This window comes from Tiliqua scincoides, chromosome 2, assembly GCF_035046505.1.
Source record: "Tiliqua scincoides isolate rTilSci1 chromosome 2, rTilSci1.hap2, whole genome shotgun sequence".
Lineage (NCBI taxonomy): Eukaryota > Metazoa > Chordata > Lepidosauria > Squamata > Scincidae > Tiliqua > Tiliqua scincoides.
In genome coordinates this window covers 111,389,627-111,533,805 of record NC_089822.1, presented here as the reverse complement: position 1 = coordinate 111,533,805, position 144,179 = coordinate 111,389,627, and the positions used below count along the sequence as shown (strand labels likewise).

The 144,179-nt window shown below is 44.9% G+C and overlaps 2 protein-coding genes across 2 annotated transcripts; both read right to left on the bottom strand.

Moving 5' to 3' along the window:
* Window positions 1-38,860: 38,860 nt before the first annotated feature.
* Window positions 38,861-71,671, bottom strand: DENND1C (DENN domain containing 1C). Its single transcript, XM_066615917.1, has 23 exons — window positions 71,586-71,671; window positions 69,800-69,864; window positions 67,423-67,466; window positions 65,629-65,678; window positions 63,757-63,876; window positions 63,319-63,388; window positions 63,130-63,210; window positions 59,508-59,597; window positions 58,714-58,767; window positions 57,337-57,447; window positions 56,979-57,079; window positions 56,613-56,658; window positions 56,244-56,345; window positions 54,677-54,796; window positions 51,473-51,574; window positions 51,155-51,242; window positions 50,233-50,273; window positions 48,540-48,611; window positions 45,234-45,290; window positions 42,950-43,087; window positions 42,499-42,554; window positions 40,467-40,680; window positions 38,861-40,355 (listed from the first exon to the last, which is right to left on the bottom strand). Exons 1-23 carry the CDS (start codon window positions 71,600-71,602, stop codon window positions 39,747-39,749), a joined length of 2,448 nt encoding a protein of 815 aa, XP_066472014.1. The 5' UTR covers window positions 71,603-71,671; the 3' UTR covers window positions 38,861-39,746.
* A 13,559-nt stretch (window positions 71,672-85,230) lies between these two features.
* TUBB4A (tubulin beta 4A class IVa) lies at window positions 85,231-104,260 on the bottom strand. The gene is made up of 4 exons (XM_066614375.1): window positions 104,103-104,260; window positions 90,493-90,601; window positions 88,907-89,017; window positions 85,231-86,873 (listed from the first exon to the last, which is right to left on the bottom strand). Exons 1-4 carry the CDS (start codon window positions 104,157-104,159, stop codon window positions 85,816-85,818), a joined length of 1,335 nt encoding a protein of 444 aa, XP_066470472.1. The 5' UTR covers window positions 104,160-104,260; the 3' UTR covers window positions 85,231-85,815.
* Between the last annotated feature and the right edge of the window lie 39,919 nt (window positions 104,261-144,179).

Below are 144,179 nucleotides of genomic sequence, written 5' to 3'. Positions count from 1 at the left end.
CAACAACAACTTTATTTTTACCTCGCCTTTCTCCCTGAAGGGATTTTCAAAAAAATTTGCACCCCGCCTTTCCAAAAGCTCAAGATGGCTTACAAAACTTAGTACATAAAAACATAGCATAAAATGATAAAAAATAATTAAAACCTGGATAGTTTAAAACCAGCACAGCAGTAATATAATAATTCTAAAATCCCATAGGTGGTGACAGGTAAAAAAAATACACAACCAACTAAAGTACACATGAATACACAATAAAAGACAGGTTAGACAACCAGGAATATTCCCCCCTACCCACCCCCAAAAGTAAATTAAAATGTTTTTATGCCTTGCTGGAAACTTTCAATTAAAGGGGCAGATTTTAGATGTTCTGGTTGTGAGTTCCATAAAAGTGGTGCCACACATGAAAAGGCCCTGTTTCTTGCTGCCGCACCCCTCACTTCTCCCAGCAGCGGCACGCTCTCAACAGGACCCTTTCAGTTGGCCTAAGAGAGTGGGCAGGATTATATAGGAGTAGGTGGTCCCTCAGATACCATGGTCCCAGGCTGTATAGGGCTTTAAATTTAAGTACCAGCACCTTGAATTGGGCCCGGAAACAAATGGGTAGCCAGTATAGCCACCACAGCAGATACCAACAGATACTAAAATGTCTAGTCAGTCAGAACTGATGATCAGGAATCCAAAGTGGCTCTGACCAGATGTGCAGTTGAGCCCTGAAAACTAGAAACAAGGGAGCAGTCAAACAGCTATGATGGCATTGATACCCTTGTTCTCAGTGGGAGCCTTTGAGAACCAAGTCAGCCCCCTCTGTATAGCCCTATCTTGGGTTTTGACTTTTGGTCATGCTAAAGTGTGCAGAAAGGCAAGAACTGGTTTTATTTTACATATACAGGGTAGGCCCTCAGTATCTGCAGGGGATCCATTCCTGAACCACCCATGGATACCAAACCCAGTATGGATACCAATACTGAGATCTGAGATACTGAGATATGGTGTACAAGCCATGATGTGTATGCGCAACCTCCTGATTTTAGGAATGGGTTAAGTCAGAATGCCAGATGTAGGGGAGAGCACCAGGATGAGGTCTCTTGTTATCTGGTGTGCTCCCTGGGGCATTTGGTGGGCCGCTGTGAGATACAGGAAGCTGGACTAGATGGGCCTATGGCCTGATCCAGTGGGGCTGTTCTTATGTTCTTATGAGATCCATGCTCAGCATGATGCCTCAAGCTCTGAGAGGTCTTGAGTTGGCCTTGTCTTTGTGTACATAATTCCCCAGCTAATTAGTAAATGCCCATGAAAGATTGCTTCCATGCATTTAAATCACCTGGCTAGATTGGCTCACATGTGGGGAAATACCAGGAAGGGAGATAGAAGAGCAAGGCAGATCAAAATCTGCTCAGAAAAGCAGATCAGCAACTGCTGCAATTGTTTAAAAATCAATTGCATCCACATCAGGAAATCACACCAGGAAAATCACATGAGGAAAATGATACCCTGGGTTGTATGTCTTTTCCCTCCAATCTGAGAGCCCAATCCTGAATTCAGTGCACCAGTTCACCACCAGCGCGCACTGTTGAAAACGTGCTGTAAGGCATGTTCGCGGGCTCAAGCACTGGGCGAGTGCTGGGCTACCGCTGGGCAGACACCTAACCTCCACCGCTTGTACAGACCACCGAACAGTGGAGAGGTAAGCTGGGGTGGGGGGAGGCAGGCCAGGGGGAGGGAGCGGGGAGGGAGGGAGGCGGGACTGGTTGAGCGATGCTCCACCAATCCAAAGCCTCTGTGTTGGCAGCAGCCATTTTCGGAGCTGCTGCAGCCCCACACCCTGGGCAGCTCAGGATTGGGCTGTCAGTCTTCTCCCAGGAGCCGTTTATTTAGTGAAGATGGGGAACAGTGTCTTGCTGGTATGATACAGGTTTGAATTGGCTACTTTTTATGTTAAAAATGCCATCTTTGGGTGTTTGACTCTATTAAAGGTCAGTTTCTGGTACTGCTATGTTATGATCCCAAGAACAGAATCTCTGCACTTAGGAAATGAGGCATGTAGATCTGAGGAGCCGATGAATTTAGAAAAGGAACTCCCCTGACATATTCAGAAGCCTCTATTTCAGAACCTCCAAGTAAGGGAAGCACATTTCATGGGGATGAAAGCACCTTTCAGAGGCCAGAGGTCAGTGGGTGCAGGGGGTAGCTAAGGGGGTGCAGGGGTAGCAGGTGAGACTGAAGTTTGCCAGCTAACTAACTATTACTGCCCTCACAAGCATTTCTGTAACTTTGGCTTTTGGAAGTGCAGCTGCTCCATTGCCCTGGTAAACCCCCATTCTGCCCCCCCACCTGAATGTGGTGGTAGGAGAAAATCAACCCCCCCCCCACTGCCTGAAAATTGATGAGGGGGGATGTGACTCCCTCCCATTGTCACACCCTATTGAAAACAGGTGTAAGTTTTGGGGCTGAAAAGTCAACCCCATGATACATTTCCCCAATGCTATGTGCCCAACTGACCCATATGGGCCAAGTCCCTCTCTCAGCCCCCCACCCCCAGTTCTTTTGATGTTTGTTTCTGACATCTCAACATTCCATGGCTCCTGGGGGACACTGAGCATGTACAGTCTGCAACATATAGCTACTTCTCCCAGATTACCTTGTCGATGGATGATCTTGTTTGGTGCACACAACAACAGCACTCACCCACCTGCAACAAAATGTTTCATTTCCCCAACACTAATACCCAGCTGGCTCAAGCAAGTCAGTTCCCTCTTTCTGTCATCCTCCAGAATGTTCTGCTGTTTTTTTCTAATTGATATTTCTACACTCCATGGTTCCTGAGCATGCTCAATCTGTATGAGGATGTTTTTCCCCTTTAATTTTATTACAAAAATACACCCACTTGTTGTGTACCTAGAGCAGGAATTCTTAATAAGGGGTATCCATACCCCTTGTGGATATAGGAAACAAATGATAACGATATGGGACGATCTCCGAACAATAAAAAAAAATGTTGTTAGATTACTATCAACATTGCCAATACAGATTGAACCATTCTGTTCCTAACTATCCATATGTAAAGTAAAACCAAGCCATTGACATCTTTTGAAGTCACCTACCAGCTAGAGGTGTGTGTGTGTTTTGGTAAATGCAAAATAAAGCAAAATAACGTGAAATTTGCATCAAAAAACAAAACTATTTTTACCAATAAAGCAAAATAAGCCCAAAGCAAGAGCCAGTGAAGGAGGGAAAGATCCAGCAAGGCCTCCTGGGTTCCTTCATCTTATTGGTGCAGCACCAGTTTCTACCACTAGATGGCCACAGCTTTCATTCAGCAATATCCACCTCAGACAAAGAGACCATGGCTTTCAGAAGGCACCATTCCTCTCCCACAGCTTATTCTCATAGCCCGTTATGCATCTACAACAGGGGTCTCTAAACTTTTAATAAATACATTAGAGATGGAACTTGAACAAATGGATGGGCTCAAATTTCCAGGATTTCTCCAAAGCACCAACACAGCCCAAGAAATAAAGCATGCACTTAAAAGGACCCCCATTCTCCCACCCCACAAGCACAACTCTGGTTGTGTTTGGTCAACTGGGTCAAAGACTCTCAAGGGGTCAAAGGCTGGCCACAGGCCAGATAGAGGCTCTCCACGGGCCATATCTCCATTGGCTGGGGTTTGGAGACCCCTGATCTACAAGAAGGTGAGTCATTGGCAGTGGCGTCGCTACGAGGGTGCGGGCAGCACCAGGTGACGCGTGGGAGGGGTTACGGGCACTGGGGATGATGCGCTAAAATTGCGGTTTTAGGAGCAACTGTATATGCCATATACTGTCATTGCCATAATGTCCAGTGGAATGCAATGCAAAAAACAAGAGTGAAATAGCTCTTTTCCTTCAAAAGTTATGGCCAAAAAAAAGAAAGTAAAAATGCATGGAGTCCTATGGAAAGTGAAACCGAGTCGTATTGTGCGTTTACTCGCAAGTAGGCGTACTTGCCATAGTCTGTCGGAAAGGGCAGGCTGAGAGGAATCCAACAACACCAGATTGTTGGTGTTATCCAATGACTATCCAATGCTTATCCAATGAATGAAGCCCCCAAAAAACACCCAAGAAGGAGGTCCCTCCCTCCCAGCTTCGAATATATTGAGCTCTATGGACAGCGAAACAACCTCACAGTTGTGTTTACTTGTGTTATATGTTATATATCATGTTATATATCAATCAATGTGTAATTTCATGCAAGAGGTGGGGCTGGAACCTGGCAGATATGCCAGATTCTAGCCCCTGATCCCAAGTGGCTTGGAGTGGCTGCAAGCCACTCCTTTCTCTCTGACTTATGCCACCTCCTGAGGGGGTGCAAGTCTGAGGAGACCCACTGCAGCCATGGTGGCTTATCCAGGGGTAAGGGGAAGAGTTTCCCTTTACCTCTGGCTAAGCCACTTTGGGCCCCTATCTTGCACTGGATACAGCATAGGCCTCCTGGCCTGCCTGTTCCAGCGCTAGATAGGATTGTGCTGCACAGCATTTGACAAAGGTTTCCCACAACATCTTAATCAGAAAGTTGGTAAAATATTGGCTAGATTAGTGTTTCTCAACCTTTGTCCCCCAATGTACCACTTCTCAAGTTCCATCTTAAGTACCACCAATACTGGTGATGTTGACACACAACCCCGCCCCTTCTGATTTCATCAAGTAGAAGCTAATGAGGAAGGCAGAAAAATTTTGTGTTCTGACTCCTATGCATGTCTATTCAGAAGTGAGTCCCATTAGATTCAATGGGGCTTATTCCCAGGAAAGTGTGGATAGGATTGGGCTCAGAGAGAGGTTATGATAGCACTTTTTGAGTACCTGAAGGGGGTCATATGGAAAAGAACAAATTTGTTCTCAGCTGCCTCTGAGAGCAGAACTAATTACAACAGGTACAGATTGCAAGAAAGGAGATTCCTCTGAGAACATCAGAAAAATATTCTTGATGGTAAGGGCAGTTTGGCAATGGAACAGATTGCTGAGGGAGGTAGTGGATACTCCCTCACCGGAGATCTTCAAGCAGAGATTTGACAGGCACCTGCTGGAGGATTTCCAGCAGGGAATTGGACTAGATGACCTTCTAGTCCAACTCTATGATTTCATGACCAATTTGTAATCAGTGAACTTAAACTAGGTTAAACTCAGTAAACCGAACTTTAGCTATGGAATAATAATAATAATAATAATAATAATAATACTACAACAACAACAATAATAACAACTAGGTATTTATATACCGCCTTTCTGGTCATCGGATTACTCTAACTTTATTCAAGGCGGTTTACATAGGCAGGTGTTTCTCCTGGTTTGGTCTCACTTCTGGCCTCCAGTTCTCCCACGCAGGCTGACAAGCAGCTCCATCCGTCACATGGAGGGCAGCCAAGACACTTCTTGGCATGTGGAATCACTCAGCTCAGCTTGTCAGCTGCTTCAAGGTCTCACCATTCAGGGAGCTTCCAGTGTCCTCAAACTGGCGACCTTCTGATGTTATCTTCAGGCTAAGGAGGCTCTACCCTCTAGACCAGACCAAAACTAGCTGATTTTTTACATCCACATTTTTAGTGAAGTATTTTATGAAGGCTAATTCATTTTAATTTCAGTTAAGCACTGAAAAAAGTGTGCCACAAGGAAAATAATTCCATGTCAAACGGGAATGATAGAAAAATGTGATTAGTTGAAGGAAACTGAAAGGCTTGGCTGATGAACAGGAAGCTCAATTGGAAATTGAGGGTCTAATCCTATCCAACTTTGCAGCACTGGTGCAATGTTCTGGTCAAAGAACGCAACAAGTGGGAAGGGTAGCCACCCTAAATCCCAGATTGCTTTACAGAGCTATTTATTCTGGTGCAAATGTTCTGTCCATATTTACTCTGTCAACACCATTAGGGGACCAAACATCAGCATCCCATTCCCCTTTAAATGTGTGACACTGCCTAAGCCTTTCTGCTATTTGCACAGGCGTTAAACAGATAAGCTCCTATGCAAGAGAATAAAAGAAACCCAAACTAAAAATTGACACTGCTGAACAGAGCCCTCCCATGGCTGTGCAACAGCACCCTTCTGGTTCAACTGAGCTCCAAGGCCCTTGACTGAGAGCCATGTGATTGTGTAGCTTAGCAAGAATGCGGGACGCAAATGAAACGTTAAAAATGGTAACATGCAGAACCCACTGGGGAGACATTTCAATCTCCTGGGACATTCTGTAGGAAAAGTTAACCTTCAAGTCCCCCACCTGTCAATATTTCAATGGGGTGCTCCAACTTCAAGCTGCATTTCATTTGAAAAAATCTGACACCATGTTCCATGGTGTCATCAAATTCTGGGCAAGGCTAATTCCCTCAGAAAGTAATTACAGTATCTCTCTTCAAATGTTTGTTTACCATTCATCACCCCAGGTGTCACACCTACACCAGATGCATTTTGTGTTCATTTCAACAAATTCTCCATTTATTTGAATTCGGCATAATACTGTACCACTACATCCAGTTATGGAAAAGGCTTCAGGACTCAACCTCGAGGCAAGATCAGGAGCCAGAGTCCCTGAGGCAGTTCGCAGCTGTACACAGTCACGCTCTGGCAACTCCTGCAACACTGCTGGAACCAACCGTATTGGCTTCTGCCTTTCCATTGGACCATTCCAACGACGTGGAGAGGTGAGATTTGCTGGAGGAATTTGCTGAGACTGGTTTCCTCCTTTAGGGGGGAAACAGAGTAGCTTCAGCAGCAGACCCCCCCACTTGCTGGGAATCAACCAAGGGAGCCTCCCACAACCGGCTGACTGCTAATCAATAAACACAGACAACAATGGCTGGTTGAAGTTTCAAAGGAGATTCATTTACTCACGGTTCCATAGAAGCATGTGGTTACAGCATCTGAATACGTTCAGAGGAACACTAAACTCAACAGACAACAAGGCCGTAAAGCTGCCTCGTTCTGCATGTGCCATGTGGTCAAGATGGCGACATCCCAAAGGGTCAGTGGTCAGCGAGGAAGAAGAAGAAGAAGGTGCCCCGGAGGAAAGGAAGGTTATATAGGGTCTGGGGCACACCCCCACATAGGTCATCCAAAAAGGGACAGGTAAAGTCCCTGGGTCATCTGGGTCATCACTTAACCCTTTCAATGCATAGTATCCTCCCACCTCTTGGAAGCAGACGGAGTTGTACCAACTCCAACAAGATTTGCTGCATGGGTAACAGCTTATCCTCCATACCTTCTTTACCCAGGCTTCGCACACTGGAGAGGACACTCCAACTTCACCATACGGCATCGGCACAACACAGGAAGCTGCAATTTACCGGTTATAAGTCTTTGCTAGATTGGTGTAGAGCAGGGGTGCCCAAACCTCTCAATGCGGCCCTCAAGGAGCCCCCAGTCTCCAATGAGCCTCTGGCCCTCCAGATGCAACTGCTCTCAGCATGAGGGAGACCTCACTGTTTGACGTCTTGCGTGAGCTGTGGGATGAGGGCTTCCTACACTGCTTGCTGTTTCGTGTCTGTGATGCAGTAGCAGCAGCAAAGGAAAGGCCAGCAAGGAAATTGCAAGACCTTCATTCATTCATTCATTCACTTTAATATATTCATTTATGTATACTTATGTAAATGTATTCACATTTTAAATGTAAATTAATTCTTTTTTTCTCCTGGCCCCCAGTGTCAGAGAGATGATGTGGCCCTCCTGCCAAAAGCATGATGCCAGGGGCTGCTTCCAACAGTGGGAGAGATAATTGCATCTCATTGGGCAGCTACTGCCTACACTTGCTCCCAGTGTGGAAGGGATTGTCGCTCCCAAATTGGCCTTTTCAGCGACACTAGAAGCTGTTCCAGAACCACTTTTCAGAGCGTGATACCATAGTCTTCCCAGACTGAAGGATGCCAATGATGTGGCTCTTTTATTACCTGATGTTTCTTGGTGTTTTGATCTCACTTGTTAAAATTAAATAAAAATAAACAAAAACAAAAAAGCCACTTCTCTCCTTACCCATTTAACAACTTATATAGTGCCTTTCAGATGCAGAAAAGTCTCAGGATGACTAACACAATAGTGAAGAAACGTACCTGATTCTGCCATTTTGTATTTAAGAAGAACTCCATCTAGTCCAGCTTCCTGCATCTCACAGTGGCCCATCAGATGCCGCAGGGAGCACACAAGACAACAAGATACCTGCATCCTGTTGCTACTCCTTGCACCTGGCCTTCTGAGGCAGCCTACTTCTAAAACCAGGAGGCTGTAACTTGTGATGGACTTTTCTTCTAGAAATCTGTCCAATCCCTTTTAAAGGCCATCATCGTATCCTGTGGCAATCAGTTCCACAAACTAATTACACACAGGGTAAAGAAATATTATCTTTTGCCTGTTCCAACTCTGCTGACAGTCAATTTTAGTGGATGTCCCCTGGTTCTGGCATTGCGTGACAGGGAAAGAACATTCCTCTATCCATCCCCTGCATAATTCTGTACATCTCAATCATGTTCCCCCCTCAGGTACCTTTTTTTCTAAACTGAAGAGCCCCAAATGCTACAGCCTTTCCTCATAAGGGAAGTGCCCCAGCCCAGAAATCATTTTGGTTATTTTCTTCTGCACCTTTTCTATGTCCTTTTTGAGATGTGATGACCAGAACTGAACACAATGCTCCAGATGTGGCCTTCATTGATTTGTTAATGGCATTATAATATTGGCTGTTTTATTCTCAATCCTTTTTTAATTTTTCCAAGCATGGAATTGGCCTTCTTCGCTGCCACCACACACTGGGTTGATGCTTACATCATCCATCACCACCCTCTCTCCAGATCCATCACAGATAGTTCAGAACTCATTAACCTAGTGTTTCTCAAACTGTGGGTCAGGACCCACTCACAAGCAAAATTCAGGGGGGTCCCCATTCATTTCAATATTTTATTTTTACTATATCAGATTTGATGCTACCATGGTATGTGACTGCATTTGGGAAAATGTGACAGATCTGTACTTTTAACAGGCTACTCTGTATATGCTTTTGACAATGATAGTAAATGGGACTTACTCCCAAGTAAGTTTGGGTTGGATTGCAGTCTGGGATTGTTAAACATTTTCTTGCTGGATGATGTCACTTCCAGTTATAACATCACTTCTGGTGTGTCCTGACATATTCTCATTCTAAAAAGTGGGTCCCAGTGCTAAATGTTTGAGAACATCAGCCAATATATAAAGTTTTGATTTTTGTCCCAATGTGCATTACTTACTTACATTGAAACACACCTACCATTTTGTTGCTCATTCTCCCAGTTTGGAGAAATCCTTCTGGAGCTCTTCACAGTCCCTTCTGGTCTTCACCACTTGGAAAAGTTTAATGTCATCCACACACTTAGCAACCATTTGAGGGCCCAATCCTATCCAATTTTCCAGTGCTGGTGCAACTGTGCTAATGGGGCATGCACTACATCTTGTAGTGGGGCAGCAGTCACATTTGTTCCCTTACCTTGGGGCTGCATTGTGGTTGCACCTGGGCTGGAAAATTGGATAGGAATGGGCCCTGATTTATTTCACTATATAAACCACTTTTGTGAACTACTCTTGTTGAAAACCAGTATATAAATATTCTTAGCAATCACCACCACTGTGGATCAGGAATTCCCTACCACAAAGCTTGTATCTGCTCCCAAGCACAACAGGTGGCCTGCAGCCACTTCTCAGCCTCATTTCCTCCATCTGTTGGTAATTATACTAAATTACTTTAAATGTAAATTACCTTTAAATTAGCTTAAAGGGTTGTGAGAGGAGTTTCTGAGATCTGAGCCCCTGGAGCTTTTTGGGCTCTCCAGAAGGCTAAGCACCCAATCCTAGGCATTGTAATTATCAATGGTACTCAGAAGTCCCATTATTGCCAACTCCAACTCATTAATGCCTGGCTCACTCCCAAGTAAGTGTGGCTAGGATTCCAGTCCTGGGCTGCAAGCCTATCCATACTTACCTGGGAGTAAGCCCCATTGAATATAAAGGCACTTACTTCTGAGTATTTATACATAGGATTGGGCTCCCAGGCTGCCATTCTAGCCACACTTTCCTGGGAGTAAGCTCCATTGACTATGATGGGACTTACTTCTGAGTAGACAGGATAGGTTTGGGCTCTTAGCATAAGTATCGACAGGAAAAAAGGCACTATCTGAAATGCAGGATGGAGATGATTCCTACGGCCGCCTTTTTCTCTTCCTGTCCTGGTGGCTGGACCTTCCACCCGTCAAGTCTGCTGTGCCTTCCTCCAAGACTTTTCCCAGGACGGGGGTCCATCGTCCTGTAGAGCCCAACGCACTCTGATGGGGCTTCCTAAATAATCCTGCGAAAGAAAAAGTGGGCAACTTTTAGCAAGCCTTGCAGAGGCTGAAAGGCGAAGAAGGGGCACGGTGAGGGCCCCTCCTGGCCCTCTCTCGGCTCCAGCCCGCGCCAGGTAAGCGGAAGGCGGTGCTTTACCTGCTTCAGGTGCAGGGAGGGAGGTACCTGCTGCCCTGGGCATCACGTGACTGGGAGGCGGTGCTGTCCTCGTCGCGGAGAGAGATCGCTCCGTCGGACCGAGACCCAGGACCGGGAAGGGCTAGCCAGCCGGTGAGTCGGGGTGGGCAGAGAGGGGGTCGCCTGCTAAGGGCTTCGCATGACCTGGTGATCGGGGGGGGGGGCTAGAAAAAATGAGACCCTGCGAGGGCACCTGTTGGTAGGGAGGGAGTGCAGTTTTGTTTCTTCCTCAATCCCCCCTCCTACTGGTGCTCCATGACCGGCACAGGTGAAGGAGGTGGGGAGTCTGTGTCGCCCCCACCGCTAGCAAATGTTTCCCTCCCCTCTTTCTTTCTTTCTTTCTTTCTTTGATGTCCGTCCCCTTCTTCTGTCCAAAGAGCCTCGTTGCTCGCACCGCCCCGTCTGGGGTTTCCCTAACACAAGCCAAAGGGTCAACTCGGTTGCCCATCAAAGCCTCCGAGAAGCTCCCCACTGTACACCTTTCAGTTGTTTTCGGGAAATCCCAACACCCCGATTCTATCCACACATTCCTGGGAGTAAGCCCCATTGACTCGAATGGGACTTGCTTCTGAGTAGACATGCAGAGGGTTGGGCAGTCTGAGAGCAGGTGCCTGAACTTCAGGATGTCTGATCTTGCGGGAAAGCCAAAGAGGCCCCTTTCGTCTCCCCCGTCTCCCCCATGCTAGTAAGGAAGCCAAACCAGCCTCTGTTGGCATCTTGGAAGGGGCAGAGGAGACCTGGCTGGGCCAGGGCAAAGAGTTCCTGCTGCTTGGGCGAGTTTTGCTGGGCTGTGCTTCATGGGTTAACCATTGACTCATCTGTCCGGATTTCTTGCCCCAGGAAATGAGGGAGAGAACTGGGCTTCTTGGCCAAGGTGGTGCTTCCTCTTCCTTGGCCCAAACTGACTGCTGAATCTTGCAGTTGGGGAGCCTCTTTGGAGAGGAGCCCAGATCTGTACCTGGGGTTTCAATTGCTCAGATGTGGGCTGGCTCCCTCTCCACTGACGTATTTTCAGTTGATAAACAGGAGTGCTGACTCTGGATCCCTTCACAGCTCACTTGTGACTTAACCTGCCTTAATCAGTGATCCTGAATCATTCAAGAGCTTAAGGAATCCCCTGCTGGCTCTAAGCTCCACCTTGTCCAGCATTCTTTGCAAACATCCCAGCACCCAGCAGGCACCAGGTGGTACACAGGAAGCTGGCCAGTGGATGCTCTGATTTTGCTGCCCACCCTTGGCTTAAGGGGCTCTTGCATAATTTTAAAACTGGGTGGGAGAAGAAGCACTAGCAGCTGCCTGCTTCTTTATAACCCTCGAAAGTGTAGAAAACCTACCCAGCTTTGCATCTGGTCTTTCTGTGATTGCTTCTGGGAGGCAGACAGCATGTGCTCTCCCCCCCCCCACCTCATGCTGAAAGATGGTCAGAATTTGATGCACATAGCTAAGAGTTGTCCATTGGACAGAGAAAAAGAAAAACCAAAACTCTTGCCTACTGGTGTGTCTTTAACAGCAGCTTGGTATGCAGGAATTGGCATGTGAAACTTTTCACAGCATGGAGCATAATCTGCTGCTAATGCCTGCTGTTCTGGACACAGAAGCAGAAGTCTGTAAAAAGGATATCAGCGCAGCATGCTGTAAACTGAATTTTTTTTTATTTTCCCTAGGTTCACTCTTGTCTCAAACCTGAAAAGGTTTGATCTCTTGCCCAATTCTTGCTTGTGCTGCTGCTGTTAAAGGCACAGGAGCTCTGCCAAGAAAAAAAAATGGCACCTCTTGGGTTTATAATGTTTATTGCCTCATCAAGACAATGTGTGTGGCCTTTATTTTTTTTAAAGGGCTTTCATGTCCCGGCATGTTGTGCAAATTTGGCTCTGAAATACGTGTTTTAGGTTCCCAGTGGTTGGTATGTGTTAAAGGAAGCAGACAGTGGACTTAGTGCTTCAGTACTGAGTATACAGTAATATGTTTGATTTGGTAACTTTGTTCATACTAACTCATGAATTGTTAAGACAGACACAGAAAGCTTCTTTAGCTATTGAAAAGATACACTTGGTGAATGCTTGCTGTTGCAGTCACATAGACTTTGGTTTTTCTAGATTGTTTGTTTTGGAGAGGTTCAAAGGTGATGAGTCTTCAGGTCCAAGGCATTTTGGTGCCTACTGCAGAATATCTCACAGTCCTTAACATAGAAGCAGTACACCTTGTATGAGCCACTACTTTGCATTCATATCATGGGAACTTGTGTAGGAGAACTTCCCAGTGCATTGTGCTAGTGCATGTTGATGATGTAGGCTACCCTTAATTGGAGGTGACCACCTACCTTGTTTGATGGTATGGTCACTTCTGCTGGGCTTCCTAGTTTCTCACTTGAGTAGTATACACAGGAAGAAACTCTGAAGCCACTTTACAAAGCTATACACATTGATTATCATCAGGATCATAAATGCTGGGCACTTCCTTGAGGTGGTCTTGGCCTTCTAGAAAGTGTGGACCAGAGAGCTTGCTAAATAATAAAAAATCCTTGGGTGCCACATCATAGTCTCAGTGGTACTCCCTCTATCATTTAGGTGGGAGAAAAAGTACTGTATGTGCTTCTCTCTCATAAATTAAAAATAGCTTGATAGGTCGCCTTTTCTTTTTTCTGCTAGTATATAAACCCATTTTTGGCAGTGATTTTTATATATATACTAAGGTGTATGTTTTGTTTTGGTTGCTTTGCCACATTTTGCAATCGTCTTGTTTGGTTGCTTTGCAACATTGATTGTGGGGTGAGCATCTGTTCCAAATAAGGATCAGGTCCATAGACTGATTTCCAACAACATAATGTGAACTCATGCTGACACTCGCAGTTGAGTTGGTTTCGCCTCCCATTTGACAGCTGACTCACAGAAACTTGCTGAAGGTCATGGAAATGACTTGGTACTGAAGTCTTCCTGACCAAGATTTCTAGCTGCTGGGTCATGATCCCAGAAGAAAGGATGGAAAGAAAGAAACAGGCTCTACGTCAAGAACTGCATACAGTACTCTGTGTACAAGCCTCAAGGAAACCAGTTCTTTCTTGTTCCACATCAGCTTCAAGGAACAAATACAATGCAAATGAATTGGGTTAGGAAGAGTCACCAGGAGTTCTGCACAAAGGGCAGGTATTCCTCATCAACAATGGGAGGGTGATATATGCATTTGGTTGTTTTTAGTTTGTCAGCACCATACATGTCATCAGTAAATGATATTCCAAATCCCCCAAAGCTTTTGACACATTATCTTCACCTCTTAGGTTCTTGAGGCAACTTGATGATAGAGTAGCCTGAATTTCTACAGCTGAAATACAAAACATATGAACTTGGGAGTGAATTGCACTAAATTCATTCAGATTGACTTTTAGAAGATGCAGCTCTGGGAAATGCTGTCTTCCTCTTTGCTCTCACACTATTCTCTCTTGGTGCTGCTTCTGTCTCCCAACATCTCCTTCAAGCTTCCCCATGTCTCCTTACTTTGTGCAGCAAAGTGATGCTTCACCCCTGGTTTAGATGACTTTTAAAAAGGGCTTGACAAATTAGTTGAGGGGCAGATCTATAACCAACTATTAGCAATATAGCAGTTAAATGTACAGGTGCAGTCTACCATATGTTGGGGCAAGCAGGAGAAGTTCATCCTTAGCATGCCCAATGTGTGACCATCCCAAAGGGATCATGGTGGTCAATGTTGAAAGCAGGATGATAAGCTAGCTAGATCTGAGGGCTGGCCCAAGACTTCCTGGCACCTTAGGTGGCATGCTAAATGATGCCTTCTTGTCTTGCCTGGTGATATGACAACCTCTCCTCCTCCTTGCATTTGAAAAGAAGAGTGAGGCAGAGTGGAGGAGAAAGTGTGGAGGAGAGGAATGTGATGTTCTAGTCTAGAGACAATTGGAAAATGTGATATTTTAATTTGGGGGTTTGAAGATAACTTGTGGTATGAGGTAATCATTCCAGCTAATGATTTTCTTCTGCAAACCTGGCAAATGTGTTTGCAAAGTATTTTTTAAAAAATGTTCCAAAAACTTTATGCAACCCACCAAAAATCAGCTCCTGGCCCACTGGGAACAGTTTGGGAAGCATTGCCCTAGAGCAGGGGTCAGCAACCTGCGGTTCTGGAGCAGCAAGCGGCTCTTTCAGCCAACTGCTGCGGCTCCCTCCGCAGTCCAAGCACTGCTGCGCTCCCCAGGAAGGGAGGCGCAGGAAGCTGCCGGTTCCCCAGCTGGGCAGGGAGAGCGCGCGACCCTGGAGACTCCCAGGAGCAAGGTGAGGTGCACGCTGCCCACTTGGGGAGTTTGGTGCCATTGAGAGCGGTGGCGGGGGGGCGCCTGGAGAGCCGGCTCGCTCCCTGCGCAGCGGTACCAGGGCGTGCAGCCTGCGCTGCGAGGGGGTTACAGTGGATGAAGCTTACTCCCAGGAAAGGGTGCCTGGGATTGCAGCCTTGGAACCTGCTCCTATGTGTGTCTACTCAGTTGTAAGCCCCATTACAGCAGATGAGGCTTACTCCCAGGAAAAGGTGAGTGGGATTGCAGCCCTGGAGCCTGCTCCTGTGCGTGTCTACTCAGTTGTAAGCCCCATTACAGCAGATGAGGCTTACTCCCAGGAAAGGGTGCCTGGGATTGCAGCCTTGGAGCCTGCTCCTGTGCGTGTCTACTCAATTGTAAGCCCCATTACAGCGGATGAGGCTTACTCCCAGGAAAGGGTGCCTGGGACTGCAGCCTTGGAGCCTGCTTAAGGCCAAGTACAAGGACAGGTGAGTGGGAGCCCGTGCCCAGCAGGTCTGCTCTCGAGTAGTCCCTGGGCTACTCCCAGGAAGGTGTGGAGGGCTGTAGCCTCAGCCCTCTCCTGTGCAGGTCTACGCACAAGTAAGCCCCGCTGTAGTCAGTGGGGCTTCCTCCCAGGAAGGTGTGGAGGGCTGCAGCCTCAGCCCCCTCCTATGCAGGTCTACTCACAAGTAGTCAGTGAGGCTTCCTCCCAGGAAAGTGTGGAGAGGACTGCAACCTGAGAGCTCCAACCAACTTGCGTGCTCAGAAGTCCCATTGTAGTCAAGATGAGGCTTACTCCCAGGATAGTGTGGAGAGGGTTGCAGCCTGAGGGTGGGAGGACAGGCAGGCAGGGCAGACGCTGGCCTGTGGCTGTCCCCCCCTTCCCCCCCCAGCTCTGGCTTCTTCTTTTCCCCACCTCTGGAGTGTGTGTCCTTTTTTCCTTCCAGCAGGGTGCCTCTGGAAGGTGAGGGGAGTTCTTTAGTATCCATGTAAGATAAGCAGATGTCATAACTGCCATAGAGGACCAGGCATCTGAAAACACAGGACAAGAATGAGTAACGCTCTTTACTCAGTGTGTGGTTGGTCTGTGGAACTCCTTGCCACAGGATGTGGTGATGGCGTCTGGCCTGGATGCCTTTAAAAGGGGATTGGACAAGTTTCTGGAGGAAAAAATCCATTACAGGTTACGGGCACCAGGATGCAGGTCTCTTGTTATCTGGTGTGCTCCCTGGGGCATTTGGTGGGTCGCTGTGAGATACAGGAAGCTAGACTAGATGGGCCTATGGCCTGATCCAGTGGGGCTGTTCTTATGTTCTTAAGAATGTATGACAAAACTAACTAAAAGCTACAAGAGGGGGCTACATTATAAAAATGGGACCTATAAGAGCATAAAGGTAAAAAAAACTATATATGCAGTTATCTTCATTTTAGATGTCAAAAGGGTTTTGTGGCTCCCGAGGTTTTCCTTTCTCCGGAAAACGGGTCCAAATGGCTTTTTGAGTGTTTAAGGTTGCCGACCCCTGCCCTAGAGGCTTCTGGGGTGCAGAAACTATTGTTCCTTTGTTGTTGTTGACTGTTTTCTTCTTCCTTGATTTATTGGTGAACAAAGAACTTGGCTTTGAGCTTATTAGATCATAAGGCATACCTGATTCCAGGAGTGGGCTGTCCAGAGGACTCAATCCTCAATCTGACAGGTAAAATCTGATGAATACCCACAGATAATATAAAAAGTAGAGTCATGCACTACTACACCACCTGTTCACTTGCCCATCCAAGCCTGCCATTGCTAGCACCTGCCTGTCCATTGTAGCATCCAATCCTGCTAACCTGCACCTGCAATGGAGGATGGAGGTTTGCCTGCCCATCTTTCTAAAGAGTGCAAGGACTGAGAACCTAGAACACCGTGAATAAGTTGGTTAGAGAACATATTCTGAGAAGTATGAGTTTTCTTTTGCCACTTGCATTTTAACATCCTTGCTAACATTTGCCATGCACCCCCTTTTCTCTTATTGGAATAATGAGTGTCTTGCTTTTTATTTTTGCCTTTCCTCTCCATTGCTTTGATATTTTATAGACTTTTAATAATCTTATATTTTCATTGTCACCTGCCTGATCTCAACTCACTTGGGAGGAACATAACTTGCAGGCCACTCACATTCTGCTGTGGCTTGATTTTATGAGAACCCCCAGATTTGAGGGGGAGGGCTCTCTGTTAACCATAGAGGAGTCCTTCTGTCTGGGCTCTCTAGCTTTGGGTGACAGCAGAGAGAATTATCTCTTTGCAATACGTATATTCCCAGTTTGGAAGAGTGACGTGAGAAGCAAGGTATTGGTTGCTGCCCCAGTAGGCGTTGTGCCTGTCTTGCACTTTATTATGTCTTATACTTGTTAAGGCTGGAAATGAAGCGAGAGCAAAAATAGACACTTTTGCACAATGAAGAAAGGGGGTAAGGTCTCTATATTATTGCTTTTAGAGACCACCGGCTTTAAACCTTGGTCATATATGATCTTAGGGCAGGAATCAGCAAATTCCTGGGTTAGCCAAATAGAGTGTAGAGCAGATTGAAGCCCAAACAAACTCAGCAGTGCTTTGTAAGTGTATCTCCAAATTGGATGGCAGCTTATATATTCTGCAGGATTAAGTGGAGAAGCTGGGCTTGCTCCAAGGGAGAAAAAGCTGCAGTGAGTCCTGGTGAGTCCTGTTGATAGATGAGGTGAGTCATGAGGTGAGATAGGTGAGTCCTGTTGATAGATTCACCTGAATGCAGACTAGACTTTCCCCTCTTGGCTGGATGTCAACACTGGAGGATGGGGAAATAGCCTAACAAGTTTTCATATGAGAGTGCCGAACTGACTGAAACCATCTGAGCAAGAAAATGGGGCTGGAATAGAAAGGATACTGAAAACGTCTGCTTGCAGAGTTAGTAGGTATGAACAAGGACAAATTTTTTGTTACAGTGGGGATAAATAATAACTGTCTGTGCTGGATCAGACCAAGAGCCATCTGGTCCAGCACACCATATCTAACAGCCCAATCCTAACCAACTTTCCAGTGTCGATGCAACTAGAGTGCAGCCCTGATTTAAGGTTCCCTTATCTTGAAGAGGCCATTGTGACTGCCCCGCATCACAGAATGCAGTGGGCACCCCATTGGTATGGCAGCATCAGTACTGGAAAGTTGGTTAGGATTGGGCTGTAATAGTGGTCAGTTGGATGCCCCTGGAAACTCAGAGGCAGCATAATAAGCAGGATCATAACCTTGTGCAGGGCCTGTAGCTTATGATAAAAAGGGACCCTATAGGAGGGGGCTCCACCTGCCCCTCTGCTAGTCTGTGTGGAAATTACCTGCTCCAGTGCATGCTGGTCTTCCGCTGCACTGGCGCGCCAGCACAGGCCTTCCTGCCAATGCCTCAAAATCTTCCACTGTTAACAACTTGCTTTCTGGCCATTCTGCAGCAGCAGAACCACACCAGCACTTCACCAGCACTGAGGCACAATAGGCACAATGGCAGAATATATGAGCTGCCATTCCAATTTACCTTTACCCACAGTGAAGGTAATTTACCAGTAAAGGTAAATTGGAATGAAATTATTTTTTTTATCATACTATTAAGGACATCTTTAATGATTTCGTACCATGCAACTCCCTTAATATGTAAACAACAGGGTTGCCAGATCATGAGATGCCATTTCATCAGAGATGGCTTGCAATCATTTAGTGTGGGGCCCTAAAAAATTCAGGGCCCATAGCTTATGCCATTTCTGCTACTAGGTTAATCCAGTATTGGTAAGAAGGTAATGTTACTTGCCTCCAATACCCCCACATCAGCTGGTATCAAAGTGTCATGATATAAATACATGTCACATCTATGTTTAGAATATTGTGTTGTGTTCTGGTAACCGCCTCAAAACAGACATAGCTAAGATGAAGACTTTGGAGAGGAAAAGGTACCTAAATTCTTGGTGTGCTTACGGAGAAGGCCGATGCTTTTTTGCTTAGAAAACGTGACAACAGAGAGAGAGGATTTGAGGGGGGAAAAGGTGTAAATTGTGATGAATGGCCTGGAGAGAGCCAATTTGTGTGGGGGGGGGGGGAGGTACGGCTATCCATTTGTAAAATATGAGAAACTGCTGAAATTGGTAGCCAGCAGGCTGAAGATAGGAGGCAATCACTACTAAGGATGCTCGTTCATTTTCTACTGAATGGAAAAATGAATGGGACCCACTTGGTTCTTTTTGCCTTTATGCCAAATGAATGCACAATGTTCTGAAGGAGTTTTGAGTGAGTAGAAATGGGGTTTCTTTTCAGAATCCAGTTTGTCCCATTCATCCCTTCAGAACCTCCATCCCTTCAGAACCTTCAGAATCCCTTCAGAACCTTGCCTTCCCCACAGCAGCAAGATCTACAGTGGGGGTTACCTTCCCTGCCCAACCACACTGCTGTGGAATGATGCTGTGGTCCAAGACAGTATGGTGTTCAGCATGGCCCCCACTAGAAGGTGGCTGATCAGAAAAGTTCTTGAGGTTGCTTCCATTGTTGATGCCAAGAATAACTTGTAAAAGAAAGTCAAGGGGAAAACTACAAACAAATAGGATTCTGAAAGGACAGGGGGGAAAAACCCTACAGATGCATGCCAAAACAGTATAAATAAATCCCAAAGTATAACTGGATGAATAAAAATTTTAAAAAGAGAAAAGAATGCAGTCCCTAATTAAAATGCTTTCCCTGCCTCCCTTTAAATCAGAGATTTCCAGCCTGTGGTCCGCAAGAGCAGAGGAGGTGGTCCGTGAGCTGGCTGGGCCCAGCAGTCGGCAGGCGAGCAGTGTGCTGTGCACTTGTAGCTTCGCCAGCCTTTCGCCAGCCCAGTCCTCCCACCCTCCCTTGTCACCAGTTGGCCTGAAATCAAGGCAATCCAGCAGCCATTGGCGATGGCGCAATGTCACCATCACCATGTCCTCCTGAAGCTGCACAACCAGTAGTCTGCAGTGAACCTGAGTGCAGGCAAAGTAGTTCATGGTTGCCTGAATATAGGGAACCATTGCTTTAAATGCAGCCTCACACTTAGCCAAGATTCAAAGGACTTTGGCGCTGATTCAGAGAGTCAGTGCTGAACCTCAGCACTGCGTGGATGGCTCCTGCAGCAGCAGCCGCCGGCAAAGAGTAGCAGCAGCAGCAATTAATATTAACCTGCAGCAGCAGCCGGCAATTAATATTGCTGGCTGAGAGGTGGAGAGTGGGCGGATTGAGGAGGGGAAGAACTGGGCCAGGAGAGGGGTGGGACTGGCAGAGAGGGGTGGGACTCTGCCGTATCCTATCCTCTGTGTCGGCTGCAAAGCCACACACAGAGGCTCTCAAGTCTGTGCCACAAATATAGCTGTCGCAGAGTTGAGAGCCCCATTGCAGGGCCTGGGGCTTTCCCTGGGAGAAGAAGATGATTTGTTCCATATGGTCAAGAGAGTTTTGGGTTTGTGGTGCAAGAGTAGAAGCCTTCCATGCCACTTTTCAAATGAATGAGAGTTTTAAAACCCACAATCTCACCAGACATGCTCAGACCTTTGGGTGTGCCCAATAATTATTTGAATCCCAGCCAATGTGCAATAATCACAAGTATTTTTTGCCACAGGATGTGGAGAGTTTTTTCAGAAAAGGATTAGATCAATTCATTGTTGGGTGCAAATAGAAACAAGGAGAAGTGCAGCATTTTGTGTTCACAGCTGGGCCTGCCAGTTGTTGTGGACCAGGTTGCCCTGCTTGTGACCTTGTCCTGCTTGTAGGGTTGTTGTAGGCAAAATACTAGTGAGCTAGACCATTGCTCTGACTCAGTCAATAAGCTCCTGCACTCTGACAAGAGTATGTGCTTTGTTTTCCATCTTCATTGTTTATCAATGAAGCAATGATTGACACCCACTCCCACTGAAGAGTGGGGGGGGGGACTCCACAACTCTGGTGGAAGATTTTTCGTTTTCCTAGCTTGACATCTTTCAGAGCTGGCATTCAGCCAAAATGAGAAAAGTGGAAGTCTCTGTATAGGTGAGCCTATCAACAGGATTCGCTGCAGCTTTTTTGCTACATAGAAAATGTACATATGTAGAAAATGTACATATAACTCATACCCTAATCTTGCTCCACCTTCCAGCTTTCAGGTTTGTGGTTATCTTCTTATTTATTTTAAAGTGCAGAATGAACATCTATGCATTGAAAGATTCATTCATATTGATTATTGATTATTTTTGATTGATTATTTTTAAGGAGAAAATCTTTTTCAAATAAGCTGCGGTAGGACTTGCAATAGTTCCTACCTGCTGGATCTGGCTCAGCCAGCACAGCTTCCACTCCAGTCATGTGCTTTACTTTGTCCTCTACCATAGTCTAACCCATTTCTCCTCAGGGTGGTATCTGGGAGTTCGCAATAGCTTGTTCAAGACTGTCACGTTCTGTTCCTTTGTAATGTTAAATAACTGTGCCGCTTAGGTCACTAGTCACTATTTTTAGACCTCTTCCCTGTCCTTCCCTAAAGGCTTGGAGGTGCAGGTGTAGTTTCCTATCTTGCTTCATCCTGTTGGCAGTCCAAATGGATTGGGGTTTAGGCTGAAAACTTCTGATGAAGTTACAATCAGCAAAGATTTGGAGCCAGATCTTCCAGAAAGCCTAATCCCACTTGGTCCAATGAGCCACTCCAGACAACATCTGCATAGTAGTAATTCTTAACATTTCTGAGGTCACTAGTCACTATTTTTAGACCTCTTCCCTGCCCTACCCTAAAGGCTTGGAGGTGCAGGTGTAATTTCCTGTCTTGCTTCATCCTGTTGGCAGTCCAAATGGATTGGGGTTTAGGCTGAAAACTTCTGATGAAGTTACAATCGGCAAAGATTTGGAGCCAGATCTTCCAGAAAGCCCAATCCCACTTGGTCCAATGAGCCACTCCAGACAACATCTGCATAGTAGTAATTAACATTTCTGAAGTATTCCAAGAACTTTGCATATCTTATCTCAGTGATCATCCATAAATGTTTATAAATAGAGGTGTAATTTTTTTGGTGTTAAATATATAACATCACTTTCTGCACATTTCATTTTTGTAAAAAAACAAAACAAAAAAACCCCTGAAATCTGCAAACAAAAAAACATTTTCTAACACCTCTGCATATTGGCCACTGTAGGCTGGTTGGGGGGGATCCATAGGTAATGGATCCACTGGGGGGGGATGCATAGGTAATGATTATAGCTGCATCTGCTGACCTATATTGCCTAACTAGTACACTTTTAAAGCAATTATAATCATAACTTATAAAAATATTCCCTTGAAATAAAAACACATAAGTGGCTTTCTGCACTTTTCCTTCTTTCCACAAAATCTGTGGAAAAATAAAAATGTTTAAGAACACCTCTGTTTATAAGATAGATCAGAATTATGCCTAAGACCTTCCTGAATTGGCTCCTGCCAGAATTGAGGTTTGAATTAGTTTGCATCTAGATCAGCGGTTCCCAAACTGTGGGTCTGTGGCCCACCAGTGGGTCACGACCATATCTTTGGTTCATCTCAAAACTGACAAGGCAGATTAAACTATGTACATCAAGTGTTAAGCAACCTGCTACTTGGGGGTAACACTGCTGCCCGCCATTATAGCCACAGCGGTTTGAGTGGCTGGTAAAGGAAAACATTTTTTAGGAGGTCCTGATGCTGAAATGTTTGGGAACCACTGATCTAGATCTTTCCTCCACCAAACCGTTCTAGTTGAGCGTAAATTCTATTGTTACTCTGAAGTTGCATGGTTAGGATTAGGGGCATAAATACCATAGACTTCAATGAGATTTACTCCCAAGTATACACAATTAAGACTGCTAAGGGCCCAATCCTAACTGGGCCTAGTGCTGTCGCTGAGCTCCAGCGCTGGTGCTGGGTGTTGCAAAAAGGCATGTCTATAGCACTGGAAAGGAGGGGCCGCTGGCGCTGAGCCTCAGTGCCACATGGCTGGCACTCCTGCAGCAGCAGCCGGCAGTGACTATTTTGGGGGCAGGGGGAGGTGGAGAGTGGGCGGAATGGGACAGGGGGGAGGAACTGGCCCAGGAAGGGGGTGGGACTGGCCGAGCTCTGTCAGACTGCAAAGCCCAACATGGAGGCTCTCAAGTCTGCACCAGTAAAATAGCTGGCGTAGAGTTGAGAAGCCTCATTGTAGGGTCTGGGGCTTTCTCTAAGGGAAGGGGATAAGAGTTCCCTTCCCCGAGGAGATCTTCAGCAACCCCAGCAGTGCCACTTGATGCAGTGGTAGCCATTTTGGCACCACTGCGCCCAGCGGAGCCACTGGGGACAGGATTGGGCTGGAAGTCCTCTGAGCAATTTCATTCTTATGTGCTTGTCACATTGAAGGAAATTTCTCACATAGCACTCTGGAGTTCCTGAGGACTCCAAATATTCTAAAAGGATCTTTGGCTAATCTCAGTTCTCCAAATAAATATGCCTACCTGTCTCATTCACACGCTACATTTTTAGGTGACGTTTAAAAGCATAATGTGTGACAAGGCCGTGATTATTGCACAAATTATGCTGCTTCATCATGCATGTTGTCATTTCAGTGACAACAGTATCGAAACTGGTGGCCCACAAATGTACTGTATATAGGGACAGTATTGGAATGAACATGGTATTGGTGGATTACTTAGCAGTGAATTACTTGGTAATAAAATCCCATGCTCCAGATGGCTGCAAACCTCTGGGATTACAAGATTGAGAATATTGCATTACGATTGTTCTGTGATGTTGCTTTTTCTGTCTTCTACTGCACTCTGTATGCTAGGTGGGAAATTGGTTATATGGACAATTGATGTGAGTGATCCTTTCTGTTAGTTGGAGAATCATAGCACAAGGGCCATTACCCACTTGGTGCTGCGTCAGAAAAATGATATTGCTTTTAGGGGAAAGTGTCACATCTGTTTTTAAGATGGGCTAAACCAGTGGTTCTCAAACCTTTCAGCCCCAGGACCCACTTTTTAGAATAATAATCTCTCAGGACTCTCTGGAAGTGATCTCATTAATCTGGAAGTTATGTGATGGCCCGCAGTGACGTCATCAAGCAGGAAAATTTTTAACAACATTGCCTTCTTTGTATTATAGCCTGGAGAAAGGCAATGAATGGTTCAAAAATGTGCAAGGGTCAGTGGCGTCATTAGGGTTCGCGTCACCTGGTGCGGGAGCACAGCGTGTCAACCCCATGCAGTGGGCAGGGCAACGCCCCAGGTGGTGGGCATGGTGATCTAACATCACCCCGCCCCCACTGGTTTTTTAGGCTGTACCTTTTGAAAGAATAAAGATATTTCAACGCAGTTTGTTTCATCGCATTCTGCATGCAAATTTACACATTTACACATTGATTGATATGTAACATGATGGTAATATTTTCCCCCCCAGGTTGTCAACTTACAAACACCTTATTGGAGCAGTTCTCAAACTTTTAGCACTGGGACCCACTTTTTAGAATGACAATCTGTCCAGGACCCATCATAAAGCAAATTAAAATTAATTATAAATAAATTAAAGTAAAATAAATAAGGGAAAGCCAGCCCTGTTCCACCAAGTGAATTTTCTCTGTACCCTGCCTGCAATAACATCCTCCCCCCCCCAAAAAAAAAGAATCAGTAAGATTTGTACCTCTACCCAGTACCCAGTTCAATTTAAGTTCTTATATTTCAAGCATATACAAGTCTTTACAAGTCTGAGAGCTCAATCCTATGCCTGTCTACTCAGAAGTAACTCCCATTATAGTCAGTGGGGCTTACTCCCAGGAAAGTGTGGATAGGATTGCAGCTTAAAACAAAAAGATTCACCTTACCCTATCAAGCCTCTGTTTCATTCTTTTTAGGGGGGGGGGCTGCCTTCTGGAGCATTTGTTGAGCTCCATTTGCATCAAATCAGGACCATTCTGGTGTCCTCACTTTTCCCTTTGCCTGAACTACCCAGGAGCCAAGGCATGTTTGCTTACTTGCAAGTAAACACGACTATATGGCTTAGTTTTGCTTTCCATAGGGCTCAATACATTCGCCAGCTTGGAGGGAGGGATCTCCTTCCCGGGTGTTTTTTGGGGGCTACATTCATTGGATCAGGACCATTCTGGTGTTGTTGGATTCCTCTCAGCCTGCCCTTTCAGACGGACAAAGGCACGTTTGCCTACTCACCAGTAAACGCACGATATGGCTCGGTTTCACTTTCCATTGGGCTCCATGCATTTTTTGTTTTCTGGTTGTTTGCCAATAACTTTTGATAGAAAGGAGATATTTCACTCCCATTTTTTTGCATTGTATTCTGCTGGAAATTCTGCATCCAACGGTATATAACATGATGGTGTTACTCCTAACCACCGTGATTTTAGCGTGTCATCCTCCCAGTGCGCGTCACCCCCCCTTTGCGTGTCACCCGGTGCAGTCCGCACCCTCTGCACCCCACTGGCAAGGGCCCAATCTTATCTGATTTTCCAGGCTGATACAGCTGGAATACAGCCCTAAGATAAGATAACAAACATTTCCTTGCCTTGAGGAGGCCCCCCTGACTCCTCCATCCATCCCGCCACAGGATGCTGCACAAGTCCCATTGACCCATGTGCTGCAGTCAATCAGTGCTGCAGGCCCAATCCTATCCAACATTCCAACACTGGTGCAGCCGCAATGTAGCCCAAAGGTAAGGGAACAAATGTTTCCATACCTTGAGGAGGCCTCTGTGACTACCCTCACACTACAGGATGCAGTACACTCCCCATTGACATGGCTGCACGGGCACTGAAAAATTGGATAGGATTGGGCCCTTAGAAGACTATTTCTGCTTGCATTTAAAGGTGGGTCTTGTGTTTACTGATGTTGCAAGTCGACACAAAGGCAGAAAGTTGATGGTACATATGTGTGGGGGAGGTGGGTTGCAAATGTCCCCTGTTCCTCCCTAGACAACCTATATTACACCCAATCCCTGTACCCTTTTCAGAGAAGCAGGGAAGTTAGCATCTTCCTTAAATGAGGTTTAGCCTCTCCTGCGAAACATTATTTTTTGCTTCCCTCAGTATACCCAGAAGAGGGTGAGCAGATGCTGCAGTATTCCCTGGTTGCTCCCAGCACAAAGCATGGTGTTCACCTGTGTTTCTCACACTGGCCTAATCTCATGGATATCATACTTCACCATTCTTCAGAGTGTTCTCAGCTGAGTCTTGACAAGGGTTGAGTTTAAATGTTCACAAGTTGTGCTGAAATTGAGGGCATACAACTTAGCTACTTCATTTTTGTGCTATTCATGAATTTTCTCAGTGAAGCAATCGCTTCAGCCTTCCCCCTGCTTTTTTTCTACCTGCAGCAGCTGCTAGGAACTTTCTACCTTTGATAGAACAAAATGGCCATGCTTCTTTTCATACTATGCAAACATATTCATACTATGATAGTGAGCAGGATATTTTGCATTCAGAGACTTGCTAAATGTGTATCATGCACAGGCTACTTCTCCCTCACAAGTTTCCAGAAGTTCAGTGCGTGCTACCATAGTTGTTTTAGAGCCAGTGTTCCAGAATCTCTAAATAGATGTGTTATAAAAAGCATACATTTAGTAGCAAATACTGTACTAATCTGTACCCTGAGTCAGAACATGGGTGCTGTACCTTTGAATAGGTACAGCTACAAGTTGTGCAGCTTCCCCTTAGAAAAGCAGCAGGCAGGGGACATCCTGACCTAGCTAATTGGTCTGACTGGTTCTCACTGCATGGATAGGCTCATTCTCTTACAAAACCAGTTGATGGGTGCTTAGTCTAGAGACTTTGACTTAGTTTTGGGGTATATTTTGTGCAGTACAGGGCAGCAAACCTGGGTTTATTGTAGAGTACATTTATTAGGGAGCAGTAGCCTGGCTCCCTGTGTCTTCAAATGTGTTCACATATTAATAAATTGAGGATGTTCATTTTCATCCTTACAAAGTTATATAAATGTTCAACTTACAATTCACCTTTGGGACCTCAAAGAGGGTCATGTCTAATAGCGCAATCTTAAGAATGGCTATGCACAAGTAAGTTCCACTGAGTTCAGTGGGACTTACTCCTAAGAAGATTGCAGTCTAGCTATATAACATGTTTAAAATACCTTGAGCAGGAACCTAAAAGTATAATGTGTAAAAGTGGTCCTTTGGGCAAGTTCAGTCATTTACAAATGATCATCCTTGAGGATTTGGCTACTTAGAGGAAGTAATGACCTTGTATGTCTCTGAATACAACCACACTTTTCCAGGAGTAATTTGTGAAAATTGGGTTGAAAATTGCAGAATTGCCACCAGTAAGTAGTAATGTTGTAATCTGGGGATTACCTGTGGTTGTATCCTTAAGGATGATCAAGCTATTCTGTGCAGAGCATCTGCAAATGTCTGAAACAGATGTGATCTCTCCAGAAAAGGGTCCATTCTTATTTTAATTACAAAAATAGACAGTTTGTATGAACACATGAAGACTTAAAAATAGCAAAAGCAGTGGCTAGGGTCACTCCAGAATTGGCCTGGAGACTCCAGGAATCAGCATCAATCTCCAGGAGACTACAGAAGGCAATCCTGGAGATTTTAACAGGGCTCCCTGGCTTAATTACATCATATTTGGGGGTGGGTGCATCTCCAGGAATAGCTTCAGTTAGTTGGCAATGCTAGCAATGACATGTGACTCCTGAAATGGTCCGCAGTTTCTGTTGTGAGCCATCTTTGTGGCTAGGACCAGCACAAGCTCTCCTGTTCCATGTAAGAAATGAAGTTTTCTACCTTATCCACATCTTCTTGTCTACCAGTGGGCAATAAGGTGCTCCTCCTTCAGAGATTTTGCAATTTGCCTGGAATTATGCCACCCCAGGCCACTTCTTCCTCTGCATCTTGGGTTGGGTCAACTCTGGTTGTTGTAGCTTAGAAACTTGTAACTAAAAGCTTGTGCTATATTTGTTCCGTCAAACATAAGACAGACAGGCAGTTGGGCTCTCCCAGCACCACCATCAATTACTCTCAGCAACTGAGCTGCGAAGTGACGCCTTGGCAGAAGAATTGCTTCTGAAAGGGCAGCCTATGTGATAATTGGGCACTCCATATCTTGAAAATATGATCAAGGTTTGCATATTTTCTCTTCTGTCATTAGCAGCAAGTAAATTCCTAGGTGAGAACAAAGTGCTTACTTCTGGCCATCATCTGCTTAATAATGTCACTTCCTACTTCATGCCATCACTTCTGGGTCTCAGGAAGTGCCATGAATACTGTATAAAATGAGTTTGATATCCCTGGTGTATATGGTTCCTCCCCTCTTTTTCCTCACAAGAACTCTGTGGGGTAGGTGTGGCTGAGAGATGGTGACTGAGCCAAGCTCACCCAGAAAGCTTCCTGGCTCAGCAGGGATTTGAACATAGATCTTCCAGGACTAAGTCCAATTACCAAACCACTATTATGCTATAATAATTTCTTAAATTCTTGACCTAATTATTGCTAAAGAACGAATTGATCATGGGACTTTCCTACAACATCTGGATAATAGTGTTTCCCTTGGAAATGGAAGTGTTTCCATTTAGCACTCTTCTGGCAGGTATCAATACGGAGACATTCATGGCCATTATTCTCTCTTGGAGTTAAATAGCATAGCTGCTGTCGTTCCATTATTACAGACTAGTTGAACTGAAGGCCACCTATTGAGTCTGTGACTGAGCTGGACGTAGTTGTCTTGGGCCTGGACGTAGTTGTCTTTGGACACTGTGCGCTAGCTTGGACAACATTATCAGCTCCTGCTTCCCTCTCATGTAGGAAAGAAAGTGGTTGTTCAGGTAGCAGTTTACAGTGGTGTTGACTATGTACTTTTTAAAACAACTCACGCCTTGGTTTTCCTCTGATAAATGTCTGGATAAGGAAGAACTTTCTTCCAACAGAAGAAAGAGCTCCTGGTGCCATATGCTGCCCCCTTTACCAAGTGGCTCAACAGCTTCTGCCTTTATTGGTCAAAAAATCCAAAATCTCTCATGCTCTAGGTTCCTTTGGATTTTGGATCCTTTGGATTTTGGATCCTTAGATCCAAAATCTCTCATGCTCTAGACCAGGGCTCTCCAAACTCCGACCAGACCTGGAATTCAGAGAACCATCTCCCCCTGTGATCAGAGTTTACAGTTCCGCCATGGTGCTGAGTGTTTTTCAAACAGAACAAGTCACAGGAATGCTCTGGACGGTTGATTTGTTGCCCAGCATGACAGGTCACAGATATCCAGGCAGACATGACTGCCTAGAGCAGGGGTGTCCAAACATTTTGGCAGGAGGGCCACATCATCTCTCCGACACTGTGTCAGGGGCCGGGAAAGAAAAAGAATTAATTTACATTTAAAATTTGAATAAATCTACATAAATGAATATATTAGAGATGGAACTTATATGAATGAATGAAGTTCTTGCAGTAGCTCAAGGCCTCTAAAAGGTCTTGCACAAAGCAAGGCTGGTCTTTCCTTCGCTGCCACTGCTGCATCACAGACATGAAACAGCAAGTAGTGGAGGTAGCCCTCATCCCACAGCTCACGTGAGAGGTTGAATAGTCACCCTCACACTGAGAGCAGTTGCATCGGGCCAGCATGGGCTCCAGCAAGTCTCCGGAGGGCCAGAGGCTCATTGGAGACTGGGGACTCCCTGAGGGCCAGATTGGGAGTGCCCGAGGGCTGCAAGTGGCCCCCGGGCCGGGGTTTGGGCACCCCTGGCCTAGAGCATCCCTGTGACCTTATCTGTTTGAAAAACACACAGTGTCATGGCGGAATGGTAAGCTCCTCTTGGGATGGGGAGGGCTTTTTTGAGACACAGTGGTGCTCTAGCCTACCACTACTCCTCCATACTTCCTCCTCTAGTCTCCTCCATACTTCCTCTTCTCCTCCTTCTTGTTGAATCCAGAAATTGGAGGGGAAGGAGCAGGTGAGGTGGGCAGGTGGACATGAGGAGCAGACACACCTGCCAGTCTGTTGCCTGAGATGACCACCTCAGTTTGGCCTCATGGCTGGGCTGGCCCTGTCCTGCAGAAAAAAGGAGCAGCCATAACTGGAAAGCTGTCATTGATTGTCTTTCTCTTATCTTGTGTACCCCAGCTGGAAACCAGATTGTTGCATATCCCAGGACTTTATCCACCGAGGATATCTGCTGAGGTGCTTTGGAGGCAGCTATAGCACAAAGAGAGTGCATCTTTGGACAGCCCCTGTTGTCCTCTCTCAGAGAGAGAGAGAGGTAGTGGAGACCTCTGCTTCTCTGCCTCTCTCCTGGCGGGGGGAGAGGGTGATGGCAGGCACTGGCCAGCTTGCACTCCTCCTGACAGTGGCTCTTCAGTTCCTCTTACAGCTGGCATTGGGTCAAGGTGAGTGCTACTCTCACTACCAGAAATGAAGAAGGGAGGGCACAAAGGATCTGGGCTATATTCTCATTTTTGCCATTGGCTTCTCTCTGGTGGTATCCTATGCTGGTTGCATGCCAAAAAGGGCAATTGGTGACCAGCAAACAGTTGAGAAACAATTGAGAAAAAATGACTGGCTCTAAGTTAAATATTGACAAGTGTTTCTTTGCCCCTTCAAAAACATCAGTTTAGTACAGGACTCTAGTAAAATTAAAATACTTCAGTCTTGTTGACTTTTTATTGTTTTAGCAAATATCAGAATTGAAATCTCAAACGGTAAACTACAAAATTCTGTTGCATGTCCCCCCGCCACTTTCAGATATCTGAAACATGATTGTAAGTCAGTAATTGAACACTCTAAGGCAGGGATCTCCAAGCTACGGCCAGTGGGCCAGATCTGGAGTTCGGAGAAAGCTCTCCCTTCCGTGAGCAGCACTTACTGTGCTGCTGCATATCTTTCCACCTGTTCTGGACAAAGCTACATTCTGGGCATTTATGTCTGCCCAGAAATCCTGCTGCAAAGACCACTGAGGTGATGGGCAACATACAAAGCTCAGAGCATTGCTTTGTCAGATCAGGTGGAAAGATATGCAGCAACACAAGCACAAAAAGCACCTACACCCATCATATTAAGGAATCTCCTTTACAATCTACCGCTATTTCCCCCAGGTAGTTGGCACGAATAGTTCTGGCAGCTTTGTATGCAGCAACACGGTGGAACTGAAGCACTGCTTGGGACAGGGAGGGCTTTTGGCACAGTGATGTCTAGTTTATTGACTGCTGCTCTAAGGTTACAATCTTATGCATACTTCCCTGGGAGTAAACCTTGTTGAGCATTAAGCACTGCAAGATGCTAAATACTACTGCAGGTCAACTATTGAATGCTATTAGATAGCAACTGTTAGATCTGAAATATCAAAATCAAAAATTATAGGGTGTTCTGAATAGTTGGCAAGTATTCAAAATACATTCAACCTCCACATTTGCTGAGGAGAATTTTTCAGAAGCAAATGTGTTTCAATTTGTTGTGTTGGAGAGCAGAGGCTCTCCAAGTGAGGGTGGGTGGATCACAATTATTCACACCTCTTCTCATAGCACTCTGTAAGGTTGGAGATCCGTGACTGCAAAAGGTCCATAAAACTCAGACATCTGATGAGCAGCATATACAGTAGTTTGATGGCAGAGTTACGGTCCTTCCTGAAAAAAAAAGTGAAACTCCCATTCCTACCAATGTAGGCACTCTGAGTGTTGGGGAACAAGAATGTTTTCAACTAGCTCCACCTGCCAACGGCAAAGCACTCTCAGGGTGTAGCTTCTACTAGTTGCTCATGCTCACTCAGCCCCAGGAGTGGGATCCGGGTGACTCACTTGTATCCTTCCCAACTGAGGGTGTGGATTCTCTGAATGCAGAGAAGTCAGAAACCTGGTTGCTCCACTTTGTATTCTCTGAAGAACTGGAGCAGTGCCCAGTCTGAGATAGAAATGGAATGCCGGAGAGCAGAGACTGTATAAATACGTGCCGCACCTGTAACAGGAGGATGGCTTTAGTTCCATAGACAAATGTTGCTTCTGGAGACATAAAAGCTCAGGCACTTCAGGAAGTGGCCTAGGGACAAAGAAGAGCCCCTGCAGATTATTATTAACAGTATTTATATACCGCTTTTCAACTAAAAGTTCACAAAGCGGTTTACAGAGAAAAATCAAATAATTAAATGGCTCCCTGTCCCAAAAGGGCTCAAAATCTAAAAAGATGCAAATGAATACCAGCAGACAGCCACTAGAACAGACAGTGCTGGGGTGAGGTGGGCCAGTTATTCTCCCCCTGCTAAAAAGAGGAGCACCCACTTGAAAAAGTGCCTCTTACCCAATTAGCAGGGGTTACCCAATTAGCAGCAGATGATGACAAACATATGGTGGAGTCCTGTGTTTGCCTCCTTGCCCCCATGCAGCTAAAGTCATGAATAATGTAGGTGCTCCATGTAGAAACCTGTATGCTTGACAGCCTGAGTTCTTCTCTTCCTTAGAGGTGTGAGTGTGAGAGAAAGCACATGGCATGAATTGAGCTATCTTGCATATGGGCCTCTCTTTAGAGAGTGCCTGAATTGCAACTTACTCCAGTGCATGGTGAAAAAATGAATCCAGTGCTGGATATAGATTTGGTGAAGCCCTAAGCTAAATAAAGCTTGGGGGGCCCTTGTTAAAAAAACTGGAGGCCCCTTGTTAAAAAAAATTACACAAATTTGCTGCACAAGACATTTTAAAAAGATATACATAAAATTTAACATTCAGCACACATAAAATTTTAAAAGCCCCCTCCCAATTCTGAAATTTTTTTAGCCCCTTGTGGATCGTGAAGCACTAATTTGTAGCTTGTTTAGTTTATGCTTAAATCCAGCACTGCAATTTAATCACTGCCCAGGAAAGATGTCTGAACTGTGTGAAAATTCATCAATTCTTTCTTTGTTCCTAATTTTTTTTTTATCTTCCAAATCAAGTCACTTTTAGCAATACCACAATGGAACCCACATCACTGCCACCATCTCCTTCACATGGTCTTACGGTATGTTTGCTTGTTGTGATCTTGGGGGAAGGGGGCAAGAACTAGGGAAGGGGAATGTGTCCTATGACTCCTGAAGGGGTCAGCAGTGCTCAGGGGAGGAAATCAGAGTCTGAAGGCCCAGTCCTATCCAATTTTCCAGCACTGGTGCAACTGCAATGCAGCCCTGAGGTAAGGGAACAAATGTTCCCATACCATGAGGAGGTTCTCTGTGACTGCCTCCCCACCACAGGATGCAGTGCATGCCTCATTGGCACGACTGCACTGGCACTGGAAAATAGGATAGGATTCGGCCCTGAGTAGGCAAGAACCTTGGGCTCCTCCTTTGGTCCTACCTCAGCCAAAGAAAAAAAACAGACTGCCCCTCCTTCGTCCAGTGATCATCAAAGGAAAATAGAGCCTGCTGCTGCCTTCCTGCCTGATGCAAAAGCAAAACTTTAACCCTTCCCTGCCTCCTAGCTGGAATTCCCTGCTGCTCACTCCGTCTGAATGATGGCCCCACAAAGTTTTTCAGGCTGCTAGAAAAGTAAGCAAGCACACCAAGACACAGACAGACTCAAGTCTGCATGCGTGTGGACCAACTGCAGAGTCAGTGTCAGAGTCATTGATGCAGGTGACTCAAGTCTGCATGAGTCAGCGAAAAACGTGTCACCTGATTCAAGTTCCCATCCCTGTATAGTACTAACCCCTTCAGAATCCTGCTGTGGCAGCCAAAATTGAGTAGGTATTTATTATTGTATATCCTAGGATTCCACTGGCACACTCAGGTTAGCTAGCACCTGAGCAGGGAAACATTTACAACCTAATTATGGCAAATGTAAGAACTACTGTGTGGAAAATGGATTTGGCCTCCTTTCTCTGCTGTGGTACCAGCAGCAACGGCTGCCATGTTGGCAAATAGAGAGCACCTCTGTAATTTTGGCACTGGAAACTCAGTTTCAGGGGCCCAGCATCAAAGGGCCCCCAATGCCTTATTGACTGCATATCTTAACTGTTGACCTGACCACACAAGTAGTCCCAATAGGGGATTTGGGCAGGAATAGTTTCAGAGATTCTCACCAAGCATCCCTTGCAAAGATTCATCCCCAGTTCAGCTGCCAAAATATCTTGGGGACTAGGGAGTATAAGCAGCAACCAGGCTTTTTTTCCATGTCAGACCTTCCCTCATTTGTCCAACAGCAAGTAACCATCTTCTCCCTGTGTTCTATTTTTGTGACAGACAGCACAGTTGACAGCAGCTATAGCAGTGCCCTGTGTGTGTCTAGGGCTCCTGCTTATTGGTCTCATGGTTTTCGTGGGATTCAAAGTCCGAGAGAAGCGACAGACTGAAGGCACCTACCGGCCCAGCTCTGAGGAACAGGTGGGTGCCCGTGTGGAGACTAACACCAACCTCAAGCTGCCCCCAGAAGAACGACTCATCTGAGATGGTGAAGGGGTTCTTCTCTTGGGTCCCCGCTTGCTCAGCAGGCTGGATTTTTATGTATTTGTTTTAAATGGACCTGCTGCTGTCAGGCTTGAAGCTCCCAGCATGTTCAAGGCAGGCTGGATATGAACTGCCATTTAAAAGGTGAGGTCCCGACTTTCATAAAGGGGCTTTTGCAAATCTACTGCTTGCATGTGGCTGCAATGGCTGGAGACTGACAGCTCAATGCTGCATTGGATCTTGCCTTTCTGTGCATGCAGAAGAGGAATGGCTGCCACCCTTTTACATGCTGCCAACTGCCTGGTGCTGGGTCCTTGCTCTTTGTGCTGCCCCAAAGGAAGAACTCTCCTTTCTGCAAGTGAGAATCCATGAGATTTCTACTGGAGCAGTGACACCATTTGTTACTTTGTGAGAATAAGTAAGGACATGGGGGTGATGTCGCCGGGTTTTAAGAGGCCTCCACATGGGGCTCAGGGCAGGATTGTCTTTTAAAACTTTTTTTTAAAGAGAGGATGTGTTGCACTATGCCTTTTTAAGTTGCCATTATTTAATAACAACAATAAAAATGAATTTCCCTTCTCTGGTGCAGTGAGTGGGAAAAGATGGTATCGGGGAGTGTTCTTGAAGACTGTCTTGCATGCTTGGTTTCTAAGTGGATATGTGACTCCTAAGTGTGCTAAATAATTACAGGAGGGCAGTCCCAGGTTTGAAAGCCATAACTGACAGTGAGGTGACTTTGGCAGGGGCTCACGATTCCAAAACATGTGGTTCAAGCAGTTCAGTAAAATGTATTTTACCTTATGCATTATGAGTGTGCCCTAGAACTCCATCTTGACATACATGTGGTGGTTCTCAAACATTTTAGTACCGGTACCCACTTTTTAGAATGACAATCTGTCGGGACCCATCAGAAGTATGATCATTAATCTGAAAGTGATGTCATGGCTGGAATTGTCCTCATCAACTTAGGCTTCAAACCTAAGCCACAATGAGCCAAAGATTCCATTTTTACAGCATGCTCGTGCTATTATTTTTCATCGTTCAAAATTCAAATATTCCAGCTTTGACTTCAAAGCGGAACACCGACTTGGATCCTTCTCAACCATACAGACCTCCTGCCTTCCAGCGTCACATCTTCTCAGAGCAAAGCACCATGCATCTCGCCCTGCCCTGCCCTGCCCAGCAGCTCTGTACTCTTTGTTTTCAAGCTCTGTATTTTCAATGGCGGCTGAGCTAAGTGCTACACAACCCACTTGAAATTGCCTCATGACCCACCTAGAGGGTTCTGACCCCCAGTTTGAGAAATGTTAACATTCAGTGTTAAGCACTTTAGGCAGCCATTCTCAACTTTTTTGTTTGTTTGTTTTTTGTTTTTTTTTTGCTACAGCCCCTGAAGAGCTCTTCTCAGGTTCCCCACCCTATCAAATAAGGATGCAATATCAACAGATGTTCAATAATAAATGATTTTATGTTTATCATGGAAACTTAAACATTTTGACATACTGGGCTCCCCAGGGAGCTCTTGTTGAGAATGGCTGCTTATTTGGAGCCCTTCCTAATCTTGTTCTGGTTAGAAAAGGACTATAAGATAAGGTCAGAACTACCAACTTTGTACTACAGATTGATTGTACCCCAGCTGGAGGTGGACTAACCTGAGAGAAGAGAGGCTTGCCTAAGGCTGAATTGGGAGTCCTTGATTTGGAGCTCAGTCACTAAGGCCATCCTCCACACCAGTATCCCTTGAAGGCAACAGTGATTTTGTATCTTCTCAGTTCCGATCCTTGTTCCATTTTGATATGTGTTGCATGTCCCACTGAATTTTTGCCCTTTGAATGAGCCCAGGGGATTCTGTGTTTTATTCCAGCAGTAGTGCTATGGGATGGCTTATTTTTTGTTACTTTTTTACCCGTCCTATAATCTAAATCCCACCCCCACCCTAGTTGCTACTGGACACAGCCCACAAGGGCCTCACTGCATAGAGATGAGAGATATGCAAAAACTGGCTTCTACCAAGCAACTGCTGTGTGAACTGGCCCAGCATCTTAAACACACATCACCCTTCAGTATATAAAAGCCTTGGTACCTAGCACTGACTTCTCCCTCTCTTTTGTGTGTCCCCAAAGACTTGAGGCAGAAACAAACATGATGAACATGAGAACTTTGACCAGATCTCTCAGACTTTTCCCCCCTTACTTTAAAACAGCCAGGGAAGTTTCTGATTTTTAATTGGAGCAGTGGTGGTTGGAGAATTGGGTGTGTGTGTGTGTGTGTGTGTTATTAGTCCTTTTCCCTGCGCTAATATCTCCAATCTAGTATCCCAGCTCCTATTAGACCTAGAATGTAAAGAAAGCCAACAGATACAATGGCGATGTTTATATTGTTTTACTCCATTAGTGGGGCTGCTGGGAGGAGCAAAGCCTCCTTGAAGCACAATTCCCTTCTGGCCATCCTGTCCAGTTTTTCTAACTACCCTTCAAAGAAAGGTGGGCATTTGGCTCCATGTCTTCTTCCAGGCTTCTCCCTATCCCAGGAAGTCCTGATACGTATTTCACTGAAATATCTTGGAAACTGAAGTCCAACAACAGATGTGGAAATTCAGAGCTCTCCAATACTGGGGGGGACGGGGACTGGCAATTGCAGTTCTTGTTGACCAGGAATAAAGTCTGAGCCCTGAGGGCAAATGGAAAGACCTGTTATTTTTTTCACTAACAGTTTTTTCTTGGCATAAACCAGTGCTTTGTTGAAATATTCTGATATTTGAAATGGGGACTCCTGAAATGGGGACATCCTCCTTCTAATCAGCAGAAGTCCTGATCCATGGGAATTTTTTGTTGTTGTTGGCTTGCATATCCTCTGTATAGCAGTGGAGTACACCATACTTAGCATACAGCAGCCTCCCCTTGAACTTTCTCTCGAAATGTCAGGCTTTCCTCATGCATTTTTTAGATAATTAGTTGTCTAGCATGGTTGTAACACATGTGTTTCATAGACATTTTCTTAATGAGGATGCAGGATTGATTGTAAATCAGAATTGCTCTGTGCAAGCGCCTTTCAACTTGCTTTTTTTGGACCAAAACACATTTATGGTAAACTCAGACCACTGTGTGAGTTAGGTTTCCATTCATGTTGGAGTGGCAAGGGAGAAGAAGGCAACCAGACAATCTATTCTTCACCATGTGTACACCCTCCCCCTGATCCAATTGTTCTTTCACATTCCTGAACAGGTGAGAAATCCAGCTGTCCCTAAAATCGTGTGACTGGTGCCAGAAGGGAGACCACAATATCGTTCTATGATCAATGTGAGGTGCTGGACTGGATTTCATAGTGGCTCAGATTCAGAGTCACAATGTCAACCTACCAGGCTCTGCTGTTTGCAGGCCTGTCTGCCACAAAGCTAATACTGAGCCCTTCTGGGCTTTCCTGTGCCCCCACTTTCTGCCCAGTAGGAATGGCTGGTACTGGCAGGCAAAGGAGGGAATGCTGCATTTCTCCTCTTCTGCACATAACCTTCTCACTGCAAACTTGCACCTCATTTTTTAAATTGAAAAGTGCCCTTTTTTGTAAAATAAAGTTTCTACAATGTCTTTCTCTTTCTGTTCCTGTCCTTTTGACATTGGAGAAGATCAGGGAAATGGAGATGAATTGGAGGGAAAGTGCTGCTGACAACAATATCAACCTGTGCCTCACCTCTTCTTAATTTTCCCTCCTCCCAGACTCTTGCCTCCCTGGCCTTTGCTCCCCTGTGGTTTCCTCCCCCTCAACAGCTGGGAAGCTGTTCTCTAAGCTGGAAAGCAAGTCCTAGCTGGGGAAATGCATGTAGTCAGTTCTCGTTATCTACTAGGGTTAGGTTCCTGGAAAACTTAGTGGATACGAAATTAGTGAATCATTAAGCCTATGGGAAAAATGGGGTTAAGTTGCAGAGGACCCTCTTCACCATAAACTCTATGAACTTTAGGAACCTGAATCTCAACTTGAAGTCTAGGGGACTAGGTGATAGCAAGGGCTCATCAACATCTCCAACATCTGACGCTTCCTCTTCTGTGCATTGCATCAATGCCTTGAAGGTTGTGGCAATGACATTTTTCCATGCTGATTATCCCTTGTGAAGGTTGCTGACCCAATAACAAGTTCAGCAGTGAGGTTGCTTCACCCATCCTTCTCATCTTCCACCTGTCACTTGGCTCCTTCCCTGGGTTTTGTCCATCCCCAGATCAGCCGTCAGTTAGCCTTCCAGAGAGCTCTCATCATCTTGGGGACACCAGCTCATCAGCTGGTGTCCCCAAGAATGTGGGGCAAGTCTGGAAGTGGATACAAATATATCCAGTTTTGCACAGGCAAATACCAATGCCCATTTGATGCAGAAAAATGACCCAATCCAGGACAACTTTAAAAAAAAACAAGGGCATAATTGGCTGGACGTAATTAGTCAGCCTCTTCCCTGTCAGCCATATAGTGTATAGGCGCCTCTTCCTCTCCCACTTGCACAGTGCTGGTGCTGCCTTCTGCTTAGCAGCAGGCCACATCTCTTCCTCTCCCCATAACCTCTCTCACCCCCACCTACCTGCTTGTAACTAATTGACAGATGCTCTGAGTGCAGCTGCACAATATTCGCAGATAAGGACATCACAGTTGAAGATAAGAGAATAGACTGGCAGTAAATTCACATATAAAGAGAACTGACTATTTCAGAAGAGCCATTTATGGTTTTGTGTTACTTAATCCTTTACATCCTTAATCAGTTTACATCCTGAATGTGTGCCACAATACTCAACACTTGAAGACAAGCAGCTGAATGTTTGAACAGACTCTGTTAAGAACATAAAAATTGCCTGATTGCATGAAATCAGTTCACAAGAAGGACATGAAGGTGACATCTTTCCCATTTGGCCTCAGCACCTGCTTTTCAGACATATTTGGCTCTGAACCAGCAGATTCCATTTGATTATCATGGCTAATATCAAGAGGGTCTTCACCATGGATTTCAGACTTCATTTTTGTTCAAATTCCAACTTAACCAGAGGCCATTAGTACATCTTGGGTTCAAGGCATCCTTACAAAGTTCTGATTGACCTATAAGGGCTCATTCACACATATGCATTATCACTTCATCCCATGGTCACATCAGGGTGCATGTGTGAAACAGCCCATAGTGATATCTAGTCTCTAAGTGACATGCTTTTCACTGAGGTGGCCCCTCATCACCACACTGGGAAAAGTTATACGAAAAGCAATCTTTCATGTACAGCAGAAGAAAGGAGCTCTTTTCCTAAAGAAGTCTCCTTCCTACTGCAGATTTATTTAAAGACACATGCTGCCTCCCAGTGCAGCGTCCTTCCGCCTGCTGAACCTGAATAGGAAATAATCAGCCAGCTTCCACACTTGCATTTTGGCATATTAATGGAACCTACTTCTAACATTCATTGTTTGTGGAGAGATGGATGGAATGAGTATTTTCATCAATGCTTTTCAAATTTCAGAGCTGCCTCACAGCTTCAGAGGAGAGAGCCCTCATGTGACCTGTACTTTCTGACCCCAGAAGCTATATCAAAGAGGAAGTCCTGTCCCAGATGCACAACTGGTCCAGTGTCAATATGCCTCAAATTATGCCTCAAATCGTTTCTTCAGTTCCTTGACCTTGGTCTGGGTCAAGGGCCTGGAAACCAAGGGCTGATGTAGGCTGGTGATCTGCCCAGGACTGGGGCTGCTTTCCTTTACTATAAAGTCAGTCTTTGCACTGATTTTTTTTTGTAATGATGCCACAAATGATTGGCTGTTAGAACATGTAGATGTGGGTGGCTCTGCCTTTGGTGTGGGGATGGCTGGTGGTGGATCAAGAGTCTGGTCAACCCTGGCCTCCTCTTCAGATTCCATAGCTGGGCATTTTTCTATTACATTTTCACTAGAGGAGGAGGTTTCATGGTCTGTATTCTGGGTCCATGACACCTGTGACAGCTCATAGCTGTCAGAAGCAATCATTTCCTCCTCTTCTGGAACTGTTGCCTTCTCAGGGCCAAGAATGACTTGGGTCTCAGACAGGTCATGGTCTCGACTCTCATTGCTTCCACCTGCAAATTCAGTGAATGGCAGCAATGTACTCTGTGTATCCTCTTGCTCCAGTTTGGGCAGGAGTGTGGTGTCCTCAACCAAGGAGTCACCTGCATCTTGTCCCTCAAAAAGAGATTCATGGAGGGTCTCTCTACTGGACCTCAGCTGAAAACAGATAAGGGGAGACTAGTTAGGGTTTCTTTCTGTCTGCTACAGCTGTGCCACTGTCTCTGTGCCTGTAATCTTTAACAGGTGGCCTAAACTAGGAAGGCTTACCTTAGTATAAGAACTCCTGTCCTCTAGGTTGCAGAAGTCCAGGCTGCGTGTCCCATAGAGAGGCCGGCCCCCTTGACTTGGTTCCAACAAGCTTAGTGTCTCAAAGATTTCACCTAAGAGATCAAGGCCACCTGCATCCAGGAAGTCAGGATGCAGATTTTCATCTCCTTCAGAAACATCATTGGGGCCCAGCGGGAAATCCAGTGAGGCTGTGCTGGAAGAGGTGGGAACGTCCATGGGAAAACATGTATATTACACATGCGATACATGGTCAGGAATTTTGTTGACATTTGAAAGAACATTCCAAACAGCACACAAAGTATGGGGGAAACATGCACACTGACACAGAAGACCCTTGTTTTAAAAAGCATTAACATATGCTAACAGGTGTGTCCATGCAGGTCTGCAGACAAGTTGTGACCTAAGGGGACCAAACCATTCCCCATGAGCACAATTTCTGTTCCCTTACAGTAATATGTTTACTATTCTTATTTTACAAAAAAAAGTCAGAAAAACCAAACTAGAAAGCCAATCCAAGATGTCTGTTGAAATTTACAATCTGCAGTTGTCTCTATCAGAGTTAAAGGCAGCATGGGGGTAGTTGTGGGTCAATTGTATTGCCTAGGGATGAACTAATGAGGAAAAGCTGAATACAGAAAGGCTTTTATGTTTATTCTGGGTACAGGCTATCTGTAAAAAAGTTTATTTTATTCTAATGTGTTTGTTCCTTGCTCTCTCAACAGGCCAAGCATTCACTATCTGTGGGGTAAAATCCACAGGGACTTTTAACAAAATAAGATGAACCAAAACTTTTGTTTGGGTGACCTGATACAACAGAGGGCAAGACCCGTGTACCTCTAATCGTTTGACAAAAGACAGAATTTGCACTTTGTCCGAGTTCCACATAATCATATTTGCTGATGAATTTAAATGAATAGGATGGAATTCACTAACAAAGATGATATTGCGTGAACAGCTATCTCATGACAAAAACTAATTGTCTCACTTTGGGTGTTTACACCCAAACCATGCTACCTATGTTGTAAACTGTTTTTCAGTCTGGTGGGTGGGTCCTGGTTCGCCAAAAGCTTATGCCATGATCTATATTTTTAAAGACCTAAACAGAATATGAGGAGATACTATGTTTAGATTTCTAAAAATAGTTTCAGGTTTAAAAAATAACTCCACTACCCTCTGTAAGTCAAATGAACAAGGAGATATATTAGCCTTTAAAGTGCCACAACTCATCTGGCATTTGTTATTTATTACTGAGCTAGAGTTATTTATTACTGAGCTCATTCTGGGCACTGTTGGATGGGTAAAACCACATTAAAAAAAAAAAAAGAATTCCCCTACAAAGTTTAAATCCTTTTAAACACCTATGAAAATCTGGAGCAAAAATGAATTCCCATTGCCTGTTTGCAACCCTTAGAGGGCTCCTGTACCTTTAAAAACCTAATCCCATACCTATTTACTCAGATGTAACCCACAAAAGGAGACTTGCAGTACAATCCTATGCATCCCTACAGAGAAGTAAGTCCCCTTGCATTCAGTGAGCTTACACCCAGGAAAGTGTGTATAGGATTGTAGCCTTATTTTAAATTAAGTATGTGTAGGATTGAAATCTAAGAGTTTAACCTAGGGCCAAATTATACAATATGCTATATAGGTAATGTAGCCTGGTTCTTTGTTTTATAAATAATGTTGGGGGGGGGCACTTTATCTCAGCTCCTATGTGAAACTCCTCATCACCAACCCAGCCACCAGGCCACATTGGGTATTTAGCATAATGTGTAGTTCAGCCCTTGGTGCAGTCACAGCTGTTCATGCTCTTCTCAATGAGGCTCATGTAAGAAGACTTCCATGTGGATTCCATCCTATGTTAATAGAGGAGGTGCCCTCTTGATTTTCCACCTTGGCCACTGAGAGCAGTGTGTCATCCATTGAGACTGAAAAATAAAGAGTTCTGGGTCTGGAGCCTGGCGTCAACAAATGGAGCCTGGCGTCAACAAGTCTACTAGAAATGCCATACCTTTGGGTCTGTAGTTCTGTCTGGCTGCTCTGTCTCTGAGGCCGCCGGGGGCGAGACTGTGAAGGGAAAGAGAGCCTAAGCAGCCCTTCTGACACAACACCTCTAAGGGCTTGCTGCTTATATTCTGTTTACCCTGTCCTGCAAGCTGTTGTTCTGGGGAAGATAATTTACTGTCCTGTTTCAGGAATTCATTGCTATAAATTGCCCAATCTAGCAGGACAGCGGTGGACAGCCACTGGGTACATATGCAGGAATGAATGGATTCACAGGGCTGATTCTGCCCAGTCATCCTATGCAATCCTTAACACTAGGTATGCCTTCATGGTCAACTTAAACTGTGCATTATCTTCCCCAGAAAAAAACAACTTGTAGAGAAGGGTAAACATACCTCCTCCAGGCTTTTCCCACCCCACACTTTTTGCATATGATTTTCACTCCATTTTCCACTTGCCTTCCCAAAGTGCTGGGTGATGGGCAACCGGCTTTGCAGGTTCTCAGACTGTTTGCTCCTGGTGGGCAGGATGGGGCCGGAGATGTGATCATTGTTGAAGGAATGTCTTTGGTGTCGGTGCTGGCCTGTACTAGCATCCTATGGGAGATAAGAATTAAATTGAGCATAAGCTCTGCTCCCCTCCTTATGCAGGTGTGTCAAACAAGATTATAACCAATCACATAAAATCTAGAACCTTATTATTGGTTTGACCGATCAATCAAATGGGGGGAGGCAAAAGGGGGCATGGGCACAGACACAATCAGGTTAAAGAACTCTGTGCCCTGGAACTCCATCCAGTCCCCCTCCTTGATTATACTTAAAAGGTATTTTTGTTTCAGCAGCCTTCAGCCTCACAAGAGCTGGATTACTACTTGCTGACATAAATTATTTACCAGCTGCTTCATGCTATTTTCAACCTGTTTTTATTCTGTTTTATATACGTTGATAGTCTTTAAAAACTATGAATGTTGGTTGCCTTGGATGTTGTTAAAATGGAAAGGCAAGACAGAAACACTTTTATACATAAACAGACATATTATCACACTGTGCTTATATTTATTTTCAGCTTGCCTTCCCTCTAAGGAACTCAGAGCAAACTCAGCATATGGGTTTGCTTCTACCCTATTTTAATCCTCCTAACAACTCTGTTGGGTAAGAGAAAGGGTAAGAGAAAGTTACTGACCTGGCCTGTGAGTTTCATGATTGAATGGGAATGTGAACCTAGGTATCCACAGTCTTAACCTGACACCCAAAGCAGTACACTATGTTACTTGTTAATGTATAATCATTACAGATGCTCAGTGGCTGGCTGGTCTTATTTTCCATTTCAGACAAAGATATAATCATAAGCACACAGTGTTATGCCTCTCTACCGCCCCTTGCGATGGTAAACACTAAATAAATCCAGTAAATATTCCATATATTATGCCCTTATATTTTATCCTTAACTGATGTTAGCTCCCCTGTAAGAAAAGATTCCTAAGATCCTGAGGAATGTTCACTGCTAGGGTGAGTAAAATGCTGGAGAACCTTCACAAAGTTTCTGTATTCTTGAGAAGAACTGCCCTGAAGTTCCAGCTAGGCCAATTCTGCCTATGTTTTAGAGCAGTGGTTCTCACACATTTAGCACTGGGACCCACTTCTTTAGAATGAGAATCTGTCAGGACCCACTGGAAGTGATGTCATGACCAGAAGTGACATCATCAAGCAGGAAAATTTTAACAATCCTAGGCTGCAATCCTACCCACACTTACCCAGGAGTCAGTACCATTTACTATCATTGTTAAAAAAATATACATAGTAGCTTGTTAAAAGTATAGTTCTGTAACATTTCCCCAAATGCAGTCACATACCGTGGTAGCATCAAGTCTAGTATGTTAAAAATAAAATATTGAAATGAATGGGGACCCACCTGAAATTGGCTTGCGACCCACCTAGTGGGTCCCGACCTACAGTTTGAGAAATACTGTTTTAGAGATTCAGAGCCCAATCCAATGGGCTCCAGCGCTGGCAATGGCTGTTGCAAAAGTGCCGTGAGGCACATCCGCGACACCTGGGGTGTAAGGAGCACCGGTGTCGGGCCAGTGCCAGTTGGTGCTGGGCCCAGTGCCGGATGAACACTGTAAGAGCTTCAGTAAGGTTCCAGGCAGTTATGAGGACTTGGGGGTGGGGGAGGAACCAGGGTGGGAAATGACGACCCAGAAGAGTCCTGCTCTGCTGAATCCTATCCTCTGTGTTGGGCTGCAAAGCCCGACATAGAGGCTCTTGTCCGCACTGGAAAAATAGCCAGCGCAGACTTGAGAAGCCCCATTGCACAGCCTGGGACTTTCCCTGGGGTAAGATGATGGTCCCCTTCCACCAAGGACAGCTCTGGCAGGCTTGGCAGTGCCACTGGATACAGAGGTAGCCATTTTGGCACTGCTGCACCTGGTAGCACCACCAAGGTACCACCAACATTGCCTTGTGGCATCTGTCTCAAAAAGCTGGAAGCAGGTTGAGGTGCTTAACATGCCTAACTAACAAAAAGCTGGAAGCAGGTTGAGGTGCTTAACATGCGTAGGTGGGAAATAAAAAAATGCTTAAGGAAAAAGTGCCCCTGAATTTACTTGTTGCAGTATGAATAATAATCCCTAACCCAGAGATGGATGCTTCCCACCTAAGGTTGAAATCACGCTGCATAATTTTTCTTAGCCTCATAAGCATCTTAAGGAGAAGTTTGGAGCTGATGGTAATTGTCTCTTACCTTTTCCATCAGACGGGTCCGCATATTCTTCAGGCCTATTTTGGCATGGACTTTGGCCTAGACAATATGAAGAGGAGGTGACAAAATGCACAGTGCTCAAAGGAGCGTCAAGGGTGACTCATAGATTTAATGTCTACCCCATCCCAAAGGCTCATGGTGGACAACAAAAAGCAAACATTGGCAAAACAAAATAAAGTATTATGGAATTCAGTCCAGCTCCTGCTTCCTCCCTTTCCCTAATCCAATTCTGAATCTACAGTTACCAGTCTCCTGTGGAACCTTACATCCTAGAGAATTTTATTATTATTATTTTATTAATTTATACCCCGCCTTTTTGCCCAACGGGCACACAAGGCGGCTTACAACACTTTAAAAATACAACATTAAAAACAATTTACAATAATTAAAAAATCTAAAAACAAACAACCCCCGTGGATTTTCATATAAAAAGCAAGAATGCCAGCCAGCCTGTCAACAATTAAAAGCTTTTTGAAATAAAAAGGTCTTCAGTCCACGCCAAAATGTTAGCAACGAGGGAGCAGTTCTCAGTTCTAAGGGGAGTGTATTCCACAGTTCGGGGGCCACCACCGAGAAGGCCCTCTTCCTGGCCGCCGCCCCTCTCACATCTCTTAGTGGCGGCACAGTCAAAAGGGCCCCCCCCAGATTATCTAAGAGCACGGGCAGGATTGTAGGGAAGGAGGTGGTCCCTCAAATACCCTGGACCTGAGCCGTAAACGGCTTTAAAAGTCAAAACTAGCACCTTGAATTGGGCCCGGAACAGAACCGGCAGCCAGTGTAGCCGCCGGAGCAACGGCTCGACAGAGTCAACCCTAGAATCATCCTAGGGTCTCCTGTGGACCCTGAGAAAGGTATAGACTGGGAGCTGGGAGGCAAGGATGTTGAGTTCAGTTTTGCTGAACTTGGAGAAGCATAATAAGAGTTCTGCTGAATCAGGCCAAAGGCCCATCTAGTCCAGCTTCCTCTACACAGTGGCTTACAGTGGCTCACCAGATGCCTCTGGGAGCACACAAAACAACAAGATACCTGTATCTGTTTGCCACTCCTTTGCATCTAGCATTCAGAAGTTGACTATCTCTAAAACCCAGAGGTTGCATGTACCCACTGTGGCTTGTAAAGATGGACTTTTCTTCTAGAAATCTGTCCAATCCCCTTTTAAAGGCATCTAGGCCAGATGCCGTCACCACATCCTGTGGCAAGGAGTTCCACATATTAATGACATGCAGGGAAAATATTTTATTTTGTCTGAGGATATTACCAGGCAGGTAGCTGTGCTTGATGGAATGATAGATGGAGAGGGGAAAAACAAGTTAAGTTGAGAACATCCTGCCTCTGTCCCAGAGATTTCAGTCTTCTGTCCCTGGAGACCCTAAAACCCAGGAGCTTTTGATCAAACCTGGAGAGCTAGTAACCCTATCTGAACTCCTCTTGAGGAGGGGGTGGAACAATACAGAACATCTTAATACCCTTGTTGTCTGAACAAGAATGACATTAATGATGTCATTAAAAAGAACCTCCTTGGTGATTCTCTAGGACAGGGGTGCTCAATAGGTGGATCGCGATCTACTGGTAGATCGCGAGGCAAAATGAGTAGATCGCAGAGTGCCGACCCCCCTCTTTCAGGTGCCTCTGGGAGGAAACGCCGGGAGTAAGGCCCATTGTACTCAATGGGGCTTACTCCCAGGTAAGTGTGGCTAGGATTGCAGCCTCACAGCCTAATCCTAGGCATGTCTACTCAGGAGTAAGTCCTGTTATACTCAGTGGGGCTCAAGGTACACCAACATACATTGTACACATAAATGTTATATGTTATGATGGCGCGAACATTGTAAAAAAAACTCTGGTAGATCTCCGGGCCTTGCTGGGTTTCAAAGTAGCTCTCGAGCCAAAAAAGTGTGAGCACCCCTGCTCTAGGATGTAAGGGAGAAAGTACACCTTCAAGGTGTACTGAAGAGTTTTTCAAGCTGGAAGATGCAGGTGCTTTCCCGCTGAGCACTGGCTACATCTCCCACCAGCGGGGCCAATAACACTTTGGAGTTATTTTGAGATAGTACAGAGGCTATACAGGGTATCAGTACCCTGGATCCCTCTGACACACATTGAGCCTAATCATTAAAACAAAAACATTTCTAGGGCACATTTGAGGTTCCCCATCCTATTGTTTCTGCACTGGGGCCACCCCTCCTTTCCTTCTTTCCCTCTCTGCAAAAGTCCTAAGCCTAACAAGTGGTGCTGGCACCCACAGCTGAGAGGGCTTTGCGAAGTGATTAGACAAACCCATGGAACAGTCTACTGAGTTAAGTGAACCCTCTAGCTAAGAGGCAATCTTCCTCCAAATACCAAAAACTGGAAGAAAAAATGTGGAGGGTCACCACCTTCACACCCTGCCTCACTGGGGCTGGCATCCATGTTATGAAAAACACAATGCTGTTATGAAATACCCCCTGCTAATTGGGTAAGAGGCACTTTTTCAAGTGGGTGCTCCTCTTTTTAGCAGGGGGAGAGTAACTGGCCCACCTCACCCAGCACTGTCTGTTCTAGTGGCTGTCTGCTGGTGTTCTTTTTGCATCTTTTTAGATTGTGAGCCCTTTTGGGACAGGGAGCCATTTAGTTATTTGATTTTTTTCTGTAAACCGCTTTGTGAACTTTTAGTTGAAAAGCGGTATATAAATACTGTTAATAATAATAATAATGTTAATAATTTGCAATTATCAACTCCCTAATGGGGGGCAGGAAAAGCAGGCTAGGGAGTCTATGGTTATACATGGGCTTCTTGGGCAGTACAATCAACTGGGACGCCTTCAAGGTGGAAGTACAACTCAAGTCTGCTCCTGCAGAACTGGCTTTTCAGTACAGCACCACTGAATCCCCATTGGATTCACAGTGGAAAGGGAAGGCTTATTCATTAATTTCTCCCATTTTTATACCATTCCAAAGAGCTCATGATGGTGAGTTCCTTCCCCCTTTTTGTCCTCACAACAATACTGTGAGGTAGGTAAGGCTGAGAGTGACTGGGCCATGGTCACCCAGGTTTGTGGCTATGTGGTTTAGCAGGGATTTGAACTTCCAGGATCTAAGTCCAAATTCCAAACCCCATTCTGGGGCAAATCAGAGCCTGGGACAAAGGCACCTCTCTGAGGTGGCCAATGCCCAGGAAACATCTATCCTCTCTCTTCCTTATGGCAGGCTTGCAGGTTGAAGGAAGAGAGAAAACAGCTGTTCACTGTGACTGGAGTATTGCTTCAGGTAACTTCCAGTCAAGGGTAAAGAATCAGTCAAGCGCCTTACATATTGGTAGACATTCCTGACAGCAGGATTGGCCTTCTTTTTCATGGTACTTAGCAGGGCTCCTCCACCTTTCTGGGAAGAGAGAGAGAAAGCACAAACACATCAACTAGAAGCAAACAGCAGGCAGAGAGGAAACAACTAGCCATGCTTGTGTCTTTTCTGCATTTCTCATATCCTCCCTTGGATCCCTTGAATGCCACTCAGGAAATATTTAGTGATCTGTGATCAAATATCTGTGATCCTACAGAAAGGATCACAAGGCTTGGCTCAGTGGGGGAGACAATTCACATGAAGAATGAATGGAAAATTAATGAGACGAGGTGGACACCTAGTGGACAGGGATGGTAATGTAAGGAAAACCAGTTCCATTCCCTGCCCCTTGCATAATAAGGGGCAGGTCACTCAAGCAGCCTTCTCCATAAAGATTTGAAGGAGATATCTGGAGAGACTGCTTTTGAATAGTGACGCCTAGTATTAAACAGTGCCTCACTGCATTGTATAAATTATCGTTTGCTGCAGTTACTGTAACAACTCTTTCAGTTGGTCAATATTCTTCTTCTCATATTGCAGACAGAATGGGGGAGGGGGAGGAATCTGAGATGCATGACTTGCTTAACAAAGGCAAACTAAAAGAGCTATTATCAAAGGCAAGATTCAAGTGGAAGGCTTACTGATTCATAGCTCAGTTTCTAAACAATTATAATCCACCAGCTCAAAGCAAGGATCAGGTTTCTGACTTGGAAAAGGAGCCTGACAACTCTAGTCAGTGTTGCCATGAGGTTCTGGGGGCCCTTAGGTCCTGTGCTGAGCCCCCTATGGAGGTCTGATGTGGGCATACTTGCTTGTGCATGCACACGAGAGGTCAATCTGTACACCCTTGTAACTGAGGACAGCCCCAATGGTGCTCAGGAAGGAGCAGGCAGTTGCAGATCTTATTGAGTGAGTCACTTTGCTGTCATCTCTTGTTCCTCTCTCCCCCCCAAGAACGGGCTTTTCTCACAGGTCCCTAAGTCATTGGAAGCTCAACTATGCAGAGGAAGGACAAAAGAAAGCTGCAATGGCACAGTCACAAGTCACACAAGTCATGTGACTGATCAACTTGCACTGCTGTTGGCACTTCCTGCTGGCTGATGGAGATTTCAAGGATCAGGTCTGGGGGTGGGGATTGTGAGCCCATGGCCAGTGCCCAACTTGGCTCAGTGATGACCAGCTGTGTTCATCTGGAAGACTGTCAAAACTCCTTTCCACTAATGAGGCACAGGTCACAATGTTCTTCTGCACAACCCTCACTGAAAATCACAGAAACAACACAGGAGGGCTTGCAAAGGAGAGCTCTTGAGTAGATTGGTTCTCATTAATGAGAGTTGGGTGACTCCCACAATGCTGCCCTTCATGGTACTTTGTGGTTGGACCACCTTGAATCACTGCCTTACCCAAGAATGAAATCTGGATGTGAAAGACACAGGCTCAACTCTCAACTGCCTCAAGTGCCTTGCACAAAATCCTCTCTCTCAGGCACACTTTTCTACCAGTACAGCTATTTTTTTGTTTTAACAACAAATAGGATTTGTTGGCGACCATTCTAGACAAAAATTTTTTATACTCAAGCAGATAATTAAAAAGTAGCTATGAGGGCAAGAAAAATGGTAGCAGAAGACAAGAGCTCTTGCCAAAAGGAGAGTCATCTCCTTACCTTAAGGTTTTCCACCCAGAGCTGGTAGGAATGCATGTTACCTAGGGAGAAAGAGAGCACAGATACATTTTCATGAAGGCCTAGGCCAGCCATTTTCATCCACTGTGCCGTGGCACACTGGTGTGCTATGAGTGGTCTGCAGGTGTGCCACAGGAGTTTGGGGGAGGGTCATTTATTAGTAGGACCATTGGGGGATCTGAGCCCCCCACCAACAGCATGGTGTGCCTTGTCAATGGTCCAAAAAACTGATGGTCTGCCTTGACAATTTTAGCACCTTGGCAGTGTGCCCTGAGATGAAAAAGATTGAAAATCACTGGCTTAGGCAGGCAGGTGTTACATCTCTGCCAGTCCCACATCCCAGGCTTTAACAGCCTACCACAGCCCCACAACTAGCAGCTCATTCATTTGTTGCTGAGAATTTTGACGCAGTTTCTCCAGCTTGTGGCAGCCACATCCAGGCCTCATTCTGTTTTTTTAGCCCCTGAGTTCAGGGATGTTTTTGAGCTTCCATGGCAATTGTAGAACTATCAATTGAGGTCTGCATCACCTTATCTGTAGGTGTGGTTTGTGAAGCTGCAGCATGGAAATTCAGCAATGTGCTGCTTCTTAAAAGTGACTATGGGGGTGGAAATTGTGGAAGGCTAAAGGGAACAAAACCAAATGGGTATGTGTAGAATGAACCAGGATAAAACAAAATATGGAAGACTGCAGTAAAGTGTCAGACTACAATCCTATATACACTTTCCTGGGAGTAAGACCCATTGAACATAATGGGACTTCCTTCTAAGTAAACATGCATAGGATTGTGCTGCTAGGCATCTCCCAATAAGCTGATGCTGAGATTGTGCTTACTGATGCTTATGTATTCACATTCCATTCACTACATAGCAGAGAAACAAAAACAAGTTGGATTCTATGTTACCTGGGGACAGGGTTCTGTTGATCTCTTGCTCAAAGAGGTCAGAGAAGTCTTCCCCAGCATTCAGCTTCTCCAGGCGGTCATCAATGAACTGAGAGAGTTGAGGGTGGATGGGGGTGGGAAGAGATACAAAGAAGGGTACTGTAAGGCTCTTGGCATGTTGCAATCTGCACTCTTGTGTGTGCACTTGCACATGCGTGCACTGATCTGTGCCTGCTCTGGGAGTCAGTGGACTGGATTTGATTTAATTTTTCTTCCTTCCTGATGATGCTGTTTGCTTGAACACCTGCTTCAACATCTCAGAGACCTGCAAACCCCTACCTGCTTGAAGAGTTGAAGATGTACAGCCTGCTGCAGGAAGGCCTGCACAGCACCAGACCCTTGCTGCAGGAAGGTGTCTTGGCAAAAGGTGATAGGCTGTCCCTGAGAGAAAGAGAGAAAGACAAGAGTGAGTGCAACCAGGGGGCATGGAGATGGATCTATAGGTATGCATAAAGCAGGCTCTCAAGAGAAAGCATTGAGAATAATAAGTGCAGAGGAATAACTCTCTTTCCTGGAACAGTTTTCTGAACGATAATATTGGACCATGGAAATGGAATGGAAACCAGAGAACAATTTGGAATTGAAAATTTAAGGAATGCACTGCCAACCCTATCAAAGGCAGGAATACCCTTCAGAGGCTCAGCTGAAGTGCTGCTTCAGCTGCTGGGGTGCAACACAGAAGGTCCTCAAGGACCTTCAAGGATCAGCTACACATGCAGTGTTAAAAGAAGCTGTTATTTGCACACTTTCAAAGAATTTTGAACTGAATTTAATGAAGTTTGAATTTCCTGGATCAGTTGTCCTCAAACTGGTGGGTTGTAACCCACCAGCCTGAGAACCCTTGCCTTTTTCCCTTTTTCCCTTGCCTGGGGGCGAGCAATGGAAGGAGACCCCTGAGGTCTGAGTTGCTGGGGCCTGGAACCTGCTGCAAGGGTCAATGGTCATTTGGGTGACATTCCCTGGGCTGCAAAGTGGGCAAGGAGAAGTTCCAGGTGAGGCTGCAAAGCCAAGAGGGGATTATTGATGTACCCCAGTCTTCCTCCTCTGCAGCCAGGGCTAATCCTCCTCTTCAGGCACTGGCTCTGAGCTAGCCCTCAGCTCCCTGGCCTCCTCCTCCTCCTGGCTGGCAGGAGGCTTTTAAGCTCACCCGGCCTCTCCCACTACCACAATACCTGGATGCCCCACCCTTCCCACTACCACCATGACTTCTGGCCTCTTCAGAAATGATGTGCAAAAGGTGCAAAAGAGAGCAACTAAGATGATTACGGGGCTGGGGCACCTTCCTTATGAGGAAAGGCTACGGCGTTTGGGCCTCTTCAGCCTAGAAAAGAGACGCTTGAGGGGGGACATGATTGAGACATACAAAATTATGCAGGGGATGGACAGAGTGGATAGGGAGATGCTCTTTACACTCTCACATAATACCAGAACCAGGGGACATCCACTAAAATTGAGTGTTGGGCGGGTTAGGACAGACAAAAGAAAATATTTCTTTACTCAGCGCGTGGTCGGTCTGTGGAACTCCTTGCCACAGGATGTGGTGCTGGCGTCTAGCCTAGACGCCTTTAAAAGGGGATTGGATGAGTTTCTGGAGGAAAAATCCATTATGGGGTACAAGCCATGATGTGTATGCGCAACCTCCTGATTTTAGGAATGGGTTAAGTCAGAATGCCAGATGTAGGGGAGAGCACCAGGATGAGGTCTCTTGTTATCTGGTGTGCTCCCTGGGGCATTTGGTGGGCCGCTGTGAGATACAGGAAGCTGGACTAGATGGGCCTATGGCCTGATCCAGTGGGGCTGTTCTTATGTTCTTATGTTCTTATGATGTGGATTGGCCCGAGCAACCTGATTAGAAATCTGAATTGGTGAATGGTTTTTTCCCACACACACATATAGCTGTTGTTTCAATTCCTCTGTAACATGGGTGTAATTCCTTCCTTGACCAGAACGTTCATTCAGGTGGCAAATCTACTTTTTCTTTCGCATGAACAACTTACGTGAACAACCTTCTCTGCCATTCTGCCCTGCTTGTAGGGTTCCCAGAGGCAGCTGGTGAGCCTCTGTGGGAAAACAGGATGCTGACTAGATGGGCTTGGCCCAATCCAGCAAGAATGTCTATCAAATCTAGCAAGAATTTTCATGTTCTTAACTTTTCAATCTGTGGTGGTTAGCTGTGCTTTTAAACAACCATTTGATATTAGCAAATGCTGATGCTCAACTCGATTGTTATGTGAAAATCCCCTTTTTCCTTTTAGTTGTAACTTTCTCTCTCTATCTGGTTATGTTACTAAAACATCATGCAGGCCACACTTCTCCCAGCACACTTTTCCAAAAACTGGTCAAGTCACAAGCTCATGGTTACAAAATCTACCTCCCTATGATTCACATATTATAGGAAGAAGTCTGGCATAGTAAATCATTATTTAAGTGTCTCCTATTCATTGTATTGTTTTAACCCAGTCTCCTACATTACTGTATTCATTGTATTGTTTTAACCTTAAGTACCGTATGCAAACTTGAACTGCCTTCCTGGTTTGCCCATTCATTGTATTGTTTAAGTTCCCCCAGCTAGGAAGCCAGCCATTAGACCCCATTGAATTTTGCTGATAAGGGACATCCTGATCTTTTCAATGTTTACCCTGCTGTGTGGTAGTAAGCAAGCTACCATTCAGCTCAGCACATTTTGCAAACCCCTTTTTAAGAGAGGACTTCCCCGCCACATGCTCTCTCTCCGGCTATCCCTCCAAGGACCAACAGATCTGTGTTGTGTCAGAGGGTCCTCTACACAGGACTCTTCCCCCCCCCCCAACTGCTCTACAGGACAGGTAACTATCTTGCGCCTGAAACTCTTTCCCTTCTTCCCCCCCTTTTTTCTCCCCTTCTCTCCCCATCTTTAGTTAGCAACTGGGTTTGGCAGACCAGGGACCCCTAAAATCCTTCCCTACAACCTTTCCTTTTTCTAATTTCCTCAGATGCACCAAATACTTTTCACATGCAACCACCATGAAAGCTAGGTACATTGGATTCAAGTACTAGGACCAAGAAACATATACTTATCATTTTTCCATGTGCATTATACTGTATTTACCTTTGTGCTTTTGTAATAAAGCTATAATCTTTTATTAAAAGTTATCTTTCTCCCAGTCTCCTCTTTGTGCTAAAGGGAATTTCTCTGCATTATGCCGTCTTGTTATCCAGCCTGCGATCCTGAGGTTCCAATAAGGGTAGTGTAATAATTCCCCCTAAACAAAACAGCCCTTTTGGTAACAGGATGACTTGTGCTCATTAAGCTGAAGAAGCAGGCCAGGCTACTTTTCTGGTCGCTTGGCAACTCTACTTCTTACATGTTTTACATCCCTTCTAAAACTTACCTCCTTCCAGTCTAAAACACATCTAAGAGAGAGTGGGAAAAGTGGATTCTTCAGCACAATGCATTTTCCCCTCCACATAGAGGGCTAAGCCAAGAAGAGCTGAACCACTCACCGGGTTGCAAATGAGTGCCTCTCGATAGCTGCCAAACAGCAGTGCCTGCGCCCTAAGGAAGGCTCGGGCTACTCCATCACCTGCTGATTGTTTCTTCAGCTGGTACTTCAACAGAGAGACCTGGAGTGGGGGAAAGGGAAGAAGACAAACTCATCTGCAATCCAAGAGCCTTTCCACACAATTGCAACAAGGACCACATTTTACATGCACAGCCCCAGCCAAACCTTAGTAGCAGAATACAGTAATCCATCCCCCATGCCATTACCAGCTTCCCAATTCTGAGGGCTTCATAGGCAGGGCACCTTCAGTGAATCCCTTTAACCTGGAACTGGCAGTGTGCAAATCATGAATTCTCTCATGCTTCTTGGGTGCAAAGCAAGAATGGTGGCAGCACTGGGGCCTGGGGTCTCTAGGTGGCCATATGGCCCTGACAAATGCTCCACTATGAAGCTGGTCCTGTCCCAAGAATAGGCTTGGTGAGAAGGAGAAAGGAGGTAACCTTGTGGTAGAGGAAGGGGAAGGGTAGGATTGTTGCTGTTTACAACTTTTTAAAAAATGGAATTGGGGTGCATTTCAGCATCAGAATCCACAGCCTGGAAAAGAAATTTACAAAAAAAGATAACAAAAAAGTACAGTTTCGGGTAACAATAGGGCAGTTTAGTTGGAGGACATGTTCAAGTGTTTGCAGGGAACTAAGAACAAATGAGGAGACTCATCTGCAATATGCAAATTAAATGAAATATGAAATATGTATATTAAATTATTCTACTTCTGATATCTCCAGCAAGGCCATACTTCATGTTGTCTGAAAATACTTTCCTGAAGGGCCAAGTTGTCAAGGACAATTTTAGTTTCCATCATGATTCTGCCACCAAAAGAGTCAAACCACACCTGAACTTGCTAAAATTGAAAGTGTCCCAGATGTGGCTGCCCCACAGATATTTAAAATGGCATTATGCTTACCACGCTTTACCACCAGAAGAGCTGGTTATTACAGAAAGACTATTTGGAAACTAAAATTTATTCTGTCCTCTCAGTATTCAAAGATGACTAAGATTTCTGGAGGATGTGGTATGCAAATAGCACATTTAAAAAATGTAACTTCTCTCATAATTGCATTCATGCTTCAGGAGCTATACTGCAGTCATAGGAATTTATGACATTAAGTAGTGTGAAAGCTCAAAGCTTGTGCAAAGCGGTTGAACTGATTACCAAACCATTTCTGTAATTACAGTCTGAACTGGAAAGTTAAAAAATGCTAATGAACTTGCCACAAATCACATTTCCCATTGGTGGTAATCTTTTCAGAGGAGGGGAAGGAAACAGAACATATTTAGGGATAGAAAGATTTTTCTGGTTTGTTTAAAGAGGAAACCAAGTTCTTGAAACTAAATTTCACATGTGCAAAAACAACTGCAATTATGACAAGTGGGGGAGGGGAAGAGTGAGAAGAAGCTTTTAGGTGGAGTAAAGAAAAAAGGAAGCAGGACAGGGAAATCCCAGAGCAGTCAGGAGGATAACACAACATCTGGAGCATCAAACAAATCATTACAAGAACAATACTAACAACATCACTCGGGAGATTTTCCAGGTCCTGGAAGGGGGATTCCAAAGTGTTGCTCTCAATGTTGAGAATGACGACGTCTTCAAGGGCCCTGCTCTGCACTCTCTAGAGAGGTATACAAGAAAGAACTGAGAGACAGGAGAGGGAGAATCCCTGCTGGCTGTTTTCATTCACAGCACTGTTGAGGCCTCTGCAATTGATCCTTCATCACCCCCAGAACTGTGTGTCTCCACAAATCCACTCACAGGACACTTTGGTACCTTCTATCACTATGCTGATGTTCTGTGAATCATATTTCCCATGGTGTTTGCAAATATATGGCTCCATGAGACTTTTCCAGCTCTCCTGAGTGGGGTAGGTTTGCTAACTCACCTCCATGAGGCTGGTGTGGACTCCAATAAGGTAGGGCATCGGGGCACTGTTGAGGAAAGAGAGGGAGTCAGAGCTGGCTCCAGGGTTATGGGCAAGAGGCTATATTGGGTCTTTCTAGTCCCATTCAGCCTCTAGCCATGCAGGAAATAAAACAGAAAAGGAAGAACAAGGGTCACATTTCTGAAAGTGTATAAAATGCTTTCCATGCCTGGGAAATGGAGCACCACCCTCCAGCTTGCCCCACAGCTAACCTCATTTCCATTTAATCATCCCCCACAAGAACAGCCAAATAACAGAATGTCTCTCCTCAGGTACCATCTCCTTGGGATGTCACACCCCTTTCAGGAGGAATGTGTGAGAACTTACCAGCAGTAGTCAAGGAGGTGTGGGGGTAATACTGGGATGTAAATGTGCTGCCAGTGCATGGGATACAACATGGCAGAGGAGGCCTGCACACAGGCTGTGAGCTGCAGAGAGACCAAAGAGGGCTTTTGTTAGAAATCACCTTGTTCCTGCAGGTGGCCAGTACTAGACCCCAGCACCAGCTCCAACACCTTCAACTGCTCAAAGCAATCTTAAGTGACCCTACTCTTTTCCCCATGCAGGTCCTTATTCTTGGAACCACCTCCTAGAACACCTGCCCATCCCACATCCTCACCCTTTGGTTCAGGAAACCTTGCAAGCCATCCCACCTCCTCTTCCTTCCCCAGTCCTTTGCCCTCACCGTGCTGAGCTTGCTGGTGGTGAGTAGGATCCGTCGTTCGTGCAGTAAGCTTGCATACAACTGCAGCATGTTGTTCACATCCAGAGCCACCACAAACTCTGTCAGGTTCCTCTGGGGGGAGCCAGCACCTGGTTAGCCTTTCCACAGCAGAATTAGCACAATGCACTCTCCAGTTCTCCCCTCCACCTTATCCCACCAATATACTTGAGTACTCTCCTCTGGCCATGGTGGCACATTACATTCCCAGGGTTGGCATTAACATATTCTTTATGGACAAGCTCCTTAACAGTGCACCAGAGCAGAGAGCATATAGCTGAAGCTTTTGTCATTACTGCAACTCCACACCACAGACAGGCTCAGAATTATTGCATTTCTGCCTGCCATATAGTCATGCTAGAAAAGACGCTTTCTATTAAAAGGGGCAACCTACTGACTCAACTGTGTTCAACTCATCTCTCAGACTTCCACTATGCACTGTATTCCTTTCCTTGCATTTGGTGCAGTACCTCAATGTCCCCCTGCAATCCATCTCCCATCCCCCTCTGAAATCTTCATAGAATGACTAGGTCAAGTCCTTCCAGCCCCTCCATCTCCATACTTTGCAGCTTGACTTGCCACTCCACTGCAACAATAACAATAACCTTCTCAGGTGCCTATCACATCATGAAGGCTCAGTTGTTTCAGGAAGTGGATTTTGAGTGCCATTGAGAAAGACAGACAAATGTAACCCATTTACCAGGAAATTCTCAAATTATTATTAAGAATATTTATATGACACTTCTCAGCAAAAAATTTCACAAAGTGTTTTACAGACGTCAAATAACTAAATGGCTCCCTCCCTGTCCCAAAAGGGCTCACAATGGAAAAAATAAATGCCAAAGAAACACCAGCAAGTAGCCACTAGAAAAGACACTGTGCTGGGATGAAGAGGGGTAGTTATTCTCCCCCTGCTAAATAGAAACACAGCTGAGAAAAGTGCTTCTTTGCCCTGTTAGGTGTCAAATTCTGCCCCACTGAAGCGAATGCACAAAAGTAGTTTTCTGCCTCAAGCACCGCCATGTTTCAGGCTGGTTCTGTGTCAGTGGCCCAAATGCAGGGCTTGGCTTTGGATCAAGGCTCACTAGGGCTGAGTCCCAGAATCTGCTTTCAATCCCAGACCCCAGCCCTAATACATGAATAATACTAACAAGATAGTGTAGTAGAGTGTCTCTGGGGAGAAACTTTCACATCCTGAGGTCCAGACACACTGTTAAGGAGGCATGGCTTCCAGGACCCAGATAACTGTTGTCTCCCCTTAAGGAAAAAAGCATCGTCCATCATCCACACACACCACTGTCAACCACCCTGAAGCTTCACAATGGAGTCACCATGACTTACATTTTCAGGGATAGTGGGCAGTTTACCATGGTCAGGCGCAATGAAGTATAAAGCCTGGAACGGAAATGGAAAGAGATTGGAAACCCACTCAGCTTGAAAGGAACTCACTGTAGGGAAAAGTTAGTGTTGGGGTAACCTTAGCCTCACCTGTTAATGGCCACCAGCTGAGAGGCAAGACTAGTCAGGTCCAAGTTACACCAGAAGACCTGTGACTGATCTCCCACATTTTAAAATCATTATTACTGTGAGAGTATTATTAGTACTGTATTAAATGAAGCTACAGAGGGAGGAAGAGCTGCTAATTTGATCAGGAAAATTGGAAGTGTTTGTAGTTGGAAGTTCCAATTGTAGTTGGAAGTGTTTAAGCAAGCGATTTTCAACCATTTTCATCTCAACGCACATAGATAAATGCTAAAATTTTCAGGGTTCACTGTCAGTTTTCTGACAATTGACAAGGCATACCATGCTGGGGGGGGGGGGCTGACATCCTCAATGGCCCTATTATTAAGAAGCAAAAATGAGCATAGCAGAGAGCAGACTCAGCTAGAGTATCTCACTGATAGGCTACTTTTCTGCTTGCAGAGAATCCTTTACATGAGCAAGCATTAAAAGTGTTATTTCCCTTGCCTGTGGTTTGGAGTGGTACAGTCCAATCTACCATCTCATTGCAGGTCCTAGAGGTTGTTCCCTGAGGCTAGAAATCAAACCAGCTGGATGCTAAAGGAATGAATGAAGGAAAGACAGACAGCTAACACCACTAAGTTAACCATTAATATACAGGATTTCTGACTCACTGATGTTGTCCCAGGGTCTAAATCCTGGTTCTTGTCTTGTTTCTTCAAATCCTTTCCACTCGAAATTTTCAGTTTGCTCACTTTGGGGTCCTGGCAAGGCAAATGGTCCAAAAGGTGATGATGGTCATTATGGACATTCCAAGTCAGCATCCAGGGTGGCAAACAACATAAAAAAAAGACCTGGATCTGGTATTTAAATGTTTTTTTCACACCCTTTCCTTCACAGAACTGAGGGTGGGAACAATTGCTGCCCCCCTTTCTTTTATCCTCACAACTGCCCTGTGAAGGTTCACCTGAATGAGAGTGACTGGTTCCAGATCACCCAGTGAGATTCATGGTGGACTGGGAACTTCTGTTCTTAGTCGAACACTCTAAACAAAACATCACCAGCTATTTTTAGTTTTTCAGGAACAATAATCTTGATTGTATTTGTATTGATTGTATTTTTGTATTTTGTATTTGTTTGTATTGATTGTATTTTTTAGTATGGAACTTATTTTGTTTTGGTCCCCTTTTTTATTTTAAAAAATTCCATCCCACAGAAGCCAATGACAGTTTTACTATTAACCATAATATTGGTCTCTCCATTGGTACACCTGCCACTGAATAGCAATTGCTCTGTGCAAGATCAAACTAAATTCAACAGGAGTAACCAAGTTTGCTTAGTCACATCCAGTGCTTTTTTTGTGAAAAAAAGGTGCAGGAACTCACAACTTGTTAATGTTTTATTTATTTATTTATATATAAGCCATTTTTTATTGGAGAAATAAAATATTTTTATGTGCTTCCCTAAAGATGAACTTACTTCTGAGTAGACATGCATAGGATTGGGCTATCAATCTCCACATCCCCTTCCCCCTAGCTACTTTTTCTACACATGAGGAAAAATACTGTACAGGTGCACTTGTAGCGTGTAGTATGTAGTGTGGCACTACTTCAAGGAGAGGAAGCAGTGAATGGATTCCAAAAAATGGCTTACATGAGTTCCATGTAGTAAAATTACTCTAAGCAACTGTTGGAGTAAGAACAAAAAAGTACTTCTTACACAAGAGGGGTCCTTAGGTGCACATAGAAACAGCTATGTTTGCAAACAAGTGATTAAATATGGTTTAATTCAGGTATCAGAATACTCTGTATCTTTGGGAAGGCGCTTGGCATGCAATTGTATGTTCTCTGCTGCCCTGAGCAGCTGCTGTGCATTGCTGGAGAGGAGCTGCAAATGCTGGCTGGCGGAGGGCATGCTTGTGGGGGAAGGATGAGGAGGATCTCTGGCAAGGCTGGACAGCACGTTGTACACACGTAGAATCCCTTTTCACCTGCCCTTAGCATGTGAAAACAGGTGCAGATATATATCTCTGCCAGGATTAAGAGCCCAATCCTAAGTATGTAGGATACTCTGAAGTAAGTCTCGTTCTAGTCAATGGAGCTTACTCCCAGGAAAGTGCCTAGGATTGCAGCCTAAGAGCCCAATCCTATGCATGTCTACTCAGAAGTCCACTTTAGTGAATGGGGCTTACTGTGGATAGGATGGCAGCCTTAGAGTCCAATCCTGTGCCTGTCTGTTCTGCCTCTGTTTTACTCCCCGCCCTTCTGGAATGCCTCCGAAGGGGAGGGGCCCCTGCAAAAAGGTGCCGGAACTCTGCCCCCCCCCCCCGCGTTCCATTACAAAAAAAGCCCTGACCAGCATTCATAGAGCAGGAAGTGGGCTCTAATGTTAACATGACATGGGATGCATAAGGATGAGGGGAATCTGACTCCCTGCCCCCTCCTGCATTTCCTTGTGCTCCTCCCATACATTTCATCCCAGCATAGCTTCAAGAGCTGTGGTAGAAGAAAAGTGCCTAAAGCAGTGTTTCTCAAACTGTGGGTCCGGACCCACTAGGTGGGTCGCAAGCCAATTTCAGGTAGGTCGCCATTCATTTCAATATTTTATATTAGACTTAATGCTACCAAGATATGTGACTGCATTTGGGGAAATGTCACAGATCTGTACTTTTAACAGGCTACTATGATAAACAATGGGATTTTTTTTAACAATGATAAATGGGATTTACTCCTGGGTAAGTGTGGGTAGGATTGCAGCCTAGGATTGTTAAAAAATTTCCTGCTTGATGATGTCACTTCTGGCCATGACATCACTTCTGGTAGGTCCTGACAGATTCTCATTCTAAAAAGTGGGTCCCATTGCAGGAGGTCTGGTATAGAGGGTAGAGCCTCCGTAAGCCTGAAGATAACAGAAGGTTACCAGTTTGAGGACACCGGCAGCTCCCTGAACGGCTGAGAATGGCAAGACCTTGAAGCAGCTGACAAGCCGAGCTGAGTGATTCTACCTGCTCTTGGTGTGAGCAAGAAGTGTCTTGGCTGCCCTCCATGTGAGAGATGGAGCTGCTTGTCAGCCTGCGTGGGAGAACTGGAGGCCAGAAGTGAGACCAAACCAGGAAGATCCATTCTGAAATGTTGTTGGTTCTTGAAAGACAGAACCTCTATGATTGTAAAAATCCTCTTGAGGGATTTAGAAATGCCTGTCCATGTAAACCGCCTTGAATAAAGTCAGAGGACCAGAAAGGCGGTATATAAATACCTAGTTGTAGTTGTAGTAGTTGTTGTTGTTATTATTATTATTGTTATTATTGCTAAAGGAGTGTGAACCACTGGCCTAAAGCAATTCTGCTCCCCTCACTCCTTTTAATGTAAAAAGCAGAACAAGCCCTGACCCCTGGCTGACCCTTCACCCTCAGCAATTAGAGGGATGGTTCACACAATACTGTATAGGCAGGTTGCATCTTAAGCAAAGGTCAAGTTCTGGTCAATGTGTAAGGTAAGAATTGTGTATATAGTCAAAATTACTCTTACATCTGAAAAATACATACTATCTCTTTAAAAACTAAAGCGGGGATTCTTACCAAAAACTAAAGCAGTTTCATTATCTCATCTCACATTCACCCTAGGGCATATGCTTAGTAAGTGAAAAATAAGTGAAAGTGGGCAGAATCCAGTCTCATTATTTAAACTGTTTTTGTTTGTTTGTTTAATTGCTGAGGGTGTGTACTTGAATTCACACAAGTAAAATGCACCTACGGTGTGTCCTGGCTGTATAATTTTGGCAATCAGAGCAGTTCGAACTGTTCTCAGGTATGCATTCAGGTGACAAATGTAACATGCAAACAGGTGACCATAGCCAAAGTTCCTGTGATTGTGACCAACAAGAAAAGTGCCACCTCATCTCACAGGACATGTATTGTGTTGAAGAGACTCTGAAAGAGAGCCAAGAAAATGTGGAGGGAGCAGATCCCAATCAAACTGCCAGAACACACTGTCTTTCACTTCCACATAAGCTGGAGACATAGTAGAAAACATTTAATACTAAATTGTGGAGCTTAACAACAATCCCTACTTGTCCCATTTCCCAGTTTTCCTAGAGTCTCTCATAGTATCATCTTCCCTTGTATATACTGTATACTGGTTCTTAATTTGTCTTTCTCTTAACCTGTTTTGGTTAGTGTTGGGGTGCTGGGATGTATACACTTGTTGAACTGAAACACGGTTGCAGCCCTTCCCAAATAAAACCAAGGCCATCTCAAGACTTGCAGGTGTGGGGCATGTCAGAGAAGTGAATACTTACAAATTCAAGACTGATAGGGCTGCTGAGGTTTGGCATAGGGTGTAGATACAACGTTGATAAGAACTCATCCAGCTCTGTGAACTGGGGCAGGAGACAAAGAGAAACACAACTGTTCATGAGAAGCAGAGGCAGAGACCCTAGCAAAGATGGGATTAGGCCAAGAAATGGGCCCAGGATTCCTACCCTCACCTGCTCTTTGGCTAAGTGATCTGCAATCATGTTGAGGATCTTGTAGAAAACTTCAAACCATGGCAAGTAACTGTAAAAAGCAGAATCAGCACACTTTAACCAGAGCTCGTGCTTGAGGTGTACATTCTGGAGAAACCCCTGGCACCCCCAGTCAAAAGGAACTTGGGTAGCAAGACTGGAAAAGGTTTTGGTGAACCCTGCCAGTCTGAGGAGTCAACACTGGGCTAAGTGGCTTAACTCCATCTATTATATAAAGTATGACAGCCTCTCTTTCTCTCCTGATTTGCATATACATATTTAACCAGCAGGTGGCTCTGAAAGGAGGGCAACCAGAGACAGGTCTGTGGGCTACTGCCCTATTTCTAGAATGCCACTTTATGAAAGGGTGACATGACATGGCAAATCTCACTTGCGAAAAGAGACAACCAACCATCCTACCTGAGGATGCATAGGCAGGTGTGGAAGCCCATGGCCATTCGGCAGAAACCAAAGTGCTGTTTCCCCTCCATGTCGGTGAGTGCAACAGTGAAGTGTTGGACAGTGGGGCTTTCTTTAACCCTTCATAGGAAATGGGGAAAATGATATTAGAGGGATGACATGTAGCAGATGGGGAGAAGTATAACAATTCAGCAATAACAAAGAGTCCTTTAATTTGTTAACAACATTTAGGCATAAGCTTCTACAGGCTGGTGAAAGAACATAAGGCTTGAGCCCACTCTTTTGGATGCCCCAGTCCTTGCACTTGGGATGGGAGACACAAGTGGCAGCTTCTCTCTGAGCTCCCAATGAATGGGCCACTCAGTCACTGGCAGAAAAAAAACACAGACTTCCTGTAGAGTGGGGAATACATGACCTTGCCAGGATGGTGTCATTAAGGACTCAATCCTGACCCAGGATTGCGTGGGTGCAAGTCCTCTGTGCCAGCCCAGGAGGGTCATAAGTGTGCCGTAAAGCAAGTTTTCGCCTCCTTGTGAGTCAGCTGGACCAGTGCCCGGATGCATGCCGGCCCATGGAGGTTGAATACAGCCTCTGCACCAACTTGTGGAGGAAGCCTTGTGTTGGCCGAGCTCAGCCAACATAAGGCTCTAGGGTACATGAGAAGGAGGTAGGAGGGAGTCATTCTGGGATGGGAGGAGGTGGAGGGTGGTCCCAAGGGCGGGCAGGGAGTGGGAGATGGGGCTAGGACCTGGTTCTTATGCCTGATCCCAACACCCGTTCCTGAGCAGAGTGGAGTGGCTTCAAGCTGCTCCACTCTCCTCAGACTTATGCCACCTCAGGAGGTGGCACAAGTCCCAGGAGACCCATTGGGGTTGCAGTGGCTTACCTGGGGTAAGGGGAAGATTTTCCCCTTACCTCTAGCTGAGTCACTCCAGGGCCCTATCACGCACTGGATGCAGTGCAGGCCTCCTGGCCCGCCTGCTCCAGTACAAGATAGGATTTCCATGGACGTTACTTGATTGGAGGAGTGGAACCCACCTGGCTTCTCCATCCCACCCCTTGGACCTACATAGACAGGCTTGCTGGCCAATGGGCAAGGTAGTTCTTTTGCTAAGCAGAATAGGTGCCCCAGACAGGGAGATGGATGAATCCACATCCAGCACATGGCTGGAAGAGTGGAGTTTCCAAAACAAAAGACAAGAATGCTGCAGGATTTTCCAGCAGCTCTAAGACTGATGAACCTGAATAGGAGCTCCTTGGGAGTTAAAGTATCCAAAAATACAGAAAAATAGACAAAAAATAAACAAAAACAGGACATCCATCACATCTCCTCTGTGGGCAATGGAGGGAGAAATGTTTGATGCAGTGTAGCCAAAAGATAATGGAAGAGTAGCTGTACCCCATTTCTATGTAGAGCACAAATGTATGCATTAAATTTAATCTGAGTGGGAGTTCCACTCTCAACTAGGGTCCCACAACTAAGTCTCATCTAAACATTTAAATAGGAAAAAGATTTCTATAGTGAGCAAGGTATCTCGGGTGCTTGAATTTACTAATGACTGCTGGCTCAAGGGCTTCACCTTGGCTTCTCCCTTTGAAACCTTTTGATCTTTAAAGCAGTTTCCCAAAATTCTGACAACTACGAATCATGCTTTTTTCCTGAATTTTCCTGAATCATGTTTTAATCATGAATTAAATAGGAGGCCCACGTATTTTATCTTACTGTGTCTCTGCATCATATTGCTGCTAAAGGAACAGTGGCAGCAGCAGGTTGAAAAACTGACAACCTTAAACTGGGGTGGGGTGATGCTGGAGGGAGAGAGCATATATGTGTAACAGGAGGGGCTCCCATTGTTGCAAGAAATGGCATACCTCTCTACATCAAAAGGAAAGCAAAACTTGGGTAGCATCTGGATCGATTCCTACAGGAAGAGAGAAGGATCCTTGGTAATGTGGTATATGTCAGCCCGGACACAGCAAATCTCACAGTCAGACATCTAAAGAAAAACTTCAGACTGCAAGGAAAACACTTGTGTATGTATAGAACTTTTTGCTAAATAAGTGACAACATGGATTCGCAAATGTTTTTAGGGGGTATGCCTGCCTGTGTGCTGAAGTTTGCGAGAGTACTGGGGGGGAGGGTTCCTGTTCTTTCCAGATCCCTATTCCTTTCTTCAATGATTCCCTTGTCACACAAGATATTTTATGCTGTGTCTTTCACTCATGATGTTAATTATCACTATGTAATATATAGAATTCTATAAATCCATGGAGATATATGCCACTGTGAAACAATCTCCCTCACTCCCTCCTCACAGTCTCTGCCTTACCTACCTCACAAAGATGTTGTAAAGATAGATCCTTATTTCTCATTTCTCTTAGTGCACACAAATAAATAGAATCTTTAGCAAGATTTTGACCTACCGGATTTCTTTTTCTCTCCTTTCCCCCCCTTGCAATAGAGTTTACTCTTTTAAAGCCCCCTGCATTCACCCCAGAGAAAATCTTTGATTAGAACTATGCTGCAAGTCAATGAACACTTCAAAATGAATGATGGCAGTATTTTCCTGCCTCCCTCTCTAAAGAGGGATTCTGTGAGAGGATTCTGTGAGTGGTGTATAATCATTTTAAAATTGCCATGCCAATGCAGTCCATTATATGGTAGGTAGGGGAGGTTATAGCTAAAAGAGTGAGTTGATGACAGCCCTGCAAATGTAGCACATTATCAACAACATAGGTTTGATGTAGGGCTGAGGCTAGTTTTAATTCCTAGTCAAAAATCCCCCCCACACACACACAAAATACCTTTGTTGTGCAGCAAAGATCAATCCACTTAAATTACAAAACCAGTGACATTACTACAAAGTAAGTAACACAGAAAACTTGCATGTCAAGGAGAAGCATAATCTAGAACTTTCCTCTCTGACAATCTCATTTTCTACAGGGAAAAATGGGGGGGGGGGTATAGAGGAGCATTCAATTATGTGAACCCACACTCGCAGCTTGAAGTATAGGGTGACCCAAAAAAAAAACCAGAACCCATACAAATTTTATTAAATTCTACAAAGGTCCAGTAAATTTCAAGAAACTTACTGGACTCAAACTTCAATCTGTGTACAATTATTCCCTGTTAACAGTTTTATTAACAGTTATAACACAGTTTTTGTTTATAAACAAAAATTAACTGTTTTATTCAAAGATTTATGGGTTCTGTTTTTTTTTTGGTCACCCTGTAGTACAGCCAGACAAAGGTCTACTGTCTCTGCAAGAACTAGACCAGAGATTCTCTATACCTCAGTGCAGTGGATATCAGGTGTAACAAATATAGACAAGAGGCAAATTAAGCATATATCTTTGTCTTCAGTCTCACTTTCTGAAAAATCTCTGTATCAGTTAAGGCAGGCAGCAGATCAAAACCCATTAGGGTTGCCTCTTTCCTTTCTAGGCCTTCTCTTGTGCTTTCAACAGCAGCCTTGCATGCAAAAATTAAGCTGGTGAATTCTTCCCTGGAATTTTAACTCTATGATGGGAAAAAATTTGATGTGTGTCAGGCTGTTGTTGAAAGGCACAGGGAAGGAGTAGAAAGAAAAGGACACCTCTAGCAGAGCTTTTGGGATGCACAGGACCAAAGTAAGGTCAGCAGCAACTGTGCCAAGTAGAACAGACCTGGTCATCCAACTCCGATGGGAACTGTCTAAGCACTTGGGGATCTGCGTAGAGAAAGAAAGCAAAGTTCAGCTTACAGATGCAGGCAGCTTCCATTTACACATTTAAATTCTGCTTTACAGAATTAGTATAGGACAGGCCATGAGACGAATCAGGATTTTCACTGCATTCTATTCCCCAACTAGAGCTGTTGGACCTAAGCCCTTTTCTATAGGCTTCACATGCCTCAACTGTCTGCATTTTATTCCTTATTTCTGGCACCTGTCCTCCTTAAAATATTGTGCCTACTTGTCCTTTTTCCTTTGTGGGAAGATGTTTAAATTTGTAACTGCGCAGAGATCTGCACTAGAGTGTTTCAGATTATGATCCCCTTCATTGGGCAGATGCATCATGACTCTGTAGTGTCTATGAATGTGCATAGACATGGACACAGAGAGTGCCAGCAACATGGCTGCCTTTCTTTCTACCACATTCTGAATTGCTTATCCAGTAAATGTGCCTGAATGTATTTTGAGTTGCAGGTATTACTAAAATGTTCGGTCAGGTCCTCTGTAAAATTAAATGGACAATGAAGACGGGGGGGGGGGGGGGAGGAAATTGTGGGCTATGACTTCAGAAGGCTGTGCAGGTCAGGCTGGCCCAGGGCAATGAAATACAGCATATGAAAGGCAAAGAGCCTTCTGCCACACCCTGCAACTGTGGGTATTGTGCAGGTGATGAGTAAACTCCATAATATAAAGACAGAGACTGCCTCTGTTAGAACTATGTTCAAAGCAGCTTTCCCTTGCCCCACAGCCCTAGGAGAAGAGGGCAAGGTTTCCAGACCAGAGGGAGGCGTGGCTTCCAGGCATGTGAGAGACACAATGCCTTTGCTTCACACAGGAATGCACACACAGGAAAGAGACAGGCTGGCAGGAGATGATGAAAGAGCTTCATGTTGTCTTGTACTGCAACTGGAGAGGAGTGGGGTGTTACGTAAATGCCAGCCTTCCTAGACAGGATAACTTAAGCAGAGATTTCCGTTTCCCCTTTTTTTCTTATTTTAACTCGCAATATTAATCACAACGCAATGGCCACCCGTGTGTGGGCATGCACAAGACAGAGAGACGGAGAATGTTATACAGGGGCACTTGAAGCACATGGAACCAGAAGGCACACAGAAGGATTGACTGAATGCCTTTGGCAAACTTTGGGCTAGTGCAGAAAACAAGGGCAGGAGTCTGGCACAAGAATGACCAGACAAAGGGACTTACCTCCCTAGCAATCACCACCCAAGGTTCACTGGTGCTTGTGCTTGCAGTCTTCTCTCTAGCTGTCTCACTTTGTAAAGGCTTTATCTTATTTGAAGGGATCCATCTTCTGTGGCAGATGGTTGGAAAGGACTGAAGCTTTTTGGGGGGTGGGGATTGTCTGTCCTATACTAATTAAAATGCCGGGATTCCCCCTTTTTTGTTTTCTATAATTCTAGCATTGAGGATCGAGTGCCTTTGAGCAGGTGCACAGCCCTCCCCTGGATTTGTTCCCCAACAGGTAGTATTCAGAGTATTATCTTTTCTCTTTGCCTGTCAGCTCCCAGACATGGTAGACTCATGCTCCCAGACCCAACAGGTCCTGCCCTCTCATTGGCACTCTGCAGAGTCAGGTAGGCTGGTAAACCAGCTTTGCTTATTAAGAACAGTTCACAGGAACACAGTCAACTGACATCATGCTTTAGCAACATGCCTTTATATCCAGAAAGTTGGATATAAACCACCCCAGGCAAGCGGCAGGGGGGAGCTGGACTGTTCCATTACAGATCACCTAAATATACCATACAGAGGTACACTGCCTCTGAATGTGGAGGTTTCATGGAGCTGTCATATTTCATAGCCATTCATAGATGCCTACCTTGCATGAATTCACTTATTGTCTTTTTAAACTATCTAAACAGCACATCCTGTGGTAGCAATTTCCAAATGCAACTAACTGTTGCATGAAGAACTACAATATTTTCTTTAGTCAATTCTGAATCTACTGCCAATCGGTTTTGACCCTGTTCAAGGTTTAAGAGAGGGGCGGGGATGATCTGCATCTACTTATTCTACATAACACAACATTTTCTCAATTTTCATTTTGAAAGAAAAACATTAAAAAGAGCACTGCAGATAACTCCAGGCCAATCCCTAATGCTGCCAATCCCCAATCTTTGGCTCCCTTTTATGTCCCTTGGCCAATACAGAGACTGGGATGCAGACTCAGCAGGCACCACCTTCAACCAGAGATTTCTTTTTCTGTGCCCCTGGACCACCCAGATCTTCCTAAAAAACTAAGAATGCCCAAATTTCTGTTCTCCCTCAGAGGTCCAAATGAACCTCCGCCCACCACTGTCAAGACTCACCATCATCAGCGAATGTTGGGCGGGCAGCTTCAAAGAACAGATCAAATATTTTCTGGGGTTTTTCCCTGGGGAGACAAGAGAAATCAATGAACTCAGAGTTGCTTGAGTCATTGGCAAAACAGGGCTTAGGAGCCACCCAAGGCTGTGGTGTGCGAACTCCATTTGTCATAAGATCAGAACTTCTCAGTAAAGGACAGAACAGGATGGAGGTATAGTGAAGGCGGGTTGAGATATCTTGGCACACACTGTTCAGCCCATCATTAACCCACTTGCCCATCATGGAGCCCACTTCTTCTGTCAGTTTTCTCCTTAAACATTACCAGTGAACCAACAGTAGTGTCACCGGCACAATGCACCTTGGCCTATGGTGTGACCTAGTTGTTGTTATGATTAAGAATATTTATATATGTATATCACTTTTTCAATCAGTTCACAAAATAACAAAATAAATACATTAATTGGTCAATTGTTGGTCATCATAACTATTCAGTGTCCAATGTCCACCAGTGTCATGTGGTTTAATATGATAAAGGGCTAGTGAGTCTCTTCGGACTGGGGCATAGTTCTTGCTGAGTTGGTAAGCCTGCACCTGGGCTGTGCCATCTCAGACTATAGTAGGATGCTTATATAATGCTTACCCTGCTAACTGGGTAAGAGGCACTTTTTCAGTGGGTGCTCTTCTTTTATTTAGCAGGGGGAGAGTAACTGGCCCTCCTCACCCCAGCAGTGTGTCTTTTCTAGTGGCTGCCTGCTGGTGTTCTTTTGCATCTTTTTAGATTGTGAGCCCATTTGGAACAGGTGGTTTGTTTGATTTTCTCTGTAAACCACTTTGTGAACTCTCCATTGAAAAGCGGTATATAAATACTGTTAATAATAATAATAATAGAGTGTTATTCCAAACAAAAATCAAAAACACAGTATCAAGCTCTGCATAGAAATCTAGTTGTCAAGGCTAGAAACGTTCTTCCTAGCATGCTAGTTTTCTATGTGCAGGAATTTTTTTTTTAATGGGGGAACACTCAGTCATGTAAACCTACATGATGCCTAGGTGTAGGTTACCAGCACAATGGGAACTAGGCCTCAATCCCCAACCACACTGGGACATTCAGTCTGCTAAAAATGATTAACAGCCTGATTCTAACCAACTTTCCAGTCCCAATGCAGCTGCAGTGCAACCTTGAGATAAGAGAACAGAAGTTCCCTTACCTTAAGGAGGACTCTGTGATTGTACCCCCCACTGCAGGATGCAGAGTGCACCTGTTGGCATACCTGCATCAGTGCTGGAAAGTTAGTTAGGATTGGCCCCTAAATCTGATAATGTGATCAAGAAATGTGGATTCCTTTGGCTGAGGAGACTGAAGCCTGACTGTTGCAATCACTGTTGCTGTGTCAAGAATCCCACTATGCCATTACCTAAATGACAAGCCAAGCTGTCTACTGTACCACTCAAGGTGGCAGCCTAGATGCTGTGGGAAGCTCTTGGGCCTTCTGAGGGTTATTTGGGCTGGCTGCTTGGATCAGCAATATGTTCAGAGATGTCAGTAATGCAGTCCAAGATCTGAAGAGATGCCTATGACATGCTCTGCAGTACTGCAAGTGGTCCTGGGGAACATCTCCCAGATCACTTGGGTGAAAAAAATGTGGGTTTCCTTCTGACCGGGGTGGGGGGGGGCAGAGACCTAGCTTGACTTTCTGTACAACAACAGAGAAGAAAAGTGAAGGTGAGTAGGGTCTTCTGACACAATGGCCCAACCAGCCACTCACCAAACCCTGCCCAAGGTCTTACTTGATCCGTGATCCCATTGTCCTTGGCTCATTCCATCACACTGCCATCCCAGTGAAGCACCACAGCGGACCGTCTTTCCTTCCATCCAGAAGGACGGAAGCCCTGAAGACTGAAAATCTTGCTAGAGCTCTATTTGGTGCATTTCAAAAAACACTTCCTTTGTGGCTTTGTGTTAGAGGAAGTATGAGGCCTGTGGCAGCATTAGCTCACTGCAGAGTGGTAGTTTTAGTTGGGGTGGGAGGAGGAGGGGAGATGGTTTGGTCCCATTCTTTCATGTTGCCCTGTCCTGTTCTAATACATTTGAAGTGTCATTTAAGATCACAACAGATTCTAGGGGCTAAGAAGTTTTGAACCACAACTTTGACAAAAGTGGTCTGAACAGATGCTTTCCCCTTTAAATTTAGTATAGAGGTTCCCCCCTCCATCCTTCCTTTTACACTGTAGAGGCTGAGAAAACTGTTGCAAACAGCTTCTTTGGATATGTAGAATGATGATATTTGCTCAAGGCTTTCACATAGTTGATTAATTAAAGGTGTATGCTTGATAGCCTTTGATAGCTACTAGCTACTAGCTTTGGTGGCTACTAGCTACTGTATGTACTGCCTTTTTGGGAAGAGGCTGCTGTTTAGCTGGGGGCTGCCACAAAAGAAGGTATTCAGCAAAAGAGAAGGAAGTCTGAATTTTTGCTGCTGGTTGACTAGAAGCAGCTGTGTGAGGGGTGAGTCTGCATATTGACATATTTGAGGAACAGGTGCTACTCTAAAGATTAGTGTTGTCTGCTTTCCCCTCCTCAAAAAGTTAATTTGTAAAATAAAAATGTATCTTCTTAAAAATGCAACCACATCCAGTACTCCCTCTCAAAAAAATGGCCCAGTAATAGGCTGCTCCTGGAACTTCCTAGCTACCGGGAAGTGGAGGGTGTGAAACAGTATTTGTACAACTACTTGCGTAACCTTAGGCTGATTTGCTGCCTGGGTCCCTTTGGGGAGAAGGGTGGGATAGAAATAAAGTTTTATTATTATTATTTTATTATTATTATTATTTGCTGCAAATACTCAGCTATGTTCACTTTTTCCCTCAATGGTAACTAATGACTGAATACATATTCTGTTGAATGGGTTGTATACCTGCAGGGGTGAAACTGGAGACCAGCATGGTGGGAAGGGAAAGGACTTATTGTTCTGAATTTGGTGACAGATACAAAGAGCTGAGAGTTTTAGGGCTCTGAGAGAGATCCACAAGAGAAAGATTGTTCTTTGATTTAATATTTATAGAAATCTGCTTGCTTCCAATAGGCTCTACTTGTATGTTTGTAAATATCACCAATATGAATCCCTAAGCTCTCTCCTTCAAAGGAAGTTAAATTCTGTAGTATGTGTCTCACAGAACTTCTCACCAAGAATTGTTCAACATTTAAACAGCATATGCTATCCATCTTGTATTGTCTGTAATGACTCATTGATGCTGAATTGCAAGACATCCCTGGTGAGTCAATGGGGGGGCTTAATGTGGCACTTGAGGACTTTGCCTTGGACCCTTTTTTCAGGCTAGATGTTACAGACCTGGATCACACATGTAGTACAAGTAGATAGCAACAAACTCCCCACACATGTAGTGTGAGAAGGATGGCTAGATAAAGGGTGTAACTTCTGGTGTTACCAAGAAATACATCAATGAGGAGGTCGAGAGAGAGAGTGGCTAATTAAAGCCACATCATGTGAACAAAATTAACATATCATCTCAACCATTTAACTCCATCAGTAGTGATATCTGTGTGAACTAGGCAGCAGTAGAATTCCAGTCCAGTGGAAGGAGGGAGGGAACACCTTCTTGGAGATATCCATAACTCTAGACATATACTGCAGTGGTTCCCAAACTTTTTTGACTGGTGACTCCCTTGACCTACCTTACCATTGGTCATGGCTGCCATTAAGGCTACAATCCTACAAATTGCATAGGGCAGAGGATTTTTTTTGCAAGAATTCCTGGCCGGTTTCTTTTGCTTCCCAGGGAGCCACGGCTCACAGTTTGGGAACCAGGGCTATACTGTATTACTAATCTAGGTAGAATGAGAATTACCTCTCCTTGGTCCTTCCCTCAGTGGCAACAACCAACTGATCATGGGAAGGAAACACAGTTCAGTGAGAGAGCTCATACTTTGCATGGTGTGGGTTCCAGATTCAATCTCTGGCTCCTCCTGGTAGGGAAGAGAAAGTTTCTTGTCTTAAAACTTGGAGAGCTGCAGAAACATATCGAGGTAGATGGACCACTCAGTAGAAGGCAGCACTTATATTGGAAATAAAAATTTTCTAACTTGTCCCTTGAACTGGTTAGATTTTAGTTAGAATGTTCCATACGAGGATCATGATATCTGACCATCTCTTGCATGCTATGGTTTTGGATCCTCAGTCTTAACTGGTTCCTGGCATTATTTCCTTATGTCATGGAGACCTTCTCTATTAAGCCATTTCTGCCCAACATTGCATATATGCAGCAGGGACCAAATGCATACACCTGTGGGCAGGGCAAAAATGGGTTAATTCACTAGACCCAGATAGCTAGGCACAGCTTCTGCTGTGCTGCTCCTTCTCTCTGAAAGAGAAAATGGATTTCTGCTCCATAAAATTTTTTGCCCTCTATTGGTTAATAGCACAATCCTATGTTTGTCTACTCAGAAATAGGCCATGAGGCCAAGTGAAGCAGTCACTTCACGAAGCAGATTGGCAGGAGGTCTCCACCTCTGTCCCCTTCACTTGCCTCCACTGGGAGAAGCAGAGGCTAGCACATCACCTGCTTAAGAGCAGGAGCATTAGGCACAGAGGCACCAGATTGTCTCTGGCTGGCCCTGCCTGCAAATGATCACTCTGCTACAATGTGGCTGTTTTGAGGCACCTTAAAGACACAAATTTACACATACCCAAAGCAGTGTTTCTCATCATTTGTCCTCCACCATACCACTTCACATGGTCCACTGATTAGAAGTACCAAGGGAAGTAACTCGTGATGACATCATCACCAGTTTCTTCTGGGTTGGGAGGCCAGATGCAATGAAACAAACACCAGTAAGACGCTCAGGGTGCATGGGAGGGTTTTTCCGAGTGTGGAAAAGCATGCTTTAGAGCTCTGCCTGCTGTCTCCTACTGCTGTTTGTTGTGTTGCATTCCTTGTTCGCAGTGCCAGGTGGCAAGTGTTCAGGGGTCCCACAAGTACCACCGGACACTACCTGGAGTACAACTGGTGGTACCCGAACCACTGGTTGAGAATCAATGTACTAGAGTAATTTCATCAGATGCACAAACCACCCTCAGTACCAACTCAGTACAGTTTGTATGTGCATATGATACACACATATACTAATAACATACAGAAACACTAAGATAGGTACAGATTTTTAAAATTGTATTAGGCATAAATATGACATTTTAAATAATTTATGTAAGGGGTACAGTCGGTGGCATTTCTATGCAAAGGCTATGTGCATACAGGAGCAGAATGATGCCCTGTTCACAAGCATCATGTTAGTAATAATGCAATCTTCCTACCTTTCTGAAGCTAATTTAATGCCTGTGGTGAAATCCCTAGTCTTGAGTAAGACCTAAATGAATAGAATTAATTTTGCTGATAAATTCCATTGTGGATAATTAGAGATGCTTGGAGTAGGGGCATACACCTAAATGGAGAGAATCCCCTCTGAACAGATGTTTTTCTGTATTCTTGGGAGTTCTGGGAGCTGCGTTAGTACAGTTCATCACAGTGGTTTGAACTGCTGCTTTTTCAGCTCTTTGAGGATAGGGATCTGTTTCATCTGAATGTAATTACTGTAACCTGTCCTGGGCTAGTGGGATACAGCAGGCTAGGCATCACAATAAAGAAGGAAATGCATAAACAGAGATGGTTCTGCCTCTGTTTTCAGTCTTTGTACTTTGTGCTATATATGCTGTGCTGCTTTCAAATCTTAAAAGCTGCCTTGGGACTATGAGAAGGCAGAATATGCACTGAAATATATATCTAGTGCAGGGCCTCTGAGAGGAATTTTATCAGGGGGTACAAACTTTCTTTTGGGCCCCTTTGCAAAGGGGGAGGGGTGAAACAGAACAGGGGAGGGAGGTGACTGGTGAGCAGAATAGGGGCAGGTAGGGGTGAAACAGAGTGAAGGGAAGGCAGAGACAGCTGGAAAAGTCTTTGAAGCCCAGGTCTACCAACCCATGTGGCATCAGTAGTGTCCCCAGCATCCCCAGTCATAGTAGTGTTCCCAGCATCCCATGCGGGCAACAAGTCTGAGTAGACAAGAAAACATAAGATCTCAGGAAATTTCTGGGCCCCTCCTTTGGCTCCTGGGTCCCCCTTTTGACCCTGGGCCTAGGTGCAAATTACCCCCCTTTACCCGCCCCTCCTAGGCCAGATCTAGTGACATATATTTCTGTCCTCGTGCTGGAAATGGGGGATGTACATGTTTGTATGTGAGGAGGAGGAGGAGAGCCCTAGGACAGCAAGAATTAGTACACATGCAATAAAGAGTGTGGCAGATCATGAGAAACTCTGATTGGATGCTGGAAAGAAACCCCAGGCAGGCTATTCGTTAACCAATGGCCCAGCAGTTAGAAACTTTGAAATAATAAAGTCTGGTACAAGAAGTATCCAAGCCGTCTTTCTCAGTAAGACACTAAATGTGGGTCAGATTGCAAATGGAGGCATAAATTTTAGAATTCCCCTTCTTTCAAATAAAATTTTTTAAAAGTTCCTGCATGCAGAAAACTAGCATGTCAAGAAAAAGGGAAATTCCTGAGGCACAGATTCATACTATGCATGCATGCATGCACACACAGTGCAGTGGCGTTCCTAACCATTTTAGTGTCTATGGCCACACCTCCAGGCATGCTGCCTTCCACCTGAAGGTGCTGCCCTCTGTACCCACTGCCTCCCCCCCCTCCAGGTGTTCTGAGGGCCAGAGAGGCCACCCATGGCTTCCCCAGTTCTCAGAATGCCTTCTAGGAAGTGAAGATTTTTGGCCTTTAAAATGTATTCTGAGGGCTAGGGAAGCCACAGGTGGTTTCCCCAGACCTCAGAATGCCTCTGGGGGAGGCCCTCAAGCATGCCAATACTATCAGTGGCTGACTGGGTGCCACAGGGGAGGGCACTGTGGGGGGGGGCACTGTGGGAAGAGTGGATAGCAGCACTGCACCATTCCCAAGCCTGGTGCTTGGGGCATTTGTCTCCTTTACTTCTCTCCTCTGGTACACTACTGACACAGAGTATGGAAGAAAATTTTCTCATGCAGGTTTGGCATCTCAGTGTGAACTAAGCCAGGGGTGTCCAAAGATTTTAGCAGGAGGGCCACATCATCTCTCTGACACTGTGTCGGGGGCTGGGGGGGAAGGGCTAATTTACATTTTAAATTTGAATAAATTTACATACGTTTACATAAATGAATATATTAAAGATGAACTTATATGAATGAATGAAGGTCTTGCAATAGCTCAAGGCCTATAAAAGGCCTTGCACAAAGCAATGCCAGCCTTTCCTTTGCTGCCCCTGCTGCATCACAGATGTGAAGCAGCAAGCAGTGGAGGGAGCCCTCATCCCACAGCTCATGTGAGAGGTCAAACAGTTGCCCTCATGCTGAGAGCAGTTGCGTTGGGCCACTGTGGGCTCCAACAAATCTCCGGAGGGCCAGAGACTCATTGGAGACTAGGGACTCCCTGAGGGTTGCACTGAGAGGCCTCAAGGGCAGCAAGTGGCCCCAGGGCCAGGGTTTGGGCACCCCTGAACTAAGCCATCAAACTTTTGAGCTGAAAAAGTAATCCAGTGTCACTCAGCACTTAAATTTGTATCCTCCTCCTGTTCACACTGACTAGCTCCCATAATTCTGAACACAGAAGCAGAGGACAAAAGTGAACAGAGGAGTCTGCAAAGCTGAAAGTTCCCTTTTTATCTCAAGCAGGTGCTGATTTCTCCCACCCACATTTTTCTTTTTTTAAACATCCTTTTTCATTTGAGAAGTGACCATGACTGTGGCAATTTAAAGATTAGATCTATGAAATAGGCTGGGTACTTAAACAAGGTAAGGAATTACATTAGGAAGCACTTACTTAAAAACAGTATTCATTGTAAGTGGGTGAGAACTTCTGAACTTAAAAACAATCCTTATTTAGCATATGTGTTTCAAGTGTTAACAATTCACTCATTTTACCCTGTGTAAAAATATACAGAGACACTTGAATCCACAATTCTCTCATAGCCAGCTTCTGTAATCCTTTTCCGGAGACACTTGGACTTGGAAAAAGGATTACAGAAGAGAATTGTGTATATTCATTCATTCAGTACTTTGAAGTCTCACCCGCAGATAAGTAGCACTGTGCTGCTTGATAGGCAAGATAAGGGAACTTATAACTTGATAGGCAAGATAAGGGAAAATGGGATGTAGTGCCTAGTGCAGCCATTTTCAGCCACTGTGCTGTGGCACACTGGTGTGCTGTGAATGGTTTGCAGGTGTGCCGCAGGAGTTTGGGGGAGGGTCATTTATTGGTAGGGCCATGGGGGAATGTGAGACCCCCATCAACAGCATGGTGTGCCTTGTCAATTGTCAGAAACTGGTGGTGTACCTTGACCATTTTAGTACCTTGCCAGTGTGTCATATGAGACAGAAAAGGTTGAAATCACTGGCCTAGTGTTTACTGACCAGCTCCTCATTACATGAGGAAATGTAATCTTTGTTACTTGTAGGAAAAAAACAAGGATCCAATAAAAGGATACAAAAAAGTGATGGTGGAGAATATTGGCAAGGATACTAAAATGCAAGCAGCAAATAAAACCTGACCAATTATTCTGGGTACTTTACCTACCCTAATTGTTCATACTGTTCCAGAATCTTAGTCCTTCACCCACCCCATTAGAAGGATGGGTGGCCAAATCAGCATGTCATTGGACCACGGCAAATCACAAAGGGACATGTGCTATCCTGCTTATAACCTGTGGGCAGTGTGGTGTGCCTTGTCAATTGTCAAAAAACTGATGGTGTGCCTTGTCAATTTTAGCACCTTCTCAGTGTGACATGATATGAAAAAGGTTGAAAAACTGTTGACCTTAATCCAGAGATCCACCAATTCCTTGGCTCAAACAGGTTGCATACTTCCACCAAGTCTGTAACATCTCACCTACTATACATAGTATAAATACTCTGTACTTTATCACCCTCCCACCTTTTTATGCTGTGTTATATATTGGTATAGTCTGTTGCTGCTATTATAGCTATGAGTACCTTACGATGAGATCTGCAGTAATCTGGTTTTATGGAGGAATTTAAAAAATGTTAACCATGTTGATTTCATTTAGAAAGGTCCGGTATACATTTTAAAAATAAAAAACTGACCCTTGCCAACTGCTATAGATCCTCCTTCACCTTGAGGAAGTGCTATATGTGCAGGGCTCTCATGAGTCACTTTTAGCAGCTTGCAGGGTCCCCCATGGCTTCTAAACAGTGTAAGTTCCAAGCACGACGAAACTGGAAATCCCACTTCCGGTTTAATCGTACTTGGAACTTTCACTGTTTAGAAGTCGCGGGGAGCCCTGAAAGCGCTCTGCAGGGCTCCCCACATTCCCTGGATCCTGGGAGCACATAAGGTTAGTTGAAAAATAGTCCCCCCCTTTCCCCCACAGGGGCACGATCCTGGGGATAGCTTTGCTGCCTCTGCCCCCACCCCCGCAAAGACTTACCCTGGGAGTAAATCTCCCAGGAAGTTTGAGAAACACTGAGTTAGGCTATATCTGTTATGCAAAGTAGAGGGGAGATCACTTTTCCTAAACCATAATCATTTGGACTGTGTGCCCCAGTTGATGTCACAAGGAGCTTTTCAAGGCTTTGCTATCATGTTGCTGCACCAACTCTTGTTCCACCCCTTTTCATTTCATAGGAATCTGTATCCTAGGTCTATCTAGGTCAGTATTGTCAATATAGAGTAGCAGCAGGATTTCAGGCAGGATTTTTCTCTGCTCTAATTGGAAACTCTGGGGATTGAACCTGGAACCTCCTGCATGCAAACAGCTTCTTTGCCACTAGGCCACAGCCGTTCCACTGAATAGCACGTTCAGCTTGGTTTGTCCCAGACAATTTCGATGCACTTTCTTAGTGACAGAGAAGTGCTGTTTGGCTCTTCTGCCTCAGGTGCCAAGTGCCTTGGACCTGCTCAGTTTGTACTGGACACCCAACAAGGAGCTGACATCATACTAGGCATAGTAACAAAACAGAGATCGGTACCAGTGGTACCCGGCCTTCTCTCTTGCTCTATTGGATTTCATGACTGCACAAAGGGGCACATTATTGTGGTGTTGGAGTGCTTCCACAATGCGGGTGAATCACAGTGTTCTCTTCATACAGAGAAAAATGGTACCAGATCCTTGTAAGAGAGGGTGAAGACAATGTATGCAAAAGAAAAATGTGGGGAGACAGAGATCCCCAAGCAGTGCGATGGCAGAGACCTGCAAGCGAATACATGAATTCCAATTCTAGAAACTGACCATCCAAGCACATACCATTCTGGAGGAAGTCAGTAGCAACAATGAGATTACCAAATGTAATCAGAAATCTCTTGTTTTTTCAACAGCTGCTTGGGAATTAGTCTAGCTCCTGACCATAAGTCCCATAGGAATTTTGAGGTGGGTAGGTTTTCTCTTCAGATCCTATTGGGGCATGCCCAAAAGCAGGGTAAAATCTTGGTAGACATCTTAGCAACCTGGGCATAAGGTGGCAATCCTGTACACACTGCCCTAGAAGTAAGCCCCCTTGAACACAATGGGAATTGCTTCCGAGTAATTTCTATGTATTACCACATAGGATTGTGCTGTAAGTTGTATAGGATGCCAAAAACAAAATGAGACTTCTGGTCAGGGTCTGTAATAAATGAGAAGTTTGGCAAGGGCAGCTTTTCAGAAAAACATCTACTAAATATCTGCCTGCTAAAACGTACTAAAAGGCAAGTTTTGTGAACTTTTAAAACATTGTCTAAAATCTGAGCATTACATAAGGAGTGAAAGCCTGTCACATCAGTATATTGGGACGCATTGCACAGACTTTACAGATTTACTGCACAGATTTACTGTACAACCCCTGCTAACTGGTAAGAGGCACTTTTTCAAGTGGGTGCTCCTCTTATATTCAGCAGGGGTAGAGTAACTAGCCCACCTCCCCCCAGCAGTGTCTTTTCTAGTGGCTGCCTGCTGGTGTTCTTTTGCATATTTTTAGATTGTGAGCCCTTTTGGGACAGGGAGCCATTAGTGATTTGATTTTTTTTTTCTGTAAACCGCTTTGGGAACTTCTTGTTGAAAAGCGGTATATAAATACTGTTATTACAACCATGCACTGTACACATCCATTGCCCAAAACAACCGACTCCTGTGGCACCTTAAAGACTAATTTATTTCAGCATCAGCTCTCATGAACTACATTTCACTTTGTGCAAACCAGTGCCAGTCAGGGGTGGGGGCTGTTTTTGTGTCTGTCCCACTCTTTCCCTCCAATTTAGCCTTTTAACTCTTGTTTACACATTACATTAAATGCACATATGGTCTGCTTACAGTGACCTGTACACCTGTACACATGTATTGAGCATGTTATATTCCAAAACCTGAACAGCAGTTCATGTGATCTGTATTTATGTTTTTGAGCAGCCCAGTGTTTGTGCAGACTTTTAAAATGAACACATATAGGGATTCACACAGAAACATTATGCATGTACACTACATGTACAACACAACATGTGAATGATCCTGATTTACTCCCCACCCCTTAGGAGAAGTGAATTACATGGAAGAAAACTAAAGGTTGCATGCAAGAGACTGATGGCTGAATTGCTTCTTACCCTCCCCCAACAACCTGCTCAGGTGTTCCAAATGTGACCCAGATTAAACACCATTTATTTTCTCCCACAAAATGTAATAAGAACTAGTGGAAACAGAGTCTGCCCCTACCTGATGTTCCAGTTCTTAGTCACAGGACAGAAACCCGGGAACAGGCTACACAGCCAGGTACTGTATAGCTGACTTTACTTATTAGATATTAAAGCAGAAGTCATGTAGCAGGGGTGGCCAAACTTGTTTAACGTACAAGCCACATATCATAAACTTCAGATGTTTGAGAGCTCCAAGAGACGTGTTCGAAAGCTACAATGTTTAAGAAGCCTTTAAATTCTTAAATAAATTTACTCACCATAAACATTAAACTTGTGTTTTAATCCTGTGGATTCTCGGTTCATAGCGGGTAAATAATTATAAATGCTGGAAAAATTGTTATTTACCTTTTATATTGTTATGCAAAAAAGGGCTCAGTCAACATGTTTTCAAGAGCCACAACATTTTCAAAGAGCCACATGTGGCTCACAAGTCACAGTTTGGCCACCCCGCCATCTAGGTCCGTAGAGAAAACCATCTTGTTCATAAAACACATGCTTTGCAGGCTGAAGATCCCAGATGGATAGATCTGAGGGATTGGGATGAGTGAGAGAAAACTTCAAGGATTGCTATCTATCAGAGTAAGACAATACTGGGCAAGATGGACTGACATTCTGACTTGGTGGAAGGGAGCTTCATATGTTCATAGCACGTGAGATATGAGCATGGATACAGCACTTCCACATCCAATTTTTTTTTTTTTGCTTATCACACTGTTGACCGACATCTTATGTTATAAAAGCATCTCTGCTTCCACTGTCTCCTGGAAAAACAGCAACAGCAACAAGCTATCTCCCTGCTTTCCCGACAAAGGTTATACAGCACTTTCACACATTGAAAAACAGGTTAAAAAACCTTTAAGACAAAAATGCATCCCTGGAAGCCATGGAATTTTGCAAGAAATTAATATAAATTAGGGTGCAATGTTAACCCATTTTTCAGCACCAACATAAGGGTAATGCAGCTCTAAGGTAAGGGAACAAACATTCCCTTACTTTGAGAAGGACTCCAAGAATGCGACCCAATTGCAGGATGCAGCACATGCCCCATTGGCACCGCTATGCCAGTGCTGGAAAGTTGGTTAGGATTTGGGCCTTAGTCCCATAACTTTCACTTTCTGTATAAGGCAGGTATGTACTTGTTGCATTAATAGGGCTGAAAATGGATACTTTGATCTATGCTGCTTGTCCACACATCAACAAATTTGCCTAACCCCAGTAAACCAGGTTCTGCTCCCTTCCAGAAAAGAAGTTGCCTGGACTCACCACACATTCCACTCTGACAGAGCAGTAGCAGAGTTTCATTTTTCCAAATGCATACACTGCATACAACCAGCTGTGATTGCTCTTGGGGCAATATTTGCTCCTCATGAGGAGTGCAAAATGTCAGCTATTGCTGTGATCACAGATCACCTTTGGTTTCCAAGATGCTACCAGGCCTGGTTTCCAAACTTGCAGATCTGTCCTTATAATAACGAAGGATAGAAAGCTTGCTTTATTTTCAATAGTGAGATTCTCAAACCCAATTCTGCACACCAAAACATTTATTTTCTGTCCTAAAGGACTGCAGAATACAACATAGGCTAGGATATAAAGCTTAGAGGCTCAGCTGTATCTTCTCCTAATGATCAATCTCAAGGCATATCTGTACTTACAGTAATGACAGAGCACGCTGAAGGAGTACTTTTGTCAGTGTAAGTAACCAAACTGGAGCTGCACTGAATCACTCATTGAGGGCAGCTAGTCAGGTTTAGGTGGCAAAACAAGCTGGCCTCCCTTGTTTTTCTTCTTTTTCCTGTTTGCACACATCCTGGTCACTGTTTTGTTTTGCAGTAGGATGGTTTTACCCCCACATATGAAGCTGTGGGTAGCCGAACCAACAATTATCCTCAAAGTGACATTAGGTCATAAACCCAACAGTGTCCTGAAGTAGAACTCATGTGGTGACCGAATCTTCCTGCCAACTCATTTCTGGTATTGTAGCTTATCTGGAGGCAAGGCAGGGGAGAGAAGCAGAAAAATTACTTTGGAGCCAGACTGAAGAAAATAGTAGGTAGAGCACTGAACTCTTCCATACCTGCTTTGTGCTTTTAATCATGCCCTATTACCTGCTTTGTATTACCTATTACCTGCTTTCCCCTGGGGGCTGGGGATAAGAATAGGCCCTCAGTTTGGCTGTACTTGTCGTAAGAGGCGACTAAACAGCCACCAGGTAGATGTCAGCCTGGGAAGGCAGCTCATCTGAGAGAAGGAAAACTCTGATCCCAAACCTCCACTGCCTTGTGGCTACATCCAGTTATGGAAAAGGCTTCAGGAGTCAACCTCGAGGCAAAATCCGGAGCCAGAGTCCCTGAGGCAGTTCATGGCTGAACACAGTCATGTTCTGGCAACTCCTGCGACGCCGCTGGAACCAACCATATTGGCCTCTGCCTTTCCATTGGACCATTTCAGCGACGTGGAGAGGGAGGATTTGCTGCATGGGTAACAGCCTATCCTCCATACCTACTTTACCCAGGCTTCGGTGCACTGGAGATGACACTCTGTTCCAGAACCACCATTCAGAGTGTGACACCATAGTCTTCCAAGACTGAAGGATGCCAACAACATTACCTGCTTTGTGCTTTTAATCACGCCCTATCCTTGCTTGCACACACCATGGGCACATACCCACATTTGAAGCCAGAGCTCTGACTGTGCCATGTGCAATTTAGTCTAACAATGGGAAAAGTCCATTTAAGTCTACTTAGATAGGTGTGTGATACTTCCCATGTTCAAAGACAGAAACAAAAAAGAGGATGGCACTCTATGGGAAAGCAGCTAGAATGATAATCTTGCACTTCCAGCTCCATCTGATGGCAAGAAGCACAACAGATGGGAAACAGGCAGCTGTTCTATTCATCTCCCACTCTTCTCCCCCCCCCCCCCCGCAACTTTCCTAGTGTCCTGCCTTTTACATGAATGCATTTGGTCGGCTGCTGGCTGCAGCATCCATTTCACTGATCTGATCGCTTTCCCACTCCTCTCTCTAGGGTGCCTGCCTGCCTGCCTGTTAGGCTTCATAGTTTGGCACAAAGCATGATATTACTACATCTTTGTTTGCGTACCCTTTTACTGTTACCATTAAGAACAGCTGCACAGAGTTGGAACTGCATCACTTTGACAAACCACAGTTAAGTAAGGAGCAGGCAGTGCAGTGTTAACACACTTGTGCCATCTGGCAGAGGAATTGGCAAGGTAGCCTACCTTAAAAACTCAACAAATCTATTGTTACCTGGTCAAAGGGCCCCCTCTGCTATATTGTAAGATTGTTGCACTACTGATTAAGCACACTGGCCCTGCTGCTGTTTTGATTAATGCAATATCAATGTCTTTTTCTTGTGTTAACTGCAGGTAAATGAAATATTGAGTACATGCAGCTTCAGTAGCTTAGGGGGCGCATTTGTGCACAGGCAGGGAATGACTATAGAATGAACGGCTGTCTCCTTTCTATGTAGGACATTTAAAAGTGATCTTCCTTCTTTGTGTCTGGTATAGGATTTCAAGCCTCTTAACTCCCACAAACCAGGGTGTGTGAGAACCACCTGCATCTTTGCAGAACTAATGGCTCCACTTCCTTTTCATTCAGCTTGGCCAGGCTAGAATCACCCATCCTTTAAGGGTGATTAAGTAAGACAAGAAGCTCAGAAATCACCATCAGCCAGTGCTATGATTCAGTAGTTTATTGGAGACAGACAACTGCTTTGACAGCAAACACACACTCAAAAGGGGGACTACATCAACCTAAAGAAAGAGACCCATCCCCCTTCAAACACCCCCCCCCCCAAGTTCCATTAATCTTTCCTTTAAACCCAGCATGGATGAAATAACCCAAAACAATGCAAATTACAAGTTAGTGCATACTCATCTCTGAAAGAAACCTCACACGTCCATACAGGACACTAAGGACAGACATCACAGCATGGAAGGTGCACTGGAGAGTGGGCAGAGGAGGAACAAAGGGGACAGGTGAGAAAATATGTTGACAGTGCTTTAGACATATTACCACTTGCTGCCATTCCTGAACATGACTTTGAAGCCTGCTATTCCCACCTCTCCTGTGTGCATTATTCCACACCATGATGTCTGAAATGGACTGGTGGGAAGGACTTACACAGCTCTTCATTCCCTTAAAGTTGGCCTAGAATGTTCAAGTCTATGCCAGCACAGGCAATATGGTCCATTGGTTCAGAAGATTGGTGGGAATAAAGAGGAGGAGTCAAGAGGAGGGGGGAAGGGAGCAAGAGAGATCTTCATGCTACTTCTTCCTCTGCCTCCTCTTCAAACTCCCCTTCTTCTGCCGTTGCATCCTGGTATTGCTGATACTCTGAGACCAGGTCATTCATATTGCTCTCAGCCTCTGTGAACTCCATCTCATCCATGCCCTCGCCTGTGTACCAGTGGAGGAAAGCCTTGCGGCGGAACATGGCTGTGAACTGCTCGGAGATGCGCTTGAAAAGCTCCTGGATGGCCGTGCTGTTGCCAATGAAGGTGGCGGCCATTTTGAGCCCACGGGGCGGGATGTCGCACACTGCTGTCTTCACATTGTTGGGGATCCACTCTACAAAGTAGCTGCTGTTCTTATTCTGTACATTCAGCATCTGCTCATCCACCTCCTTCATGGACATTCTGCCTCGGAAGACTGCTGCGACTGTCAGGTAACGCCCGTGGCGGGGGTCACAGGCTGCCATCATGTTCTTTGCATCAAACATCTGCTGTGTTAGCTCTGGCACAGTCAAGGCCCGGTACTGCTGGCTGCCACGGCTAGTCAGAGGGGCAAAGCCAGGCATGAAGAAGTGGAGACGAGGGAAGGGCACCATATTGACAGCTAGCTTGCGAAGGTCAGCATTAAGCTGGCCAGGGAAACGGAGGCAAGTGGTCACCCCACTCATGGTAGCAGAGACCAAGTGGTTGAGGTCCCCATAAGTGGGAGTTGTGAGCTTGAGGGTGCGGAAGCAGATGTCATATAGAGCTTCATTGTCAATGCAGTACGTCTCGTCTGTGTTCTCCACCAACTGGTGAACTGAGAGTGTGGCGTTGTAAGGCTCCACCACTGTGTCTGAAACTTTGGGCGATGGAACCACACTGAAGGTGTTCATGATGCGGTCAGGGTACTCTTCACGGATCTTGCTAATCAGCAAGGTCCCCATCCCTGACCCGGTGCCCCCACCTAGAGAGTGGGTGAGCTGAAAGCCCTGGAGACAGTCACAGCTCTCAGCCTCCTTTCTGACCACATCTAGGACAGAGTCCACCAGTTCAGCTCCTTCTGTGTAGTGTCCTTTAGCCCAGTTGTTGCCAGCACCACTCTGACCTAAGCAACAAGAAAAAAGTGGGAGGGGGAGAAAGACTGTTAAAATGCCAGCTTTACTGGCATTTTGCAGCTTTTACAGCAATGAGCAACTTTATTTACTCACATTTCTATTCTGTCCTTCCTCTAAGGCAGTGTTTCTCAAACTGTGGGTCAGGACCCACTAGGTGGATCGCGAGCCCATTTCAGGTGGATCCCCATTCATTTCAATATTTTAGTTTTAATATATTAAACTTGATGCTACCAAAGGATGTGACTGCATTTGGGTAAATATTACAGACCTGAAGCTGCTATGCATATTCTTTTAACAATTATAGTAAATGGGACTTACTCCTGGGTAAGTGTGAGTAGGATTGCAGCCTAGAATTGCTAAAAATTTTCCTGCTCGATGATGCCACTTCCAGTCATGTCATCACTTCTGGTGGTTTCATTCTAAAAAGTGGGTCCCGGTGCTAAATGTTCTTACACATTTAGCACCGGGACCCACTTTGTGGACCCACTGGGACCACTGCTCTAAGATCAGGGCAGTGTACATAGTTCCTCCCCTCCTTTTGTTCTCACAACAACCCTGTGAGGCAGGGGAGGCTGACAGCAACTGGCCCAAGGTCACCCAGGAAGCTTCATGGCTGAGTAGGAACTTGAACCTGGCTCTTCCAGGTCTAAGTCTGACTCCCAAACCACCACACAACCCAAAAATTAGCTTCCCCCCCCCCCGTTTTTTAAAAATGCCCATCTCTGTATGACAGTCTCCTTCACTTCAGATTACAGATTTCAGATTATAGATTTCAGATTCTATAATTCCATATTTCAAATACCTGCGGCCACAAGAGCTAGAAACTGTTTAAATGAGAACTGGTTTATCTTATTTCTCGACCCCCACCCCATCCCACCCAATTTATCCTAGCTCCTAATTCCTGGAGAGCTTAGGGCCCCACCTGGACCATGCCACTTGCCTCTTCTTTCCACCTCAAATGAGGTTACACATACCTTGAAGTATCTGAGGGGGCCATTTCCTGCTCAACCCAGTCAGCACACCCAGAACAAGCATGCTGGCCCATGCCTGTGCTTGCAGCATCTAAACTAGTACAGAGATAGCTGAAAGCCATTGCTGGCTCATTCCAGTCCCTTCCTCCAGGCACAGTTCACGTAGGAGGAGAGAGTGGTTTTAATTAAGAATTGCTTTTGCAGAACTAATGCCGCATCGAGCAGTTCCTGTGCTTTTAACTTGGGGCCCAGCAAAATAATGACGTTATTCCTGCTAGTGTGCTCTGGGATTGCCATTTCGCAATGTACTTAAGGCCACAGCTGGCCTCTCATGCACAAGGAGGGCAAAAGTGCACTTTGAGAAATCCAGGCACTAGACAGTGCTTGGTTCCCTCCGCCCTCATGGCTAGAAGCACCCTATGGCAGCATGCAGCTTAAAAGTCTCATCTCCCCTAAAACCTCCTCCTGTGTTGTATGTTCATTGCCTCCCAGCATCACCACTATTCATGATGAATATTCAGTTCACAAGTACAACAGACTACACTACCTCTAAGCATCATGGAAGAGCCAAGGCCCCAACCAAGTCATTTGTAAGCCAGCCATCGGACACTTCTTGAAAACCAATGTTCCCCATATGTCCTTGGGAACATATTTAATGTATATAGTATTAAATATGTATTTAATGTACATATTTAATGTATATGGTGCTCCAAGTGGCACACATCCCCACTTCTCCCTGCACATTTACAGCAACGATCTACGATGGTGACTGATTCAATGTTATCTAGTGACTTTCACAGCTGAACAGAATATGAACCAGGATCCCCCTGGTCCATTCAATGCTTGATCTACTTCATTTAGTTGCAAACTGCCTGCCTACTTGGAACATGCTGCAGTTGAGATGTCTCCGGCTCAGAGACATTTCAAGAAGTATCTGGTCTTCTATATATACAGGTATGTGGGGATATATATATCTGATAACAGCTGATAGTCTACTGATAGTCTACTCTGCCAACTAGCTCAACACTATCCCATTCCTGGTAGTTTCTTACCAAAGACAAAGTTGTCAGGCCGAAATATCTGCCCAAAAGGTCCAGACCGGACAGAATCCATAGTACCAGGTTCCAGGTCAACCAAGACAGCCCGGGGCACATACTTGCCACCTGAGAAGACAGAGAAAGAGAGAGACATCTTTAGAACTGGTTAAGAATACAGCTGATGACAACTCCCTCCCCCACACACATTACTCATATCCAGAGTTTACACAGATGTTCCTCTGCACAATCCCATACAGACAGACATCATATAAAGTAAGCAGCCTTATACAAGTCAGCTCCTGCTCAGACAGCATCAGTCTATTTATTCAAGTTACAGTCCAATCCTATCCAAATCCCCCCTTGCAAATGAAGGTGCACCAAGGAGGCATGCCCTGCATACCATAGGCAGTTGTAGAGGTCTCCTTAGGGTAAGGGAACTTTACCCAAGGAGAGTAAGAGAGGGAAGGGGGACAGGATATGGCCACACACTAGTGCCACCAATCCCACTCCCTCCCTGCCCAGAAACACCCCTGTTCGTCCCCCTCCTCTCCTCCCACCACCTCACTTGGTATCAGGGATGGTAATCTTACTGCTGGCCTGGGTAAACAGCTGCCAGCCATTGCACTGGCAGCCTCATTGCATTTGCCAGTGGCATTGGCAAGTAGGGCAATGTTGTGCGCTGCACACCAGATCCAAGCACTTCTGCCTGGATCCTGATGCTTTCACCAAAAGGGATCCTTCAGATAGGATCAAGCTGTTAGTCTAGTATCTCTTGCACCCCAGTCCCTAAGAATAATGGAAGAAAAAATCAGCAGGAATGAGGTGCCAATTATATTTAGTGGGAGACAGAGATGGGAACTGCAGGTTAAGGTGAGGTTACTGAGACCAGGAGAAAGTAGTAGTTTGATAAACATAGAAGAGGGAGTACAGAGAAGGAAAAGGACCCATATCAAATAAGACTCTAGACCACGGGTGTAAAGCATAAGGCCCGGGGGCCGGATGTGGCCCGCTGAAACTTTTCATCTGGCCCTTGAGCTCTCAGCTGCTGAGCACTGCTGACATGGCACTGCTGAAAGGGCAGCTTGCATGATAACTGGGCTCTCCCTTATCTTGAAATATGATCAAAATTTGCATATTTTCTCTTTTTTGCAGCTAATGAGTTCATGAGAAAAAAGTGCTTATTTCTGGTTATGACCTGTTTAATGATATCACTTCCTGCTGAATGACACCATCTCCGGCCCTCAGCAGGCAACATGGATACTATTCGGCCTGCAGTAGGAAACGAGTTTGACACCTATAATTAATCAAACATTCTACTTTAAACTGGTAATCACTGCCAAATAGTTAGAGCACCATAAAGATACTAGTCTTTATATATCCCCATTACATTCCCAGTGTCAGTGACACATGCCAGCTGACAACTGATAGATCAGGATTGTCTCATTTCAGGCACAGGAAACAACAAGGAAGAAAGCCAAAGGCAGAACTGCTTGGATGGGGAGAGGAAAGGGAAAGCAGCTGATTGATTGCCATACATAAGCTCATGAGTCAAAGGGAGGACTTTGGGCTCAAAGTTACACAGCACTGCCACATGGACAAACCTGAGGCCTCGTTGTAGTAGACGTTGATCCTCTCCAGCTGCAAGTCACTATCCCCATGGTAGTTGCCAGTGGGGTCTATACCATGTTCATCACTGATGACCTCCCAGAACTGTTGGGAAAAGATAAAATGTTAGAGCAAATCATGTGACCAAATCCTTCTGAAATCTAGCAAACTGAATATGCATTGCAAGTGGCAGATTGTGGATACCATGAAGAGAAGCAGACAGATGCCTCTCCTGTGGGGCACAATCCACCAGGAAGTTCTGCACAAAGTCCACAGAAATGAAAAGGAGTGGCACAAAAGCCACTCAGTGAACTATCAGACAACTATCAGTGAAGCAAATAGAGGAGAACTTCCCAATGAAGTATATCCCAACGTTAGCGAGCAAGTACAGTTTGGGTCTTCCCCCCCCCCCATATCAGACATTAAAGTATCATGGACAGTGCTTGACCTAAATTCTACCCATATATTAGTTTCTTAGAGGCTACCATTACTATGGGGTGCATTTCTTCAGAGTTACAGCTTGTAGTTGAGTGTATATGACCAACGGTGTTTCCACTATCACTGCACACCTGCTGCATGGAAGGGCAGTGAATTCCAATACCTCGGGGGGGGGGGGTAAATTGGTATCAGCATCACTAGATCATTTAACCAGTCAGATGGCACATATCAATTTGCTACCAATTATCTCAAGCGCTGGCAGGCAGAGGGTATTGGTTGCTCTTCATTCAAGCTCAATCTGTCATCCTGACCTCTGGAGGAACTTGTGTGAGACATCCAATTTCACGGCAAAGCAAAACAACAATGCAATTTACTACATGGCAGCGTGCACACGAAACACTTGCTTCTGTGATGTTCACCTTCTACCTCCCTCAAACCTAAATGGAACCTTTGCACATTACAAATTCCTACGAGAGGATTTGGGCAGCTGTTCTAAGGTGTGCACATAGGGCAATGTATGGACATTGCTATTAACTAGGGCGTGTCAATATATACATCTATAGATATATAGATGTAGATATAGATATAAATGAATATCCTGATTGACTCATTAACGCCCAGCCCAAACCCCTGGACCTAGAAACATGAAATTCGGAGAGTATATTCCTTCCATGACATAAGGTCATAAGAAGGGATTTTTAGAAATTCAGTCCCTAAGGGGATGAGAAGAGGTAAAACGTATTTTCATGGATTCCTCACTATCTGTTAGGCCTGATGATATATCATCTTGGTTTTTGCTTATAAAGGTTACCCATACAAATGTTTAAAAACATAATTCAGGATTTCGCCCTATTCAACACCTAATGGGGTGAATCTAAATTCAAGGGTGTATTACAGAACCCTTCCTACTTAGGCCTGGATGGCTTTTTCCCCTGCCTGAGAGAGTTCAATGGCCTACCCAGCAACTGAGGCCAGACCGGCCCTTTTAACTTAACCTTTTTAAAGTCAGTATGGCAAGGGGGTAGTAACAGTAAAATAAGTCATTTTAGTGTTTGCTCTGAACAGTAAAATGAAGTGTATTTATTGCTCAATGCAAGGTTTTGCTACCCCCAGATTTTGACAAGACTTTCTCCTGAGAACTTGTGCTATCGCCAGCCCTTGCTCTGCTTATTCCTGTATTCCAGTTAGAAGGAGAGTTAGGGAGGGTCACTGGCTCAAGAGTTGTGTGGCACAGTCTCACTTCCCTCACAGGAGGCATTTTCTCTTGACTGTAGTTGCTGTAAATAACAGCAGAAGGTCTCTTAATTTAAGTTGGTTTGGCAGTTGAGTATATCAACATCAGTGGGGACACGGTGCCTCACACTATGGTCCCTGTCACAGGAGCCGGAGCCTGCCTATTCCAGTCCCTCTCCTATCACATGTATGACACTCAGCTAATGGCGAGGAAGGTGCGTGAGCTCATCATGAGGTACGTGGTGGACAGCTGGTAGGAGTTCTCCATCATGTTCCATGACAGCGAAGGGGGACAACTACACCAGCTCCGTTGAGTACCTTGCTCATATGTCCCAACCCTTTACTTACGGTGGTTTATGTGAGCTGGTGGTGGCTGGGCAACTGTTTGAGTTTGTCTTTGAGGTTTACACAACGGTGAGCTCTATGAGAGACTCAGTGCTGAAGGTCACTCTGTGAGGAGGTTACGCTTTATGCAGGACCTTTATAGGGGCCATTTTGATGTGTACCTGCCACAAGAACCTGAAGAAGTGTCCACCACACCACCCCTTCCTTAGCCTGACTGTGCCTCACAACTCTCACAGCCATCTTGTCCCCAAGAAGGTTCCTGGCAAACGTCATGCCAGATAAACGAATGCGAAAAGGAGGGAACAACTTAAGGATGCAGCAAAGAAATATGCACAGAGTAATTTTGCAGTGCACCATGCTGCGGTGGCCAATAAGTACACAGAGTGGCAGAGTCTTGATAGGAGCACAGCAATCCTGGAAGACGAGTAGAAAGCTGAGCACGTCCATGGAAGGTCAAGGCTCACTCAGGCATGGCATATGATCCTGATGTGGCTTATGAGGCAGATAGTACAGTAGCCCTGAGCCCCATGAGCCACAAATGCCAGTACTGCAATGTCCTCAAGTGGAAAGAGGCATGTGCTGCAGCACTGGTAAGGTGCAGTTCCTGCCCTTTGAACCTCTGCTCAAGCCTCTATACAGCTTGCTAATGGACAGCCACCTCAAACACACTCACTTCATGGGATGTATTCAGAAGTACAATGGCTGCTTCAACATACCAGTTCAAAATACAAAAATATCTCTGTTGCATACTTAAAGAGTATGCAACAGTTCATACTGTAGGTTAGCTACTACAGGACAATCAGTCATGGCTACAGCACCCATTAGGTGCTGGCTCAGTTCATACAGAGAAGTGGTCAAACCACACTGGTCGTTTCAAGCAAAGTGAGTTTGTATTCCAACAAGGCTGCATGTTGCAGGGGAAGACAGGCAGTTCTGGGCAAGCTGTTCATTAGGGAAGCTTGACTGCCATTGCAGATCTTCAGATTGATGAATCCACAATAAGACTGAGGCAGCCCAAGGTTTTTTACACATGAAAAGTGATAGGTGGCTTCTGAGGGCCATAAAACTGGTGTATAAGTATAAAAAACAATAACAATACAACACAAAAAGTTTCAAACAGCACAAAAACTTCAGCTAGTGGGGCATCTGCAAAGCACATGGAAACACTTGACATATCTAGTTTTTGAAATGTTAGTAAGGAAGGAGTCAGACAAGCCTTTCAGGGAGAGAATTCCAAAGTATGGGTGCTGCAACTAAGAAGGCTCTGTCCCATCTCCTCATCAGCCACACTTCAGATGGTGGTAGATTTTAATCGGGTTAAGTAGCAGCACTGCTCTGCAATGGGTGTATCTATATACAGTCGCACCTTCCAATAGTCCAATCCAATCCAAACCATTTAGTGCTTTGGAAGTTCTGACCAGCACTTTGAATTGGGCTCAGACACAACCATGAACAAATGTAGACTGGACAGTATCAAAGTGATATGATCTGAAAAGGGGGGGGGCAGTGCAGCAGGAAAATATTTCTTCATGGTCACGAAATAAACCTCAAAATGGACTCCAGGCTCTTGAGTCTTCCTCCATCATCACTCCACCCATTTTAATATTCCCAGCTTTCCCAAAACATTAGTGAGAACGGGCATTTAGGAGTCATCACAGCATCAGCTGAGCCCTTCCTCACTCTATGGCAGTGGTCTCAAAACTTTTTTGCCAGAGGGCCGCATCAAATATCTGACATGGTGTTGAGGGCTGGAAAAAAAATTTAAATATAAAATTTATATAAATAAATTAGAGATGAAACTTAGATGAGTGAATAAATGAATGAATGGGCTCATTCATTCAACTTCTCTGGCCCTTAGAACACCCTCCAGATGCAGCCAGAGCACAGCTCAAATGTTCAGCCAAGTGGGCCAGAGGCTTTCAGGGAACAAGACGTTGGCCGTGGGCCGGATAAAGGCTCGCCTCGGGCCACATCTGGCCCCCGGGCTGGGGTTTGGAGACCCCTGCTCTAAGGTTAGCTACTACAGGAAATCAGTCATGGCTACAGGCAATTCCCTCACAGCCAGAGTGACCAGATGCTATAACTGCAAAAGAGAACAAAGCACCCCAAAATGAGGGATATCCCAAAAAATGCAGGACATTCATGGATTGAGAACTGGTTGAAGAACAGGAAACAGAGAGTGGGTGTCAATGGGCAATCTTCACAATGGAGAGAGGTGAAAAGCGGTGTGCCCCAAGGATCTGTCCTGGGACCGGTGCTTTTCAACCTCTTCATAAATTACCTGGAGACAGGGATGAGCAGGGAGGTGGCTAAGTTTACAGATGACACCAAACTTTTCCGAGTGGTGAAGACCAGAAGTGATTGTGAGGAGCTCCAGAAGGATCTCTCCAGACTGGCAGAATGGGCAGCAAAATGGCAGATGCGCTTCAATGTCAGTAAGTGTAAAGTCATGCACATTGGGGCAAAAAATCAAAACTTCACATATAGGCTGATGGGTTCTGAGCTGTCTGTGACAGATCAGGAGAGAGATCTTGGGGTGGTGGTGGACAGGTCGATGAAAGTGTCGACCCAATGTGCGGCAGCAGTGAAGAAGGCCAATTCTATGCTGGGGATCATTAGGAAAGGTGTTGAGAACAAAACGGCTAATATTATAATGCCGTTGTACAAATCTATGGTAAGGCCACAACTGGAGTATTGTGTCCAGTTCTAGTTGCCGCATCTCAAAAAAGACATAGTGGAAATGGAAAAGGTGCAAAAGAGAGCAACTGAGATGATTACTGAGCTGGAGTACCTTCCTTATGAGGGAAGGCTACGGCCTTTGGGCCTCTTCAGCCTAGAAAAGAGGCGCCTGATGGGGGACATGATTGAGACATACAAAATTATGCATGGGAAGGATGAAATAGATAGAGAGATGCTCTTTACACTCTCAAACAACACCAGAACCAGGACATCCACTAAAATTGAGTGTTGGGAGAGTTGGGACAGACAAAAGAAAATATTTCTTTACTCAGCGTGTGGTTGGCCTGTGGAACTCCTTGCCACAGGATGTGGTGATGGCATCTGGCCTGGATGCCTTTAAAAGCGGATTGGACAAGTTTCTGGAGGAAAAATCTATTACAGGTTACAAGCCATGATGTGTATGTGCAACCTCCTGATTTTAGAAATGGGCTATGTCAGAAGGCCAGATGCAAGGGAGGGCACCAGTATGAGGTCTCTTGTTATCTGGTGTGCTCCCTGGGGCATTTGGTGGGCCGCTGTGAGATACAGGAAGCTGGGCCTATGGCCTATAGATGGGCCTATGGCCTGATCCAGTGGGGCTGTTCTTATGTTCTTATGACATGACAAAATAAAAGAAACACACTCACATATTGATTTCATGTGGTTAATTTAAACACTATATTACTTATTAAATGCAAATATTTTACACAGAATTTATTGTGTATTTATTAATTACAAGCAGGCTATGTACTGCCTGCAGGGGCCCCCCTCACAGGGAAAAGGAAGACATTTAATTTCTTTTCCAGGACAAGAGGCATCCCGGCAAGAGGAAATCTGGTCACCCTGCTCACAGCCATCAGGAACTGAATCAAATGACTCTGAGGGTGGACCATTTAATAGGCACCTGCACTTCCATGGGACTGGAAGTCCTAGGGGCTAAACTCTAGCAGCATTTTCTGGAAGACAGCCTGAAAGTCACCTTCCTTAGCTTCTTGTCCTCAACTTCTTGTGCATAACCTTGTTACTGTCTCTAAGGGAGGCACAAGTTTAAAAGACAATGTCAAGTAATTTGCAAACTAGCCAATCTTCTTTCAAGAAACTTCAGTATACCAGATGAAGGGCACAATCCTAACCAGGTCTACTCAGAAGTAAGTCCTGTTTTGCTCAGTGGGGCTTACTCTCAGGAAAGTGTGGTTAGGATTGCAGCTGAAGTCATTCTCCTGAACATCACGCCTTCAAGATCAGAAACAAGGTATGAGAACATGAAATCGTACCCACTGTAGCACATGCGAGTGGCTCTTATTTGAATCTCCATACAAAATCTTCCCGCATGTGGAAGTCCAGTAAATAGTCTATGGCCCAGAACCAGTCCCTCCCTGGAGGCCAGCAGGCTCTGAAAATTTTTCCCAGCTGGCCTTCCCACCTGTGTTTTTGGTTTGGGTACTGTTGCTCTTGCTATCCTTATTATTATTGGGTTGTGGTTGTTGTTATGGTTGTGGTCGCCGTCGTTATTGTTATTGCAGTATTTGCCCTTGCTCCATTTTATACTTTTATATTACTTATGTTTTCATGTTTTGCGCTTGCATCTGTCTCACTTTCTATTGTTTCTATCTTTTTATCTCTATCTTTTAATGAATGTTGTAAGCCACTTGGGGTTCCCCACTGAGGGGGGAAAGAAGGGCAGGGTATAAATCTTTCAAATAAATAGTACCAGGAGAGCTTCACTCCCTCAAGTTTGATCTCCCTGCACATGGAAAGCTCTGTGAAGGCATTTTGAAATGATTCCCCCCCCTTACATATACATAATTCAGTCTTGAAATCACCACAACACATTCCTTGCAAAAAGTACAAGGGGGTTTCCATACGAACACCTACTTGCAAGCCAGACTGAGACAAAGTGGCAAGCCAGCCATAATATCACATGCATTTCTGCACAGATAACTAAATATAGCTCTGCCACTGTACAAGGCACTTTACAGGGTAAAGTGACACCCTCGATCATGTTGAAAGGTTAGACAAATGAATTGCAATAGCACCACCCACAATTAAAAGTTGCAAGGCAGGGACAGACCTAATTTGGAAACTTGGTGGAGCAGTCATTTAAAGCCAAGAGGTCACTCCACTGTCAGCTGTGTTTGGTACAGCTATACTGTATTTGCTTCAAGAAGCCCACTTACCATAATGCGAAACCACACTAGGTCTGTAGACCAGTTCCAAGCCCTAGAAGAACCAACTAGAAGAGTAAGCTTGTCATGCAAAAAGGGAAGCAGACTGAAGACAAGAACTTGTGCAAGGTCTATGCCAGTGATGGCAAATATTCTGGGTTTGGTATGTCAAAAATTCAGCAAATTCCTAACTTGACTCTGCTGGCATGTTACCCCCCCCCCGCCCCGAACAAAGAGAAACAATTCTTACATGTTCATTTTTTAAAAACACAGTCCAATCATGCTATATTTTGTAACATCAAATTACAACAATGATATACAAATAAACTCAATTGTTGTCAGGTGTGTCACCCAAAATGTTGTGTCATATTACCTTTGACACGCATGTCATAGGTTCACCATCACTGGTCTACGCTCTTCCTACTCTGACAGAGCTCCGCTGTGAGGTTTAAACCTGGGAGAGGGATTAGGTTTTACCCATTAGGCTTCACAACACAGAAGTCTTGCATTCCAATGGAATGGACTTGAAATAAGTTACACTGGTGTGCTGAGCCTTTTGAGGATTGCTGTCATAGCCATCTTCAAATGCACAGCCTGATGCAAACGAACGGGAGATTTCTCACAACACCTCAATGATTCCTGAGCACTTGCTTCTAGCCACCTCTTAGATCAATTATTTTCAACCACTGTGCTGTGGCACAGTGGTGTGCTGTGAATGATCTGAAAATGGCCCGCAGGTCATTTGTGGGAGTTTGGGGGAGGGTAATTTATTAGTAGGGCCACTGAGAAATGCGAGTCCCCTGCTGGCAGTGTGGTATGCGTATTGACAATTTTAGTGCCTTGTTAGTGTGCTATGAGATGAAAAAGATTGAAAATTGTTGTCTTAGATATTGGGAAGCAGATAATTGAGCAAATGGCACAAAACGAATCTCCTCCTGCCCACAGAACCGAGGAGGATGTGGAGACTGTACACATTGAAAGCCTCAATAGGCGAGGGGCTCCCAACACTCTGAGAACCATTTTTTTGCTGCTTAACAAAGCAGTAATGCCTAAACTTAATCCCAAGAGAATCAAATGCACCTTCAAGGGCAGGGGAAGGGAGCCTCCATGTTGCATGCCTCAGAAAAGAAGTACTATAGCAGTAATTTTCATCCTTTTTCATCTCATGGCACACTGACAAGGTACTTAAATTGTCAAGGCACACCATCAGTTTTTTTTTTTTACAACTGGCAATACTGCTGGTGGGGGGCTCACATCCCTACTGATCCTGCTAATAAATGACCCTCCCCCAAACTCCCATGGCACACCTGCAGACCATGCATGGCACACAAGTGTGCCACAGCACAGTGGTTGAAAATGGCTGTACTATAGCAACCTTGCTCTTTCCCTTGGGAGGATAACATACCAGAATTCTGTGATGCAACCTGCACAACAGCTGGCAGGTATGGGGGAAATCCTAGAACCAGGACCATTTTTGAGGAAGCCCCATCCTCAACATGCCTGGACAGAGAAGAATGACTGCAGAGTTGGCAATATTAAGTGTGTTTCTTTGCAGTTGCAAAGAGACCTGCCCATTATTATGGAAACTGATTAAACAAGGCATATATATATATATATTTTAAAATACGTATAGAGCAAGGTGTGCCTCCAGTTTTAGTGTAGAAGGAAACCCTACATTTTAGTGTCAAATGCTTGAGCAACACAGAAGTGGGTTATGCAGCTTCAATAAGGGGCAGGGAGAACCACACCTATACAAGATATATTCATGCTGCCCTTTGACCTTCAGGTGGCTGGTACAACACTCTACCCTGGATAAGAGCCAACAGGCAAAGAGGTGGATGGCAGAAGAAGGCACACAACCTGGCAGGAGTATTTGTCTTATGCTACCAATCTGCAGCATGTTCCCAAGCAACTAAGATGGGTTCTACCTGTTGAGTCAGATTTAATCAGAAGCAGGCTAGCTTAACTTAACAGCCAAAAGGGATACTCTGTAGTGCTCATCAGGTTCCCTTTTTGGGATATCCCTGGATGCCAAACTTGATATCACAGTTCCTAAAACAGAAAATCCCAATGCTTCCACAACACAAGCCCTACTGACACAACTACACAAATACACAAGCCCTACTGAGACACAAGCCCTACTGACACAGCTGGGAGCTGTGCAAGTACAAGCCCTACTGACACAACTGCACTATTATTCCACTGCAACAGGACTCATGCCAGAGAAATTTCCCAAGGATTGTGCCCTATGGGAATGAATCACCTGCTTCTTACTCTGTTACCCAACTCTACCTCTCAATTGCACTTTGCTTCACGGTGGGGTTAGTTCACCACCTGCCCAGATGTTTTCTGCATCCCACTTCAGTCTCCTTATCTGAAAGCCTTCTCTGCTAACCCAGGTGCTTCTCTGCATCAAGGTGCTTTCATATGAAAGTCTATTATCTGCTTCAAGCACACACCTACCCACCCATGACAGGCCGCAAATGATATGTGCATGTGTCAATGGGCTGCTGCACATCTAACACCAGAACTTTCATATCCCTCCAACAGTCATTCAACTGAAGAGAGAAATCTCAACACATTCTGCAACATTATAATGGAGTTATCCTGTCAGTCTTTGCCTCCTTCACATTGCTGCAGTAACAGAGTGGCAGATTCTATTTATACCCCATGCCTGTGAAAACTAAGAAGGTGGGAGGGAAGATAGTGAGCTTACAGAAAAAGAGCACAAGAATGGATGCAGAAGTCCCCATAGCCTTCTCCCTCCATTTCCCCCCCTCCAAAGCTGCCAGACCTGTGGGGAGGGGCAAGCAATAGAGTCAAATATACTTGGCATGAGAGGCAGCTGCTACACCAAGATAGGCCTCTCTCAGCAGCCAGGTCACTGCAGGAAGAGGAGCTTGGCTACAAGATTTCACTCTGTATTATTCAAAGCAAATCCTCCTTCTGCCCCACTCACAGAATGGCCCTTTAGAATTAAAGCTCTGCTGCCACATAAGCAAGAACAATCCCACACTAGTCTCCAGACTAGGAATGGAGCTCCAGATTCCCGTTCTGCTTTTGGGAATCAATGACAGGATCCCCAACTGCTAGCTGTAGCTGCCAGATACTACTTCTGAAGGCACACCCGCCTAGAGCAGAAGGGCCTCACATTTTGACCACTCACCCTCACTTCTGTTTAGCATCTGCTGATGCCATATAAAGCCCAACCCCAGCTGGGTTTTAGGTCACATCCTGGGATGTGCTACAGAAGTTTGCATGTGGAAGAGCAAGCTGGGTCTAACATAGCTTAACACCTCCCTCCTGCGATTCACTGCTGCAAAACTGTGCCCAGAAAGCAGGCATGCAGACACACAGGAACACCCAGGAGCAGCTCTGGGGTTCTCATAGAATGAGGCTCAGCAAGTCCTCCAAGAAGGAGTCAAAAGAAAAGTGAGCTTCGCAGCAGTGACTCAGGCCTAGTTCACTGAGGTGGTAAGCTTGGCCTGGAATGTGTACCATTTCAGACTGCAGGTGGGGGCTCACAGAATGGAAAGCTCCATGGAAAGAATGGAAAGAAAAAGTTACCAGCAATGAGAAAATTCCAGGTTCTAGTTTCCTATGCAACAGGGGCTGCTTTTTTATGGTGGAGCAGTCAAACATGCAGTCAGGAAGTGGATAGTCCAGACAAGGCTTACCACCTCAATTAACACTAAGCCTCAATGTATCTCAACTCAGATATGGGCAGGTGGTGTGGCCTTGGAGGGTTAGCGGTCACCTTGCCTGAAAAAGCTAAACAGCTGCTTGGATAGGAGACTGAGGGCCCAAACCTATCCAACTTTCCAGCACCGGTGCAGCCACAATGCAGCCCTGAAGTAAGGGAACAAATATTCCCATACCTTGAAGAGGTCTGTGTGACTGCTACCCCACCACAGGATGCAGTGCACACCCCATTGGCACAGCTACACTGGTACTGGAAAATTGGATTTGGCCCTGAGGCCACTGTCTGTGTGGAGGAATCACGTGGCAAAAACCCAGAAAACATCCCTGAGAAGCTGATCTGAAACTTGGTTGCAGCTCACTGTGAGAGCTTAGAAAGTGCAAGAACTGGCAGCAAGGATGGTGACTGCACTATGAAGGGAAACACCTGGAGAAATGGAGGTTCTATGAGATTGTCTCATGGAATAATACTTGTAAAAATCTCATTGAATAATGAATTTCTGTTCAGCCTGCCTATGTAAACCACCTTGAGTCTACTGAGAAAGACAGCATATAAATATCATCATAAATAAACTCCAGTACGTTGGAAGCTGGTCCAGCAACACTTCCATCCTGTAATACACTCCTGTGGCTGACCTGGAACCTCATGTGAAGACCTGGAACCTTCAGTTATGTCAGTGGGGGGAACTAGAAGCTTTCAAATGACAGCACAAGGCCCAGCTTCTGGGAAATAACCCAGCAGAGCTACCACTCTTGCTTTTGAAGGCAAGGTTTACATCACTGACAAGGGTGGAGGGGAGCCCTTCTGTAAGACAACATGAGAAGGAGTGCTACATTTCTGACCTACTTCCTCTATGGTTAGTGGGCCATGCCAGATCTCCTTACAAAAGCCTGAAATCTCCGCATGCCTGAAGTTAGGAGGAAACAAGCCAAAGCTTTCCTGGGTAGTTAGAGGTAGTATGGACCTTCTAAAACTACAGGGCAGTAATGGGCTAGGTGACCTGGGCAGACCCTGCAGATAGCAATCCAGATTAAGCTACAATTATGGCACCTCACAAGCCCTAGATAAGGCAGGCTGTTCCGGTTCACTTCTAGCTACGAGGGAGGCAGCCAAGTCCTATGGGATCATAGAACATTTCATTCCACAAAGCTGGCTTTCTGTTGCAGTGTCCTAAGAAGTGAGGAGCCTGACTCTTCCTAAGGATTTCCTCTGGTGAGTACACTACAGTAGCAGAGCACAAGACACAAAGGCTGCAATCCTAACCACACTTTCCTGAATAAGCCCCATTGAACAAAATAGGACTTACTTCTGAGTAGACCTGTAGGATTGTGCCCACAGTATTTTAGCATTGCCTAGTAGCAGCTATTATAATTGCAGAGAAATCTTTACTCAGAAGTGAGTTCAACTATATTCAATGGATCAAGGTAGGTGTGTGGCCTTTAATGTCCTTCCCTGCAACACTTCCTGAACCTGACAAGATTTATTTTCTACTGTGCAGCTTTTGCATGAATATATCACACAACTGTACACTTTTCCCCCACTAAAGCAGCACTTTAAGGAAGAGGCACATGCCATGGTTTGCCTCACCACAGAGACAAAGGGAGACAATCCAACAGAGGTGATCAGGTCTGGGTGCCATTAAAAAGACAGCAGCAGGTGATGCTCACAGCCCAAGTGCTTTGTGTGTCCACTGATACATTTGCAGTGGTGCTCTTGCACAGCTCTGGCTAACTGCAGTGAGGCTTGAACAGCTGAACTTTCCCAATGGACCACACCTGAGGTCACAATGAGGCAGCAAGGGTGCATCATGCGCACCATGTGGGTTGTTTACCCAGGGCACCAAAATGTCCTCGCCAGGTGCATGAGCCACCATGTCGAGCATCCCCACCCCCCATTTCCAAAGGTCGGCTGTGTGGCTCAAGCGATCCCATGCCACACCTTTCCAGGCAGACATTCGACAGTAGCATCAGACAGATACCCAAGGAAACAAGTCACCTGGAGCACGGACTGGGGCGGGTGAGTGGGTAGGTGCGGGGGAAACTGAGAAGAAGACACGTGCCTGTCTGCTTGCCCTCCAACACAACAGGCAACCCACTGCACGCGAGTCCATTCTGGGAGAGGGGAGAGAAGAAGCCGAAGGCGATCGTGCCACGCCCGCAGGAATCCCTTCCCGAGGAGCAAGGACGGAAGCAGCCATGTTAGCGACCCCATTGCAGGCAGCTCTGCCCAGCCCCAACGCGCGTAAGCATGGAAAAGCAGCCAGACCCAGGGGCTGCCCTTCCAAGAGAACCCGGATCCAGCCTCTCTTCGAGCCCAATCCTCTGCCTGTCTACTCAGATGTAAGTCCCATTATAGTCAATGGGTCTTACTCCCAGGAAAGTGTGGATAAGATGGCAGCCTGAGAGCCCAATCCTCTGCCTGTCTACTCAGAAATAAGTTCCATTATAGTCAATAGAGCTTACGCCCAGGAAAGTGTGGATAGGAGGGCAGCCTGAGAGCCTAACGCTCTGTCTACTCAGAAGTAAGCCCCATTATAGTCAATGGGGCTTACTCCCAGGAAAGTGTGGCTAGGGTGGTCTGCCTGCCTACTCAAAAGTAAGCCCCGTTATAGTCAATGGAGCTTACTCCAAGGAAAGTGGGGCTAGGAAGGATTGGCGCCCTTCTCCGGCGCCGCAGCAAAGCGCCTCGTCAGCGCTCCCCGGTTCCCCACCCTGCGCTCCCGGCGCATTCCGGGAAGGAGCCATCACTGGTGACTAGCGCTGGAATCTGCCAGGCAGGGAAGCGCTCCCGGCCGGCCAGATCTCGAGCCCTTCCCCAGCAGAGTCTCAGCACGCGTCGCAGTAGGTGCCCCCCGCCCGGGAACCTCTTGGCCATCAGCAGCGCCGCCCAACCAACCACGGGGGAGAAAGAGGCAGCAGCTGAACTGCCTCCACCTTCAGCCAGGCAAACCCCTGCGGGGGGGGATCTGCCCTGCTTCTCCACCCCGCACCGTTTCCCTTGCCCTGACCTTGGCCCCAATCTGGTTGCCGCACTGGCCCGCCTGCAGGTGCACGATCTCCCTCATGGTTCCTGGCGGTGGCTCTGTGTATGCTGCGCACGGGCTCTGGACTTGGCTTGCGGCTGGCTGCCCGTCTTTCTGCCGGCGCCGCGCAGCTAATGAGCCTTAAATAGGCTCGGCTGGGAAAGGAGAGAGCGCGAGGCACTGCGCATGGGCTGCGGCTGCCGCCCCGGCCTGCCAATCCCCCCCCCCCCCCCGCCAGGAGGCCAGGCTGCAGAAACATGCCCAGTCCCGTTCCCGCCCCCTGATTCCGGGTGATCTGGAAGGCAGGGATCGGAGACCGTGGTGGGAAGCATCTGCACTGAAAGTGTGCCAAGCACAAAACAAGCACGGGGCAAGGAAGGCTGAGTCGCAAAGCACTAGACCCCAACATCCTAGGCATTATTGTAGTATGAAACTTTTTAAATAAAAATCTATATTTCCCCCCAAAAAAATCTTTCCCAACATCCTAGGCATGTTTGCTCCTCCATGACTGAGCCACTGCTCTCCTCCAAAGGGGCACACCTGACACACCTGGTCAGGACTTACACACTGAGGGCATTGACAAGACTACCTTCCAGCAAGGAAAAAAACAAACAAACAATGAGGTCAGGAGGAGTAGGAGGCACTTCAAGTGAACATAAAGCAATCTTTTGAGTCATAAAAGTCCTGAGTTTTGACAATTTCAATGGAACTCCTTCCAAAAATAATTCTACGCATACAAACTACCTAGTAGTGATTTCTGAGCCCTTTTACAATGCAAGGTTCAACAAGATACTCCCAGATAAGTCTTGCAAAGGACTTCAATTTTAATGTTATTATTCAGACTGAAGTCCTTTGCAAGACTTAACTGGGAGAAAGCCCCATTTATAATGCCATTTCTGCCAAACTCTTTTGGGGTGCTCTTTTTATTGTCCAACTGCTGTTTTTTGAAGATTTTTTAATTGTTATGGTTTTAAGGTTTTAATTTTTGTGTTAATTGTGATTTATGTTTTATATGTATTTAAGCTATGTTGTATGCCGCCTTGGGTTCCTTTGGGGAGAAAGTCCTTTGGATAGAGTTTGGATAGAAATATGTTCCAAAGGAACTTTGGAAAGTTCCTTTGGATAGAAATATGGCACATACACACATGCATCAGGGACCAAGTATGTACACCTGTAGGATGGACAAAAATGGGTTTAAAAAATGGGGTTCCAAGTAACCATGTATAGGACTGCACTGTAAGCTGTATCCTCTGTAGAAAGAAAACCTTATAAAAACAGTCATGTGAGTTGTGCCCAAGGTCAGCCCTAGTTACAATGTCGCATTGGCAGAATACATGTACAGCGAACATGACAAGTTTTGTCTTCGATTTATCTATTAAAGGAGAAAAATGCACTTGTCATAGCAGTGACATTTTGAGACATTTCTATGCATGTCTACTCAGAAGCAAGTCCCAATGGGGCTTACTCCCAGGTAAGTGTGGACAGGATTGCAGCCTACTTGCAGTATTCTTGAGCATTTCATCAGTGCGTGTGTTGCTTGGTGGTTCACACTGCCTGCTTTTGGATCTTGTATTAAATAACATTTCAGCAAAATCAGCATTTATAAAGCAACATTTTATTTAACACATTTTCCTTTACTTGCTTTTCAGGACAATATCCTTGCCAAGAAGCTATCAAGTTAAATCATAATAATGACTGCAATTAAAACACACACCAGGGAAAGCAGAAACACCAGACAGACCATCAGTCAGGTAAAAGCCAACCAGTTAAAAGGTCTTGCAAAATCAAGTTTTCCAAGCTCACTTAAAACAGAGGCCTCAGATCTTACTTAAAACATTACTTAAACATTACTTACTTAAAACATTGAAAAGGCCTCAGATCTATAACACATCAAATTAAAGTTCAATTTTTTAGGTACAACTAATAACTCAAGCAGATAAATGCTCTGTGAAATACAGCCACTTTCATCTGTAAGCCAATGAGGAGGAAGATTAGCTTCATAGATAGGAGCTTCATGGATTCAGAGCCTTACAGTAGAGGTGCCACTACTGGGAAGGTAGGCACATTAGGCACAACCTTCCATGATAGCTCAAAGTCAAGGAGCTCTTGCAACAAAACCTTCTGAGAAGGTCTCAATTCAAGGGAAAGGGTTTATGGAAGAAGGAATTCCTTCTAATGAGCAGGGCCCAAACTGCATAAGGCTATAAAGGCTCAAACCAGCACACTGATCATGCTTGGAAAAAACCAGCTGGTAGCCAATGAAAGTATGTTAAAGTCATAGACTGCTAGAGTTGGAAGGAGTCTTAGAGGTCATCTAGTCTAACCTCCTGCTCAGTGCACTGGTTTTATGTGGTCTCTGTGGCCTACTGTAGTTACAGTTCATTTGGGGACTAGTTAAAGTTTCTGAACAGTCTTCAGGGCAGCCCTACATCAAGCGCATTCTAATAATATAATAGAGGTTGCCAAAGTATGGATCATAGAGATGTCTCAATCATCAAAAAGAGGTTTAAGCTGAATATAGGTACTGAATATAGGTAATATAGGTATATAACCACAACTACTAAGATAAATAAGGCAACTGCCTACCTTCTCCATGCCACTTGACAGTAGCCTGCCTAATTTGGGGTTCCCCAGATCAATGGTGGTTTGAGGAGCCAGAATCAAATATAAGTGAGAGGCTCACACTGGAAAATTGCTCTCTCTGAGGGCTCTGGGAGCTCCCACATGGCTCTCATTGCTCTGGACAGAAGTTCCTGAGAAGCCCGTTGCTGGCAATGAAATAAAGCTTGCAGACAATCACTCTTGCCTACTGAGTTTGCTTTTGACCTTGCAACATCAGCACTGGTAGTTATCGTACTGAATCATTATCGCACCCCCTTGACACTTCTCTATTGCATGATTCTTCTAGGCATGTCTGCTCTAAAGCAAATATCACTTATATAGGACTTGCTCCTCAAATAGAGCCAGTAGCATTGCAGGCTTTATTGAGTGAACAGAAAAGTCAAAGCACACAATCTCTGAAGTGAGAGAGCAGGGGTTTCTTGGTGCTCTGGATTGTGTTTGTGTGTCCCCCTCCCCCATGCCTGCATGGTTCCCCATCACCTTTATCCTTACACACAACAGTTCCAGAAAGCACAACTTGCAACAATATCTGTTCAAGCTAGATGAACAGACTAGCACTGCCACAGACTAGACGTGGGATGCCACTTTGAGGGTATTAATTACCAGGACTCCAGGGTATCTATTATGCATTGTTATCCTATTACAGGCTGGCATCCACTGAAAGCCTGGAAGTTGCACAGGAGGAAATCCTATCTGGAAAGGCAGATACAGGGATTTCCTTTCAAAGCCTAGAGTAGGTAGGCTATTTACCAGTTACTCTAAAGAGTAAGACAAGAGCCTTTGGATCAAGGGCTCAAGGTACCTGCCCTCTTTGCTAACACATATATAGGATTGTAGCCATTTTGTAACACAAGATACATATAGGGTGAGTCTCATTATTGTTCCCAGAACCCAGGTGAATGGCAAAAATTGCACTATAGCAAATCAATTTGAAAAACAAAGTCTCTTTACTCAGGTGATTTAAAAACAGCCTTGCTGACCTTTGTGATGTTAATATAGTGTCATTAAGACCACAATCCAACAATCAGTCTCTCTCCAGGCGCTTAGAAAGGATTATCTTTCTTTCACATGTTCAGGGGGAAGGGAGGGGGTCCCTTGGAGAGAGAATGATTGATGGATTGACAGCTGGCTGCCCTCTCTCTAACTATTGTAAAGGACTGTTTTCTTTTAATTTAAAGGGCCCTTCTCATTGTGTTGAGATAAAAATCTCTACAACAGTAAGAAAAGCATTTTAAAGGCTTTTCTCCAGGGATTAGCACATTCCTTCTCATTTGGAGTGGCCATTTGTGTCAAATCCCTGTATAAAAAAATCTGTGTATAACAAGGCTGGACCTGTACTGTCTCTCAGATAGGTCTTTTGAAAAACAATGGTGTGTAGACATTAGTTTATGGCTGCCCTTAGGCATGTTTCTCAGTTTGCCTCCTGGTGAGCCTGATGTTGCTTCTTGGCTGAAGTATTCTGGGGAAAAAATTCAAAAGCAACATCTGAGCACTCTTGCTGATGACAATACTGCTCCTGATCTATAAGAATTCCCAGAGTTCAGCTCTCCCCCACCCTGACTACACCCCTGTCTTTGAAACATTGGTAAACCCTCTTTGGAGAGTAGCAGTGCAATAGCAAAAAGAGAAACAAGTATGCCTGATCAGCATCTGGGATTCTAGATGAACCTGGGCTATTCACTTTACCTTTCACATTGTTACCAGTCACTTTTTTTACATCAGCTTAAGTACAGCTTTTGCTTGACTCAAATGTTTCAACTGCTAACTGTTCTTTTGGAACTGTGCATTTTTTCTTGAAGTTGCACGTATTGCATCTGGCTGCAGATTTTTTTTTTTAAACCCCAGTTTCAAGCCTTACTGTGTCTCCCAGACAGGAATGTTCTATGTGTTTCTCTGTGTCAAGCAGGCTGTTTTTTTCTGCCTTGCACTAAATTTCAGGTCAGTGTTCCCCTTTCCAGGGGCCTCTGGGATTCTCCCTCTCCCTACTCCCAATCCCTTTCTCTACTCCCAGTGCTTAGCTGGTCACTTGGGGAAATGGCCTCAGAAGACCTGACTTCTTGCAAAAGTGGGGCTCAGTCTTTGACACAATAGGCCAGATTGAGGACCATGTGCCTTGGAAAGGAGCCTAGGGAAAGATCAAATAGGAGCAAACACTCTGGGCACAGATTCAAGTTATGGGTTATGCAATAGGTCCTTCCCTTTGTCCCCTCTTCTTCCTGATCCATCCTTCAGTTATGAATGCTCATAGTCTCCTTCCAGGGCTGGTCCAAGACCTCCTGGTGCTTGAGGCAGCATGCCAAATGCATGCAATGATGTGCATTCTTCCATTTCCAATGTTCTAGCTCAGCACTCTCCTCCCTCCCACATTCTCTTCCCCTCTGTCCCCCTCTTCCTTTTGTAATCCAGGGAGGAGAAGGAGGGCAGTGGAGGCAAGAAGGCAGACAGAGATGGGTACTTCCCCCCATCTGCCCAATCCTATCCAATTTTCTAGTGCCTATGCAGCCATGCCAAAGGGATGCATTGCATCCTGTGGTGGGCAGGCAGTCTCAGAAGCCTCCTCAAGGTATGGGGACATTTGTTTCCTTACCTTGGGGCTGCATTGCAGCTGCACCGGTGCTGAAAAGTTGGGTAGGATTGGGCCCACAGTCTACTAAGGTTTTTCCCCATTCGGCCACTGATCTCCTAAAGCAGGGGTCGGCAACCTGCAGCTCTGGAGCCGCATGCGGCTCCTTCAGCTGTCTGCTGCGGCTCCTCCGGGTGAAAGTGGCAAAGGGGGTGACAGAAGGCACCTGTGTTGGGAGGGCAGGCTGCTTCCCTCCACCCCCTGAGCTCACTGCCCTCCTCTCCCTTCACCCCCACCTGCCCTGCATTGGTTTCCCTTTTCAATTTTGCCCGATCTGCAGGCTTAAGCTCCCTGTTTTTCCCTTCCCCAACACTCCAGCAGGACGCCCTCTTCCTCAGCCCTTGCGAGCCCTTGCAGCCTGCCTTTCCCTAAGCAGGTCCCCACTCAGTGCAAGGAGAGGCTTTTCTTCCACAGCAGAGGAGATATCCTGTGTGTCTACTCAGTAGTAAGCCCCATTACAGCAGATGATGCCTGGAAAGGGTGCCTGGGATTGCAGCCTTAGAGCCTGCTCCTATGCATGTCTACTCAGTTGTAAGCCCCATTACAGTGGATGAAGCTTACTCCCAGGAAAGGGTGCCTGGGATGGCAGCCTTGGAGCCTGCTCCTATGCATGTCTACTCAGTTGTAAGCCCCATTACAGCGGATGAGCTGCCCCCCCCAGCTCTGGCCTCTTCCCCACCTCTGGAGTCTGTGTCCTTTTTTCCTTCCAGCAGGGTGCCTCTGGAAGTTGGGGGGGAGTTCTTTAGTATCCATGTAAGATAAGCAGATGTAATAACCGCCATATGTATTGGAATCCTGGACGATCTGGCGAGGAGGTAGATGTGGTGTCAGCAGTGGCCCCTTTAAGGGTAAGGCCTGGGCATCCAGCAGAGTGTGCTGCACAACCACAGCCACTTGAAGGCAATAGGGCCCTCAGGGATATAATGAGCACCTGAGGCAGGAAGGGGGTGTGGGTTGGAGAAGGAGTGCAGGTTGGAGAGGAGACTGACTGATTTGGCTTGGCTTGTTGACTTTGACACTCTGACTTACTTTGGAATCTGATCTTGGACTGTGACTTGGCTTATTGACTTTGGACTCTGCCCGACTTTGTGACTAATGGAGTGCTGGAGGCACTGGAGTTTGAAGTGTGGCTGCTGTACCCAAGACCTGCTGAGGACCAAGGATCTGCTGTAGTGGCGGGAGGCTGCTGGCAGGAGAGAGGACCTCTACAGGTTGAACAGGCGAGCTACCCTGGAGGTGGGGTCCAGCAGGACTGCAGGGCAGAACCAGGGTCATTTGTTGGGGGAAAGAAGGGGAGCTAATTTGCTTAAAGTGGGCATAATTCTCCACGCAGAGAATGGCCTTGGAATCAGGCAAAACACCATAGAGGACCAGGTGTCTGAAAACACAGGACAAGAATGTATGACACAACTAACTAAAAGCTACAAGAGGGGGCTACATTATAAAAATAGGACCTATAAGAGCATAAAGGTAAGAAAAACTATATATGCAGTGTTATCTTCATTTTAGATGTCAAAAGGATTTTGTGGCTCCTGAGGTTTTTTTCCTCTGGAAAACGGGTCCTAATGGCTCTTTGAGTGTTTAAGGTTGCTGACCCCTGTCCTAAAGGGAAAGCAGAGAGCAGTAAAGGGTATCTGTGTATATATGTGTGTGTGCATGTACTAACCACTAGGTGCTAATCCTTTGGTCAGCATGCTTTTCCCTTGGGAGTCTCTCCTCTGACTCAGATGTTAAAAAATAAATGAAGAATTTATTTATTATTTATTTTATTTATTATTGGAACAAAATTTATTCCCTGTATACATATGACTGTACCCCATCACATAACACCAATGCAATTATAAAATTTGCAGATGATAATACAGTGGTGGGGTTCATTAGCAGGAATAATTAATCTGTTTATAGGAAGGAGGTACAAGGGTTGTTATTGTGGTGCAAAGAAAATAATCTTACACTTAACATCAAAAAAACTGAAGAACTTATAATTGACTTCTGGAAAAAGAAGGATGTATACATACCATTATATATAAATGGTGAAGAGGTGGAGAGGGTTGCAAGTTTTAAATTCCTAGGTACCTACATCATGGAGGACCTCTCATGGACTATTAACACCAGTATGCTGGTAAAAAAGGCACAAAAGCAGCTATATTTTCTGCAAAGGCTTAGGGCACAATCCTAACCCCTTATGGCACTGACTTAAGGGCAATGTAGCTCTGAGGTAAGGGAAAAAACATTCCCTTTACTTTGAGGAGGCCTCCCTGAGTGACACCTGACTGCAGGATGCAGCACACATCCCATTGGCACTGGAAAGTACAGTGCTGGAAAGTACTGGCATAAGGGGTTAGGATTGTACCCTAGGGAAGATAAACTTGTCATAGCAGCTGCTTGTGTCCTATTATCATTGCACCATTGAGAATGTCCTGACTTAAGGTATCCTGGTGTGGTACAGAAACTGCTCTGCAGTGGATAAAAAAGCTTTGCAGAGAATTAAGACTGCGCAGAATATCATCAAGCTTCACCTACCAACTTCGGAGGACATCTTACATCTCGCTGTCTGCAGAAGTCATACAGTATTCTTAGAGATTCCTTTCATCTGGCTCATAATTTTTTTGAATTGTTGCCTTCAGGTAGACGATACAGAACTATCAGAGCACACACCACATGTTCTTGAACAGTTTTTATCCTACAGCTATATGTTGAATAAGGAACTTAAAAATACCACCAAGAGGTGACTTAGGGCCCAATCCTATCCAACTTTCCAGCACTAGTGCAGCCACAATGCAGCCCCAAAGTAAGGGAACACATGTTCCCATACCTTGAGAAGGCCTCTGTGACAGGATGCAGTGCATGCCCCATTTGCACAGCTGCACCGGCCCTTGAAAATTAGATAGGATTGGTCCCATGGTTTGTTATCATGCTCTGAGGCAACATGGTTTTGTTTAATATTGTTTTTATATTATATGATGCATATTGTATTGAATGTGTGGGTGAGTGTGTGGAGTGTGACTGATGTGAGCGATTGTTGTATATAGTTTTTTATGTCCGTATCTCGATGGTGCATCGAATTTCATTGTGCATTAAGTAAAATGACAATAAAGTAATTTAATCTAATCTAAGATATTTGCTTTTTCTTCAGATTTTATTGAGAGGACTGGGGCCAAATAGCTCAGTGTATGCCTCACTGCTGCCAGACCCTTCTTCATAATTTACTACATAGCCAACTAGTGGCCTGTTGGGTTTTTCAGTCTCCTCTCCCCTCACCACACTCTACTCAACATGGTGCTTGATGATACAGGAGATGTTGCTTCTAACTCAGCATGTTCCTAGAGTAAGGTGACAAGAGTGGAGGGAGGAGCCCTGTGTGATCACAGATTCTAGTTTTGGGGCATGTTCTCTCCCTTCCGGGGAGGGATGTTACCGAATGCTAACATTCAAGGGATGCTACCTGGAGGGGGGGGTGTTACCGAATCAGAAATGGCACCTCTATGCTGTGCTTAGCACTGTTCAGGGTGCTGATGCCATCATGACATCATGCCCTTTATGAAATATCCACTGTCCTAAGGGATCTACAAGGTCCAGAAGTGGTTTATGGTATGCTGCTAAAGCTAAGCACAAGGTGTCACTACCAATCCAATGGCTGCATTCCACCCACCCCCACAGGACAGGGTACAAGCTTCTCTCCCTGATGTCATGAATCAGAGATTGAGTCCTTGAACAATTTGGCAAGGGAGGAATCTGGGCCTTTGGGTTGAAGAAGCTGACCTTCCCCCACACACCCTTTTCCCATCCTAGGTTCCAGTGAAGAAGAATCCAAAGAGCCGTCTGTTCCTGATGCAGGCTAACAGAAGCACCCCTAAGTCATCTCATATGAAAAGCACTTTTGCTTCTTAAAACACAAATTCCTTCAAGCTTCTCAAAAGAACAGTGTCATATTTATGTTTTGTTCAAATATTTAAAAGGCTTATTCTGTGTTTATCATGTTCACAAGCACATTTGCTTAGCACATAGGGAAAAGTTTGAGTTTAAATCCATTTTGCTCTCTTTGCCTGGAAAAGTCTGCAACTGCAAACGGCAGGCAATAAATCAGCAATAAAACTAGCAAAGGAATGTGACAGCCTGCTGGAGAGAAGGAATTCCTCTGAAGGAATTAAGGAATAAAAATACATTCCCTCCTGCTCTTTTATATAGACATAATTACATGTTTAATAATGTAATTTTATTATATAATAAATATATATAATAATATATATTAATTTAATAATAATTTATATAATAAAATTATTATAATAATGTAAATACAATGGGTGACTTAGTTAAGAAATAGAAAATAAAGGAAATCATATGAACTTTAATTCACCCCCTCTGGAGAAGTTTAAACTGAGGCAAAAGCCATAAAATTTAGATGTTTTACTACCAAGTTGACACATTATCAGATAAGAATTAGTAGCCTAATTAATGGGATCAATCAAGCCTAATTAATCAAGCCTAATTAATGGGACTATGCTGTAGCTTCAAAGAAGTTAGGAATGCACCCCAAATCTGCATTTAAGCAGAGGAGAAACACACAAAAGAAGGCTTTTTGGAAAGGGGAACCTCTTGTATTTAAATTAGGCTTTCTGTAAAACATATGCATTGGCAAAGCTATTAGGAAGGATCCATGTCTTGTGCATGCAACATCATGGTGTTTGGGGAAAGTGTTACAGATTAGTGCTAATGATGCCTGATGAGAAGAGTCTTTAAGAGTGTGAACTCACAGAAGACTCTTAGCAAACCATCAGATAAGGCTAAGACCGCTGTCATGCCAATTAATAGAATGATGGATTAGGTGGAGCAGGATCACTTTAAACTTAAATTCCTGCTTCTGAATAGGGAGCAATTTAGATTCAAACAGGCTTTCCAAAACAAAGACTGAGAAGAGTTATTACACCAGGGCATCACGGAAACACCAATTGGATCATGAAAGTCAGCATGTATGTTAATATTCTTCACTGCTTTAATGGTTAGAGAATACAATTAACAATATAAATAAAAGAGTGGATTCCAGCTGTTAAAATTAGTTTGATCAGAGCATGAAAACATAGAATGGGGGAAAGCTAAATAGGAAAAGACTTAAAGTCTCAGATATATCCCTATAGTCTTGAAAAACAGATGCAGCACAGTTAGGTAATACAAACAAGCCCATGGATCTGGAATTCTTATCTAAGCATAAATATTCCAGACTTTATATCATGCCTGTCAACCTAATGGAACCAGATATTAAGGAGGGATTAGACAATTAATGACTTTCCCTGGCACCAAGAGCATTTTTAGTGAGAGAATAGTTAATTTTGGTTGACAGAACAGATATGGAACTTGGTAAGAGACAAATCTTAGTTGACAAGAACCGATTAGCAAGGGCATCTGGAGAATATCATAAGGGGCTAACTAACACAAACTAACACAAACATTCCAGAGAGATGCTGCCTGCATTCTAAAACTAACAGAGAAAGCAGACTTTAGCAAAGGAAGAAATCACTTTAAAACCCTTGTTTTTAAGCAGAATTTGGATTGTCTGGTATCAAATTAAAGTTATACATCTACTGAGGATCATAAAGAACCTAAGATTTAGTTTTTAAGAGGCTTATATTAAATAATAGAGAAGAATTCAGAAATTAGCTCTGAATTTCTGAGTACTGAATAATTTCTGAATTATTATGAGTACACAGTGCCACCTACAGGTTGTTGGAAACAGTGCCACCTTCCGGAAATGTATTTTCCATACAACCAATCAGATGTTTAAAGCTTGTGGCCAATCATAGGAGAAGCTCCATTTCTGATGTCACCCACCTTCTGGCCAATGGCAGAGAGATTTTTCAGACAAAGGAACCAGGACTATTTAAGCAATAGACACCCATTGAAACGCTGCTATTCTCTGGAGGCACTGAGAGTTACACAGCTCTCTGTGCTCCCATTTTGAACAGATGTTCTTGAGAGGCCGTTGCTGGCAATGAATAAAGCTTGCAGATGATCGTCATTCTTGCTTACCGAGTCCATTTTGAGTTTGTTTTCATCTTTACCTTTTAAGTTTGCTTTGAAGTTTGCTGCGGACCTCGCAACATTCCAACCCTCAACCTTGTCTTAACACTGGCTAGACTGCACCAAAAGCAGTTCCCTGAGATGCCTGTAAATGCTGCTAAACTAATAATAATGCCCAGCAGTTCTAAAGGCGCAAAGCACTTCACCTGTATCACCTTGATGACATCCTTACAGCAACCCTGTTAAGTATTCTCATTATCACCATATTGCAGCTGAGGCTGAAAGTAAGTGGCTTGCTCAGAGCTAACTAGGCCACTCATAGTAGAGATGAAAGTTGAACTGGGAACATCTGACTCATAGTTCAGCCTCTTAGCAATTATGCTGCACAATGACTTTCTCTGGGGGCTGCTGAACTCTTCTCATGGTATGTTTGGGATTTTTTTTGTGAATGAGTGACCTTCCTCTAATTCAAGTCTGAGCAATTTGTCACCCACCTGTGCAGGGCTTGGGGTGATTTTGTCCAATTGGGCCCTGCGCATGGTGGGGGTCATGCACTGCCCCTTCCACCCTCCACTGCTTCCAAGTGGCCTGAAATTGGGTCACTTCAGAAGCAGCTCCTGCCCACTGCTGCTTAGGATTGGTCTGAAATTGGTGCTATGCAGGTGGCAGCATGCATGCCTCACTCTTTCCCTGCCCTTGCAACTTCCAGTGCCACCCTCTCCCCTGTCTCACTCCAGAGTGGGCTGCTGTGGATGGGACAGCAACACGGGAGAGCAAGGGAGCACTGGGAGTTGGGCGCACACTCCCTCCCCCCCCCACCCTCGGCTGACCTCCCAGGCACCTATTCTGCACAACCACTAAAGGTACAGGAGTCCTATCCACTTGCACAGAAGTAACAGATTTTTTTTCTTGGTCTGGCTCCATTCAAGCTGAGGGGGAAAAAAAATTAGCAGAGGGAGCCCTTGTAAAAGTGTTTCCAATTGGGCCCAGCAGCTCCTAAGGCTGACCCTGCACCTATGTTATCTTGTTGAGCCACAGTAAGTGTGTGCAGGGGTGGGGGAAGGCAGCAATGCAACCTGCTGGATCATGCCTCTTGGAGGGGCACAGGGGCTTGCTGCCACTTACCAGAGCCTGTATCAGCCTAGCGGGAGTGTAGGGAGCCCCCGTGCCAACCTCCACATGGCCTTACACTCTGCAGAGACCCTCAAAATCGCGATCACGACCACTTCTGGTTTTGCATTCATGAAACTGGGTCACAAATTGTGATTTTGAGGGTCTTTGCAGAGTGGAAAGCCCTGTGGAGGCTGGAATGGGGGCTCCCCACACTCCCGGGAGGCTGCTGCAGGCTCTGGTAACTGGCAGCAAGCCCCTACTGGCAGCAAGCTCCAAAGCAGCTTGATCCAGTGTGTAGCATTGCTGCATTCCCCCCTCCCCACCCCTTAAGGGGGCAAGGCTGGGGCTCTCTGGCTGGGGTGTTCTGACACCACAGTTTGAGAACCACTTTTGTACAGTTTACAGAGGGCCCCTTGTCCTCCTGAAGGATCACTGAGATTTCCTCCCATGTTATGTGAAAGGTTAGCATGTGAAAGCAAGAAGTATAACTTTCGGTCACTGTATTCCCATTCATCATGAATAGGATGGGTGTTGCTGGCCCATCCCTAGAGTTAGAGCATTCCATACATAATCTGGGAGCTGAGAAGAAAGTACAGAAAAAATGAAGAGGTAGGAAAGCGACAGGTCCGGCTCATCGATGAGACCAACTGAGGTGGTTGAATCTCCTTAATGAATCTGCTGCCACTATCATGTTGGCAACCTTCAGTCTTGAAAGACTATGGTATCGCGCTCTGAATGGTGGTTCTGGCACAGTGTCTAGTGTGGCTGAAAAGGCCAATTCGGGAGTGACAATCCCTTCCACACTAGGAGCAAGTGTAGTGTGTCCCTTGTCTTTCTCCCTAGCTATGGGCCTTCCTTCTTTGCCTCTTTGCCTCAGTCTGTTGGCCAAGTGTCTCTTCAAACTGGGAAACGCCATTATCCCAGACTACAAAAACTGTCAGAGGGGCCATATGGGAAAAATCTTCATCCCAGGACAACACAGAAACCCACGGTTTCTTATTACAAATCAAAGCTTGCAGGTTAAAGAGACTTGACAACCCACTATGAACATTGACTAGACAAAGGGCCAAAATGTAACTAATTTATTAAAAGTTTAAAAGAAAAGGAATTAAACAAAAGGATGAGTAGAAAAGGACAAGCAGGCTTGTGGGAAATGGTTAAACTAGAGGAGCATAAAGAAAGGGTTCTATCAAATGGATTCAGTAACCTTTAATACCTAGCAGATGGCCCTGGGATGCTACTCAAAATCAGCTTACAGACACCACCACCCACAGCACCTCACACCAGGGAGCTTGGCAGACTGACTGGGAATAAAAATAGCAGACAAAGCAAAATAAATTTCCTGACCTTGCTTGCTAGAATATACTGTCCTTAATGTAGCAACTTACATTGTCCAAAGAATCCAGTTCCCCAGCTTACTGGAGAGCAAAGACATGCACTTCCAGAACCAGGCAGAACACACCAAGCTTCCTATGTACTTGAGCTTACAAAATCTTGGTCTAATGATGTCATTATTATCTGACTGGAGGAGAAGAACCCACTGGCTCCTCCATTTCACCCTCCTTACCTAGCTGGAAGGAATGGTTGCCCAGTTAGCTTACTGCTAGGCAGAAAAGTTACTCTAGTCTAGACAGTCAGAAATTTTCTGAATCTGCAAAACCACATGCTTGCTAGTAATTGAGTTTCAAACATAGGGTGCAATAGCCATAAGGTATTATATTTGTTCAGTAGAAAGTATGTAGTGCCTACAAACCAGTGGAAGAGCCTGCACATACCAATGTACATATTTGAATGATTTTGATCCTCCACCTTCAGTAAAAAAATTACTGTCAGGGTGGCATTACAACATATCAATACAAATCATAAAAAATAAATCTATCAAATAATAGCTACTGCTAACCTGCAACAACAAAACTCACAACAGGAGTCAAAAGCAGTTCAACTGTTATTTTAAAAGCTCTGGGAAAATAAAAAGTGTGATGTCAAGAGTGATACTAGGCAAGTTATCTGGGTACAGTTTTCATCAAAAGGGTGTCGAAGCTGAGACAGTGTACCATAGCAGCTGCACCCACCCAGCTTTAGAAGGGCCACCCAGCAAAAGGGCCTCTGATGAAGAACATGATTCATGAGCTGTGGGGGAACCTGAAGGAAGGTGGTCCTTCAGCTTCCCGCTCCCAAGCTTTAAAGGTAAACACCAGCACTTGGAAATGGACTCATGGACAGTTAGACTTTTTCCAAAAGTGATTGCAACCAGTCCCAGTTAGCTGCCTAGCAGCAGTACTCTGAACTAATTGAAGTGTCTGGAAAGTATTCAAAGGTTAGCCCCATGCATAAGTACTCAAGCAAATTGCAGAGAATGACAGACCTACCTGCCCAGCAGAAGCTGCAGCTGAGGTGGACAATTTGGTGGACCAGAGGTCATTCGGGCCTCTATGGACAAATGTGAATCAGATGGCAAATCTTCTTCCTTTAGGGGAGTGTAACCACATCTAAAACAAATTGAGTACCACCTTCTTGGTCAAGTGCCTCCATCTTGTCAGAATAGAACTTCAGTTTATTGGTCTTCCATTCAGACCTAGCAATCCCAGAAACACTGATTTAGCACTGATTGTCGACTCTGACAGAAGCTAACCCTGGAGATTTTTTTCCAACATGATATGTTGTCATTTTACTAAAAATCTTACTAAAATCTCCAGGACTGCTTTTGGTAGTCATCTAGAGATTGATGCTGGTTCTTGGAGACTTCAGGTCAATTCTGGAGGGTCAGTTGGCAATCTAATTTCCACTGCCTCACCTGAAGGAGGACAAACAAGATAAATAAAACTGAGTGTCTGGACAGCATCTCATTCCAAATCTCTGGATATCCTCACTAAGCTAAAATTACATGAAGCAAGGGCTTACTTAGGGTGTGGTCCTAATCAACTTTCCAGCACCTAGGTAAGGGAACAGTCATTTCTTTATCTTGAGGAGGTCTCTGTGACTACCAGCCAACTACAGGATGCAGCGCATGCCCATTGGCACAGCTATGCAAGTGCTGGAAAGTTGGTTAGGATCTGGGTCTTAGTCTAACTCAGTGGTTCTCACACATTTAGCCGTGGGACCCACTTTTTAGAATGAGAATCTGTCAGGACCCACTAGAAGTGATGTCATGACTGGAAGTGACATCATTAAGCAGGAAAATTTTTAACAATCCTAGGCTGTAATCATACCCACACTTACCCAGGAGTAAGACCCATTTACTAACATTGTTAAAAGAATATGTATAGTAGCTTGTTAAAAGTACAGGTCTGTAACATTTCCCCAAATGCAGTCATGTACCATGGTAGCATCAAGTCTAATATATTAAAAATAAACTATTGAAATAAGTGGGAATCCACCTGAAATAGGCTCACAACCCACCTACTTGTTCCTGACCCACAGTTTGAGAAACACTGGTCCAACTGTTATGCTACAGTAGCTCTCTAGCATCTCTAGTGCAGTAAGCATGTAAAGGAATATTGAGGACTTGGGATCCTTGGGCAAGTAGTAAATCCAAAGAGAGAGGAAGAGGGGAAGTTAGGAAATGATTGCCCAAGATTTCATTCCAGAACTCTGAATCCTATTGTCAGTGCCAGAGTTCAGTCTCTGAACATGCAAATCATCACAACTTATACTGTACTTCTAGCACCATGGATTAGAAGAATGTGGAGCTTTCCCAGGGGAAAAGGTGCGCCTTCTGAACTGGTCCTTCATAGTTGGTCATTAAGAAATCATTCTAAGGAACAGTGGTTTGGGATATGAAATTGTTGTGCACTGACAAACCTGCAGCTCTGAATGGCCTTATTTATTTCTGCTGCAGGAAAAGGGAAAAAGAGAGAAGAGCATGTCATGCTCTTCGATGACCAAAAGATGGTGCTGAAGGCTCCTCCTACTGAGTCATTCCCAGTAAACTGCAAAGCTGTCAATGTGCAGCAGCAGTGAATTAATTAATTAATTCAAGGCTCTGGCTGCCCTTCCTTCCTACCAGCTTCCTCTGGAGGCAGGTAGGGGGAGGGTTGGAAGGGGGGGTTATAGCTCTTGGAAAGGGGGGTTATAGCTCTGTAGTAGAGCCCATGTGTTGCAATGCAATCCGCACTGAACCCCTGGCAACACCAGGTGGGGCTGAGAAGGGACCTCATCCTGAACAGCAACTTCCACCTTTTGGCCCCAGGACCTTTGCTGGGATCACTCCCATGGGGAAGGGAAGTTGAACATCCCCCCCCACTCCAGCAATATTTGAGGGGTGGTGGGGGAGGCTTACTGGGGCAGTGGCAGCAGACTAGTCTTTCAAAGAGTACAGCTGCTGCTTTTGAGAGAGGTTGAAAGTGTCACTCATGTAGCTCCAGTGTGCTCTGGGGCAGAAGATGGTTTCCTGTGGCTTTACTGTTTAAAGCCACACCTGCCTGTGGCCACTGCTCTAATAAGCCTCAATCACTATTCGTGCAGCAGAGGTGTTTTTTCATGCGACTACCCACAAAAAAATCAGTCTCCCATTTTTTTCTGCTATAATTGGATTTAAAAAATGGGGAGGGGGCTCAGATAACCCCTAGCATAAATAATGCTGAACTAGATCAACCAATAGTGCAACTCTATATAAATTGGTGTCCTATGATCTTATTTTCTGCTGTGCCTCTGTGGTGGGATTGGCAGAATGATTCAAGTCTAGCAGATGCAGAGATGTGACCAAGTTGCCTGTCCTTAGCCTGCTGCATGTATACAAGAGTCACCTGCTCTGAATGGCATGCCTTCTTCCAATCAGCAGGCATTCTCACAGAGATGCAAAAGATAACATCATTTGTAAGCAGAGGTTCTGTGAAGTGCATAAATTTGGTCTTCTTCAACACATTTAGGGCGCAATCCTAGCCCCTTATGTCAGTACTTTCCAGCACTGGCATAGTAGTGCCAATGGGACATGTGCGACATCCTGCAGTTGGGCATCGCTCATGGAGGCCTCCTCAAAGTAACTGTCAAACAGTTGTGCAGGTTTTTGAAAAAGCCAGAAAAACCTGTTTGAGGAATGATGCTAGTGGGAGAAAACAGCTAAGTATTCACTCCAAGAGCAATTATGTCTATCACTCCCACCTCCAGCTCTCTGAAGGGGAAAAAAAAACCCTTCCTTGTCTGCAGCCTTTATTTGAATTCCTCTTTCTGCTGGGTGTTGGCTACATTCCACTCATCTTTGTTCTACAGCTTTCATGTACACAAAACCAAGGAGGAATTATTACTTGCCATTGTCGCATGGGGGAGCTGAAAATCAGAGAAGCAAATGGGGTTTCCCATTTGTTGTCAAACCAGCCTGGAGCTGGAGATCTGACTCAGGACCATAGCAAACAGCACATTGCCACTTTGGGGGTAAATAGCCATGCAGGGCAATATTCAGCAGTAAAATGACACTGGAGGAAAGCTGTCTGCTGTGGTCCCCAGGCAAATGTATCCCTTAGCCCCAGCTGCTTTTTAATAAAAAAGAGACAATATGTTTTATCTGATACTCAAAATTTGTATGTATGCCAAAGATTTGTATGCATGGATTTGTATGCATGCCAAGGTTCTTGTATTTCTTGGTTCAGCTAACTGGAATTCATATTTGACCCACTCAGGGATCAGCATTTAGTCATCTCATTTCAAACTTGTGACTATTGGCCCTTTCACAGCATCCCTTGGCAAAGAGTTCCACAGGTTAATGTTGTGCTTGCCCTGTGTGAAAAATAAATATACCTAGAAACATGGGGTCCAATCCTAACCTGTTTAGAAAAATCTGTTCCATCCCATTGTGTTGCTTTCTTCATACACTGTCACAGTTGGCAAAATTCCACTGGCTCATTGAGGAGGCACTCCCCTCTGCCCTCCTACAAGTGGAGAAATGTGAGGGAGGCATCAGGAAGGAACACAAAGGATCAGTGTTCTTGCAGTATCTCTGAAACTCACCTGAGAAAGCTGGTTTCAGACCTGTAACACAAATCAGGGGGAAGAAGAGGCATACATTAGAAACTCTTCCGTGGAAATCTCTGAAGTCAAAACAGCAAGCTCTTGCTGTCCCAGGGTGTTTACACCTGTGCCAAAGCACCACAACAAATAGACTGCACCTGCGCCAAAGCTCTGACGTGGCTGTCCATAACTTAGACATCCATAACTTGAATGCCCATAACTTAGGGACTCGGCATACATCAAATTTTATGCTTAGGCCAGAGTTTTGCAAACATTCCCACCCACCAGTGGATTCCGACCTGATTGTGGGTGGGTTGGGAAACTGACATAGCTGACAAAAATAATGTATTGAGCCCTGTGGAAGGCGAAACTCAGTCACAGATATCTGTTTACTTGTGAGTAGGCAAACATGCCTCAGTCCACTTCAAAGGGAAGGCCAGGAGGAATACAACACCACCAGAATTGTCCCAATTTGATGAATGCAGGCCCCAAAAAACACAAGGAGGAAGTCCCCCCCAGCTGATAAGAAAAATATATTGAGCGCCATGGAAAGCAATACGTGCACACGTGCATGGAAAGCACACGTGCGCGAATACTCACAAGTAGGTAATTGTGCCTCAACTCCATTCAAAGGGCAGGTGAAGGAAAATGCAAGGTCACCAGAATGGTCCCAATCCAATAAATGTAGAGCTCAACAAACATTCCAGAAGGCAGTTTTCCCCAGCAAAATTAAAAGGATAAAAACAGAGGCTTGAGCCGCTACTAAAGTGAAACTGGATTTCTTTCTGACTCATAAAGCTTGGTGGATTCCGATAGTGTGTCATTTTTAAAAGTGGGTCCTGGTGCTAAAAGGTTTGGGAAACTTTGGTTTAGGCCAATAAATGTCACCTTTCTTAAAACCAAATGCTTCAATTTGTTTTTACAATGTGTGTGTGGGGGGGAGACACCCCACCAATCCTCCTCTCACTTAGGGGAAGAAGGAATCTGCAGATTTGCTTCCCACCTGTTGACAGGATGAAGAGAGGAGGGTTTTCACTCAGGTTGGGAATGCAAAGCGTTCAAGTAAGGGGGAGACAAGACTCATCTTTCATGAATTAAGAATCCTTTCAAATACGAAAGAGTATATGAAAATAGCGATCTTGCTAGGCTAACCATAAAGCACATTTCTACCTCAAAGAGTACTCTTTTGAGGGTTGGAAGAGAGTATAATCTCAGGACATATTTACACCACAGATGGAAACTAGTGTATTCCCTCTCCCCAGGAAACTAATTCTGCAAGAGCTATAGGGATATCTAACAGGGTATCCCCAACACTCTTACTGAACTGCAATGCCCTAGATAAGTATTTGGTAGGGCAGGACAGGCTTTGTAATGCTGCTATAGCTGTTGCATACACTTGGTTCAAGAGTGAAATTGAATACTTGGGGCATCTTGTTGGAATGACCTCAGTATAAATCTGCTAATACTTCTTAAATAACTACTTCATCAACTTTCTCATTAGATGACATTTGTTGGTTTGTACTTAGTGCTGGAACTATTTGCAAAGAAATTTGATTGGCACACTTGTCTCAGCAGCAACTGGTTATTTGACAACATAGCTGGCATATATTGAATTTGGTAACATTCATAGGACTAACAGCCCAATCCTATGCATGTCTACTCAGAAGTGTGGAATGGAAAGTATGGATAGGATTGGTTTGTAAATTAGCTACATGATAAATTTTTGTCAAAGAAAAAATGCAAAATGCGCTTTCTTCTTCGAAGTGGTTGCTCTGAAGTTCAGATTTCCAAGCTTCTTCTACAGATGATGCCACTAAACCACAGATGTGATCCATGTGTTCCGTTTGATTATGACATACTGTGTAGACCAACTGTATCTATTTCCTTGAACAATGGCCAAGGGGAGATTTTATATTTGAGGCACTTCACCAGGTATTGCCCGCACATGGTGGGCCGGATCAGACCAAACATTTAGCCAGACCCAACCACTGCATTATGAGGGCTATGAGTGTTCACATTCTGCTCCCCCCCCCCCAAGGGAGCACTACTGTGTGTAACTTTCTAATATTCAGCTTTGTAGTTTGCATAATGTTCTACTTTGCAATTGTATGGGAACAGTTTGAACCCCTCCCCCATGATTCAGACTCTTATGCCAACTGTGGGATGGTGCACTGAAGAAGGGAACAGGAGTGAGTATGTCATTGGGTGGTGGGTGGAGTCAGTCAGAGTCTGTATCTGCCAGAACAGGTCCTTTGAAATGTGTAGTGGCAAGTTTGGTGCCTGAGTGCCAGTGAATGGGGCTATTGCTATGGTTTTGCCCTAAGGCAATGCCTGATCATACTCTGGAACTTGACAAAAGAACCTCAGTTTTCCTTAATGGTCAATGGAGGCTCCTTAATGGGAGTAAATAGTTGAGAGATATACAGAGATGGCTCTGGAATTGGGAAACCCATCAGAGCTGGACCTCAGCAGGGCAGGGGGAGCAGTGAGCCCTGAGTGTAAAGAAATGAGTTTTACAGAGAGAGACTGATTGAAAAGTTGAGACCTGAGTGAAAAGTTGAGGTGCTTTTGGAGCTTTTGGAGCTCTCTGATCTGATGTGATCTGTTGCTGACTTGTAGAAGTACACTGGGCTTCTTGCCTCCATTTGATGATCAACTTGTATATTTGTAAACAAGCCAGGTGTTACAAAGACACCATAAACCTCTCCTCCATTGGAAGCCAAACTCAGGTGTAGCAGAGTGGAAGGAGCTCTTACACACGTGATGAAGTGCACAGAGTGATCTTAACAAAATGCGTTGGTTATTCCTGAGTCCCATTCTCTGAACACAACCACACAGAGACTGCTGTCCACTCTTTCTGTAATCCTCCCTGCCCCCTCAGCCCAATATAAGCCATAGAATGGATTGCAGGTTAATGAACAACACAAGGCACTCCAAATACTGGACTAGACCACAAAATGGCTCCATCTCTGCACCTGGCATTTCTTCCTGATCAGTGAGAGGAAGTGCATATCTGTAAGAACTAGAAATGTTCTTAACAGAAATATTTGAGTTTCTTAGGAAGTCAAACTTGATACCACATTCTGCACCTTTCCAGTACAACACCCCTCCCCCACATGTTTATAGTAATTTTAAGTGCATACAAAGCATGACTGATGTATATTGTGCAACGCAATACTATTTTGTGCTGGAACAGGCAGGCTACGAGGCCTGCACTGTATCCAGCGCAAGACTAGGGCCAGAATCAGCTCAGCCGGAAGCAAGGTGAAACTCTTCCCCTTACCCCTGGGTGCCACAGTCCCAAATGGATCTCCTCAGACCTGCGCCACCTCAGGAAGTGACACAAGTCCGAGGAGAATGGAGTGGCTCTGTGCTGCTCAGGAAATGGGGTTGGGATCTGGCATAACTGCTGGGTCCCAGCCCTGCCTCCTGCTCCCTGCCCACCTGCCCCCTGGAATGCCCTCTGCCTGCTCTCCCCCCAACCTGGAATGCCTCCCTCCCACCTCCTTCCCGCCCTCCCCAGACCCCTGCATCAACCGAGCTTGGCCAGTGCAACCTTCCCACTCCATGTCAGTGTGGAGGCTGGATGCGACCTCCATGGGCCAGCGCGCATCCCTTTGCTGGCCCAGGTGACACACGAGGAGGTGCAAATGTGCTTTACAGCATTTTTGTGACCCTCCTGGGCCAGAGCAAGGGCCTAACTAGTGACCCTCCTGGGCCTAACGCTGGCCTAACTAGCGGTTAAGATTGCGCCCTTATATATTTAGCAGTGGCACTGAGGCTTGCTTCAACATGAGGAGTTACAAGACCTAAGACAGTCAAACATCACAGCTAGGGGGTTCATTCAAGAGTTATTCCTTCTAGTATCTCTCCCTTTTTCTTGGTCTGACTGGAAATGTGTTTGTCCTTTTGGTGCTCACACAAACTTCTGCTATATTAATGTACCTTGTCCCCTGCAGACAGCAGGGAAATGTCTGGAGAGACAGTAGCCAACAGCTCAGCTCAGGTAAGAGACCAAGGATGTGAAAGAATCCAGTATGGAATCTTGGCCTGTGGCTTAACTCTCTCTCTCTCTCGCTCTCTCTCTCTGTGTGTGTGTGTGTGTGATTGCCAACTTGTGCCCAGTGCTTTCTGGGAGATACCTAGGTGATACTCCTAGCATTCTCATATGATTGTAAAACTGTATGTCAGTGTTTCTCAAGCTGTGGGTTAAGACCCACTAGGTGGGTCGCAAGCCCATTTCAGATGGGTCCCTATTCAATTCAATGTGTATTTTTATTTTTTATATATATTAGACTTGACGCTACCATGGCATGTAACTGCATTTGGGGAAAAATTAGATTTGTACTTTTAACTATGTAGATGCTTTTAACACGAAAGTGTGGATAAGATTCCAGCCTTTGGGATATTTGGGAATTTTTCAAAAACAAATCAGCAACTGCTTGGGAGGTTTAGGAGGTTCTACTTTATTTTAAATAATTTTTTAAGCTTATACGTATTATAAACTTTTAATTTACTTAATTTCATTTGATTTGATTTTACTTAATTAATTTGATTTGTCGTTATGGGATGTTAAAAATTTTCCTGTTTGTTGATGTCTCTTCTGTCCATGACATCACTTCCAGGTTAATGACATCACTGTGGTGGGTCCACAGGTTGTCATTCTAAAAAGTGGGTCCTGGCGCTAAAAGGTTTGAGAACCACTGCTGTATGTCATACAGACTGTGTCAGGGAATCCTGACACTCTTCCTCCAGATGATGCCACTATTTATACACTAGTAGTAGGGCTAGCCCAAGACTTCATGATAACTGAGACAGCATGTCAAATGCTGCCCCATTACACTGTGCCAGCTTCTGCTCCTCTCCCCAATGTTCTAGCTCAGCAGTCTCCTCTCCTTCATGCTTCTCCTCCTCCTCTAACTCCCCACTTTCTTTTCCAATCCCTGGTAGGAGTGCAATGGTGGCAAATAGGCAGACAGAGATGGGTGCTCCCTACCAATCTGCTGCCTGAGGAGACCACTTTAGTTAGCCTCCAAGAGAAAGAGAAAGGGAAGGATCAATGTGGCATGGGACCTCCCTGTTCTGAGGTACATCATGTAGTACAGTGGTTCTCAAACTTTACCACCAGGACCCAGTTTTTAGAATGAGACTCTGTCAGGACCCACCAGAAGTGATGTCATGACTGGAAGTGACATCATCAAGCAGGAACATTTTTAACAATCCTAGGCTGCAATCCTACACATGCTTACTGAGGAGTAAGTCCCATTTACTATCATTGTTAAAAGGATATATATAGTAGCCTGTTAAAAGTATAGATCTAACACATTTTCCAAAATGATCTCCGACACTCTTTCTCTCGATACAGAGCTAAACAAACACATCGGTAAAGCAGCACCACATTTTCCAGACTCACAAAGAAAGCCTGGTCCAACAAGAAGCTGACGGAACATACCAAGATACAGGTCTACAGAGCTTGTGCCCTGAGTACACTTCTGTACTTCAGCGAGTCCTGGACTCTTCGCTCACAACAGGGGAGGAAACTGAATGCTTTCCACATGCGCTGCCTCCGACGCATCCTCGGCATCACCTGGCAGGACAAAGTTCCAAACAACATAGTCCTGAAACAAGCTGGAATCCCTAGCATGTTTGCACTGCTGAAACAGACGCCTGCGTTGGCTTGGTCATGTCGTGAGACTGGATGATGGCCAGATCCCAAAGGATCTCCTCTATGGAGAACTCGTGCAGGGAAAGCGCCCTACAGGTAGACCACAGCTGCAATACAACGACATCTGCAAGAGGGATCTGAAGGCCTTAGGAATGGACCTCAACAGGTGGGAAACCCTGGCCTCTGAGCGGCCCACTTGGAGGCAGGCTGTGCAGCATTTGAAGAGTTTGAAGGCAGGCTGTCCAGTTTGAAGAGACACTTGGCCAACAGACTAAGGCAAAGAGGCAAAGAAGGAAGGCCCATAGCCAGGGAGACAGACCAGGGACAGACTGCACTTGCTCCCGGTGTGGAAGGGATTGTCACTCCCGAATCGGCCTTTTCAGCCACACTAGACACGCTGTTCCAGAACCACCATTCAGAGCGCGATACCATAGTCTCTCGAGACTGAAGGTTGCCAACTACTACTATTATTAGACTATCAAGTCTAATATAGTAAAAATGGGGACCGACCTGAAATTGGCTTGCAACCCACCTAGTGTGTCCCAACACGCAGTTTAAGAAACATTGATGTAGTGGGTATATCCAATATGATGGCATCTTATGGCACAGTTTTGGCATCACTACTTTAGAAAGATGGAGGGAGTTGAGAGCTAAGTGGAGTTGAGGGCTGTAGCTATCTGGCTACATCTGGGTGTATCAAATCCCCCTTCCTTTTCACTGGCAGAGCCCCAGCCACAGTATGCAGGCATTCCTTTTTCATTGCTGTTGGGAGACCTCTGGATTAGACCCAGCAGGGAGATTGGAGCAAGGATGTCTTGCTGCTCTCCATGCTCTGAGCAGAGAGTGGACTCTACTGGCTGACAGCAGGGAACTGGAAGCTAGAATTCTCAGTAGGGACTACTTTATCTTCCAGGGCATTCCAGCCATGTCATTCTATACCAAAGTCCTTTCTGTGATGTAGTACAATTCCTGGCAAGTTGCTTCTGCTCAGTGGGCTGCCAGTTATCAGCCAATAATAAAAGCTGATGGTGGACTTTGCCTTGGAGTGATGAAATGCCTTGTGTGTTGAGTAGTCTCTTTTATCTACCATCCCATTTACTGGACAGTCTCCCAGTTCTAGTATTGTTCTTCTTGGGCAACCATGTCAGGCTCAGTTCCCTCTTTGTAAACTGGGAATTAAACTGACCTCCTTGACAGGATTGCTGAGACACTGAGGCTGCAATCCTATGCACACATTCCTGAGAGGAAGCCCCTTTGAAAACAATGGGAGTTACTTCTGAGTAGACTAGCATGGGATTGTGCTCTGCATGAAGTAAAGCTGAAAAATCACATTGCAAAGCATTTTGGTGCAGAAGGTAGAAAATCCACATTCCACCGTCCTGCAAACTAAGATAGGGCACAACCAGCCAATAACATCTCATACACTGAAATGAATGAGAACTGTACTACAGTATAGTATGTGCTATGCACAGGAGTAGATACTCCCCGCTCTAGAATATAGTGGAAATGGAAAAGGTGCAAAAGGCTAGGGCGTTTGGGCCTCTTCAACCTAGAAAAGAGATGCCTGAGGGGGGAACATGACTGAGACATACAAAATTATGCATGGGAAGGGTAAAGCGTATAGAGAGATGCTCTTTACACTCTCACATAACACCAGAACATCCACTAAAATTGAGTGTTGGGAGAATTAGGACAGACAAAAGAAAATATTTCTTTACTCAGTGTGTGGTGGTCTGTGGAACTCCTTGCCACAGAATGTGGTGATGGCATCTGGCCTGGATGCCTTTAAAAGGGGATTGGACAAGTTTCTGGAGGAAAAATCCATTATGGGTTACAAGCCATGATGTGTATGTGCAACCTCCTGATTTTAGAAATGGGCTATGTCAGATGCAAGGGAGGGCACCAGGATGCAGGTCTCTTGTTATCAGGTGTGCTCCCTGGGGCATTTGGTGGGGCCTGCTGTGAGATACAGGAAGCTGGACTAGATGGGCCTATGGCCTGATCCAGTGGGGCTATTCTTATGTTCTTATGTTCTCTGGCTGGAGACAAAGAACAATTGTTTTAAGAGTTGCAAATGGTTGAGAGAGGCATTGCTTCCCATCACACACACTTGCGCACATGAGTGTCTCCTTTGTCCTACTGTTGCCTCGGGTCAAACAGGTTTTCCAGGTCTCTGAAATAATACAAAAACTCTGCAAAACCTGTTTCCCAGAGGTGAAAGTGGGATGAAGTCTTCATGTGCAAGTTGTGTTCCTCAGCTCTTGGAATAAACTCTGTTTTGTCTCCAGCTTCTGCCGCCTTAAACGCTTCCCTCTCATTGCCTCATGGGAGGGCAGACTCTGCACTTCACAAATGAAAAGGGCTATGTAAATGATGAAGATGAAAATGAACATAAGTGCCATTTGTCCCTGCCTTGAACAGAGGCTGTGCAGAATGCCTGGAAGGACTCGGCGGTGCCAGCTTGGGACTCGCCTACGGCACCCCCAAAGGACAGCGCATAAAGGAGCCATTCAGAGTGGCCTTGAATATTGTCAGCAGCTATCCTGGGGCAAACTGAAGGGCAAACTGGGGGATGGTGAAGCCGTTCTCACAGGGGGTTGGAGAGGTGGGCTGCAGCAGGGAGGAAAACCGTCACCTGTGCATCCGTCATCTGTGCATTATCATCTGATAATGATATCAGATTCACTTCTGAGGAAACCTCAGACATGGTTGTGCCCTGCTCAGGAATGCAGCACCTTCTGGGGGTAGGGAGCAGTGGGCATTGTTGCATTGCATGCGTAAGATCACACCACTTTCATTCTGGATTAATAATCTACAAAATCTTCTACCATGACTGTTTGACATTTTTAATGATTAACAAGATGCCTGTCATCATAACCTAGGCAGTGACCCTGTGCATGGGTTGTACCACCAAACTGCAGGTGGCACTTCAAACACAAAATCCTACTTTCACACATCTCTTGTGTGAAAACAAGCACATTGGAGAGTAGGTGAGGCAAACCCTTTTCCCTGACTGCGGTTTTTCTGTATTCTAGATGGGTTTTTTGTATGGAGAAGCATGCAATCATGTCATCGCCTATCTGCAATCTGAAGACCTAGACATAGGTTTACCACGCTAGAGAAATGAGATGACCTATGATAGGTAGGTACTGGGTGGAGAGACTGAACTTGGGGTAGAAGGGAGGGGGATAAAACTCATTTCTATGAGCTCTGTTCACAAAGATGCATTGTTTCCCCTCCTCTCTTAAGAGCAGTGCACTGGGGGTAGAATTTTTTCCCAGTGCAACCATGTCCCCAGGTGTCTAAGGGTGCAATCCTAACCAACTTTCCAGCACTGACATAGCTGTGCCAATCTGACATGCACTGCATCCTGCAGTGGGGAGGTAGTCAAGAGAGCCTCCTCAAGCTAAGGGCTTGTTTGTTACCTTACCTTGGGGGGTGCATTGCGGCTAAGTCAATGCTGGAAAGTTGGTTAGGATTGCGCCCTAATCCTGGCACAATGATTTGCAATCACTTTAATGTGTACACTTTAAAGCCACTGCTTACATATAGGCATTAACTGGAACAGCAGAGAAAATCCCCTCCCTGCTCCTCTACCAGTTTTAGCATCTTGTGTGGTTAAAAGGTGTTGAGAACTTGGAAGAGAGGTTGTCAGAACCTTTATGGGGATGAACTGAGAATGCAGTTAAGGAACCAATCCTGATACAGTGGGTCATGCACAGATAGACTTCTCTTGCTGAAAAGCTGACATGTAAGAATCCCACTGGCTGCTGCTATCTGATGTCATGTGTGTCTGGTTTTTTGCTCCCCCCACCTTTTTATGGTGCCTGAGCTACTGGGCATAGGAGCAGTGAGGAGCTGCAATGGCAATGCTCTGCCTGTCTTAATGCCTTTGGTAAAGGATGATTCAGTGTGACTGCATGTAGGGTAGGAGCAGAGCAGTAATGTGGTGGTAAGCCTTGCCCTGACCCACATATACTCCTTGTATCATCTGTGCAGTCCCCGCATGTGTAGGTTCTGTTCGGGCAGTTGGAGACCTTATTTTTGCTTGTTCCTCTATTGTGCTTGCAATGCCTACACATGTACAGTCTGGACTAGGTGATATCTATCTTTTTACCTATTGTATCAAAATCATGCTCAGCTATTTGATATGGCAAAGGATCTGTCTGTCTAATTTATTTCTTTATTTGGATGATACATTTGCAACCCTGTTTTGGTTGCAGGGTATGTATCTGGTTTGGTTACTAGGACCAACAAATTGGTCCTAGTCTGCACTCCGTAATAAAGCAATGGTATGCAACTGGCAACCTCTGGGCCAAATTCATTTTATTTATTTATTTACAAATTTATATCTCACTTTATCTCCCTGAAGGGCATCTGAAGCAGCCATAGTTGTTTGTTTCTTGGCTCACAATTCATCTGTGCTCACCTTCTTGGAACTGCATGGAGCTTTCCAGTCCCAGTCTGGCATTAGGAAGGAGAAGAAACAGTCTGCAGTTCCCAACACATGCACACACACACACACACCCCAGGCCATGTGCTGGTGTGGGTTTATTTCACACCATTTCAGCTAGTTTCAGCACTCAGTGCCAGGACTGAGTGAGAACCCATCACTGTGGTCCCTTGTTTCCCTCTTTTTTGGTGTACAGGCCTCATTGCCTTTCTGCCAATGTAGATGCAGTTGCAAATATATGCTCTCCCTTTATTATGCCAAAATAAAATCTGAGACAGATGGAATACATTACTTTCCAAATGTTTTGTTGACCTTCTGTGAAAGCCATGAAGTGCTGGGCTAAGGGACATCTTTTAAAACCAGATACATCTGGCAACCCCTACAACTCAAAAGTCAAATTAGGGTCAACCCAAGGCCAGCCTGAGGCAGGGTCTCTTGCCTTGCATTGTGCATAATCTCTCTCTCTCTCTCTCTCTCTCTCTCTCTCTCTCTCTCTCTCTCTCTCTCCAGCTGAGCTGTACAATTCTCCTGTGCTTGGCCTCCTCTTTCAACTCAGTATTGCCAAATAACATCCTTTAACTAATCATCTGAGTTTGACTGACCTTGAAGGCCCAAGACATGGAATGGAAAGCAAGGCAGTTCCTCAAGGGTGCTTAAGAGTTGCAACATCTCCCCCCCCCCAACAACCTCAGCCCCTTCACTTTAGAACTTTATGTCAATGGAGCTTTACACTGAAGGCATATGTAATATTCCAAAGTGTGATGGAATAGGGCTGAATCCACATGTCCTACCCACTGAGACATTTGTTTTCAATGTAGAGAGAATGTCTATTGCCACTTCTCCAGTCCATTTCTAATGTCTGTCTTCACTCTTTGTTCTGGGGGGGGGGGTCACAATGCCAAGACAAAGGACAAAGATAATCAGCAAGCAGAGCAGTGAGGAAGCAAAAGCTGTTGCACCATCTGTTTTTCTTTGCAGATTTGTACCAATGTATCTTGGGACCAATAGCCATGAACCAATAGTCATAAATATAGAAATAAAAATAAATGCAACTTGAAGTCTCTGGAGCCCATGCGCCCCCTCCTCCTCTTCCTCCCCTCCTCATTTCATTTCTGATGTCTGATGACATTTCCAATGTCAGTATCCTGGTTTCATGATCTTTGGCTTTATGTGCCAGCCAAACCTCCTACCTGTTGTTTCACTGTGGCTTGTGAATCGGGAAGTGAGACTGCATGTAATTTCTGTTTCACATTCAGGTTTGTGAAACCACAGTTAAACAGTTGCCCATTTCAGGTTTCATGTAGCTGCTCTTTAACCAAATCAGATGCCTCTGGGTGTGCCAGCTGGGGAGGTAAATGGAGAGGAACATATGCAGATTCAGGAAGCTTCAGGTTGTGTGCGCAACTAAACAAACTTAGGTTGGCTTGGTCATCTAATTAGCCTGCTGACCAAAATCCCCACCACCAGAGGGATGCTCCCATCATGGTTTGTAGGGGTTCCAGAAAACCTGGAACAAGGCAACCCCATGCCCCTTATTCCTTCACGACTGAAAAGCATGTTGCACTGCACCCTGTGCACTGGAGCTAGAGAGAGCTCCAGAGCATAGAGCTGGAGAGAGTGCATTGTTCCCCATTATGGGTTCTCTAGAAGCAGAGGAAGCATTTGATCAGTTTAGACTCCTTCCACATTTCCTACACTGTTATCAACATTACACTCCTCTCCTTCTAGAATTATTCCCAGTAGACTTCCCTGTCTTCCCCTTACAGCATGGCAATTAGATTGGGATGTTCACTTTCCCCCCTCCTGTTTGATCTTTCCTTTGAACCCTTGGCAGCTATGATATGGCAAAATACATTCATTAAGTGCCTGTAGGTAGGTGAACATAAATACATGATCTTATTTAGATAATGTCCATGATAATGTCCAGGTTTGTAGACAAACCTGACAAGTTCTTATTAGCTTTGATTATCTCGATAGACTGGCTTGGATCTCTTTCCAAGCTTGGATATGCTTGGATTCCAAGCTGCTAGCTCTGGCTTGGATATGCTGTTAATTGGAGCAAGACTGAGCTTATTCCTTTGGGTTAAGGGGCATTTAATGACTAGCAGTTTAAATAGTGTCCCAATAGCTTAACTTACCTGGGTCTGAAGATACCTTGGGATTGTCATAGTATTGTTCAAATTACTGGTAATTTAGATCTGTTAATTGCAGTGCTTCAACAAAAAGCACTACCTGGGCTGGCTTGCCATTGAGTCTGTGGGGAAGGGTCAATACTCAAAAAATGAACATTCTTCCATGGGTGAATTATATTTTAAGAGACCTTTTCACACAAATTCCCTGTTGGAGCCACTGATGAGGGAATTCTGCTGATCTGGGAAATGACTCAGGGCCCAGTCCTATCCAACTTTTCAGCACCTGTGCAGCTGCAAGGCAGTCCTGAGGTAAGGGAACAAATTTTCCCATACCTTGAGGAGGCAAGATACATTGCCTCCCCAACACAAGATGCAGTGCATGCCCCATTGGCTCAGCTGTACTGGCACTGGAAAATTGGATGGGATTTGGCCCCTAAAGCTGTCTTGGGCAAAGATGTAACTCTCCTTGAATTCTGGAGTTTTAATCTGCCCATTTTAGTGTTGTATCAGCTTATTTGCTCTTGTCAATTTCTCAGTGTACCTTTCTAAAGTCTCTCTGTTTGCCCATCTGGGCGCTGTTGGAGGCATATTCCTTGGTACCTCTGGCAATGCTGGGAGCCATCACTCTGAAAAGTTCATTGAAGCTACCTCTCTTTATCAACTATTCCATCAGCCTGGTTGGCAATTTAATTTTTGGCCATACATCCATCCAATTTGGTGGAACCCTAATCTAAATATTAGAGTCATTCCTTTTGTTGGTCTTCATGGACCTCCAAGTTCTAGACCTTAGATAAATTGACACTACTGGAGATTTTCTTTCATTCAATACTCTTCAATAGAAATTTTAGCTTCCCCCCTCAGCCGGTTAGCAATTCATGCAACTAAAACGTGTTAACTTAAATGTTTGGTTCTCATGCTTGTACAGCTTCTGAAGTTCCCTCTAGATCAGTGGTTCCCAAACTGTGGGTCAGGACCCACTGATGGGTCACGACCTGATTTTTGGTGGATCACCAAAGGGTGATGGAAGGATCAAATAACTAATTGCCACAAGGCCTGTGTTTATTCAGAAATCAGCTATTGTTGCTAATTGCCCAGCAAAAAGCTCAGCTCCAGCAGTTTGCAAGATAGCTGCTAACTTGTCCCGCAAGGAGCTAAGCTCCTACAATTTGCAGGTATATGTAAATATAGGGAGATAAATGTGTGAGGGTCCTTTTATGATTATTATTTATAAATAAATAAATAAAATATTTCTTTTTCTATCTTTTTTTTTAAAGTTTGTAAACCTAGGTGGGTCCCAACAGAGTGTCCTTTTGAAAAGTGGGTCCTGGTGCTAAAACATTTTGGAATCACTACTCTAGACAAACTTTTTGTTGCAGCGCAATGCTACTTGGGAAGCACCCAGGGTTTAGAACCTTGGTGCCTGAGGGAGAGTGCTAAAAGCAGAAACACTCTGAGGGTTTGAAAGTTAGAACTAGAGCAGCAAGGAGTAAGAGCAATGAGAGACACAGCAGACATTCAGAGGGTTGATGCAGGGAGAGCTAAGCCGGAAGTAGGACGGTATGAGATTGAGAGAGAAGTCCATCCTCCTGGCTAGCTTCCTCAGACTTTTATTCATTCTCAAAACACATGATGACACTAAGGAAAATTACTGAAGGTTGCTGAAATCTGCGCTGCTAAGAAACCTGCTGGCTCTGGCTTGACCGCAATACACATTCCTAAGATATGCACTTCTTCATAACATCCTTTGTTTACGGGCTCTGGGCGAAGACTCAGCAACTGGCCCACTCTGGTGTGCCTGAGTGGGGGGGGGGGGCGGCAGCAGGTTTGCCTGCCTACCGGTTGCCATGTTACTAAGGCTAAACTCAGCGTCTGTGCATTTTCCTACACTTTTAAAAGCTCATCTCTGTGTTTTCTGAAGTCCAGTTTTCTTCTGGTGCTCTCAGTTGGCTCCAGATTTCTCTTATTTGAGAAAGGCCTGGAACAAAGTATTACTCTGTCAATTACAACCCTAGCAATGGAATTTTATTGTGAAAAATGTAACCTATTTCTCTTTCGATCCATAACTTTCTGTATCCTACAGAAATATTATTTAGGATGTATTGGACACCCTGTAGGTCAGTGGTTCTCAAACTTTGAGGGTGCTTTACTCCCTCAGTAAGTTCTTGCGGGGGAGGGATTAGGGCAGTGATGGATCGTGCCGCTAAGGGGGGGGTGAGGGAGGGTGCTTGTGATTTACTTTATGATGACAGGGCTGCTGCAGGCTGCAGGAGGTGCAGGGAGCCCTGCGCAGCCCTCTGCAGTGATCCCCAAGGCTTGGAACGTTTGGAGAAAGCAGGTGCAAAGCACTTCAATTTTGTGGAAAGTGCAACACTCACTCACTCATTCTTTCGCAAAATTTTCCAACTCTGTGAGGCCTAACACACCATAATGAAATGTGAATTGCTTGAGGATTGAGTGTGCCTAAACATCTTATTCTAGAAGGAAACTTCTAGAAGGAAACTGGAAGGAAACTTCTCCAGATTTTCATCAATGGCTTTCATAACTCCAGATGTTGGCTACAGTTGAGAGAACCTGTAGTCTGTGGCTACAGACACAGACAAAGGAAAGATCTTTTCCACATCATATGCGACCCATTCCTTCAGCTCTTTTCATCTTATTGGTCTTACTATATGTTTTTGCCTAATCATATCTCCAACATCTTCTTAATGAAGTTGTGCAATGTGATGCCACCCCTCCCTTCCCTTGTTGTTCTCTGTTTTCTGTTCTATCAAACTACAATTGGTTGATATGCTTTGATGTCCCTTAAGAAAACCCTTCAGTAACATACCAATTACAAAGAATACTTCAACATATCTTATTATAAATGAAGATTATTTCTGAATAAAAATATTTGTATAATTTTTCAACATTACAATGATTGAAGATTAAATATTTCTATATAGTTATTTATATCTCATTATTATATATAATTATAGAGTAATTATAAAGATTAAGATTGCTATTATTAATAAGATGTTAATTGAGAAAAAAATGGTACAGAACTTGTTCAAAAGTGCTCCATTTCCCTATCAGGTTTTCTACGTCACAAGATTGTAGCTGCTTATAGACTAGAGAAATTCTTCATCTGTTTCTGAGATATGTTTGCTCCAATTCCAACTCAAAGCTGGATTAATCATTAAACTAAGTGCAGAGAAATGCAAAGCCTTGCTCCATACAAGAATGCCACAAATACTTAAGTCTCTCCCCTTGGTAAGGTGCGGCAAGGGGGAAGAATGTGTCTTTGAAAATAATACCCTACTTCAACTGTGAAAAAAGCACTGGTTGGAAAGCCATAATCCCCTGACCTGGAAGCTTCTGGCTCTGCTAAGTTAGTGTGGCATGATTGTTGATTATGGAGTCAGAAACTCAAGATTCATATTTGGATGGGGGAAAAGAGGGTGACTGAACACATGAAAGCATATACCTGGAAGGGGAGGGAGACAGCAGGCGATTGACCTACACCATGCACGTTCACATGATTTGAACAAAGAGCTCTACAGCCCTTTGCAAAGATATGCTTTAGCATTCTAATAAGGAGAAGAGGGCTACAACCAAGACTAAGCTGGCTTCAGTGGTTCAGCAATGGAAGACTCTTTTCCTCTAGCAGATGCACATGATTCGTGCTTTGATGGAAGAGGCTTGATGGATTCAATTCCCAGACAAGCCCATGTACCATACCTTGGTACATTGGGACCTTTGGGAAAGAGGGACCATACCTTGGGGGGGGGGAATGCCAAGCATTCTCAGGAAGCCCTCCCCAGCAGGGTTGATGTGGGCCCGGAGCCTAGGGTTATAGGCTTTGACCATTCTGCCCCGATGGGTATGAATTTTTAAGCAAGGTACTCAGGAGAAGATTAGAAGAGAGAAGGAGGTGACGTGGAGAGATGGAGAGCTCGCATTGAAGGTAAAATAAAAATGGAACTGGAGTACTGAGAAGAAGCAAAGCAGTACCCAGCAACATGGTCACCAGTGACAGTCTCACTTTCTTTGCACTTTAGGTCTGCCGCTGCTGTCCCCACGGGACATGCATGTGCTAAAAGGGGAAAGTCAACCAGAGTGCAAAGAGGAGTTACAGCAGCACTAACCCAGCAATAATAGATGCTTTTGCAGGTGCATCAACTTCATGTTGCTGGCATGCTTCCTCCTCTGCACGCAGTATGTGCACAGTCTTCTCTTTACAGCACACATGTTCATGTGGATGACCTGAGCTGGGCAGCAGTGGAACAGCTAATTATCAGGCTGAGCACAGTGTGGCAGCTGTGAATTTCACTGCCACACAGTGCAGGAAGGCCAGCCCCTCAGTCAGTGATTTAGTTTGACTCAACAGTGGCTGAAGACGCAACCTCAAAAATTGGGGCTCCAGCTGGGAAGAGATCTAGCTACCTACCTGCTGCAACCTTTGTGGCCTGCTAGCTTTACCAGTATTGTTTTATTATATTGAAGTTTTAAATTGTTTTAATACTTGTTTTGTGATCGATTGTAGTCCTTGGTAGTCCCTTTAATGGGGTCAGAAGATGGCCTAGAAATACTTTAAATAAAGACAAAATAATAGTGAGGCTTGTTTATTCCCACAGTTCTTTACAGGAGAGCTGGAATGCTTCTTTGGCTTCTTGTATGTTGGTACCAGCGGCAGTCCTGAGTGAAAGGAAGGGAAGGTAAGGTCAAAGGCTACGACCATGATGGTGTAGTGGTCAGTTAGACTGGGAAGTTCTAGGTTCAAATTACCACTCAGTCCATGAGGCACAAGTCCTGGATGAACTTGTGCCAGTCACTCTCTCTCAGTCTCGCCTACCTCTTTCTTCTTCTTCAGTCCTTAACTGGCACTTGGGGAGCAGGTTCACCTCTCAACCAATAAGGTGATGTAGGTACTGTTGGTCTCTGTGTTATCATTCATTATATGCTTCCACTCTTGGCGATTGTTGGCAATATTTCTAGCCTCATCAATGAACACCTACCTCACACGGTTGTTGTGAGGACAAAAAGAGGATGTACACCATCCTGAGCTCCTTGGAGGAAGGGTGGTATAAAAATAGGAAAAATAAACTCCGTCAATCCTAGTCTATTCCCTGCCAGTGTGGTGTGACTGTGACAAAATGGACTTCATCCCATAGGAAATGTGGAAAAGGTGTTTGCTCAAGTCTCCCCTTGAAAAAGATTACTCAGGTGACCTCAGGAGCATAGCAGCATATGCTCCTTCCTCAGGAGCATAGGAACCCAGGCTCCTGTTCACATGTTATTAGTGATTAGTGTCTTTCTCCAACCTTCCAGAAGATAGAAGATCCAGAAAGTAGCTCATGGATAATCATTGCCAGAAGTGTCTGATTTTGAACTGGCTGGAACCTTCTCTCTTAGAAAGGGACAACAAACAGCTGTGCAGTGGGGTGACAAACAGATGAACAGCTGTTTGGGTCTGCTTCCCTTGTGTGGGAGGTCCACCTTCTTGACTCTAAGTATGTATTATGGAGATGGGGCATCTGGGTTACCCTGAGGTAGGCTAAGCCTCAACTTCTACAGTGAACTTAAGAAAATAATTTTTATAATCAAGGTAAATTTTGGTATCCTTCTGGAAACCTCTTTATAAGTATGTGCAATTTTAGGCACAGGAGGAACATTCATTCCCATTTAGTACCTATTTTGCAATCCTAGACAGAAGCATCTTCTCAGGAAACTTCTTTTTCAAAGAAAATCTGGCTTGTGTAATTCTAATAAACCAAACCTATAATGTATATACCATGCTAACCAACAGGTGAAGGAAAGCCAGGGAGGGGGCACACCCCCTTCTGTATTGTAATTGTTTAGCCCAGAGAAACTTCCAGGTGTTGGCTCTTCAGCCCATAGAATACACAGCTGAAGTAATCCCAGGGGAACTAATTCTAAAGGGACAAGAGAAGCTACCTTAGCCTCACTTTTTGGTTATTAAATATGCAGAGCATTGAACTGGCTTTGAACTTCATTTATTTATTTGATTTGTATTCCACCCTTCTCCCCGAAGGGCACCCAAGGCGGCATTTTCCATGCTGGAGGCAGCAACATTAATTGTGGTGTTGCTGGCTTAGAGATTTTTGCCTGATAAGGCAAAAAAGAAAAGTCCTCCTGGATAGCAGAACCCTAGTGAGTGAGTGTGTGCGGAGGGGGGGAGGGTTGGCCCTATTGCATGTTTGGAGCAACGCTTTCTTGTCTGAAGGAGCTGCAATAGAAGAGCTGTTGGAGGAGTTGGAAGAGATTCAGAGAGGCCCAAGGGATTCCAGGGGAAAACAAGAAAAGTGAGAGGAGACTGGATATCTGCGATAGCCCCCCCCCCCCAAAAGACTGAGTGGTCTTGGAGAGGCGGCAACAGCAGTTTGGCAGAGAGCAGCAGGTGGCCTCTATTCAACTGCAGCACAAGTAGTGCCAAGAGCAGGGTGGGAGGGGTTTGGTGGAGGCCTGACAGCAGCAGCAGTAAAGCCTGAAAGATCAGCCTCTTCCATCCTGCTATGTATCACCTGACTGTGGGACTCATCCTCTTTTCATATTGCTCTGCTTGTTTTCTCCTAGGTTTGGTTTTCCTCCCTGATGAATAAATCCCAGCTATTGTTTTCACCTTAAGTTGCCTACTGTTTCCCCCTAAATCTTTACAGGAAACAAGATGAGAGTGCGCTGGAGGGACCACTTGTTAGGAGGGACCCGATATTATTCCCTCCACACCTGCAAAATCCAAGTTCTGGCTTCTTTCTCCACAACCTGCAGGAAAAGTGGGGTCACTGCTGTTTTTGTTACAGACTTGGTCCTCTGATTTGTAGATTCAGAGGTTATATGAGGCGGCAGTCCCCAAACTTTAAATTGCCAGGGCTACATCACTCAGTCTTCCTCTTATGGTGGGCTTCAGCAAGTCAATTATAGAAAGTGATAAGACACATTTTGTATGTAATTGACAACATACACAACAGAAGACAATATTTGCAGTTGTGAGCCATCTTCTTTTCAAGCTGTGCAGCCACGCATCTCCAAGCGGATTTCTGTGCAGCACAGAGCTCAGCAACCTGGAAATTCAATGAGAGGGCATCATTGAACATCCAGGAAGAGCTGTGATGCAGCCATGATGCCACTTGCCAGAAGAAGTGGTTAGGCACACCAGTGCAGACCCCTTGGAGCAATGGTTCTCAAACTGAGTTGTGAACTAATTTCAGTTTGGTCCCCATTCATTTCAACGTGTATTTTATTTTTAATATACTGCATTAGACTTGATGCTACCATGGTATGTGACTGCATTTGGGAAATTGTTACAGAACCATACTTTTAACAGGCTACTAAGTATATGCTTCAAAAATGGTAATCAAGGAGACTTATTCTTGGGTGTGGATAGGATTGCAGCCTTTGGGATGTTTGGGGAATTTTTTTCAAACAGCTCAGGAACTGCTTGGGAGGGTTAGGAGTGTTCCTTATTTTAAATATTTTTTAAACTTACGCTTATTATAAACTTTTACAGATTGTCATTCTAAAAAGTGGATCTTGGTGTGAAAATGTTTGAGAACCACCACCTTAGAGGGAATATAAAGCTCTTGCTGCCTCTCTCTCTCTCTCTCTCTGGTGGGCTGTCAGTAAGGGCAACCCAGTCCAGCAGTCACTTCATCTGGCAAGAGTAAAAAAAGCATGGTGAAGGGTAGAGGGAACCACAGTATTCCTAAGAAAATGGCTCAGAGTGCTGTCAAAATGTGGTGGTAGCCACCATAGTTGTAGCTCACAAGCCATCATTTGGGAACTCAGCAGAGAGCTTGAGATATGTGTGGACTAGTGGCAGCCAGGGAGAGAAGTAGAAACAAGGTGAGGAGGATAAGGGAGGCAGGTAAGAATTATCAAGGCACTGAGAAAGGCAGATTGGAAAAGACTGTAGGGGTGAAAGTAGCTATGCAAGCCTTCACATGCAAATTCAAAGTGTGCTTTGTAACTATTGAAAGTAAACCTTTAGAGCCAACATTGCCAACACCCAAATTTCCAGCTGTCATAAACACAAGAAAATCTTTATTTCTTCTGAAGAAAGTTCTGTTCCTGTTGTGGCTGGGAAGTTAAAACAAAACAACTGCTTTTCTCTAGCCAGGTGGGAAAGAGCCACCACCAACAGTCAACATCTGAACAAGCCATATCTCAAAATTCTCAAATAATTCTTCCTTGTGGCTTTGAAGGACAACTGATTGATAGAAGCTTAAACAAAATATTATTCATACTGTTGCAATATTATTCATACTGTTATTCATACTATTCAAAATATTATTCATACTGTTCTGGTCAGATCTTAGATGAGGGATATTACAGTACTATATTCCCAAAACATATACCTTTGCCACATAAGGACTGAAGATCTCTCTCACTAGTAGCCCTTTCCCAGGACAGGAATGCTGTCAAGATAAAAAAGTTGTATCTATTTCTAGAATTCCCACACTCATGCTGAGTGGAGTGTGTAGCCAAAATGGGAGCACTGACACAATCCAAGGGTTAAAAGGAAGACTTGTAGCCAGTCATCACTCTTCCTTGGGGTGGGGCCAGGCCAGGCCAGAGAACAAGAAACTTTCAGTTAGCTGAAACAGCAGCAGATTAAGGGTCAGTGTGTGAAAGAGGAAAGTGAAGGAGGGCAGAATGGAAACACAGCACACTGGGAAAACTGAGGTAATGAGAAAGGAAAACACAAGGCTAGCTGCTCCATACAGAATTTTACACACACTCTGCAGCTTAATAATATGATCCAAGGTTTCTTTACTCTGAAATAAACTAATGAGTTCAGGGGAATTTACTCCATGAAGATGTGCATACTGTAGCATTTTGTTGTGGGGAGCCCTCTTTTAGCTAGTTCTGAACAAGAACTCAAACTGCAGGAACAGATTATGGGACTTCCTACATTTATAAATCAAGTGTGTTGCACCAGCTTGCAGTTTTTGCATTTGCAAACCTGGCCTGATGATCCTACAGCATAAGGAACAATTAACTTTTTCAGCATGGATACAGGTTATGGTTCTGCACTCTCTTTGGTTTCTCATGACCCCTGCTTTTCTTAGGGAAACTACTTAAAGAACTACTTAAACTACTTCATCTCTCCTAGGATGAAGCAAATTCCAGGTACATAACAAAAGCTCAATGGCTTTTAAGGAAAAGCAACTGTTGGGAAGCAGAGATCTGGAGAAGAAAGGCAATGGGAGGGAGGACTTCTCTTTCCAACAAGCACCTATAACCCTGTGAGGGGAAAAGTGAGGGAGGGGTTTTTTTTGGCAGAAGCATGATGGGGTGGTTGAAAACCACAGAAAACTCACTGACCCATCAAGTCCCTTTCAAAAATGTATGCAAACAGAAGCAAATTGGACTGCATTCAGCACTTCATATACAGCAAGGTTGTAATTCCATGTCTACTTATGGGATGTCTGCTTACTTCAGTCCAGCGTCTTCAGTGAAATCATCCCACTATAACTGGGTTCAGCCCTGCAACATACGA

Excerpts from the sequence above, each read along its gene's own strand:
- TUBB4A (XM_066614375.1), bottom strand. The coding sequence starts at position 104,159 with ATGAGGGAGATCGTGCACCTGCAGGCGGGCCAGTGCGGCAACCAGATT. Across the intron at positions 89,018-90,492 it reads CTACTACAACGAGGCCTCAG|GTGGCAAGTATGTGCCCCGG; the intron begins GTTTGTCCATGT and ends CTGTCTTCTCAG. Across the intron at positions 86,874-88,906 it reads GCCTGACAACTTTGTCTTTG|GTCAGAGTGGTGCTGGCAAC; the intron begins GTAAGAAACTAC and ends CTTGTTGCTTAG.
- DENND1C (XM_066615917.1), bottom strand. Across the intron at positions 57,448-58,713 it reads TGCCCACTATCCCTGAAAAT|AGGAACCTGACAGAGTTTGT; the intron begins GTAAGTCATGGT and ends GGCTCCCCCCAG. Across the intron at positions 51,243-51,472 it reads ATCTTCAACTCTTCAAGCAG|TTCATTGATGACCGCCTGGA; the intron begins GTAGGGGTTTGC and ends CAACTCTCTCAG.